This window comes from Tyto alba, unplaced genomic scaffold (assembly GCF_018691265.1).
Source record: "Tyto alba isolate M040663 unplaced genomic scaffold, T.alba_DEE_v4.0 Super-Scaffold_44, whole genome shotgun sequence".
Taxonomy (NCBI): domain Eukaryota; kingdom Metazoa; phylum Chordata; class Aves; order Strigiformes; family Tytonidae; genus Tyto; species Tyto alba.
In genome coordinates this window covers 13,492,493-13,632,725 of record NW_024881320.1, presented here as the reverse complement: position 1 = coordinate 13,632,725, position 140,233 = coordinate 13,492,493, and the positions used below count along the sequence as shown (strand labels likewise).

General features: G+C 53.2%; 1 protein-coding gene across 1 annotated transcript; it reads left to right on the top strand.

The window, feature by feature from the left end:
• Positions 1-24,738: 24,738 nt before the first annotated feature.
• RBM19 (RNA binding motif protein 19) lies at positions 24,739-96,796 on the top strand. Its single transcript, XM_042805459.1, has 25 exons — positions 24,739-24,886; positions 25,743-25,925; positions 26,464-26,595; positions 26,826-26,864; positions 28,210-28,423; positions 29,492-29,760; positions 30,268-30,342; positions 30,611-30,689; positions 31,437-31,508; positions 32,222-32,422; positions 33,266-33,396; positions 33,769-33,890; positions 34,640-34,736; positions 35,167-35,277; positions 35,778-35,978; positions 36,494-36,608; positions 38,626-38,774; positions 40,077-40,137; positions 41,880-41,959; positions 43,254-43,309; positions 44,770-44,886; positions 71,404-71,509; positions 78,642-78,762; positions 86,164-86,277; positions 96,392-96,796. Exons 1-24 carry the CDS (start codon positions 24,851-24,853, stop codon positions 86,253-86,255), a joined length of 2,859 nt encoding a protein of 952 aa, XP_042661393.1. The 5' UTR covers positions 24,739-24,850; the 3' UTR covers positions 86,256-86,277; positions 96,392-96,796.
• Positions 96,797-140,233: the final 43,437 nt, after the last annotated feature.

Genomic DNA, 140,233 nt, shown 5'->3' with positions numbered 1-140,233 from the left:
CCCTGGAGATGTCTCAGTAATGGCAACCTCCCCCTTTGGGCTTCTTGGCCCTGACTGAACTCCTACTTCTCCCAGAGGAGGTTAGCTTAAAAATTCGTGTGCCACCCTTGGTGATATGGATTTGAAGCTGTTCGTATATAGGATACAAAGGTCTGTTTTCTCCCATAGCCTGTTCACTGATCCAACTCCTTCTTCAAAGTCCTCTATCTTCTAATCCTTTTCTTTATGTAATTTCCTATTTTTGCTCCAGATGAAAATAATTTTTTGTATGGAAGAATTTTAAGATTTCTTGTATGTTCATCATGTTCATGGAGCCTTCTGGCAATGAAATACTTCCAGACTTCTTATCCCCCACCAAAAGGTATGTAACCCTTGAAAATGTGTGTATAGACAATGTCTTAAAACCCTAAATCCCAACCTACCCATCACACTAAACACAATACAACCCATCGTGCAAGGCATTCCTGCCCTAAGCACTCACAGCAAGGGTGAAGAACTGACAGCCAAAAGCACGGAGAGATGAAATAACTCTGATAAACTCACAGAGCGGGTCAGAGGCAGAGCTGGGAGGAGAAGTTGCGTCTCTCAAAGTATATGTTTCTTTTCTTAACTCATTACGATGCCCACCCAGCCTGTGTCACTAATGGCTCTTGATGGGAGATCTGCCTCTGATAATTATGCATTTGTGTATTGAATAATCAGGAGCTCACAGACATCCCAGAGTGGTTGTTTGGGGGCTGTAAGGTGAACGGTAGCAATCGCGGTGCCAGGGCAGGTCACATCCAGCCCCTGGGCTGGGTTTCAGGACAGGGCTCCCAGGGAGCATCCAGCCACAGTTTGAAGACATCCAGAGATGGCGAATCCATCACTTCCCGTGGTGGGCTGTGCCAGCGGTTAATCACCCTCACTTAAATATGCATGCCTCGTTTCTTCACTGGAATTTGCAAGGCTTCAGCTTTTGAGTCATCTTTTCCGCTTTTCCTTGCAGAACTGCAGACCCTTCCACAGCCAGTGCATGGGTCGGCACCCTGCTGAAGGACTCCGACAGTTTTTCTGGGCTTGCTTTCTGGGGTGCTTTATTAATTCATTTTTTTCTATAGCTCAATACCTAGCTCTGTCCTCCCATTGTGATTTTCTTATATTAATAAAGAATAAACAGTTGTGTTTCTGTTATAAATAAACAGATATATTTCCCTATCCACAGGCAGGAATTAAAAAAAAAATGTTCTTAGAACGGATTTTTTTCCCCATTACATTTCCCTAAAATGATCCTTTGCAAAAAACAATCAACAGTCAAAAAGCCGCACAATAAGTAAGGTGCTCTCTGTTTCTGTAGTGTCATTTTGGTTCTTTAGGTTCCATTTGTGTATGCTCTTTAAGTGTAATATGCTATACTACATATGGTAAATACTACATCATTGAAGGAAAATCTTTTCGAAGTATCATTTTGTTTCTAGCCATGCATCACAGCCAGCTAGGAGGCTCCACGCAGCAAAGACACAAGTAAGACCTCCACTCTGATTTTAACAAAGAATAGGATGTGCTGATCAGCACGTCTGGTAAAGACCCAGGAGTGACGGAAAGAAGGCTAATTAGCTGTACAACCAACCTGCCAGTAATTAGAGAAAGGGCAGGACTTTCCCTCCCTGGGGCGGTAAATCTATATAAACCCCAGCATCACAGTAGCTGCTGTAATGCTGGTGGTGGCTGGGTGACAGCAAGGTGTGCTTTCCCTGAGGTATGCTGAGTATTTTTTAACCTGGGGAGAAGGGTATGTGGGGAGGGAAGGTGTTTTCTGTTTGTCTGTGTTGTTTTCAGGGAGCAGTGCTTGGAGGGATGCCCCGCTGTGCAGATGCGATGCCCTGGGATGTGGCTGTAGGCAGATGCTCTGGTGTGGAGCCCTGGCTGACCAAGGGGCAGGATTAAGTCATTCCCTGTCCTCTGGAGAAGGTTATTCCACTGAATGTCTCCATCAGACAGAGGCTGTTTTGTGTTTTTCAAAAGGAAAAACTCCTGTTGCAACTGGGACAGTTTTGGAGCTAACACAGTAAACCAGGTGGATAATCTCTGAAAATCATAAGAGGATCTAGTCTGGGGCTTGGCTGTCTCTAAAAGTGAAAGTAGGAAGGAGAAATGGATGTGTTGAGTTCTGGTTTTAGGTTTTTTATTTCCTCCTTCTCCTGAAATGAGATGGTTAGGCAGCTTTCAGGTGGCCTTATTGTAGAAGTGAGAGGTGAGGCAACTTTTCTGCTGGAGTGGTGTTAAATAAGAAGAGGTGGGGGGCTCAAATGATCCTGGTGTGGGTCATGCTCTGGTCACTGGGTGCTTTGTGCCCTGGCTGGGGACAGGAGGTGATGGACACGGGGTACAGGCTCATACTTTCCCTCTTGGCCTCCAGAGGGATATTGGTTTTGGGGAAAGCTCTCAAATATTTCAGGTGAAGCAGCCCTTGGTGAGTAGAGCACTTGGAGTGAGGAGCAGGAGTGGAAGCTCCTGCCTGCTCTATAAAAATAAGTCCTTCACCACAGATTTCTTGGGGAGTGACATGAAATATGTGAAGTTTTAACTCTGTCAATTTTATGCTCTGTGCTTCAACTCTCTGCTTTTAACTGAGGGTTTGTTCCCTCCGATCTTGTCTGCCTGGGCTCCATCATGCGCTGTGTAGCCCTGCGTGTGGGGCGCAGATGGAAGGTGAAGGCTTTGGGAGATGCTGGGGACCAGCTGAAGCTCACCTCCCAGCACAGGGGGACTTGCTTGTAGCAGCAATATGAGGAGGAGGCTGTTGATCAAACATTTCTGGAGGACCAGATCTGTGTGCGCTTTGCTGAGTGACTCGCAGAAATAGCCCAGGCTGCCGTCCCTCCCGGGGAGCGGCCACGGCCGGCGATCGTGCTGCCGCTTTATCTTTCCCTCAAACATCAGAGAACCGGTTTTGCTCCTGAGGCCAGGACCTGACAGCCTTGTACATTAGCACTTTTTAAAGTGATGTCCACTTTTGAAATAGTACCTGTCCTGAGAGTGGTCACTTCATTTGACAAATGCCAGTGATGACAGCTGGACGCCACTTTACAAACTCCAGCCTTCTGCTCGCCTTCACTCCAGCCCTGCTTGCAGCTCGCCTGCCCCAAAAGAAGCGAGGGTGGAGAGCTGTGTTCCCCTTTGCCTTGCCCAGATATTTGTACGCAATGCCCTCTCTGAGCCCACAGCCATGGGCCGAGGTCTGTTTGGACCTTGAACGTGGGCTGTTCCCCCAGGACATGCACCCAGTCCCCACAAGCAACACAGTGCCTGAAGCGTCACCAAACAGGGTAGCTGAAGGCAGTGAGAAGGTAGATGGGGATTTTCCCAAAAGGACGGTGGGGATTTGTCACCCTCTAATGTCTGCCCAGTGCAAGGAGCAAAGCGGGGCAGAGAAATGAGTTGTCTCCTCATTATGCAGGAAGGTTTTGGCTGAAAACTTCTGGCTGAGGCTCTTGGACTCTTTGGCTGTGCCAGTTCTTGGCTCAAAAGCTGTCCCTAGATGTGGGTTTTGCCTTGGAGAGACCTCGCTCTGGTGACCAAAGGGACTTGTCTGACTTGATGGGGTTGCTCTAGGCACTGTGCTGAAGAGCTGAACCAGCTTGGGCAAGAAGAGATGGGGCTGAGGCTCCTGGTGACCACACAGTTGAGCAGAGGAGGTAGAAGAGAATTCAGTCCCTGCTTTGCTAAGCCTGAGAAAGAGCCCTTGAGCTGTTGCTGGAGCATTACTGGGGAGCTGTACAAGTCACCCCTAAAACCTGCACTGAAACAATAATATTGGATTGACAAATGAAGAAAGCTGGGAAACACCAGAATTTGGGTTTCTTAAATAATTTTATGCCCTTTATTTAAATAGGAAGCTAAATGCACCCATTTCCTTGGATTGGGATGCCCTGGTGAGGATTTCCCTGACAGATGCCCAATAGTGCCTGAATGACATTCATGTTGCACTTGCCATGCGTGGGTTACTTGCAGCACCTATGCAAGGGGGTGGAGGGAGCAGCTGAGATATGCTGGCAGCTTGCCTGTGCTTTTGGATGCCCACCCGCTGCTGAAACGGCAGTGGGCTGGAAAACTTAAATCCCAGCCCTGTAATTCAATGGGAATAATCTGTGGGTAGGAGCAGAGGGTGCCTCTGGGAAGGCTGGGTGCCAGCTGTGCTTATCGGGGTCTTCACTCTCTTCTGTGCTTCAGGAAAGCTTTCGAGTGCCTCTCCAGCATTTCCCCTGCTGCTCAGCAGGATTTCTTAGAGAGCAGCACGTGCATGTGGGCAGCGTGGTGAGTACGTGTTGGATGCTGCGCTCTGGGAAATACCATCTTTGCGGCCCGTGTCCCGTGTGCTTCAGTCTAATGCGTCTTGCACACATCAGGTTGTTTAGATCACTGCTGCCAGCGATGCTGCAGTTCATGGGCAGTGCCCAGGTGGGTGTTTGAGACCTCAGGGCAGCCAGCGAGGCACCCAGAAATCTCTGAGCCTGGTACAATTTTTCAGGCGGAGGCAGAGAAATAGTTGGGAAACTTGGGCATAGCTGAACTCTTCTCCTGATGATGTATAGAGGAAAATGCTCTAAGTGCTCTTCAGGTAGCTCCTTGGTCACTATCTCTGCTCTGTAGGTTCATGTGTGTTGGTTTCCTTCTCTTCCTTAACTCTGTGGTTCTCCATCATTCGGTCATACCTGTGTGCTTCTGCATGTCATCTCCTCAGCCAGCCCTCTCTCCATAAATAATAACATAAATTCTGTTGGACAGGGAAGGCCTGGGTAGACCAACTTCATGGAGAGCTGGTACCTTGCAGAGGGATGGTTGTCCCTGCTCTTAAACAGCATGAGGAATTGCTCCAGGCTCATTCATGCCCCTAGTAAGTGGAGAGTCTCAGCAACTTGTTGCCAGCTCATCAGCTTTTTGGCACTTGTGAGGTGGAGGGTGGAAATCAGATGAATTTTTTTTTCTCCCTTGACTAGCTCTTAGGTGTTTTCCCCAACCACCAACTTGTCTTCTCCTGGCCATCCCTCTGAGCCATCTCTTGGTGCCCACCTCTTGATGGGGGTGACCCTCCCATGCAGCTGCCATCTCTCCCCACATATGTCTTCCTCCACCACTACAACTCCCCTGAGACCCAAGTTAAGGTGTGAAACTTGGACATGTACAGACAACTGGCATGGCCCAAGCTGAGCCTGCAATTTCCTGGCTCATAAAAACATGAGCTTCCTTCAGGCCCAGGTCTCCGCCAGGTCATACGGATTTGAGTCCCACACCTCTTCCCCAAGGCCCCCCCACCCCCAAAATATTTCGTGACACCAGCTACGAGCAAGATTTTTTTATTGCTCCATATGTTGGAGACACATGGAAAAATGCATAGGAGAAATCCCCTTAGTGAGGGAGTGAAAAGCCACCAAGTTTACAGGGTGTTGCAAATAATCTGAGGCAAAACAAATGTTTAAGGCTGACTTGACTGCCAATTTTGAGTACATTGTTTTAAATCTGGAAAAACAGGCCAAAGGGCAGTTGTTAATGGACCAGTAATTTTCTTCCTTTCTGGACACCCCAAAGCAACAAATATCAAATATTCCTTGGGAAAGAAGTCGAGTGTGGGGGCCCTTTTATTTAATATATCAAAAGGCATCATTGATTCGCCCTCATAGAGTGCTGTTCCTTCCAGCAAGGGACTTTTACAAGCAATAACCTGTTTGCAAAGCAAACCAACGAAGCCACACAGCCAAGCTTGCAGCTTATTGTTGGTGCTGACTTTTATAAGACACTGTGGGGGCTTACAACAGATGAGCTTTTTGTAAACCAGTCCATTAAACAACGCAACCTGAGCTAAACAGCGGTGGGGGACGGAGCCTCTGGGGACCTTGCGGAGCCGACCCCTCTGCTTCTGTAATAAACTCAGCAGCATCCCACTTATGGCCCAAGCAGTGAAGAGTCCATACAGAGAGGCTAATGTATGGCTGCAGAGAAGGTCAAGTATGAAAAGACCCGGGATGGGATTTTTCCAGAGTGTTTGGGTTGTTACAGTGTCAGCTGGACAAAATACTGCTGTTCTGTGTGGTTTTATTGATGGTGATGCTTTGAGGTTTCTGGGATCCCCGTTCCCCTCTCCAAGAGTTGGTGTGATTTGCGGGTATTGCACCGGCCTGAAGCCCAGCAGAAGTGGCCACGTGCTGGGCAGCGGGGGACCAGGGGACCATGGATCTCTCGTAGCTTTGTGTCCCTATCTCTCAGTGGGCACGATGTGTCTGTGGTGGCTCCGGGTGCTTCAGGTAGCTCTGCATTAGAATTTCTCCAGCTGCCATACAGGCACAGATTTCTTGGAAACTACCTGAAATGGAGCCAGCATGAATTTTGATGATCAACTACTTTTCTCTCAGACTGCAAGAGAAGGAAGGACCAGTTGCCTTCCATTAAGTGCAGGGCTTGCACTGCTCTGTGCTGTTTGCATGCAGTGAGAGCGTGGTGGCACAGGAGCTCAGGCAGCAATGGTCAGGATCTCTGCTGGCACAGGGGATGTTTCTGGGTGCTCATTTGAACAGCATGGCACAATGATGCCATATGGCCTGGATGAAGAGTTCAGTTCTGAGAAAATGAGTCTAAAATATCCAAGCCAAAAGTCTCCATGGTCTTGTTTGGACCAAGGAGACTGAGAAGCCCCAGAGCTCGCTGCTGTCAGTGTGTTTGTAGCAGTCAGCAGCTCCTGAGCAGAAGGGGGAAGAGACAGGGAGGGTGTTGAAGCAGTGGGCAGTGATGGTCCTGAGTGCAGCCCTTTCAGGGATTGTGTAGGTCCTGTTCCCTGGTTCAAGCTCCTCTGAAATCCCATCGCTCTTGGGCACTGCTGTCAGGCCTGGTACAGTCTCCACCTGGGCTCCCGGTTCTGCCCAGCTGGGCTTTGGCATCAAGACAAAGCGTCTGACTCTTTGGAAGAGCAGAGGCTGCTGTGGGAAAGCTGCAGCTCTGTGGGACACTGGGGAAAGGTGTGTTTTGAAAGGGTTCAGTGGGAAGGAGGGGGAACCACGTTTTAGGGGAGGGAGTCACAGGGGGTGTGCTTGCTGTCTGGGCAGGCACCACAACCAGCAGCATGGCACTCCTCTGTGGCCAGTCTCTGCAGACTCTGGTGGCATGTGCTTGGGGACATCAGCGGACAGATGTCCCAAGCTGGAGAGGGCAGCCAGCCTTTCTTTGAAATTCTTAAATCTTTCTGAGCTCTCGGTATCCATGGCTTGCGGCAGGGCATTCTCCAACTGGATTACAGGTTTAAAGGGAAAAAGTCTCCTTTTCCTGTTTAAAATCTGCCTCCTGATCAGCACCCTGAGGTCCTTCTCTTGCACTGTGAGAAATGGTGAGTGGGTGCCCTGTCTGCTCTGGACGTGGGGCTGCTGGGGGTGGATGAACAGTAGGAGCATTTCTGGGTGAAAATGCAACTCCCTGAAACCTGGAGACCCAGGGAGGGGTTGGGTTCCCCATTTGAATGCTGAGCTGCAAAACTGGGCTTGCTGGTTGTGAGGTGAGAAATAACCATCTGGCATCACTGCCCCATCCTGCCCGTCAGTTTTTGCTATAGACAACAGGGAGAAGAAGGAATTAAGCAGTCGTTTTTCACAGCAGACAGGAGAAGCTGTTGATGGGCAAAGCCCCCGCAAGCACAGCCCCCGGCTGCCCTGGCTGTGTGTGAAGGGCACAGGCACTCCCTGCCTTATTCCCTCGCTGAATCTGTAGGTGTTTTCTCAAGAAAAACACATCCAGAGCATTTAAATTCTTCCCTCACCTCCAGCCCTTCCCCTGCTGCGTTGCAGGGCTTGGAGATTGCCTGGCTGCAGCAAAACTCATGGCGGACTTAAAGTGGGGGACTGGAAAAAATAAACAAACCAATACTTTTTACATTAAATTTGGCCTGACTGAACCCCACTGGTGTCCTTTCTCTGCAAGAGCTGCCCTTGGTCCTCAGCTGCTGTCACTTACTGGGGTTTGAGCAGAGCTGAGCAGCATCATGCCGGCCGAGGAGGCTGCAGGCAGTGAGGAAAGACCCATGCCCGCTTGTCCTTCCCCGAGTGCTTTTAGTATTTCACTTTAAACTTGAAGTCTTTACCTGTTGGCAGGTCTTCTTCTCCCTACCAGGGTTGCAGGGAGAAAAGAGGGTCACTAGAAAGTGTTCAAGGCTTGCTGCAGGTGTGTGGGCTAACGCAGAGGCTGGCACTGGTTGCAGTTTTAACTGATATTTGTAGCTGGGAAAAAGTGGAGACCTGAGAGTCTGGGAATGTTGTGGCATATCAATTTAGAAAGCTGAATTTCCCCTCGAGTCAAAACTGCACACCTCTTTGTATTTGCAGAATAGCCCTGTCATTTATCTGATTTGGAGCAAGCTCCCCTTTTATTTATTTATTTTTATATCTTTGATTTTGATGTTTTTGTTCAAATTGAATAAATTACTTCGGAGCAAAATATCTTGATGTGTCCGTGCTCTAAAGAAATATCCAATTTATTTCTTTGCAAACACAAGGTGTTCTGTTCTGAACTGGGATAATACTACTCAACCCCCCTCTGTACTAATTCAGCTGAACATTTTCTTGCATGGATACATACCATTGCACTCCATAGTGAGACAGCCTATAATTATGAGTTTGAAAGCAATTTATTCTACTAATTTTTGATCTAAAGAGTCTGGGTTGCAGGTCTCTGGGTGGATGAAAACTTTAAGGACAAATAATTCCAGTTCACGAAGGGGCTCAGGACTGGGGGCTGCAAGGGCTGGTCCTGTTATTCTGTGCTGGGCATCCCATGGTGCAGCGCCTGTCACTGGGGGGGGGGGGGGGGGGGGGGATGCTGCAGTCAGCGGGTTTCCATGGAAACGGGAAGATGTCGAGTCTGAGATGCAGTTTGGTCCCCGCTGCTGTTGCAGGGGATGAGGCGGCAAGGCTGGAGCACCCCAGAGGGGCCGGGGGGGACCCCTCGGGGCAGGCTGCCCCCAGCTCCGCTCGGGAAGGCAGCCCTGCGGGGGCTTTCGGGGGGCTTTGGGCGAAGGGTGCGGGTGACATCTTGTGGCGACGGCTCCTTGCTGGGGCTGTGCAGTGATGCAGCTGCAGCAGCAGAGCCTGCGCGGCCATTCCGGCTCAAATCCCGGAGCCTGGGATGGGGCAGAGCCCCTCCAGCCCCTGGGGCTGCTGCCTTGTCCTCAGGCTTTGCTGCTGGCTCCTTCCCGAAGCACCCACATACACAGAGCTCAGGCTTGGCCAGAGCAGGAGGATGAAGCTGATGGCAAGGCAGCCCCAGTGCCTTACAGGAGGCTATAATCCTTCGTTACCCTTTTACCAATCAGCATCTCTGCCAGGGGAGTGAAAATTTCAGCCATCCTAATAAGCACAAATATGGTCAGGCTTTCCCAGGTTCATGCCTTGATGGGGACGTGGGGTGCTCGGTTTAGTCTCACTGCCAGAGCATCAGGATGGACCTTGTCCTACCCAGGGGACTAGAACCCAGTGGAGGGTCTGTAATCAAATGTGAACTCGCTGCTGCAAGGTGCTGTGGAAGCCAGAAATATCAGTGGGCTCAAAAGGGGCTGGAAATCTTCAGAAAGAAGAGGGCTGTCTGTCAGGGGATGTTAAACACTATGGTTTGGAGATAATTTGGCATGTCCCTAGACCACTGGCAGCTGAGGCAGGAGTAACTCCATTAATTTGTTGCTTCCTCTCCCAAGTGCCTGATGCTGGCTGGTGTGAGGAGGAGGATGCTGAGCCAGCAGGATATCTGGACCGGTCCCTTATTTCTGGTTTTTATGGTCCTTGTGTCTTTTGGGAATCTGTTTCAGTCACAGATGTTGAAATATAATATTGGGTCAGAGCTCTGAAAATTCATCACACCCCACACTGCAGCCAGTGCCTGTCCTTGTGCTCTGGTGTGCAGAGGAGGGACTAGCACCCTATTTTCTTAGGAGATGGGGAGAGTTTAAAAGTGTCAGGGTCTTTAGGGCTTTGCTCTTGGTGCTTATTCTGTGGAGGAAAAGGTTAATCCCTGGGCAGGGGTGATGGTTAACACTGTGCTACTGCTGAACAGCTCAGGAATTTTCTTATTCCCCTTGAGTGTGGTTTGTTCCCTGGCTCCCAGTACCTTCCCACCACCCAACATAGTGCCCACGAGTGACAGGGACCTGCCTCCTCTGAGGTGCTGTGGAGAAGCCTTGACCTTTGCAGCTTGCAGTGCCCAGCGTGTCCCTGGCGTGTCCGTATGTCCAGGCACCCAGAGCTGCAGGGCAACTCCAGCAGCAAGCAAGGAATAAAGTGATCCTGGGGGGTTTGGTACCTGTAGGTCACTGGGCACCTGCTATTTGGCTCAGACATCCCTGCCCTGACTGTTAGCAGCATCAACCAGAGTCCATCTTCTGTCCTGCGTGTGTATTTTTGGTGGTACGAGGTCCCTGGTTTGAGTCCCCATGACTTTTTGGGGTAGGACCTTCCTGGTTCATATAGCTCTGAGTGGAAGCAGGACTCGGTGCAGCTGGGATTTTTGTATATGATGGAGGGGCTGCAGGTACTTCAGTGCTGTAATTAATCAAGTGGATTTTGTAGTGCTGTAGGGAAGGAGACATGGGGTGAGCCCCTATTTTGGGGGTCATGGGTCTCGTCTCCCCCCATGGACCCATGTGGGAGGCAGGTACTTCCCATAGTGACTTTTGAGAGCACCTCTTTGCGTGGCTGAGTTGATGGAGGGCTAATGAGTTGAGAAGGTCTCCCGCTTCCTCCACAGATGGAAAGGTTTAACTCTACCCTGCCTCAGCCACCATTTTTCTGGTCGGGTGGGCAGAAGGCTTAAAATGCCACTTTGGCTGGCAGAAAGCTGGGGGCCAAGGGAAGGGTGAAGAAAAAAGCTTTTACTTCCAAAAATAACTCTGGAACAAAATGAAGAGGTCAGAGGGCGAGCAGGGAAATGGAGAAGTACCTCCCTCAGGGGCCAGACACTGAAGTTTGCATCCTCTGAGTACCTGAGGAAGGAAAGCTCGGCTGTATTAAAGACGGTCCCCTGCTGCCAGGACTAAAACAGGCCGTGGCACAGTGAGCACAGGCATGTGTGAGAGCAGCTGGGTGACCGTGGCACAGAGCATCTTACTGCCCTTTCTCCCCACCGGCTGCTTGTAGTCAAGCCCATCCTCTAAGCGAGGTTTTCTCCTCTGTGCAGTCAGAGCCAGGACACAGTGGGGCATGGCATGGCCAGCCAGGGCAGCGGCGGCATCAGTGTTGGCCATGTCTCTGCTGGTGGGAGCTCTCATGGCCTCGGCCTCCGGCTTTTGCAGGGTGATGCTGCAGCTGCTTCCCAACCTCAGGACTCCCATGACTGTGGCAGTGGTGGCACGGGGCAGGAGGGGGGGACCCAGGGGCTCCTCTGCTCCCTTACCCATGCATGTGCCCGGGCACAGGGCTGTCTGTCTTGGGGATGAACATGGGACAGGATGGGGCTGCCCAGAGGGTGGAAATGTTTCTGGTGTTCCACCAGGCTCTGCCCACCCCAGAGGGGGAGATCAGCAGAGAGGGGGAAAGGATTGGGGTCTGCTGTGCATGAACCCAAGCAGAGGCATGAGGACATCTGCCATCCCCTTGGCTGGGGACCAACCTCCAGCTCCCCTTTACAGAGCAGGATTTGATCTGGACAGAGTGCGGTGCTGGGGCCACGTCTCTGCTGGCCAGTGGGGAGCTCTAGCTGGAAGCATTACAGGTGGTGGAAGGACAAACTTGCCGCTCTGTTGGCTTTTTTTGTTTGTTTGTTTTTCCCTGCTTGATCTAAACACCAGTTTCCCACTCTTACACTGAACTTGGGGATTCTTGAAGAAGCCATTCCCTCCAGCTTGGCTCTGAGCTGGACAGAAGGAGCGGCTGTGCCAGCAACCCCTGAGCCCTGAGATCCACAAGCTGGTGCAGCCCTCGGGCACCAGGACACAGGGAAATCCTGTACCAAAGTGGAAAGAAACAGAATAGCACCCCGAAGGGTATCTCCTGGCCAAGAGCAGCCCATGCTGTGGCATCCCCACAGGTCATTGTGGCCTCACTGCCCAGGGCAAGGCGAGCACAGGGGCTCTTCTTGCTCCCCACCCTGGCACCCATCCCTGGACTCAGCACCCATCCCTGCCCCATACGAGGGGCTTATCTGTGGGTCCCAATGCCTGATTCTGCAAAATCCACCTCCTGTGCATGGGGCCCTACCCTCAAAAAAAGGGATTTGCAAAAGAAGATGCAGAGGGTATTTCCTGGAGCAAGTGTTGGGTGGGTATTTTATCGCCGGTGGTGGCCAGCGTGCCAGGAAATACTGTTATTTCTTCCCTTCCCGGAGCTGGGAGATGATAAACACTGGGGTCTGCCTCCATTCAGCTGTGATCCATCAAGGCGGGGGGGGGGGGGCACTCAAACCAGAAAGCGGGTGAAGGGAGGTCATGATTGTGTAAACAGGCACTTTAGAGTTCACCCCGAGCTGGTATTACTGTAATTCATTAGAGGTGTCAGCCCTCTTTGTAGTTCCTTGCTTGGAAAGCCCCTTGCCTGGCAAATTCTAACATCCAGCCTTGCCAGCAGAAAAATAAACTGCACAAGATGTCTTTGCAGGAGACAAAGTTGCAGTTGCAGCATCACTCTGCCAAAAAAAAAAAAAAAAAAAAGTGAGATTTAGCATCTCTGCATGTTTCCAGGCCAGGTTTTTTTGCACTAACAAAAGCTCCTCCTCCACTGGGGCACCTGGTGTTGAACAAGTCCTATTTGTTCCTGACAAACTGATGCTAAGTGAGATGCACCGTGGTACTGACCGCACTGGTCAGGCAGAGCACACCCACTGCTGAAATTCCAGAATTTGCTTAGGTAAAAAAAAGTGTGAGGGCACTGAATGCACTGTGCTTTCCCACAGCCAGGATCCCATTTTTCTTCGGGGGACCCCTAACCCCTCTAGGCTTGGGGGTCACAGGAGCCTGATGCCTCCTCACACACATGGACCCACAGGTTGATACACCTGCGTGCAGCATCCCTTCCAGCTCAAATCAAACTGCTCACACCAAACCTCCACCAAATAGATATCTCTGTTTTCCCTGGGGTGGTGTGGGGTTGGGGGAGCCTGTGCTCTCCTCTACAGCCCACCTGGCTGCTGTGCTCGGTGTGGAGCTCAGTCCCACTTATCTGTGCCTGGGGATGGAGCAGGGAACCTGCCAAGCCTGTGTGCCAGAGAAGGAGGAGGGCTGCAACGCTCTCCCCCATTGGAACAGCTTGTTCCCATCCCCTCGCCAGCTTGCCCTGCTGCAACACTTCACCCGACTTAAAAGGGCACTAAAATTCCCCCTCCCAGCAGCGGGGAAGCCAGGCACGGTATATAAACTGCTGGAGGTGTCCGATGAACGGTTCATATTGTGGTAAACACCGGGGAGGATGAAGCACTGTGGAGGGCAGCCCTGGGGCTGCAGCAGCTTGGATGGGCACCCTGACAAGGTGATGAGATGCTGAAGACCAAGCTGCAGGGAAAGGGGAGTGCAAAGCGGTGTTTCGTTCTGCCTGGCGGGTATTGACACCTCCCAGGCAGGATGAAACTGCTCCTTCTAACCGAAACATCCCTGCAGGTGTGCTCAGTAACGCAGAGGAAGCGACTCTGCAGGTGGAAGTGGTGGTCTGCTGCTCTGGCGACTGCTTCTGTGTGTGCCATCCCTGGGAGGTGCGCTGTGCTGGCCAAAGGAGGGTTATGGCCTCAGCTGCGTGTTGGCAGGAGATGAGCTGAAGATTACAAGTCCTCTGCGGGAAGGGCTGTGCCTTGATGCTCTCTCTGGCTTGGTGGGGCTGCTCGGGGTGACCCTGCTGGGCTGGCAGCGTCCTGCTCAAGTCGGTCATCTCCCCGTGCTGGAGGAATGATGTGACCGCAACAGGCAAATAAGTGCAGAGAATTCAAATCTGCTTCCGTATCCAAAGGCCTGGGGAACCCCTCTAAGGAACCAGCCTCGTTCATCATCAGCCTGTAGATAACACAAAAGCTGGGGTTTCTGGCCTTCTCAGCATCTAAGGCTTGGGACAAACTTTCCTGTTTGTAAGGAACAGTCGGGATGCCCGTGACATGAGCCAAAGACATACACAGGAGTGAAATCCCTGGCAGAAAATGTGAGATTTTGCACCTCTGCAAAGGGGTGCTTCAGACCTGCAGCAGAGGAGCTGGTGTGGGAGACAAGCTAACAGCTTTAAGTGTGCAAGACCCCCTAAATGTTTCTGTATTCAGTGTGACGTGGGATTTCCATGTTTCTCTTTTATTTAATGCCTCAGATGTGCATGTTTTCAGGCCAGGCTGTGTTGCACTAACGAGGGCTCCTCCTCCACTGGGGCACCTGCTGTTGAAGTCCTATCAGCTCCCGCCAAACCCATGCTAAGTGAGATGCAACACGGTGCCTGACCACACTGGTCTGGCTGAAGAAGACAGAGCCCACCAGCTGCTGAAATTACAGAATTTGCTTAGAAGAGACTGTGAGGGCACTGAATGCACTCTGGGTTTTGTGAGGAGGTTTGTTTCTGCCACAAGGCTGTTGAGAAGCCAGCGATCGGTGTATGTGTCCCAGGCTGCTGACCCCCTAGGGAAGGGATGGGTGCTTTGGATGGGGTGGGAGGAAGAAACAGCCCTGGGATGCAGGGGAGCTGATGTCACTTGTGGTCTTTGCATCAAGCTCTGATGCTCTGCTCAGTGAGGAGGGTGAGCAGCGGGGCCAGGGCAGCCTGCAGCACAGCACCTTCTTTGGCCTTTGATAATACAAACAAATGACTATAAACTCGGGTGACAATTTCCATTTCTCCCTTATCTGCCACCTCAATGCCACAACCTAATCTAATCCCATCTCTCCACTTGCTGAACTCATTACTGTGTTATCAGAGTGCTGTGTTCCCAAATAAATCCAATCTCTCCTGCCCTGTTGCGGGAGGGTGTGTGCATGCTGGTGGGGGAAACGCGTCTGTGATAGACCTGCTTCTGATGCCTTCGTGCTGGAACAAGAAAACAAGTGTCGGCTCCCAGCTCTGTAGTCACTAATAAACCATCTGGCATTGCTTATTTTAATTGCATTGTGCTCTGATGGAGGGCCGGCGAGGAGAGAGGGTGCCCTACATTCTTGCACGCGGCATTTGGTCAGGGATAATTGTGCTGTGCAAGTGGCAGGATCCCAGCACTGGGGCCTTTGATTCCTGGCCAAGGGAGGCAGGTGCTTTCAATATTCGCCCTGCTAAGCCCCTCTGATAGGGAAAAGTGTTTGCAAGATGCATATGGTGGAGGAGAGGTTGAGGAGGGAGTTCAGCCTGGGTAGGTGGCGAGTCCTTGGTCTGGGATGCCCCACAGCCTCGTGCCGTGGCTGTCCCTCATTGTGTCTTGCCCTTCCTGTGCTGCCTGTCGATGTGTTTGCTGTGTGCAGCTCTCACAAGGTGTCAGTGGTGGCCTCAGAGCAGCCTGAGAGATGCCCAATGCTTTCCCCTCCCTTCCCACAGCCCCCTGCCCCTTGCTGCTGCCTCTCTGCTCTCCTAAAGCCTCCCTCCCGTCCATGCCTAGGCACTGGCTCCAGTTTATCTGTTTGGGATGGGATGGCATCCCTGCATCGAGGGCTGTTTCTGCAGCTTGGGAAACCTCTGGCCACCTTCATAAACCACGTGAAAGTGAGCGTCTTGACATGGTCCTTGGGTTGCTCTTAGTGCTGGAGGGAAAATAGGCCAGGCATGGCAAGGGGAGGCTGTGGCTGCATCTCTGGCTGCGTCACCAGGCTTTTCTCTTTCTGCTCTTCAGTATTGCTGCTCAGCCTCTAAGTGATGAGATGCAGGACTCTGCAGGCATGGCTGTGGATGGAGGCTGCAGGTCTTTGGTTTGTTACCAGGTGGGAAAAAAGCACTTTCTGGTCTGTGGAATATTTTGGCAGGTAAATCCTTTGGGCTGAGGCTTGTATGACATGACAGTGTCCCATGGGATGTGACAGTGCTGATCAGGCCATCCCCCCTGCATTACTCTCCCTTTCTGGGATCTCATTTTCTTGAAGATCTTTCCCAGGGGTCTTCAGCTTCACTCACTCCTTGGGGAGACCCAGCACCCCCCAGTTCCACATTGTGCTGGCACCAGCAGGGAGAATAACGTGGGTCTGGCACAGGGAATTGCACAGGGCACGGCACTGCCTTCTCCCACCAGTGCAGGACTGGGGCTGGGCTCCCTTATCCCCGGCTACCGCCCATCCTGGTCTGGAGTGGGACATCTCAGCCGTCCCCACTTGATACAGCAGCTCTTCCACGTGCCTTTTTCTCACTGTGGAGACAGTCAGCAGTGTCAGGGTCACAGGGATTCACCACTCTGAAGTAAGCTGGGAGCCTCACCCTTGAGCTCCTGGTCTGTTCTTGCGGCTCTTTGCCATCCAAATCTGCCCCCTTGCCCCTTCCTCTGTGCCATCCCCACCAGCTCTTACGCTCAAAGTCCTCCATCCACATGTTAAAAGGTCTTCCCTGCTGGATTCTCCAACCTGGTGCACGAGCAGACATTTTCATGTCTTTATTTTCCCAGGATTTGCTGATAAATCCTGTCTCCATAAGCCCAGCCTTGATTGACTCATTATCAGGCAACGTGCAGTGAGGAAGCGACCTGTGACCCTGCCTGGGGAGACAGGGTGACCCCGCTGGAATAACCCTTATCGACCCTTTTTAAAAGCTTCCCTTTTTAACATAGCAGAGGAGCCTCAGCCAAGCCAAGCAATACCTAAATAGCGATGGGGTGAAGGAGGATGTTGGGGGGGGTGAGGACAAGGGGCTACAGGAAGCATTGGGCACGTGGGGTGGAATTATTTCTGCTGGCAGAGTGTGAGGGTGTTTGCTGAGGTTGGGAAGAGCTTCTGGCTGGGTGAGAACATCAACCTGGTTGAGCATCACGGCGGAGCAGGGTCGGCTGCGGCTCAGGGGGGGCTGAGCTCACCCTCACCCAACGCCTTGCCTGAGTCCACCTGCTCTGGGCAGATGGGCTTCCCGGCTTCCCACCGGGCTTATCAGGAGATAAGGGTGTCTGTGGGGGAAGGTGACATCGGACAGGCTCTGCGTTGGGGCCAGGCCCATGAACCAGGCTGTCCCCCGTGCCTGGGATGGAGGGCAGGCTGTGAGCTGCGTCCATGCTGTCCCCAAGCCCCGGGTGTCTATCAGGAGCAGGGTAATTTGTCTTCCCTTTCCCTCCCAGCTGTTTTTATAGCAAGTGACCTTTCAACCCTCACCTCATCTTTATGGAGGCGATAAAAGTGTTCGGGCGTCACTGACCGGCTTTCCCTTTGGCATCCCCTCCCGGGGGGGTGCAGGGGCCGTGGGGTTTGGCACGTGCCAGGCAGGCAGGACAGCAGTGAGCTGGCAGGGTCACTCAGCATGTGGGAGTGGGGATGGAGCCACGGAGGGCAAAGGAGGAGAGGGAAATCCCACTGCTTGCCTTGTTGCAGAGAGGATAACGCCTTGCTTGCAGCAGAGCCCTGTGAGAGATGGGAGCGACCCTCCTGCCCCTCACCCTGCATCAGGGCATGGATCACTCCCTTCAATGGGTTGAGAGCTTGGCCTGCCTGTGTGGGTCGCTGATCCGACCCCCCAGCTCCCTGGCAGGGATTAACGGGGATGGGTTTTTGCCAAGTCCTGGCTGTCACTGTGTTCCCACCTTTGATCAGGAGTCGGCATTCCTGAAGTGCTCCATCTCCCACATGTTGCGCTGATCAAAGGCAGCTGTTGCCGGGACCCTCCCCTGAGTCCATTTACACACACACACACACCCAAAAATACAGAAATACAAAGGAAACTGAAGGAGGTGGAAGGGGTGATGGATGGACAAGAGACTGGGAAAGGGGCAGCAGGAGGCAAAATCCTTCTCCCTGGTCTCCTCATAGAGAGTCCTGTCCACAACCCTCAGGAAGGCTGGTGGAGAGTCTGTTGTGGTCTAAAGAGAGGTGTCAAAGGCTGGCTCAGGGCACCCCAGGAATGAGTTGCTGTACCTGGCAAGACCAAGGGGTAGATCCTCCTGAAAAATATGCTAAGGCATGTGGAAAATAAGGAGGTGATTGATGACAGCCAACATGGCTTTGCTAAGGGCATGTCGTGCCTGGCAAAATTGGTGGCCTTCTATGACAGGGTTACAGAGCTGGTGGATAAGGGAAGAGCAGCTGATGTCATCTATCTGGGCTTGTGCAAAGCATCTGACACTGCCCCACATGACATCCTTGCCTCTGAATTGGAGAGACATGGATTTGATGGATGGACCGCTCGGTGGATAAGGAATGGACTGGATGGTTGCACTCAGGGAGTTGTGGTCAACAGCTCCATGTCCAAGCGGAGAGCAGTGAGGAGTGGTGTTCCTCAGGGGTGTTGGGACCAGTGCTGTTTAACATCTTTGTTGGAGACATGGACAGTGGATCGAGTGCACCCTCAGCAAGTTTTTTGATGACACTGAGCTGTGTGGTGCGGTGACACGCTGGAGGGCAGGGGTGACATCCAGAGGGACCTGGACAGGCTGGAGAGGTGGGACCGTGCAAACCTCATGGAGTTCAACAAGGCCAAGTGCAAGGTCCTGCCCATGGGTCGGGGCAATCCCCAGCACAAATCCAAGCTGGGCGAGGAGTGGCTGGAGAGCAGCCCCAAGGAGAAGGACTGGGGGGTATTACTAGATGGAAAACTGCCTGTGAGCCAGCAATGTGCACTCACAGCCCAGAAAGCCAAACATGTCCTGGGTTGCCTCCAGAGCAGGGTGGGCAGCAGGGCCAGGGAGGGGATCCTCCCCCTCTGCTCCGCTCTGGGGAGACCCCCCTGCAGTGCTGGGGCCAGCTCGGGGGCCCCCAACAGCAGAAGGACACGGAGCTGCTCGAGCGGGGCCAGAGGAGGCCACGAAGATGCTGGGGGGGCTGGAGCAGCTCCCCTGGGAGGCCGGGCTGAGAGAGTTGGGGGGGTTCAGCCTGGAGAAGAGAAGGCTCCGGGGAGACCTTTGAGCGGCCTCCCAGGGCTTAAAGGGGGGACAGGAAAGGTGGGGGGGGACTCTGGGTCAGGGGGTGGGGATAGGACGAGGGGTGATGGTTTTAAGCTGACAGAGGTCAGATTTAGATTAGATATGAGGAAGAAATTCTTCCCTGTGCAGGGGGTGAGGTGCTGGCCCAGGGTGCCCAGAGCCACTGTGGCTGCCCCCTCCCTGGAAGGGTTCAAGGCCAGGTTGGACGGGGCTGGGAGCCCCCTGGGCTGGGGGAAGGGGGCCCTGCCCGGGGCAGGGGGGTTGGTACTTTAAGGTCCCTTCCATCCCAAACCATTCTATGGTTCTATGAGTTGGACCTTATCTGTCACCTGGAGGAAACAGTGCCATTGGTGGGTGACAGGAATTGCCTGGGCCAGATGCAGCTGCAGCAGAGCACAGCCAACATCTCCCATTGCTTTTGGTGGGGTCGGGCGGGAAACTGGATGAACCTTTTCTTTTAAGCCCACTTCGATCTCAGCAGTTTGTGTGTGCTCATGCCAAGGTCCGTACAGTCCCCTCTGGAGGACCATGGATGGCTCTACTAGGGCAAGATGTTGCTGGACACATGTGGCTAGTGATGATGTTCCTCACTAGCCCATGGGCAGAGCTATGTCATGAGGGGTTTGACCTCATGCTACATTTGCTCTGGGTCTGCCAGCCAGCAATGTCAGGTGCTTCAAAGCGAGAGGAAGGAGGTCTGAGACCTGCTCTGGTGATGGCTCCTCTCCAGGGCAAGTGTGGTCCCATTAATTGTGTTTTGGCAGATGACTTATTGTTTGTGCACAAGATTTCCCTCTGCTCCTCAGCTCTTGTAATGCAAAGGACTTGGACTATCTATGTTTCCAAGTCCTTTCTGAGTCCTTCTCCACGGCAAGCCTAGCTGGCATCAGCAGCTCATTTGTGCTTGGATACGTGATGAGGAAAATCTCTCCTGCCCTTCCTCATCCTCACACCCACCTGCTTGTTACCCAGCATTACAGTTTTGCTTTAAGGCTTTGAAAAGACGCAGTCTCCACCCCAAAACTGCAAACACAAAGACAGCAGAGAGCAGGACCACAAGATACACTTACAGACCATTTCCTTCGCTGAGGTGGCAGGTTCAGGTGAGGGTTTTTCTGGTTGAAAGCCAAATTCTGCTGCCCACAGTGACATTGCAGCAATTGCATCCCCCAGGCAAGGATGAAGGCATCCTCTCCCTCTAGCAGAGAGTGCAGCAGACCCAGCTGGGCACAGGCCCAGCTGCCCAGGGGTGAAGCCCTTCAGAAGAGCAGTTTGTCCTCCTGCTCCTCCCTTGGCCCCATCTCGCTGTGCAGCCCCCAGCAGGGGGGCAGGTGTATCAAGCACTGCATTTTCAAGCACTAACTACATCATTAAAGGCAGCTTTTTATTTCCTTTCTCCCAGGACTGGGCAGGACAATTTGCTTATACAAGACGGATCCAGCCATCTCTGCTCCCAAAAGCTAACACCTCCAGGAGCAAAACTGAGGAGATTTGGGCAGCATTTCCAATGGCGTTGTTAATATAATATTACCCACATAAGCAGAGTGCCTTGGTGGGGTGCCAGCACAAGAAAACCAGGTGGTGAGTGTTGCTGGGTCACATTCATCCCTGTCCTCACTGATATCTGTGGGTAAATTTAATCAGCTGAAGAAGGTCCTCAGCCAGGTTACAGCCCTCTGCGATAATTCCCCAAGGCTGTTTTTGCTCATTATCCACATCTAAAAGATAAGGGAAAGGACTCAAGGTCTCAAGTGTCAAGGAAACTAAGCACCTCTGGTGCTTACTGCCACAGAGGGGTGTGGGTGCGCTGAGAACCCCCCTACAATCCCCGAACATGCTCGGCAGCAGCATCCCACAAGCACTAGAAGGGCTGCCTGGCAAGGCTGCACGGGGGATGCTGTCCCAGCAAGGGTGACCCTGGCTCAGATGGATCTTACTGTCCCTTCTCACCCTCTCCAGCAGCCAGTGGTGGCCGAGGTGCTCCTGACCAGACAGGCGTGAAGGGCAACTTGGGGCTGTGCTCATCCTTCTCGGGCAGGGCTGGCAGCTCCTGCCTCCAGCCCGGGGCAGGCGAGGGCAGGTGGGCTTGTCACCACAGCAGCCGTCCTGGCTCGGGGTCACAGCTCTGCCTGCCTGGGGTGGCAGGAGTGACAGGCTGTGCTGTGGCACTTGGGAAAATTGGGGACAAACCTCTGGTGTCCCTTTGGACACCACAGGGCTATAGATTGAGAGAAGCATCTCTCCAAAGACCGCAGCAGACTTTGCGTTTGACCTCTCTCTTATCATACCTAGGGATAGACGGGATCGGCAGCAGCTTCTTTCTTTTCCTCCTTCTCAACAACACTTTACCCCTGGTGCATTCACCTCCTGGAGCACAATGTCAGGGACCCTTTGCCCCTCCACCCACACCTGCCTCTCCCCACTGAGAGATGCCCCTGACACCGCGGCCCCTTGCCCTAACCCTGCTTTCCAAAGTTCAGCTGCTTGGCTGCAGGCAGCCCGTAATACCATTTTACAGCAAGGTGACCCCTGCTCTTTGGCGCTGTGCAACCCCCTGTCCGGCCGGCCGACGAGCCGGCCACCTAACGCGTTGTGACAGGTCGCCTGGATGGAGCTCGTGGAGGGACCACATCTTCCTCCTCCTCTCGGCAGTGGGGTTGACAGAGCATTGGGTTCCCCTCTCTGCTGAGCATGGCGGGGGGAGGGATTTGGAGGGGTGAGGGTGAAGGGACGGTCATCATCCGGACCCTGCCACCAGCCCATCAGACACCCCAACACAGAGCTAACTGGGAGGACAGGAGAGCAAACCTGGTGCTCTCTCCAGACAGCACGCTGGCTGTGGGTTGATGTTGTGTCACCTTTGCCAGGCACATCACCTCCAAGTTACCCTCGGCCTCTTGTTGCTCTAAGACAGTTTAAGAAATATAAACCTGGGCACAGTTGCTTTTCCTTGCATTTCCCCACCCAGCTCCCAGCGTGGGCGCCTGTGTTCATCCCATCCACTGCTGGGGACACCTCCCTGGGAGCAGGTCTGGCACTGCTCTGGGGACAGTTGGTGGCACAGGGGCTGGAGTATCTCACACTGGCATCATCAAAGACAATAGTTTCCACGGGGTGAGGGGGAAACAAAACAAAACAAAACCCCACAATTTATTCAGTCTCTTTCCCAATCTCTGCTTTGGAGCACTGGCTGATCCACCTGTACCCAGTGAACCATCCAAACTGGCTGCACAGTGCCTGGTCCACCCCCTACCCATGCTGTGTGCCAGCAGCAGAAGGGTTAAGGATGATTTTCAGAGCCGATATTCAAGCACTGGGAACTGCTTTCCAAAACCTCTTTTAAGCCTTCTCAAGACAGGGCCTCAGTTTCCCTCTTATATTCCCAGGGCTGGGATCTCTGATCAGGAATAAGCCTGGTTTTGGGAAGGACCTTCCATGGCACAGCAGAACCACCTGCTGAAAGAGCAACTCTTATCTCTTTGATACTCCCAAAATCTCCAGTTTTTCAGAAAAAGGATATTGATCCAACTCTTGTATTTGTAAACGTGAAACTTGACCCACTCTGGGGAGCAGAAACCACAAAGGAAATCAAATCTAAAGTCAGTATTTGTAAAGCCTGTGCTTCTGTAGTGAATCTTTGCATCCAGGGAGGCCTAAAATGTCTTGGTTTCAAAGAAGTGAGATTAGCAAAGCTGAGTATCTCCATGGACTTTGTAAAACCCATGTCCTCACATGGACACTGAGGCTTCTTTGCTGGGATCAAGAGTCAGCTTGGGTACCTGGCCCAGAGCCTGGACTGGTTAAGCACCTCTCTCCCACGCTTCAGTGGAGAACTGGCTCGTTTTGGTCCCAGGCACCCTCAGAAGACACAGCTTCAACAGCAGAGTGCTGGGGCCAAGCTCTCACCTGGGGAAAATCAACCCCAATTGCATGAGAGAAATTGCAGCCCTGGAGTGAAGTTGTTCCTGGAGGTGAGGACCCAAGGGCAGAATGTCTGGGGAATGTCTCTGTCCCAGCAGCGCCCAGTTAGGAGGCAGGAACAGGCAAGGACAGTGCTGCATGGGCAGGAGCTGGGCACCGCTGCTGGCCACGAGCAGCAGGTGAGGAGGAGATGGGGAGGGAGGGGGGAGTGTGTCTTGGAGAGGATGGGAGTGACAAGGGCAAGGTCTGGATGTGTTAGTGATGGTATGAGTGTAGCCCTGTCAGTGCCAGCCTTCATCCCAAGTGACAGGCCTGACAGCCCGGCCAAGGACAAGGCAGGAGCAGAGGGCAAGGGGTGGGGGAGGGAGCTGCATCCCTGGTACCGTGACACTTCACAGATTCCTCTTTGGATGGCCAGATGAGTGGGAGCAGGAGCACCTCCTCCTGGGTACCCCCAGCCAGGACTGTGGGACGAGAGGGATTTGTGCTGGGCACCTTCCCTTCGAGCAGGGCACCAGGTGACAGTCCCAGCAGCATCCCACTCTCTCCTGTTTCCCGTGCACTGATCCTGGCCATTGCCTCAGCTCTTCTCCCCTAGAAAATGCAAGTGTTTCCCTTGCTGCTCACCTGGAGGGGAGAGCGTGAGCTCAGGCTGTGTTCTTCAGTTAATAAATCTGCATCCCAGTCTCACCAGAGCACTGGGATGTGGCAGCAGAGTGATTTGGTTGAGGACTGACTCCCCCAAATAGCTTAGTGCCACATGCTCCCTGCTGACTTGAGCCTTTGGGATGGGCACAGCCAGCTGGCTCCACCTTGAAGGGGCGTTAGGAGGTGATCCCCCTGCACACACTGTTTGTGGGATGGAAGATGTCTGTACCAGGGTGGCTTGAGCTGGGCAGAGGCAGCCTCTACTCCTGGGGTAAATCAGGTGTGGAGCCAAACTGGGGTGAAAAACTAGTGAGGGCTGTGCTGAAGCCTGTCCTCAGCATCTTCCTCTGGGAATAAAGGTGTAAAGCCAGGTTTCAGGGCCAGACCACTGCCCCTCATATAAAACAGGCAGAGCTGGACTGAAGGGCTGTGAGCAAGAGAGGATGCTTGATGAATAGTACCTCTTCCCTAAAATATGCAGTGGATGTTCAGGTAGAAGAGGACTTTCAGTGTTTAGTAACACTCAAGGAATTTTTCTTCCATGATTTTTGGCCCCTTTTGTCCGTGGGAGCTTCTGCAATACAGCATCCACTGGCTGTGTTGTGATTTTAGCCCATTCCTCGGAGAGAAGTCGCTTTTGCTTAGCGCCGTTTACCCTTCCCTCCTTGCTCTCGCTGCGTGGGTTTTAGGTGGGAGAACAGGGCGGCGGGACACGCTGCGACTTTCCCCCCGCGCCGCGTCAAACCCAACTCCTCGACAAGTCCCCGCGGGAGTTCTGCTCCCGTGGGCGCTGCCGCGCCGCGCTCGGGGCTGCTCAGCCCGGGAGCGGGCAGCGGCGGGCGCGGAGCTCCCTCCTCCGGCCCCGCCGAGCAGCGCGGCCGGGCCGGGGGGCTGCAGCCCCACGCCCCGGGGAAACCCGCGGGTGGGCGGCGGGGGGTCCCCTCCCCCGGGGAGGGGACAGCAGCACCCCGGGGTTTCTAACGGGCTGGCGGGGGACACGGGGTGACCCCCGGGGAGGCGCTGCCGGCGCTCCCCCTTACCCTGCCGGTCCCTGCTCCCGGGATGCTCCAGGGATGCTCCCGGTCGCTCCGCCCCGTTGCTAGGGGCCCGTTGCTAAGGCCGTTGCCAGGAGCCGGGCTCCTCCTCTGGCGCCTGCGCGCTGCGGCCCCTCCGCCACGTGACTCGGCGGGAAGATGGCGGCGCCCGCGGCCCGGCGTGTGCGGGGCTGAAGCGCGGCGGGGTTTTCTGGTCCGGCGCCCGGTTTCTGTCGCTGTTTCGGTTTCTGGTTGCCGCCATGTCGCGGCTGATCGTGAAGAATCTCCCCAACGGGGTGAGCCCGCCGCAGGGTTGCGGTGTCGGGGAGGGGGGGCGGGTTGTGGTGTGGAGGCGGCGTGCTGGGCCTGGAGATGGGTCTGAGGGGACAGCCCGCGGGCTGCGGGGCGGGGGTGGGTCCCGGGAGGGGAGGGGAGGGGGGCCGCGGTGTGGTGCGGACGGGGGTGAGCGAGGAGAGGGTCCTCTGTCCGGGGTGGGGGGAGGAAGGTGACTTGGTGGGGGAGCAGGGAGATGCCCTGTGGGAAGGAGCCCCAAGGGGGGGGTGTTGTGGGGGGGGAAGGGGTTCTTGTGGGTGAGCGGGTAGGCACCCCTGGGGGTGTGATGGGTGGGGGGCCTTAGGCAGGGAGGTGCCCTGGGGGGGACGAAGCAGGCTGTGGGGCATGGGCTGGGGAGGTGGCCCAGGGGAGGGGAGCCGGCAGCCCCTCAGGGTGAGGGAGTGGAGCTTGTGGCCGCTGTCCTCCCCTCGCTGGCTGGGAGTTGGGTTCGGGTGCGTACCGCTCTGCTCTGCCGCCGTTTGGGTCCCTCGTGGGGTCCCCACCATGCCTGGAGTTGAACTGGGAGTGTGCTTGTGGCCGGTTAGTGCCGTGGGGCCCTGAGGTCCCTGAGAGCTGGGTGCCCCCTTTAGCTGCAGGGGTCCTGCAGACAGAGACCTGTATGTGGATTCTTGGTGGAGATGAAGGAGACTGATGGCAGACATGGTTTTTTTTCTCTGTTGCCATGGTACAGTGTGGTTCCTACAGCGCTTTGGAAACCCTTTGATAGAAAAAGTTTTGTCCTGGACTTGTCTGTGAAGTGTCTCTTTAGTTGTATTACATTGCTGATTTGCCTTCCTGTTGTCCTTCCTCATTTCCCAGATGAAGGAGGATCGCTTTCGGAAGCTGTTTGCCGCCTTTGGCACGCTGACTGATTGTTGCTTGAAGTTCACCAAGGATGGCAAGTTCCGGAAATTTGGCTTCATTGGCTACAAGTCTGAAGATGAAGCTCAGATGGCGCTGAACCATTTCAACAGAAGTTTCATAGACATGTCCAGAGTCACAGTGAGTTGATTTTTAAAACCATCTTCTTCTGAATCTCAAGCAAATTTACCATTGGAGGTTTTTGTGGTTTTAGGGGTGAACAGCCAGGGACCAAGAAAGCCTAAAGATTAATTCCTCTGCAGCAAGACAGCAAAGGTGATGCAGATAGGCTGTCTTCAGGCACTAGCAGTGATTTCAGTGCTGATTGGAACAACTGTGTCAGGTTTTGAGCTGTCATAATCTGAACTTTTGAACTTGAGGTAATTTTCCATTTAAAGTCACTCGTCTTGCTGTTCTGGACAGAAGATGATTCATGATAAACAGGATGACTTATTTGACTATGCTTGAGAGAGGACAACAAACTGTTGCCCATGTTGAGTGAACATGTGGTTCTGTGCTTCTAAAATAAACATGTGTGTGCAGTTGCCTGTTTTTCTGCACATACACCTTCCATCCCATTGGGGTTATAAGAAACATTCCTGAATGTGGCTTACCCAGCAGTTACAGAACCAGACTGTTGAATATATGTTTAATTAAAGTTCGGATTGATGCTTTTCAGGTGGAGCTATGCAAGTCTTTTGGTGACCCTTCAAAACCCAAAGCTTGGAGTAAGCACTCTCAGAAGGCCCCTGCCTCAGAAAAACAGACTGAGAAACCTGTGGCGAGTTCAGCTCCTACGGGCACAAAGAAAGTGAGTCTTGCTTGTGTCCTTGAGGCTGTGATGTATGTCAGTGACTTGGCAGAGAGAAGGGTAGCCTGGTGTGTGGAGAAGGGAACAGAGTAGCTGTGACAACGGATGTTGGAGCCCTGGTTCTGGTATTTTCTGCCTTAGGATCTATCTTTACTGTAGCATTAGGTTACCTGAGAAATTGCCCTGGTTGTGCTTCTAATAAGCCTTTCTAAAAATGTTTTCTTCTCTAGGATAAAAAGAAGAAAGATCCAACAGAAAACTTAAAGGAGGTGAGTTGAGGCTGAATTACGATCCCTACATTTTTGCTAGCTTGTATTAAGAACCAGAGCTGAATCTGTACTGCTTCCTGTGCTGTTAGTTCAGGCAGGGTGTATGATTTAACCAACTCTGTGGCAGTCTGAGTCTACTGTAACAAACCATTGGGCTCGTGCAAACCTCATCAAGTTCAACAAGGCCAAGTGCAAGGTCCTGCCCATGGGTCGGGGCAATCCCCAGCACAAATCCAAGCTGGGCGAGGAGTGGCTGGAGAGCAGCCCCAAAGAGAAAGACTTGGGGGGGTATTACTAGATGGAAAACTGCCTGTGAGCCAGCAATGTGCACTCACAGCCCAGAAAGCCAAACATGTCCTGGGCTGCCTTCAGAGCAGGGAGGGCAGCAGGGCCAGGGAGGGGATTCTCCCCCTCTGCTCCGCTCTGGGGAGACCCCCCTGCAGTGCTGGGGCCAGCTCGGGGGCCCCCAACAGCAGAAGGACCCGGAGCTGCTCGAGCGGGGCCAGAGGAGGCCACGAAGATGCTGGGGGGGCTGGAGCAGCTCCCCTGGGGGGCCGGGCTGAGAGAGTTGGGGGGGTTCAGCCTGGAGAAGAGAAGGCTCCGGGGGGACCTTCGAGCGGCCTCCCAGGGCTTAAAGGGGGGACAGGAGAGGTGGGGGGGGACTCTGGGTCAGGGGGGTGGGGATAGGATGAGAGGTAACAGTTTTAAACTGGGAGAGGGTAGATTTAGATTAGATATGAGGAGGAAATTCCTCCCTGTGCGGGTGTTGAGGCACTGGCCCAGGGTGCCCAGAGCAGCTGTGGCTGCCCCCTCCCTGGAAGGGTTCAAGGCCAGGTTGGACGGGGCTGGGAGCCCCCTGGGCTGGGGGAAGGGGGCCCTGCCTGGGGCAGGGAGGGTTTGGAACTAGATGGAAGTAGATCTTTAAGGTCCCCTTCCATCCCAAACCATTCTGTAATTCTATGATTATTTTAACAATCCTAATACTGGGGACCAATTTTTTAAATGCCAGCTACTCCTCTGTGACCATGCACTGCACACTGTTTTAAAAAATCTGGTTTTTAACCACATACAAGTTTTGTCACATTTAACTTGTACCTTTTTTCCTTTAATGTTTTGTTTACTTATTTAAAGTGTTTTCTAAATATCAAATACAAAAGAAAGAGTAGGGCCGAGAGGTCTTGAGAAGACTTTAGTCAATTTAAGTGCTCACCTTGTGAGGGTGGACTCCCCTTTAAGGGATTTTTTTACGCTGCTGGAAATGAGGTGATATCTTTGAATTCAAACTTGCTACTAGCTCTCCCCTGTCTGTCTTCACAGCTTGTCTGCTTGGTTTCTTTTTAAACAGCTGGAAGAAGATAAAACATTCCAGGAGTTCTTGGTGGTTCACCAGAAACGGTCTCAGGTGGCCACTTGGGCCAATGACACTTTGGCAGAGGAGTCCAAGAAGGGAAAATCAAAGACAGCAGCTGATTATCTCAACTTTGATTCAGATGAGTCTGAGGAGCTGAGTGGGGAGGAGGATGAGAATGAACCCTCTGAAGATGAGGAGGAGACTAAAGGTATCACCACCCTTTGCTTGTCTTTGTCTCGGTGAATGTGAGAGCAGGTCTGCTGATGGGACCTAACTCGGAGTCCTGCCTCTGAGACAGTGTAATCGGGGAGGTGGTTTCTCAAGCATGAGGCTCGTTCTGTGTGCTGTGGAGGTATGGTTGTTTTCCCAGGTTTTGGGGATATGTGGGAAATGCAGTTTCTCACATCAAAGGGATGGCGTTTCTGGTTTCCCCTGGGTCCTTAAGTCAACGTCTAGGCAAGAGTAACAGGGCAAACATCTGCATCTTTCCCTTAAATGCTCTCCTAGCCTGCAGTTGCTTTAATCTCTAGGATTTCCACGCTGAATGTGGTTTCTGTTTATTTAGTAACCTGCAGCTGATGTCTGTGAACTTGTCTGGTCTGCCTTTGATGCATATTTGTGGAAATGTTGGTGTGCCTTGGGCCCTGTCAGAGTTGATGGGAAGGGACAGAGTTCAGTATCTTGGATCCTGAAGGGAAAATTCTGTCCAGTGGAGTGGTGGGTTAACTTAGAAGAACGAGAAATCTGATGAATGTGGTTTTGGAGCCTTTCTCTCTCCCTACATAGTACTTCCTTGTGCTGTTCTGTTGGAGTGAATGGCATTTTCCCTGGTACTCCTCATCTCTCTTTGGGTAACTAAAATGTAGGTGTGATCAGTTGATCTTTGACGGCGGGTAGAGGGGTGTTTTGGAGAAACAGCTTCCTCTATCCTTTACCCTGCAAAACTAAACTGAACAATTATGAAAACCTTCTCTGGGAGTTCTGCTTGAAGTGCTTACTTAAAACTGAGACAAAATACTTTGCCATGGAGTTCCTCAGGCTCCTTTCTAATTTTTTATACATGAACTGTTGCTTTGAAAAACAGTGGTCCAGACTATAGGTCTGGAAGTGTTGAGATAAGATTGCTCTGCTATTCTCAAGCCTTTCCCTCCCCTTAGAAAGGGTAGAGGAGAGGAAGGGAGGTCTCATGATTCTGTCAGTTCTCAGTTTTTACCTGGTTGGGGAGAGAGCAGCAGCATCTGTGTGCAAACCTTCTCTGGTCCCTCCTCTCTGACAGCAAAGAAAGGAGGGAAGAAGGCAGCTACCAGCAAAGACCTCTCGGATATGGATTACCTGAAATCTAAAGTGGTGAAGGATTCTTCCTCCTCATCCAGTACAGAGGAAGAAACGGATAGTGAGGAGGTGGAAGAGGAAAGTGAAAATGAGGAGGATTTGGGCATTGCAGAAACCATCAGCACCCACATAGACAAAAGGGGGAAGCCAAAAGCCCAACAAACACAGCAGGAGTCATCAGCGGAGAAGAAGAAAAAAGGATCCAAACCAGAGGTATAGCAGAGTTAGACTTTTGTCTCATCTAAAGCAGGAGCTTTATGGGATAGTAGGTGTCTGTTAGTCGCTCTAGGAATGAGCTGAAAGCTTGAAGCCTGCAGGACCCCTTAGGTACCAGCTTGTTTGGCTCACTGGGCAGGAGCCATTTAAAAAGTTTGCTGGATCTCCTCTTAGTGCTGATTGAATTCCTGAAGGCAGGGCTTCAAAACAAGTCCTGCTAGTGCCCTTTTCAGAGCCTTTTCTGTTTTCCTGTGGCCATCTCTGTCTTCAGGAAATACTGTTCTGCAGAACTCAGTTTTTAGCAACTGGGTTTCACTATCCCAGCCAAACCTGGCACGCTCATCTGGCACCTCCTGCCCAGGCTGATGCAGTTGTGAGAATCTCTTGATATTCTCTCCTGCTCTTCAGCCTCTGGCTTGTTGGATGAGACCAGCTTGTGCTGTGAATTTTGCTGTTTTTTACTCAGTTTCTTTTCTTTTTTTTTTCTCCCATCCTTCTGTCCAGAACCAAGGCAGCTCAGCGGAAGCCAGCACACCATACACAGTGGAACTTCGTGGTGCCCCCTTGAATGTCACTGAGGTAAGCTTTGTTATGGAGCTGGGAATGGAGGCTCAAGGGTGTTTTCAGTGTGTAACTTGGTGCAATCTGCAGAAGCTTCTGTCTTCACTTACAAAGCTTTTTTGAGGGTTGTATGGGAGATCAGGGAAACTTTTGAACTGACTTTATACAGAGATGATGTATGTTGCAAGTGATATGTTTTATAGTGTATGTAAAAAAAACCTAAGTGTGAAACCTGCTGTTTCCTGTATCTGAGCACTTATTTAAAAACTTATAATTCTTCCTGCAGCAAAAGATTCGTGAATTCTTCTTGCCTCTGAAGCCAGTGGCAATCCGGATAGGAAAAAACACCAAGGGGAAAAATACAGGTAATGTCTGTAGGTAGAATGGGGGTTGGATCCGTGAGTTAGAGGACTTCTCAATCACATCTCTGCTCTTTTAATCTGCAATCCCAAATTGCTGGCTCATGTCCTGATTCTTGCAGACTTTTCTATGACTTTGCAGCTCACCTGCCCTAGTTGCTGTCCGTAGGATGCCGTGGGCAGAGTGATGTTGGCTGGGCTCCCTTAGGAGTACCAGCAGGAGCCTTTTCTTTGATCCACCTCCAGAACTTTCCTAAACATCCCATATCATGCCAAGGAAAAGCTTCTTCCTCTGGGATAGCTGCAGCAGCACCCAGAGACTTTGCTGACCTGTGTGTATCAGCTGTCAAGCAGTCTTTAGCCACGGTGGGTCTCCTGACAGTCTGTGGCTACTGGAGGTACCCATCAGAGTGTGGAGCAGGTTCTCAGAGCTGGCAGGGAACTTTGCTGTATGCTGTTTCCTTTCGTAGCCTAACAGCAGATGCACTTTTTATTTGCTTTTGGAGACACCTGTGAAAGCCTACTTCAGCTGCTAAGTTGGGCTTCTTTGGTTTGCGGGGAGAGAATAAGCTTTTAAAAGGCAGCCTTCCAGTCTGACATGGCCATTTATAGGCTGGATTGAAACTTTAATGGGAGCTGAATGCTTTATCTATAGGAATCTATATTAAAGAAAGCCCAATTCACCCTTAATTAGCCAATTAGTGGTTGTGTGTTCCCCACATGATGCTCAGTTGAACCTTTCCTTCCTCCAAGGTTATATCTTTGTTGACTTGAAGAGTGAAGCAGAAGTGCAAAGGGCCTTGAAGCGAAAAAAAGAATACATAGGTAAGGGCTGTTTGTTCCTTCTTGTTCTGGCTGATGTTGATGGCAGGGTGCTCAGCTGCTGAAGTGTCCACTGCAGAAGTATCTCCCGTTGTTTTAGTTTTTCCTGGGCAGATGGTGGGGGTGGTTTCCTCTGCTCAGCTGACGTGGGATAAGCCAGGTGCCGTGTCAGGAGCAGCATAGAATTGGCAAGTGACTGAGCTGTGTGTGTTGCTCTTTGGCCCTTGTTTTTTGTCATGTGCTTGAAGTGTATCTTCTTTTGTCAAGTGCTTTTGGTATAAAAATGATATTGTTTAAATCTGGTTGGGGTAGTGCAGGGGATTTGTACAAATGATTCTATAAGCCTGTGTTTAAAACCTGTTCTCGGCCTAGCCCTTAGTGGAACTACTAAAATTATATTTGCAAAATTTCTATGCAGTGTGGGAATATGTACTTGGAAGCCTGCAGACTAGGTTGGCACAGGCAGAAAGGCTGGAGCTCTCTGAAAGGGTGGGAGTCTGTGGAGTATTCTAGCAAATGGTATCCTGGTTTTTGTGAAGACTGATCTTTCAGCCCCTGTTTTCCCCCACTCCCCCCGTGCCTTTGTTTTTTTATTTTGCTCAAAACCTGTGAAGTTGTAATAGCTTGTCACTGCTGTAAGCACAGGCTCTTTGCACATTGATTGCCCGTGGCCTTGGGAAGCATCTAACATACCTCTGTGTGTGTTTGTGGATTAGGTGGGCGATGCATTGAGGTGTTCAGGTGCACGAATACCCCAAAAAAACCTGTTATGGCAAAACCTGAGAACCAGCCATGGCAAAGACGGAAGAGGGATGATGAGGAAGAAGAGGACCTGTCTGAATCAGGGAGACTCTTTGTCAGGAATCTTCCCTTTACTAGCACTGAGGAGGACTTGGAGAAGATCTTTTCCAAGTACGGTAAGTATTTGCTGTTGGACTGGGACTTGCAAGGCTATGTCTTTCCTTTGTGCACACAGAAGTTTTCTTGCTGGGTGTGGATGGACAAAGCTCTGTGTCCCACACCTCTTGAATTTGGACCAACTCCTATCTTCTTCATTGCCTGGTGTGCTAGCGTGTGGCTGCTTGGCTTTGAAATTGGTGCTGGCTCTGTAGTTCTTTGCTCGAAGCATGTTCTGCTGTGTGCATCTGTCCTCACCCCCCTCATCGCATCTCTGATGCAATGGTAAAAGCTCTCGCCAGTCAGTGTAGGCTCTGAGTGCTCGTGGGATGGGGAGGAGGAGAAGATAACCAAAACCACCTGCTGCATGAAATACTGATCATGTAGGAGATTTCGAGATACTGTAGGTGAATATGAGACATGCCCCAAATTCATGTTCTTATTTGGCATATCAGGCAGAAGCCTGAAGCTTCCCTTTTGCTAGCTCAAAGTTAAGTTTAAGGTTGTCTTGGCATTAGAATGTCTTGGGGGGCAGAGAGGGTTAGGTTGTGGAAATCTTTATTCCTGACTGAACGTAAATGCAGGTGCTCAGGGCTTGCCTGCTTTGCATCGTGTGTCAAAGCCCTGTGAGCTGCCACACAGTGCACAGCCAGACTTGGGGTGCTTTTTCTGGGGCCACCTTGTCAGTCTGCAGCCAGCAGCTCCTCACCCAGGCTGGCACTCGCCGCACACCCTCCACAACATCCAGAGCAGCTCTGCCCTCCCTGGCTCCGCTCCTCCCGGCTTTGGCCAGGAGGTGCCAGTTCAGAGCGTGTGATGGCTGGGTGAGGACATCTGTCACAGTAAAGCCTTGCCCTTTGCAGGACCCCTCTCGGAGATCCATTTCCCTATAGACAGACTGACCAAGAAATCCAAAGGATTTGCTTTCATCACCTATATGATTCCTGAGCATGCGGTGAAGGCCTACGCAGAAATGGATGGGCAAGTGTTCCAGGTACAGTGACTGATGTTTTTTCTGTGCTGTTGGACTGCAGTTGGTGGGAATATTTGTTAGTAACGTGGCCAAGTGTTTGCTTCTGTGATTTGCTCAAAAGGTTGAGTCTCTTCACCCTTGCTGTATGGGAGCACAGTTGCTTTTGGTAAGGTAGCCTGGTTTGAACATCCTTGCAGGTACCAAAATCTGAGCTAGAGGTGGAGAAGGAGATCTGAGTCTGTCTCTCACATTGTGTGTGGCTACATTGACTTGCAGTAATGTCTTCTAGGCTGCTTGGCTAGGAAAGGTGCCAGAAAATTTCTTCCACTGCTTAGTTCATGAACTTCTCTGGGTTATTTCAGAGCTGCTGGACCTCTTCTTCCTTTCTTCTAGGGCAGAATGATGCATCTTTTACCATCCACAATCAAAAAGGAAAAAATTGAAGATGTAGATGCAGAAGAGTCTTCTTCCTACAAAAAGCAGAAAGAGGCCAAGGACAAAGCCAACAGTGCCAGGTACAGAGGTGTCTTGTAGTGGGGCAAGACAATAGAAATTCCCAAATGGCAGGAATGCACGTGGGGTCTTTTCAGGGACTATTTAGATTGCCACAGTCAATAAAGCATATGCTATGCAGCTCCATCTCCTTTATCTCTGACCTACTCGATTCCTCTGTCCAAATACATCTGGTAGTTCGGTGAGCAGTAGAAATTGAGAGAAACAAGGTTTTGAATGGCTTTGTGTACAAGTTTATTTCTCTGGTGTCTAATAAAAGTTGGTCTGATGCTGTAATTCTTTAGGGTAGTGGTTTCAGATCAGTTGGGTCTTCCTCCTTTACTTGACCACATGCATTTCTAAAACTTGTAGGAACCTTACCTTTCTATCTGACAAATTAGTTTGAAAAGAGTGGCTGATACCTTCTAACATGAAGGGAAAGGACTGCAACCTTGTTTGCATGGGCTTTGTGCTTTTAGGAAACCAGTTGAAAAAACATGTGTTCCTCTGAACTTCCAGCTGCAACTGCAGAGCTGTGACCAGTGACCTCTAGGGAAGAAGAGCTAAGCAGCCTGCTTTGCTGTCTTTTTGTTCACTCTCCAGTCATGTTTCATTCATCTTGTCCCTTCTTTAAGGATGATCCACCCTTCTTTAACTCTTCACCCTGGCTGTGCATTCAAAGCTGTTTTTTTTCCAGGACCTTTGAATAGAGAGACACCAGTGGACGAAGGGACTGAGTGCCTCTGAACTTGGCTCTTCTTTCTCTTTCCAGCTCTCACAACTGGAACACATTATTTGTGGGGACAAACGCTGTGGCTGATGCCATTGCTCAGAAGTACAACGCTTCCAAAAGCCAAGTGCTGGATCATGTGAGTTGGGTTATTGATCAGCTGGGATGGGAGATCACTTTCCTATCTGTTGCCTTGTGCCCAGAGCCTTCCTGGTCTTTTTGTGCAGCAAGCACCATGCAAGCTGAGAGATCTGTGGGATCTGAGCCTAACAATCCAGTTGTCATTGGAAGACAAAATGACACTTCCAGCCCGCCCTCCCACTCTGCTTTTCTGTGGCTGCATTTTGCATTTCTACATAACTAGAAGTTGATGGGAATTTACACCCTAAAGCTCAGATCCTTCTTGTAAACTTCATTTTGCTTTGGGAAGCGTTCTGACTCCAACAGCAAAACTCCCAGCAGCTTCAGAGGAGCTGGAGCATTTTATTTTCAAGCTGTCTGTCACATTCCCTTTGTGTCTGCTTCCCAGAGCAGCAGGAACAACAGGTGACTGACATTCTTGCCCGCAGGAGAGTAAAGACAGCGTGGCAGTGAGGGTCGCTCTGGGAGAAACCGAGCTGGTCCAGGAAATTCGCCAGTTCCTCATCGAAAACGGAGTCAGCCTGGATTCCTTCAGTCAGGTGAGATGCCCAGCTGGTGGCAGCAATGTGGACCTTCCTCTTCTATATGGTGGCCTAGCCCTAGTGTCCTCAGATCTCTTTGAAATTAGTAACTGAACCCTTGGTAACTTGCAGGATTGAAATCTTATGTGGGTTAGGAAGTGTTGTGCCCATTTGAAAATGCAGCTGCCCTTGGGATGGTTAAAATACATAGTATGGTGGCTTATAGTATGACAATCAGCTTGGTGTAGGCAGAGGAGGAGTCCTGTGGCCATACCAGTGTGGATCTGGAGCCGAAACCTCCCTGTGTGAGCATTTGTGGAACAGAGAGTTTGTACTGGGGTGTGGATCCTATAAGAAGTATTTCCTAAATGGCTGTTGGCCCCCTTGGATCCTGGAAAGAGGGGTGATGTGGAGTGAGAGAGCATGGCGTGCTGGATCTGAAATCTTCAGTTAGTAAGATAATGGGGTTTGCTTTTGTAAGTCCCATCTCCTCTTTCTTCCCCCTCCGAACGCGGCAGGCTGCTGGTGAGCGGAGTAAAACGGTGATCCTGGTGAAGAACCTCCCGGCCAGCACGAGTGTAGCGGAGCTGGAGGATGTCTTTGGCAAACACGGCAGCCTGGGCCGGGTGCTGCTGCCAGAAGGAGGCATCACGGCCACTGTGGAGTTCCTGGAGCCAACTGAGGCCAAGCAAGCGTTCACCAAGCTGGCCTACTCCAAGGTGAGCATGGTGAGGGGTAGGCAGCTGCCTGGAGGGTGGGGACTTTGGCTAGTTGTGAAGCTGCAGAAAGGAATGCTTGCTACAGATGTGAGAGGCAGAGGACTTTTGAGGGAAGTGAGTTATCCCAGAGCCACTGCTGTTACTCTCTATCCCTTGCATTTAGGGAGAGGCCCAGCGCATCCTTGTGTGGCAGTGGCTGAGGAGGGCTCTTGACCTGCAAAAGGTGGCTGGAGGAGGGGGCTGTAACACACCTAGAAAAGCCTCAGTGGCCTGGAGGGGGTTTCTTTTACTTTTTGCAATACAGGAGCACAGCACATAGTAGGCTGTGGTCCTGTCTAAGGCTGGATACAGACTCTCCTTTGGTGAAAGAGTGTTTAGCTAACTGAAAAAGTTGCTCAGCTTTTCTGATGCTGTTTTCTGTTACAGAGTAAGAGGAAAATAAAGCTGAGAGCAGAGATTTTTTTCTTCAGGTCTTGGCCTCCACTCTTGATTTCTCTCCTGTGTTCTCTTTACAGTTTCATTCTGTGCCGTTATATCTGGAATGGGCTCCAATGGGTGTCTTCTTCAGCCCAGCCCCTCAGAAAAAAAATTACACTCGAGAAAAGGAGGGCAAAACAAGCCTGGTACCTGGTAAGAACTTTGACATTGGGATAGAGGTATCTCTGGTTGTTTCGCCACTCCTTTATGTGTAAAGAATCAATGCTGATATTCCTGACCCTTCGGGCATGGAACCAGCCTCATGAAGTTGTCTACATGGCCCTTAGGGTCACCCTCTCTGCAGTGTTTTAGTTGATCATATCACACAACTGCTGTGCTCGTTCCTACCCTCTTCTCCTCCTGAGTGAGGCGTGGGCAGTGAAGTGCTGCTCTCAACACACAGGTCCAGTTTGAACTGGACTGACACAAGCTTTGGGAAGAGATTTTTTTTTGGTCCACTCTGATCTTGTCAGCAGGCACCAAGAGAGCAGTAGCTGTTCTCTGTGAGCTGGACCTGACCCCCTGAGGGTGCGCGCGGTTGCGCTCTGCGCAAGGACACTGTCCCTGCCTGTGGGCAGCCAGGGAAGCTGCAGCAATGGGAGTACTGGGCAGCAGTGGATCAAGAGGCTGGCTTGCCAGCGACAGGCTGTTGCATCCCTGTACATACTTCTCTGCTCTTGTGTCAAGCCCCAGTGTGTGCTTTGTCTGGGTGATTTCCCACTGCAAGGACATGATCTTCCCTCTCTAAGTATACCATTTTTCTCCCCATCCCAGGGACTACAAGAATAAAATCTTGCCTGTATATATATTTTTTTTTTAAAATAAGAGGAGGCTGGAGGATCATGGCTTTACGTAGGTTTGTTTTGCTAGAAGCTCTTTAAGGATTCTGAGGTTTTGGGAGGGGGAAGAAAAGCTGATGAAAAGTCTCTTCCTGGGCTGCCATTCTGTGCCTGGGCCACAGAGAAAGGCTGGAGCCAGGGGAAGGTGGGGGGGCCATTTTATCTCCCTGTAACCGAGACCCTCACCTGGAGATAAAGGGCTTTAAGTGCGGGAGCTCCTGGAAGGCTGCTTGAGGCTGATAATGTCTTTGCTGCCAGGCTCTGGATCTGGGAGAGGAGATGCGTGGTGAATGCCTCTCTCACAAAAGGGCTCCGGGTGGCAGCGCATGGCTGTGTCGTATTTGTGCCACTCACAGATGGAGGCAGCTCTCCGTCCTGCACCTGTCTCGCTGAATCTCTCTCCTCTTTCCCCAAAAAGCCTCCTTCAAAGGTGGTGGGTTTGGTCTACCTTGTTGGCAAGGTAGCTTTGAGATCTCTTCATCGTGTTAAGTACCGTAGATATTATTAAGCCATTTTAGAAGTTGGGAAGAGAGGGAGCTGGCTGGCTGGATATATGGATGGAGAGAGTCAAAATGCAGTTGCCAAAGCCTCCCTCCTTGGTAAAACCAACTGCAAATACTAGAAGATTTGTCCATTTGTCATCTATACAGTATCCAGGTTTCTGTTAACTGTCCAGCTGTGGGCAGGCGCTCACAGCTCCACCGTGGGGCTTGAGTGCCCCAGAGGAAACTGTTGTGTCAGCTGTTGAATTGCAACTTGATTATTTGGTTTTCTTTTTACCTGTTGTCTATAGAATCCCAAAGCAAGATCTGTACAGAATAGTATGCATTGCTGTTGACCTGAGTGAGGTTTGTGGGTCATGGAGTAGAAACTCTGGAAGTGTTAATGCTACAGTGAAGCCCTTTAAGACCACAGCCTCTGTGTTGGGTGCAGTTCTTCCTTGCTTTTCAGTATTTGTTTGGTCTTAACAGACCATATTCCTTCACATGCTGATGAGGAAGTTCCCATTTCACATCCTCAAGCAAGTTTGGGGCCCCTTGCCTAGCTCAGCAGGTGTCTGGCTATATTTGGTGTGAGGGTGTCTGAGTGCTAAGGAAGCAGGTTTTTGGAGTTTCTACATTCAAAGACTAGGCAATATTTTTGTTTTCATGGGAACACATTCATAGACTGTGTCTTGAGCTTGCTTCAGTCTATGTCTACCCACAGAGATCCAATAGAGAAGTGGCCTGTTTCTGCTGGAGTACTGACTGTTAGCTGGGGTAGTGGGCAAGCTCCCCCCAAATTTGGCTTTATTACATCTTACAAAGTTGGGTTTATTCTTTTTATTTCAGGTGAAGCTATAAAGGGCTCAGAGGAAACAGCAGCACAGGAAGAGGAGGAGGAGGAAGAAGAGGAGGAGGAGGAAGAAGAGAGCATTCCTGGGTGTACCTTGTTCATCAAAAACCTGAACTTTGCCACCACAGAAGACACACTGAAGGAGGTGGGCCATAAGCAAGAGAGGGGCCCAGGTTTTGCTTAGCATGGTCTGCTCAGATGGAGCGGGAGGGGCTTGAGTGTGTGGTTGAGGGCCAGACTGAGATTCCTGATGGAGTAAAGCCCCAACTCCCAGCATGGGCTGGAAGAAAGGGCTCTACTCTCTTGCAGAAGGCAAGGGGCAAGATGTTCTCCACCTGTTGAGCTGAGGATAAAGTGTTTAAAGGAGTTACACTGCAGCCAGTATGACCTAATGGGAGATGAGTGAGCACTGAATTGTACGGGGACTGGGAACCTCTATTTTGGGGTTTCCGGCGTCAACTAAGACAAATGCATCTAAAACTGTTTTGGTAGGGTTTAATTCCGCCTCGGGACAGATGGAGGCAGTAGGAAAACTTTTTAAGACTCCTCATTTCCCATATTTTCTGTAATGCTGCTCCTTGGGAGAAGCACTTTGCAGCTGTGATGCTGCTTTGTCTGTTAATAAATAAATAAGTGTTGTGCACACCAAGATGTGCTTTTCATCTAAGCTTCTACCAAGATTGAGCTGTTCACGCTGCTTTACCTCTGCAAAACACTTGGGAGAGATCACAGCATTTCTAAAGCCATGTGGGATGTTGATAGCAAAATAGGGAAAAGGTACTGGGAGTTCTTGTCTCCCCCAGTTTTTGTAGCCATGTGAAATGCCACATTTCATGGCCCGGAAGTGCTGGCACGGTGTCGGTCCATCCTGGACCCATGCTCCTCTACCTTGGAACTGTGCTACTGTGTAGAGACCCTGCTCCAGTTGGGTCTGGGGACAAATGTAAATGTTCAGAGGGGGGCTGGGACTTGTCCCCTCTTCTTTTTCTGCCTTCTGGCTGCAGTTTTACAAGGGAGTTGAATAGATAGTTTGCAGCCCCTGCTACCCTTCAGCCCCTCCTGCATGTCTTTGGAAAAAGCTGTGTTCTAGGGGCATCACAAGAGTCACTCACCCCTGAGGTCCCTACCAGGCTGAGGGCATCTTGTGATCCATAGTCTTCCTCCAAAGCCATCCTAGATCTCTGCACTGTTTGTGCAGACTGGTAGGAGATTTCTGGGAACGTGTGTACCAATTTCTTTAAAAGTCTGCGTGTGTGTGTGTGTGTTTGTACAAAAATAATTTTGTAAGAAAGACACAGCTGCACTGACTGCTTGCCAGGTGTGCGTTGCAGGGAGGTGGGTCTGTGAGCATGTGCTCCTGGCTCTGGAAGAGGGCCACATTGTCACTCAAGTTGAGTCGCAAGCCTGTGACAAAGGGAACCGAATCACGTGTCTAAATTCCTTGCAGACGTTCTCCAAAGTGGGAGCTGTGAAGAGCTGCACGATATCCAAGAAGAAAGACAAAGCAGGTACTTTAGATGTTGCTGTTCAATTCCCTCCCTCGGCTGGTTGCTGAGGGCTCAGGTGTGGCATTGCTTTAGCATTCATCTGGCTGAGCATTTGTGTTCTCTTTGGCGAAATCCTTAGTATTTCTAGAAGTGTGCCTGTTGAAATGGCTGAAAGCAGCAACCAAAAATACTGTGGGGGTTCAGCCTATAAGGTTAAGCTCAATTGTGGGATTTGTGGAGATGTGGCCTTCTCTTGCGATCTTGAGATAGAGAAGCCAACTCCTTCAGCATCACAGAAGAGAGTGGGATGCAAGTTGAAAGGAACCAGTGCCCCACGATGATTAAACTTGCACATGACATGCTTTATCAGCAGTAACGGTCGGGATCTTCAACGGTGCCTGGCTGAGTACTGTGCTGAGTGGGCTTTGTTTGCCTTCTGCCTGCCAGCTTTGAACCCCGCAGCTTGTGGTGACGAGTGGTTATGCCTGTTGCATTGTCTCCGCGCGCTTTCTGGGCGGTTGGACAGGGAAGAAGAGTTTGCTTAAGGCAAATGCTGGCTAGATGGGCTTCTTTCCAGATTTTAGGCTAGGGAGTTGCACAGCTTTATGGGATTTTGCCTTAACAGGGCTCCTCTTGCATGGGATGCTTGAAAACTTGGATCCACTGAAAGAAAAAGAAATCAAGCGAACTCTTCAGTACTGCTCGCGTGTCTGGCTGTGGGCCTGCTCATGCCCAGGCAGCAACATCTGAGTCGGCTGATGCCATACCACCTACCAAAGCAATCCCCTTCTGTCACAGTGGGGTCATCTCTACAGTCTGATACCACTGAGGGTTTTGAAGTTGGAAACTGGGTGTTATGTTTTCGCTTGTGGATTTTTCCTTTTCTCACCTAGCCTTAACTATGACTCTTGTACTGGTCAGTGTGTTCCTCAGAAGCATGGTGTGACCATGGGTGCCACAAACCTTTGCTCTGTGGGGAGGCAGAACAGACTTCTCCTTTGGTGTGGAAACAGCAGCTGCCTGCCCAGATTTACAGAAGTGCTTGCTCCTTTGTGCCTTGCAGACCTTGAAGGCATTTTGTCTCTTAAATGCAACACAGGGCGTGCAGTTTGTGATGATGGGAAATACAGCACTTGGCAATCCAAACTGAAACCAATCTCAAATGCTCAGCTCCCAGCACTGGTCAGTAACTGACTGCTTGTCAAGTCTTGGCCAAAATAAATTTCTAAAGGGGTTGCAGGTTCAAAGTGTCTCCTCTGAGGACCCAACTGCACATTGCTATCCTGCAACAAGTGTCACACCCATTTCTGAGTAGTTGACGGATTTTCCAAATGAAGGTCTTATTTCAGTCATCAGGAAAAAAAAAAAAACAGTCCTGTGTATAAATGTTTGTGTATCTATAATGGGATCACTTGCTCTGACTGTGACTGACGGTTGTTTTGTAGGACTTAGTGTTTTATTTAAGGAGGTTGCACTGAAATTATGCAAAGCAACAAATCTGCTTTGCGTGCAGCATCGGTTATCTCGTCTTTGACATCGGCACCAAAACAAGCTGTTTTAGGGAAATGTCTTGCTCAGAACAAGTCAGTAAAGGGTGCTCCTGAGGAGCATCAGAGTCAGGACATGGCTTTTTTCCTGAGGTATTAGTTTCTGTCCCCCCAGTTTTGGTAACTGGTGCTTGCTCCTGATTTGTTTTTAAATCCTCTGCTTAATAGCGTCACTGTTTCCTACTAGCTTAATTAGTCCCCTTTCTCTTCTGACAGGCACTTTGCTTTCCATGGGCTTTGGTTTTGTGGAGTACAAGAAGCCAGAGAGCGCCCAGAAAGCCCTGCGCCGGCTCCAGGTAAACTTAAGCATTGTCAGTCTGGATTTCTTTCCAGAGATGGTGGGCAAAGGCTTGGATGAACTGAGAAGTTCAGAATGTAGCTGAGAATATCAGTGCTGTGAGTTACACTGGGCAGAGAGAGAAGCCTCTGAAATGGGCCAGGCTTGTGAGGGAAGAGGCTATCTAATGGGACAAGACCTCATGCAAAAGGGTGTTTCCTAGTGCTGATCCAATATGGAGGTTGCAGAAAATGTGCAATAATTGAAATAAACTCATTAGAGTTTATTCTCCAGGGTGCCCTTTGCAGAAGTGAGAGACCCAGGCCCCCACTCACAATGAGAACAAATATTGCTTAGTATTTAGTGCTGTAGAGTTTGGCTTTACCCTCTGTGAGTCTGCCATTGCTTCAGGGTTTTCAAGCCTCCTGCCTTCTCCATGACACATGCCGCAGGGTGTGGCTGCACTCTGAAGGAATAAATCATTCTCTCTGCTGTTAGAAAAACACCCAGGTGTTTGCTCCACACTACCTGGGTGGTGTGGGCCAGACAGCTGGAGTGATCCCTTTCTGGGCAGATGTAAAGGAATTACTCTGTGTAATCTCTGCATGTTCAGTGACCACAGTCCGTGAGTCCCACCTTCAGCGGGTGGCTGTTTCAGATTTCACAGCCTAGGTAGTCTTGGGGCAGGCGTGTGTTCTCCATCCTTCTGAAAGGCAGAATCACGGGGAAGAGAGAAGGGGGGAAAATGGGTATTTTGTGTAGGGAGTGGGCAGCAGGGCTCCAGGTTCCCAGTGTAGTGCCTTTGCGTGTCGTGTGCCCTGCGAGGGATGACGAGGCGAGAGGCTGCCTGTTTGCAGTGCTGAACTGTAGGAACTTCTTTGAGGCGCAGGAAGCAGGAGACTACAGCAAGAAGCAATTCTTGCTATCTTGGCTACTGATGGCCAATAAGATATCCTTGGCTCATTCCAGAACAAATAAGAAAACAGTCCTTGCCTTGAAGAGTTTGCAGTCTAGAGGTAGAGGGAACCATAGCCCAAAGCAGTGAAGTGACTCGTCTTTGCCAGTTTAGTGGCAGAGCTGAGGTTGATGGACAGCTAGATCAGGGATGTTGGCTGCTGCCTCAGTCAAGCTGTCTCCAACCTCCTATCAGAAGCCTTGCCTCGCACGAGCGGTGTTCAACAGAGAAAAACTTTGGCAGGGAGAAGGGGAGGAGTGTATGGGAAAGAGCAAGATGTGAAATGCTGTGCTTGTATCATGGAAGCTTGGAAGTTGTTGTGACTTTGGTTTTTGTGTTTCTTTGTTTTAACTTCTAGGGCTGCTCTGTAGATGGCCATAAGCTGGAAGTGAAAATCTCAGAGAGAGCTGTCAGGTAAAGCTCATGTCTCACCTCTGTAACATGGTTCCGTTTAAGCTGCAGGAATGCTTAACGGGCTCTTCACTTCTGACCTAGCACCTCCGCATCATGCGGGATGGGATCAGCAGTGCTCTGACTGTTGGACATGCCAGACTTTGTTGTGCTTTACTCAGAATCTTACTTAGAAAGAAAAAAAGAAATGAATAGTTGATGCAAAGATGTTCGCTCACTAAATGACCTATTTCCAGTTAAAATCCCTAAGCAGCATGCAGTCGTGGGACCCCAAAAATCAGCCCAAAGTGAGAACCAGGCACTTTTCTTCCACACTCAAGGCGAAGGCTCCTCTAAAACCCCTGCTTCAGTGACAGTTTGGTCAGCACTGCAAAATCAACGGATAGCCCACGTTTCAGAGGGTTTAAAGAGTTCTTGAAGAGAAATATTTGCTGGGTAATGAAATCTTTTACACGAATTCATCAGGGAGAACAGGAGTTTAACAATAATTTTCTGCTGCCAATTCTGATCAAATCAATACAACTACAGGTTTCTTTCTTGCTTGGAAAAAAAAAATTGGGTTTGACTTCTTTTGGGCAGTCAGGTGCAGAGGAGATGGTTACTTGTGGATGAATTTAACTTGGAGTCTGAGTCCTGCTTGTTAGTATTTCTTTCCTAGTTTTTATACAGTACAGAATCTTCTAAGTGCAAAGTTGAAAATTAATACAGATGTTTGAAGGTGAATGTTGGCACCTAAAAACTGTCCTTTAGACACTTTGAAACCTTACTGGAGGAGTTATCTCTTAAATGTCAAAATTTGTTTGAAAATCTGGTCCCTTGGGACCAGAAGCAATCTGACACTCCCCGTCTGCACTTTGTATTTCAATTCTTTAATAAACCACTTTCATCCATTTTGAATCTTAAAATCCCTTCCGTAGGTATCCAGCCTACAGTGTGGAATGCTTTGCTTTATGAAAGAAACTGCTGGGTTTTGTATTAGGTAAATTCTTATCTTGCCCAAATGCAATTCAATTCTGAAACTTAAAAAAAAAAAAAAAATCTGTTAAAAAATTTAATTTGCTGTTTTCTAAGCCAGTAAGAAAAGGAATCAAAATTCACTTACATTGAGCTATTTTTTTAATATATCAAATAGTATGTTCTCCTGACGATTGAACAGACAAGATTTGATGTCAAAACAAAAGTTAGTGGCGAATGTGGGTCCAGGTCTGCTGCCTAACCTCAGCTGAGCTTGCAATCAGTAAGCTGGAAACCGTGAATTTCAGATGTGGGATTTAAATCACTTAAATTAGTTCCTTCTTGGTGTACTGTCTGACATTTCCAGTGTGGCCAGTAAGATGCCAGCGAGGATGTCGATGTGCTCTAGCTGGCTCAGTCTTCTGCTTTCCTGATTTTGAAGGAGCTGGAGTGCAACGGGTGTTTGGCCACACAGTGGTCCTTACCTGCCCTTTCTGTTGACTCCATAGGCCTGCTGTGAAATCATCCCGAAAGAAGCAAACTGTCAAGAAGCAGAAGACTTCCAAGATCTTGGTCCGAAACATCCCGTTCCAGGCCACTGTCAGAGAAATCAGGGAACTCTTCAGGTAGGAAACCGCTTTCTGTCAGGTCTGCGGAGTGCTCTGGGCTGGAGCGGGTATGATTTTCATACAGGATCTTGCATTCAGATTATACATAGGACGATTTTTGTTTTCTTGGTGGAAGTAAGCAAGCATTTTACTGACTGTAAATGCAAATGGCTTGGCAGGTTACACCCGTATAGAAATTCTGCCGGTGAGACAGAGATCCCATAAGCCAGCGTTTTGGCTGGAGCCACTGTGAGCTGTCAGACCCGGTGGCCCGTCACCGTGCAGCAGACATCCGTGGAGCTTGGAGATGTCCCCGCCTGTTGAGTAAATGACATAGCATTGGATTTATTTTTTTTTTTTTTCTTTCTCCCTCTTGCCTGAAAGGCGTGCAGCAGCTTTCCTGCCGCTCGCTCGGCACACCTGGCTGGGGAGGAGCACCGCGAGCCGCTGCAGACAGCTGGTGTGAAGGGTTTTAGCTGGGGCTGGCTCCCTCCTCCATCTGTCTCGCCCACGTGATGGTGCAGCTCCATCCCGCCGGGGAGGGAGTGCTTACATCTTGCTTTCCCTGCCACGAGTGTTTTGCTGCGTGTGCCTCGCAGTCGGTGGGGTGTTGCCCTGCGGTGTCTGTAAGGATGTGGGACTGTGCTGCCTGCAATACCCTCTCTGGCAAGAAATACCTTGTCAGCCGTGAGACCTGCCTGGGATAGTGCTGAGTGTTGAACAGGGATTTTGGGATGCCAGCCTGCATTGTTCTGTGTGCTGGCTGATCGCTGTTTTCTTTGTATCCTCTGCCTTTTGTGCAGTGACTTGTTAAGCCTTGTAATGCATCCCAGAAAAGAGGTGAAACTTTGTAAAACACAGCGTCTTTCTTGCTCCCAGGATGAGAATCTTTTGCTGATTGAGCCAGGCCGTGGTCGCTGCTGGTTGGCAGAAGGTGTCTGGGGGAATAAGTGTCCAGCTCTGCCCGTCGGTTTCTTCCATCTGCAAAATAAGGGTGGTAGCTCACATCTGCAGGGCATGGTGAAGTACTGTGTTGGGAAGTGGCTTTTCTGTGTGCTGCTGCCTAAGCAGAAGGCAGGTGCTTTTGTCTGGTCAGGGCTGTGGCATTTCTTTCCAAAGGGACCGAGTTGAGGAATCGCTTAACCCTTTGAGACCTCCCCAGACAGTGCAGTGCAAACTGCCTTGTGAGGAGCTGCGGGGCAGTGGTTGGTTTGTTGCGGGGGAAACTACACAATTCCCTCTGTACAGTGAATTCTACCTGCTTTGTTAGCGTGGGATGTTCTCCTGGTCTGACCACAGGTAAGGACAGTGGTTCCCACGTGGCTCGCAGGCTGTTTCCTTGTAAGCTGTAAGGTGGTGAAGAAAGCTGAATGTTGCAACACTGTTTTGGGGTGGGCTGTGGGGATTTAACTGAAGGTAGACTGTGGCTTGGCCCTTGGACATGTTGCTGGAAGGGTGAGGGTAAGCACAATGTAAAGATCCCTCTAGAAAAGCAAAAGTTTTTTTTCTTGCACGTGCTGTGCAGCTTGGATGCTTTTGCTTCAGTGCTGCCCTGAGAGGCCCTGCTGAAGCAGGGCAAAAAAACCTGGACTTCCAAGTCACTGTGCTGAGTTTTCTTAGCATGTGGGGCACTGCTACTTTAAAACCCAACATTGTGGCTACAGACATGACCTTCATAAAGCTGGAGCAAACAAAACCAGAGGGATCTATTTGTCTTCTAGGGCGCCTTGGGTTAAGTTCAAGGAGCTGGGAGGCTTATGCATATCACAAGTATAGACAAGCCCAGCAGAGACTGTGGAGGTTTTTTTGGTGTGTTGTTTTTTTTTTTTTTTATCCTCCTGTCTTGTCTAGCACCTTAGTTCTGCGGAGAGGAGGGGTAAAGGAGCAGTCTGATTAATATTGCAAGGAACACGCAGCTTCTAGCCGCGTGCGCTGTTGACAGTGCTCTTGGAGCGATGCGTGAACATCCGTTTCATTTACCTAGGATATTCACAGATGTGGGGTTTTTTTATCCTCAGAACAAAAGCCAATGGCTTGTGGGGGACACACAATCCTCCCTCCACCCCCACCATCCCTCCTTCCCTTCAGAATGGCTAAAATCAGACATGACGGGGCGCTACTAAACACTTCATCCTCCTAGATTGCTTTTTTTTTTTTGTGTGTGTGTGTGTGGTTTTAAATCAGATGCCTTTGCTCTGGGAGTTTTTAGCTCTTCCTGCATTTAGGAACCTGTCTTATTTGTATTTCGTTATTTATTTATTTGAAATTGCGAGCAACCGCTTGGCAGCGGAGGCGGCACGGGCGGCAGGGCTGCAGGGGGCACTCTTAGCCTGCCCAGGAAAGGCGCGCGGGGGACCGCCGGGCACTGCCACGCAGGGCAGCAGCCCCGGGCCCACGCGGGTGGGAGGCTTTGCAGGGCGAGCATCTCCTCTATTGTTTCACATGCTCCAAAGCCACTTTCCAGCCCTGCAGCTTATGTTGTCTCCCAATCTGCTTTCTACTGTGCTTTTTTTTTTTCTTCTCAATTGCCTGGGCAGGAGAAAAATTAATAAATATACATACACGCATTATACATCTATATTAGTGTGTGTATATATTACCCCAGACAAATACATATATTATCCAAATATATATATTACTCCAAACAAATATTTCCATGCTTTGAGCTTTGTCAAGGAGCTGTGTCTTCCTTTTTAAATGGACCCGCAGTAGGTGTTAATGACACTGGAACAGCAAAACGAGGTTTGAACAGCGAATTTTGAAAGCTGTAGTACCTGTGCTGCTCGGCACTGGCAGTTCAGGAAATCCTGCCCTGGTTGTCTTCACGCTTTTTAACTATCATTCTGTACGGATCCATCGCTTAAATGCTTAGACTCGCCCTGCACCATCATTCATGTTCTTCCAGCAGCCGAAGACGGACCTTGCCTGTGCCCTCCCTCCCCAGCCCCCCCCAGCGATCCTGCAATCCCCGGGGAAAGGCTCTGCCCTGTCCCCTGGGCTGGAAGGGGCTGGGGACCCGCGCGCTTCCCACCGCCTGGCCGCACGGGTCCTCGCTTCAGGAGCACCAGCAGGTTGGGGAGCCACGTTCCCCGGCGGTTTCTTCCTGCCCGGGCCCAGCAGCGAGGCGGGTCCCTGGGAGGAGGGAGGCCGGGCAGTCCCTTAGGAAAGGTCTGTGAGGGCGTGTAAAATTCAAATGGATTTTTTTTTTTTTTTTTTCCCCGAGCTCATAGATTGCAGGAGATTCAAAGCAAATGTGTTTCTTTTGGGCTGGGGGACACTGAGTTCTAATTCTTGGGCAGGAGAAAGGTGGTGCTTAATTTTCTCTGTACAGGAGTCATGAACACTGGTTAACAGCTGAAGTCCTCCACTTGCAAAATAAATGTTTTGTTGCAGGGCTCCCTGAGCCTTAGGTACTGCCCACCTTCCACACCAGGCCTGATGGCTTTGCTGGGGTGCTGCACTGGTTCAGAGCATGTCCTGCTGTCTTCTGCTGGAGGTGCTGGCCTCTCTCACATTGTCAAGGGATTTTTTTTTTTTTTTTGAGACCCAATAGGTGTTATTTTCTTCAGAGGCAGAAATGCTTTTCAATTATAGGGGCTGCTTTTGGGCTAGGTGTGAAGATTTAGCTTTTGTGGGTGTGTTTTCCGCCCCCTCCCCTCCCCATTTTTGTTCTTTATTAGATTCTACTCTTATCTTTACTACCTGGAAAAATAACAAAAGACAAATGGTCCTCAGTTCTTTCCAGAGAGTCATAGTTAGGGGGAGGAGAGACGAAGGAATTGATATCCCATGAAGGCTGCTAATTTTTGCTACCAAATTGGGGGGCTTTTATGGCAAGACTTTTTTTCAAAAGGAACTCTAGATGTGGCAAGCTGAATTGGAGATCCGTGAAAGGCCACATTTTCACAGATTGGAGCTCTGGCAATTTCTGAAAATTATGCTCCTTTAAAATCTATCACATTAGATCCATGCAGCCTTCATTGGAAGTTCCAATTAAGTATTTGTTTCATAGCATCCTCTTCCATCTTCCTTCCCCCTATCTGCGCCAACTTTAATGAATATTAAAAATAAGGCTGTTTTGCAATTGGCTTTTAATGTTTAAGGAGGTGTTTTATTTTCCCAAAGGGGGAACGATTAGAAAAAGATTTCTTAAAAAATTTCTACCCAATCAAATGCAACCTGAGGGCTAGATACTGTTGAGAGCCTGCCTACAGTTTGACATAACTGATGCTTGTACCACCAAAGGATGCAGTTATTAAAGTCACATCTCAAGTAGCGTGTTTTGGGGCTGGCATTGTTGCCTCTTTGCTTTGCAAAATATATCTGAGAACTTATCTTGAGCCTGTATCTATGAATTCTCCTAAAATTGCAATGACGGTCACTCCCAGCCCTCCCCCAGCAATTAGTTGTGGTAGACACTAACCCTCAAAATTCAGAATAAGATCAGGTGCCAGTGCTGTGAGCGTGGAAGGTGTTTTGTTGTCTGGCCATCCCTTCCCTTTCACCTGTTGGAACTGCAGTCAAACACACGGCGTAGAGCTGCTAAATCACAAAATTATTATCAGTTGAGAGACCAGGCTTTAGTTCGACTAAAGAGGCGGCTAGCAGAAAAAGCAGTTGAAAGGTATGGCAGAGCACGGAACAGGTTATCGGGTGCTTTTATCTCCATATTCTGACTTTCCTATAAAGAAAGTAATGCTGCTGCTTGGGAAGACCTTTGGGGTTGGGCGTTTCTTTTAATTTTAACTCCTTTGCTGACTATTTTCTCTGTCTTGACAAAGACGTGGCATTTATTGCATCTGGCAAAACAAGTGCCTGGGCCTGATTAGGAGAAAGCAGATATATTCCCTCTGATAGAGGGTAAAAGTGAAGACAGCCAGCGGGACAAGACTTTGGAGTCATGTCTCTTCTAGAGAAAGAAAAATCTCTGAAGAAAGATACGGTGGATAAACTGGCAGAGATATTTTTTTTTAAAGGCAGTCTTTATGAAGTTAATTTTATAAGATGATGCCTTTCACTTCTTCTGACCTATTATAATAAAGTGTAGTTACCAGAATGGGCTTTTCATTTCCCATTATAAAGGACATGGTGGTATAATGAATCCGTCTGCCAGACATGCTTGCTGTTCACACCTTTCTCCCGGTAATGGAGTCTACATGACTGAAGACAATTTCTCCTTCCTGGAGTAACATTGCCCTGTTGAAGCCATGGAAATCTTTGCTACTGAAAGGCAGAGGAGGAAAAAAAATTAGTCCCTTCGTAAACATGTGAGTTTGTTAGGCAAGTGCTGGGTAATATTAATTAGAATATTCAGTGCAAACAGCCCTAGCATGCACAGGGCTGCAAGCGCTGCGTGCTGAACAGCCTAATGTTAGATTACTCTCCATGCGATGCTTTTGCTTTTAAAACCCTAGATGTTGTGCTAGAAATGTTTCAAAACCCATAGCTGCTTCCTCTCCGTCACTTAAAATTTTTTGCTCTGTACTGTCCCCGGGCAGTTAGATGGCCCGTGGAAGTGGGGGGAGCTGCAGAAGTCACGGTGAGCACCTCCTCGTGCTGTAAGGGTCTGCTGGGGGGAGGGCAGGAGCTGCACAGCTGCAGCCGGGCGAGATGATGCTGGTGGGTGGGGTGTTGGGGAGAAGCCCCAGGAGCTGCTGAGCCCGGGCTAGAAGTCTGGTCTGGAGACACTGGGATGGGCTCAGTGATTTCCCCCCAGTCTGCCCGTTCCTTCTGCCATCCTACCACATCAGCAGATCTGTCCTAGTCAGATGTCTCCTCCAGGCTGAATCGCTTGCTCAGCTCCTCGCTGGGAGTGATGTCCCCCAGGGTGTCCTGCACCCGCCTGTGCAAAGCCAAGGTGCAGATCTTTCTCCACTGTTCAACAGCTGGAAACTCCCCCCAGCACCCTGCAGAGGCTAGGTAAGGGCATGTGCATTGCAAAGACGACTGTGATTCACAGGACTGTAAAACTTTCTATTTATTATGCTCTTAGCCCTTTACAACCAAAACAAAATTAGACTGACACAGATAAAATATTGAGAATATTATTTGAGGGGCAGAGGAAGACAGGACAGGCTTGCTAGATGCACAGGCATTGGGCATGCTGGGCTGTCATAGCGGTGGAAGGATGTGGAGCAGGTCAACCCTTCCTCGGGGTACAAACCGCTGCTGGGTTCATGGCCTGTTCACGTGGGTTATATCCATGAACAGATTAAGCTGCATTTTTGAGTCATTTTATCATGACAGTCCAACTGTCAGTCTGCAACTAGATCCAGTCTGGAGGACTCGGAGAAGAGAGTAACTGTTCAGGTGGTGAGCAAAGCCCACCAGCTAAATGTCTCTTGTCCTGACTGTGTGTAGTTACTGGTTTAAAGCTAATGGTTTCAGCTCCCTTATCAGTGAATACAGAGATGTTCCTCGGAGCGGCGTATCGCCCCTTCTCCCCAGGAGGCTGCTTCTGCTGAGAGAAGAGCCTCTTGGTCTTCCACAGTCTGGTGTCTGTGGCCCAGCAAACTCCCCTGTTGCTCAGTATGGAGTCAGATGAACAGAATCCTGTACTGGAGCAATCTGCAGAGGAGAGGAGAAAGGCTGGTCCAGTCTGGATACCTTGCTCAATTCTTTGCTTGTGTTACTCAGGCTGATACTGATCACTCACTTAACGACCTTTGTGGATTGGGGCTTAGGTGCTTCACAGAACACACACAACTCCCGAGAAGGACAGGTAGGATAAGTGTATTAAAACAAGTGCTCAGGTGCTTTGGTAGCAGGGCTATGCCAGAAGGTATTTGTGCAGAACTGAGCTGCCAGCTCCTCTGCAATACTCACACCCTTGCTCATCCCAGGGTACTGTGCTTGCAAGCCTGTGTCTGAAGAGATACCCAAAAACGGGTCTTACACAAGCAGAAAAATCCCAGGGAAGCAGCTAGCACTGGTGGGCACTCTGCACCCAGCTGTCAGGTTGGTGTTGGATCCCAGCTTTCTGTCTTGCCCTGTGAATTGGGATGTTGGTGCCAGCACGTGGAAGGATCGTGGAATGTGTATCTTGCTCCTCATGCCTTCAGGTGGAAACCTGTTGAAAACAGTTAGGAGCAAGAACTGGAACGTGTCTCACTGCGCATTTGAGCACTGGCAGCAGTAATGATGCCTCTGAGTTTGATTTGGTGTTGAGTGGGATTGCTGTATCGTCTTCTCCAGGAAACAAAGGGGTGGTTTAAAGAAGTGACCCGTCTTTCTTTGAGATCTCCAAAGCCACCCTCAGGCTCCAGCTCCAGGCCATTGAGTGCTCTGAGGTTACAGGCACTCAGTGGTGTGGTGGTTTGTATCCGAGCACGTGTGTAGGTGCCTATATGTGCTCTGGTGTCTTCAGCGTGCGGTGGATTCCCATGCCAGCAGTGCTTTTGCCCTGTTTCGCTCTATCCCTAGGGATAATAATGTCTGGTTCCCATTTTAAAGGTGTCTTCCCAAAACCATGGTGCAAGCTCATGGTGCAAACCCATGCACGGAGCACTGCAGGCATTGGAAGAAGCATCGGGGAGCAGGTTCAAGGCCACGTCCTCAGGAGATGTAAATGCAAGCGGCTTCCAGTGATGCCAGCAGATGATGTCGCGCTTTGCGTTAATGCTGGATTTCAGCTTTCTAATTAGAATGCGAGGTCTGTGCGTGGGGCTGCTGAGCGTCTGAGGAGGAGCGTGTCTGGCATGGGGGGCTGCAGGATGCTGCTCTGGATTGAAGCTGGTGCAGCTCTGCCCCTCTCACCCGCCTGTCTGCCCATGTAATTTGAAGGCGCTTGCAAAAAAATGCATCTTTTGGATGCGTTTCCTTTGACATGGTTAGGAAGCTGCTTGGCCGATTGCTTCCTCCCTCCTGGCTGAGGAGCTCTGGATTTTAGGGTTTTTTTTGCAAGGGGAGGATGGAGTTTCTTTACCGTTACATTTTCCCCTGCCCCTCCAGTGTCCCTGGCAGTGTCTTTTCCCTGCAGCCTTCCAGCAGACTCAGGGCTGGTGTTTGCAACAGGTCCTGGCTGCGGTGCTGTTGTGTTGGGCTGCCCCTGTGATCCCACCGCATAACCCGGCTCTCCTCCCACCCCACTTCCCCCTTTGCCGGGGGCTGTTGGAAGATTTAAGTCTTGCCCCTTAGGTTGGACCCCCAGACCCACCCCATGCCATCCGCTCTTCCCACGCCTTTGGGTTGTGTGTGACTTTGTTCTCCTGCTCAGCCTACCCCGGGTGCATCCTTACAGCCTGGCTTAGCGCAGGGGATTTGCTAATCCTTGTGTGCTCCCGAGTCCAAACCGCAGGTTCCCAGGAGCCGGGCACGGGGAGGTGCAGGGTGCAAGTGCTTTTCTGGGCAGCAGCTTACAGGTTTGTGCAGCAGCCTCATAGGCTGAGATCTCTGGTTCAGAACACAGGAATCTGCTGGGCTGGTTTATTTCTCTTACTATCGCAAAAAACGTAAGTTAAACTTTTTTTTTGGTCCTCCTTCAAACCTTTTCCTTATGTGCTGGAAACCCAAACAGGGCAACATTGGGTTGATACTGAGACCAAAAATGAAACTGGCCATTTTAATTTGACTATCCAAAATGAGCCATGGGGTGGAGGAGAGTGAAATAGGTTTTCAGTGCTGTTTTTCAGTTTGAATCATAAAGGTGTTTAACATAGATAAGGAAATGTTTAACTCTGTGTTATCTTGGCAGGGTTGCTTTAAAAGGTGGATCTTCCCAAGAGTAGAAGGAAGATTTTTTTTTTTTTTTTTTTTCAGCACATCTCTTCCCTTGTCTTGAATATTCATTGCAATACTCGATTTTTGTATTTTTTTCCCCTCTTCTGCACTCCACGTACTCCATACCCACAGGTCCCCTTCTCTGCTCACCCGAAACCTTTGCTGAGGAGTTTTCAGCTGCCTGCTTTTGCGCAGTCCAGTTGTCCAATGCAAATGAAGGGAGTTTCTAGGCTGTTTCCTTCTGACTCCTACCGAAGCATCTCTCACCAGGGCACCAAGCTGAACCTCCAAACGGAACTTAATTAGTTTTATGCACAGACTCTGTTGCTCATCAGTGCAGAGGGGCTCAGGGAGGTGGAGGGAGATGGGGAAGGGGCTGCTTTGGAAATGTCTTATTCAAATGTAACTCTGGGATTTTTGCTTTGAGGGTTTTGCCAATTTTCTGTGCTGAGTGGGACTGGTACACGTGTGTGCATACGTGTGGGCTTTTTCTCCTTGATAAGAGGCAAAAACCAAAGCCTAAAGGAGCTACTGTCTCCTGTAAATAACCCACCCAGTGGTATTAGTATTATAAGGTCTCTTTTTGTCTGAATTGTTACGAAGAGTGTGTGTATATCTATATATAAGGGAAGGAAAACTCATGTGATTGTTTTGCCTTATGTTGTAGCCAGTTCTTGTTCATTTTCAAAATTGTCCTTTGGCCATTGAGGCTACTTCGGTGGGGAGGGGGGTGGTGTTGCAGAATCTACAATGTTGAAATGACACTGGGCCAGCTTTTATGCTTGTGTCTTAGCCTTTAAGTCACGGAGCAATCAAGATGATTATTTTCTTGATCTTAAAATTCTTCTGTCTGTTGCATTTCTTAACTAGAGTTCTGGCATCGTGGCATTGACCCATTCACCTTCCTGTCTTTCACTAGCATATACGTGTGGGTATTTTCCAGTCTCACTTCATGAGAAGGTCTTGAACAAGCCTCTAATGAATCACAGTTTTCTCCTCAGGATGACATTGTGTCCTTTATTTCCGTCTCTGTTTGCATTATTAGTTTCTTTAACCTCAAGCCTGCTTAGAGCTTTTCTACCTCTTCCAATCCAGTGGATTTTGAGCCTTGGGATGTGGTTACAATTAAGGACCTTTCATTGCACAGTCTCTTACCTCCCCCGGGGCAGAACCCCTGCCAAAGGCATTTGAACTGTGTTGGCTTCTGCAGCTGGTGGCACCGGGAGCGTTTCTGTCTGTGCTCCTGCCTGCACATTGTTTTTCCTGAAGAAGCCAAGCTAAGGCGGATTGGGCTGACCATCTGTCTTCTCACCTCCCTCTCCTCCACCCCCAGCAGTATCCTGACCACTTTCAAGCATCTGGCAGAGGAGAGGAGATCTTCAATTTGAGAACTTGGTGCAATTCAGTATAAGAGGAGTCTCCCGAGGCTTGTCTTCCCAGGAAGGTGGTGGTATGGGATTGACCCTTATCAGACATCTGTGAGTTCACATAAACTGCCCTTGTAGATGGGACATTTTTTCTGACCAAGTTCTCATTAGATGACCAGGAAACTGGCCCTGGGAAATCTGTCTTCTTTGTTCTGCTTCTCGCAAACCCACTTGTTAGCGGTGGTCTGTGCACATCAGGCTGTCCCCCTCATGCGCGCCCTTCTGGGACTTGCCCAAGGATGTTTGCAGGACAGGCTTGGTCCCCCCTTCAGCCCCTCAGTTTTTTTGACATCTCCTTGTGGAGCCTTGTTTGGAAAGGCAGCAGCGATGACTTTTCCAAGCCCGGGAGCACTGATCTTGGCACCTCAGCAGGCTGGGCCTGATCACGAGCAGCACTGGTGGGATTTGTGCTAAAACATGCCCTGCAAATTCAAGTGCCAGGTGGGCTGGGTGCCCCCTCTGGTTCTCTTTAACCTAAGCCTTATTCTTCCCACCCTTTGATCCTGCTGCCGTGCTAGCAGCCGAAGGGTTAAAAGAGTTCGGGGGGCGCGGGGGTGGAGATGAGGTATTTCAGATGCTCATTACTCACTGCCAGCTTCCCCCAAAATCATATTAATTTCACGCTGTCACGCAGGACTGCGCTGTCTCTCTCGTCAGCATCCAGGAGGGTGACGGGGCTGGGGGGAGCGCAGGTCCCCCCCCCCACCACAGCTGCGCTTCGGAAAGCTCCTTGGGAGCCTCTTCCCTTGCTGTGGTGCCGACCCAGCAGGACTGGGCTGGGGCTGCTCACCTTGCCGGGGGATCTGGGGAACAGGGGGTGCTTCGCCATGCACTGGCTCCCAATGATCATTTTCCACCCCGCTGCTTGCGCGAAAACCCCATGAAATTAGGTCTGCTGCAGCAGGGGAGTCTCAAGGAGGGGGAGGGAAGGGAGCTGCCATCCTGCCCTACCTGTGGGCAGCGAGGATGCTGCTCAAAAGTTGGTCTTTAACCAGTCTTTTCTTTTTTTTTTTTTTTTTTTTCTGGGGCAAGCCAGCACAGCCTGGCTCTGCCGGCAAAAATCCCTTCCCTGGCTGCCATCGCCTCCGCTCTCGTTTCTCCCCCTTTTCGGCTGTTTGCTCACTGCGTCTGCCAGAGCTGTCACCTCTGCGGGGACTTTTCACTGTCACACAAGGTAGGGCTGGGACTCTGACAGCTCCCACGCAGGCTCCGCGCTCCCAAGCCCATCCCGGCTGGCAGCTCGCTCTCCAGCAGCAGCGTTTCTGCCCTGTCCCCTGCAATTCTTCTGATTCTGATCCCTAGAAGGTATCTCATGCTTTTTTCAACATGTGATCTTGTATTTTTTTTGTGGGTTGGGGCTGAAAGGATCATCTCCTCCCTTGTTCTCTCACTGTGTACCCTATGGCCATACTTCTTGCAGCGCTTGGCAAAACTCAGCAGCAGCAACTCAGGTCTCCCCGTGTTTGCAGAGCTGAGAAGGAAACAGCATGTTACGAGGCACAGCTCTCTCCCCACAGCAGAGAGCTGATGGCCCATGCTTATCTGAGACTTAAAAATCTTTGCAATAAGCCTTGGGAAGGGAGTTACCTGCCTGTGTGGTAAGTGGAGACCCGTGGCTCTCATGCCCACAGAGCCCTGGACCCGTGGGAGTGGAGGATGAGATCGGCAAACCCAGTGCCAGCACCAGTCTCTGGTACCCACAGCTGAGCGCTGGCATTATCAGTGCTTTTTAATGCTTCTGAAACACTAGAGAATCTATGAATCTAGGCATTACTCCATTTAATCAGCTCTGCTCGTGCTTTTCTGGCGCTGATTCCTTTCTGAGGTCCATTCTTTCTCAAAACCACCATCCTCTGATCTGTGAATGGAAAGCAGGCTCATCCTACGTAGACACATCCCTTGGGGACACTGGCATCTCCGTGGTGCAGTTTTCCCACCTTTGCATTGACCTTGTGCTGGCAGGAAAGGAAAGCTCTTTGGACCTCCCTTTGCAGGGCTAAAGCACCGCTCCTAGCCACTGGCTGTCACCTGGCACGTTGTATGTGACCAGCCCACCGTGATGCTTCTTAGCATCAGCTTTTACTCTTTCCCATGTAGGGGATCTTCCACTTGACGCAGAGATGTTACTTCTGGGAGGTACGTGGGATGTCGTGGCCACTCAGAGGCAGGGAGACGAGGGTAGGAGGTGGTTTCCTGAGCCCTGTGTGATACCAGTGTGAGAATCGGAGGAAAGCTCATAACATGGCAAGTGCCTCTACTCAAGCAAAGTATCTCTTGGGGAGTCGTTACCTGCTCCCATCTCATTTAATCCTTTGACTCTAATACGGGCATGGCAGCTTGTGTATCAGCTCGGAGAGCTGAACCTAGCTGTTTTGCTTCTAAAAATTAGGATCTTCTGCTGAAAGCCCCTGGCCAGGCACAGCATGGAGAAATGAGGTCCCTGCTCTGCCTCCAACTCCCTCCCTGCCTGGGCAGCCAGCGGTCGAAAGCTGTTGGAAATGCCCCCTCTGCAGAGGGCAAACTCCGGCCCTTTTGGACCCCAGTTAGGGCTGGCAGGTTATTTTCATATTTTCAGGTGTGTCATTGCTTCTGTTCCATTTTTTTTTTTTTTTTGTCCTTCCCCTCCCAGCATCCATGCATGCGTTACAGCTCGTTCAGGTCAGCTGGTGCAAGCACTGCTGGTGGATGAAGAACAGTTTCTCTTCCTCTTTTGTGGCCCCTTGTTTCTCCCTCCCGTTCACCTTCTCAGCGAGCCTGCGGCTGCCACGCTGCACTGACGGCATCTGTCAACAAGGTACAAGCATCTGCTCTTGCCGGCAATCGATTGTGAACACTCAGGGCGTTGTGATGAGCCTTCCTCAAGGTTTGGGGGAGGGCAGCAGGAGGGGGAGAGCTTGCACCCCACTGCTCAAATGCCCTGCTCGGTGTTGGGTGCTGCCTCTGAACTGTCCTGCCCAGCTCTGCCTTCTTTAGCCTTGTCAAAATCCGTTTATTAAGTTAACAGGGTTGCATTGGCGTGGTTCACGGCTGCCGGTGTTTGCGTACCATTACAGTGAGATGTTGGGCGAGAACAATGTGGGGAGGCACGTCCCCTCATCTGGGACATCTCCCTCCTTTGAGGAGGTGATGAGTGCCCGGTGGTGGCTCAGTCTGTGCCTCCCGAAGGTCCGTCCCCGTGGGGGGGATGTGTGCACCGATGAGTGTGGACTTCAGCTTCCCGACGGGTGAACATGCGCGCTCCTGCTTGTTCAACCCAGTCGCTGCTGCGTGTATAATGGTCTTCCGTGTTGAGACATAAATAAGGAAACAAATTAAAAAAGAAAAAAAAACAAACAAAACAAAACAAAAAAACAAACCACAAACAAACAAAAAACCCCAACAAAACAAAAAAAAAACCAAACAAACAAAACCAACAAGCCGTTACTTCCACTGCGGCTTTCTCTGCTGAGAAAGTCCCACGGCTGTGGATCAGTTGGGCTTGTTGACTTCTACTCCGGGCTCTGCTTCTCTTTGCAGTGCTGCAAATCTCTCTCCCCTTCATCCAGACCTTGCAAGGGTGGAGAGCAACAAGCTTTCTGCAGAAATAGGGTAGGAACATCATCGTTGAATCCCATGATGGATCAGATAATGCTTGCACAACGCAATCGCTCCCTGTCCTCTCATCTTCCAAGAGTTTTCCAGGTGACCTGTGAAGATGTGTCTCACTGCATAAAGAAGCAGTCCAAACTGAGCTTTAGCAGGCATTGTAGTTGTTGCGGGTTGGGAAAGGGTGACCGAAGGGCAGGGCACACCGAGAGCAAGAAGAGAGCAACCATCACAGCTTGGCCAACAGCCACCCCTCCAATTTTGGGGATGGGGTGAGCAAATCAGACTGTTATCGGAGTGAATACAGTAGATCTAGAAATACTCCTCTGTTCACATTGTTTTTACGATATAATGAGAAAATCTAATGTTTTCCTGTTGGTCGTGTCTCTGGAGAGGAGGGTGCTGGTCAGGGGAGCACCATGGCGTGGTGGCTCCCAGCCTGCCTCGCCAACGAGCCGACTTGTGCCTGTTTTTAACTCTTTGTCTTGTTCTGATCCCTGGCAGACTTCAGAGGGGGTTGGGCTGGGCTCTTCGGAGGCGAGCCTGCGCTCAGGAGATCACACCCTCCTTATTGTATTTGAGTCACCAGAACAAAAGCACTTCACTCAAGCTCCCACATTCTTAATGCATTTGATCTTCCCTACGTGTTTCCCTGTTCTCCTGATGAAAATAATTAATCTGGTTATTTTTCTAAGTCATTCTGCAGCTTTACAGGGACAAGACTTAAATAAGGACTCTCTTTAAAGCAGAGCTGTGTTAAAATAGCTGTCTGCCTATAAATATCTCATCACTTCTATATTTATTCTCTTCCAGCTCAGTGCAGGGGGTTCTACAGTTGAATCTGAGGTGTATATATATATATATTTTTTTTTTTGACTGTTGATAAAGCCGGTATCTTAACAGCAAGTCTGATTTCTCCAAAGGATGCCCTAGGTACACCTTTGGGGGCCCACCAGGCATGGCTAAATCTCCCTTCTGTGTTTACTGCTTTGCTAGTTGTACAAATTTCCTCTTGTCTTTGAAACGAGCTGACTCATAAGAATCCTGGAGGAGTGGAGATTTGTACCAGGCCCTCCTGTGAGCGCTATTTTTAGCATAACTTATTTTTGACCAGAGCTGCACTCTGATCAGGATTTTCAAAAGAGCCCAGGAGAGATAAATCCCCAAATCTCAGCGCTGTTGGAGCTGCGGGTTCCTTTGAAATCCTGATTACTGCAGTGACTTGGTGGCTCCTAAGCCCTGGTCCTGCAAGGTGCTGCATGCGGGGAGAATTGTGGCTTACGAGCAGAAGCTCTGCGAAAGGCTTTGCAAGCGTTGGAGGCTCTTATTGAAGTCTGTGCAGGGATTGAGATTTCATGAGGTTTGGGATATAAGGGTCACGGCTGCGGTCGTTTGCACATCTCGGTGAGAGCCACGTGGGAAGGGGTGTCAGAAGCTGTAGTGTGGTCCTGACATGGTCCTTGGAGATGGGTGTGATGGGAGGCTACGGAAGGCTCAGGAGAAGTCCTCTTTCAGTTGTCCTGATAGAGCTGGTCCTTTCTCCAAGATACTTGAACGTCTTTTATCTCTCCCAGAAAATAAAAAAAAAAAAAAAAAAAAATTACAATAGAGTCAAGAAGAAGGCTGTTGGCTAAGTGAAATCACAGAAATTGAGAGTGGCCAGAGCCCAGGCTGAGCCACAGCGGGGCTGGGATGCGGCAGCAGAGGGGAGAAGAGCCCTGCAGTGACCAGGGCTGGGAGCAGAGCTCGCCTCCCTGTAAGATGGCAAAAGAGCAGAGAGCAGCAGTAAAACCTAAATAATATTAGAGTGGAATTTTCAGCCTCTCTACCGGTTTTGAACAACCTCTTCAGTCACACGTGTCCAACAGCAGTTATCTTTAAGTCCTCTGAGTCACCGGCTCCCACTCTTTGGGACCAGCTGACGACTTTGAACCCGCAGCTCTCTTTCAGAGTTCAGTGCAAGTCCAACAGCGCCGTTTAAACCTGGGGCTTCCTAAAGCTTATGGTGTTCCCTGTGCCAGCTCTGCACCTTCCCCGGTGCCTTGAGAACTGGCTTGGAAATTTGGAGCATTGAGATGTAAAGTTTCAGAAGGAAATCTGTTTATGCTTTAACTAAACAGTGAATCATTGCTGTCTTCAAAGCATGAGAATAAACACAGATAATACACAGGTATCTTCTCTGGGAGCTGTGAGCATGCTCAGCGAGTCCTGGGAGTTTTTTCTTGATCTCCTCAACTCTAAAATAGATGTATAGCAGTAGGTAGATTAAGAAAATCTCCGCACCTTACGTTTGACCCAATGGCACATGCTTTTCCATCAGCAAGGGCCAGGAAGCAAAGGCGAGACAGATGTGACTCTGTTTGTGCCCCACGGGCAGGCACAGGTAGGAAGGGACCTAAAGAAGAGCTGAGATCTCGCTTTCCAGTCGGACCAGGTGAAACATGGGAACAAATCAGGAGATGACCGAGTCCGTCCCTCAAGCCGAGCGGCGTGCGGAGGCTGCTGGGTGGTTTTCTGCACATTGGCATCTCCTGCCGATGGCTGGTGCTCATCCCCCCCCAGTGCTCCTCACCTTGCTTTTTGCCATGCTGCCCCGTTAAATTCAGGCAGGGGAGCCAGCTCTGTAGGGCTAAATTACTGTGACAGTCCTACCATCGCAACTGTACCTGTCTGCCTCTGCCAGCTGCAAGCCGGGAAGCTGTTGGAGAATACTCATCGTTTGGGAGGAGCAGGGGACCGAGGAGCAGTGACGGGAGGCTGCAAGGCGACGTGGTGCCGCTTCCACCGGCACAGCAAATCTGTGCCGACCAGGGAAGGGAAAGGCCCCTTTTAACATTAGCTTTTCAAGCAAATCTCTTTAAGGAACTGAATCTCTCGCACAACGTTAAACCTCGCAAAGTAGGATTAAATGCGGCAAAATTAAGAAACCAAACCAGGTTGCAGCACCTGTTTAAAAATGACTTAAGTGGAAGGATATTAAAATTTTAAGACCTGCCGCTGTGCCGGTGATGGAGGATTTAAAAAATAATAATTACTGTTGTTTTTTTTTTTTTTTTTCTTTTTGCTTGGTTTTCAGAATTGGTTTCTTTCTGTTTAGCATGCAGCCTAATTGCGTAATTACACGATAGACTAGAGTAGAATTTAGTGCATGTAATACCAGTTATAAAGAAGAGCCCTAATTATGTATATCTTCTCAGGTAAATAATACATCAGGGGCATGGAGTGGCCTAATTACTGTTCTGAAAACCTGCCTAATGACTAATTTACTTGGAATTTCAGAAAGCTTTTGATAAGGTCCCTCATAAGCAACTGTTAAAGAAAATAAATCGAGAAGGGGTAAAATGTTTTGTTACATTTCTAAACAAGCCATTTAAGCGACAGGAAACAGCCACTGCTTTCTGGTCTTGCATCTTGAGGAGAGGGAAGGTCTCACAGCTGTGTGTTGGTCTGGGGCCAAAGCTATTGCGTTTCTGATCCTGCTTCACCGCGAGCTCCAAAGGAGGCTGCTGCTGACTGAGCCATCCTCAAAAACTGGGAGTTAACATTAGCAGGAGTCTTGTGGATAAGTTCACAGCTCCTTGAAAGAAGCGCATCTATGTCTATATAGTCTCTGGCACTGGCAGTCCTTGTGATATTGAGAGTCTGAATATCTTTTGAAGATCTGGTCCAAAATATGATAAATCCCAAAAGAGCTAAACGTTGCTTAGTTTTTCACATGCAGAAGAGATGGGGAGCAAGGTCAATCCAAAGCCAGACCAGCTTCTCCAGGGCTGGTTGCTAAGTAGATCTCATGGGCTTCCTCCGTGTGCTGGAGCTGGGACCAGCTCTGCCTTTAATCCGGGGAGCGTGGGGGACGTGTCAGCGAGACACCGCAGTGAAACTTAAATCAACAGTGCGGATAAATGAGTCAACTGGTGGTCCCCAGTGAGAGACGGGCACTGAGCTGGCAAGGAGGGGTAGGAGATGCGAAGACTGGCAGGTAGGAGAGAGGGGAGTCCTGGCAAAGCCAGGAGACAGAGGAACCCTGAAGCAGTGGGATGATGGGGATGTAGGAGGAGAGGTCGGTGAGGCCTGCCTGGTGCAGGGGTGCTCTGCCCCGCTGCCTCCCCACATCTCCTGGTACCGGCAGGTTTGGCAGCTTGGGCTGGTTCACCACCACTGTCCCTTCCCTTCACGACCCCCCCCACTTTGCTTTTGGGTCTTTTCTAGGAGAAAGCACAGCCATGTATTTCCAACCGGAGGAGCCAAAGCGATGGGCGGGGGGAGCAGCGGGAGGGAATTAGCACCAAAGGGTCCTCTGCCGAGCAGCCCCAGCAGAGAGGAAGCGAGAGGATCTTTGTGCCTACCCGGCGACATGCTAATTGGCTTTCCTTCCTAGCAAACTTTGCAAATGATGCTCTTTAAGTCGTCGGCAAGATAAACAGTTGCTGCGGCAGGTGTGCCGAAAGCACCGTCTGGATGTAATTAGCCGTGTTCGCGAGAGAGCATCCCGGAGACATGGAATGGTGCTGTTCATGCCGGGCGCATCCCGGAGGGGCTCGTCCTGCTCCCCCCCTCCCCTGCCACAGGCAGGGCTGCTTTCGGAAATCGTTGGTTGCTTCCAGCCAAATTCGGGGGGGGGCATGAGATGAGAATCTGCTTGGTGTTGATTTCCTACAAATCTAGTGGAAATCAAGCCTGGCAAAAAGGGGAGGGTGTTACTTGTGCTGCAGTGGCAGAAAAGTGGAAAATTCCTCTCTACAACACATCAGAGAGTCTCCACATGGGACAGGGAGGGGACAGCCACCCCGGCTGGATACCCCTTGTCCCGTCGCCATGGCCCACTGAGCAACATGCTTCTCGTGTGCCTTTCTCTGGCCCCGGTTCACCTATCAAAGGAGAATGCCTTTGATATCAAATACAAGGCCAGGTCACCCTTTTGCAGGATTTCCAGCTTTTCTGCTTTTGCCATGGGGCTTTTGCTTTCTCTCTCGTACTGAAGACGGTCCTGTTTGTGTTGCATGGGGTTTTTGAAAATCATAAGTCCCTCTGCTGCCTTAATAGATTGATCAAAGCCTTGTACGTCTGCGTGAGGATGGTAGACAGCAGCTGTGGCCTTGCAGGCAGTGAGCTGGAAAAATGGGAGAGATGCGGCTTTGCAGGGTCACCCGTATGGGGAAACTGAGGCTGAAAAGAAGCCGGGGGTCCCCGCTTTGCCCCCCAGCATTGCTGCCAGCTGCTGAGCTCCTTAGCAGCAGCCCAAGGGCTGCAGCACCCCTCGGTGCTCGCTCCTGCCTCGTCGGGACCTGATGGTCATCACCGATCCCGGAGAGTCTCCTGGGTTGGAAAGGTCATTCCCAATTTTTGTGGATGGAGGATGCTCCCGATGGGAAGCCTTGTTCCAGGGAGACCCTCATTTCCTGGGGAAACTTGGGGTTTCTTTGAGACCTGAGAGCCTCTCTGCTTCACCGTGTTGTTTCACTGCCCCATCAAGCAGTTCATTAAAGCTTCCAAGGAACAAGTTGTGGGTGTTTTGAGGGGGGGAGTACCAAGTTGTGTACTGTCCGGGATGAGATCGCAGCACCCCGGGAAGGCAGTTGGCTCTGGAGAGGGAGGAGTGGGAACCGCCTGCATCCAGCTGAAAATGCGTTCGAACACTTGTGATCCCCCAGGACCTGAGGATGCCGGCTTGAATAGCTCAGAAATCTTGTCGTGGTGAGGCTTCCCACAACCCCAATCCCAAGCAGGCAGGGCTGCACTCCGTTCAGGTGGTGTGGAGGAGTTACCCCACTGCATCCACGACTGGCATCTCCTGCCTGGAAATTCTCAGTGCCAAAAAAAGCAACTCGTGGTGAAACGCCGTGGCTGAGCTCGGACACGTGCTGTCAGTGCTTGGCTTCTCTCGGTACGGGTGGCCAGGGAGGGAGCCTGGCCTGAGCCCTGCCGCGGGAGGCTCTGTGCAACGTGGGCAGGTCTCCTTCAGAAAACTGGTCTCAGGAAAGGGTCCATCGCTTGGAAGCAGCTGAGCTCGGGGAAGACTGCAGCACTTCTCCTGGCAGCGCCAGGCTGGCACCGAAGAGCAGGAATTGCGTAAAGTGAAACCCGATTTTGCTGCCACAGCAGATCAAGAGGCCTCCAAACAAGGATCATGCTTCTGGGCAAAGAGGAGAGGAAGCTGGAAAAACTGACGATCCACGTGGTAAAGAGCACGGCGCAGGTGTGGCTGTCCTCCTCCTGTGCACACCTGGCTTTTCATAGGGCTTTTGGAGGTGATTTGATTATCCAGCAGGACTGTCCGGTGAAGGTGAGGAGCCGCTGCGGGAATGACGGATCAGCTTTGCAGTGGAGCCAGGGCAGGCAAGGACCCGCTTCTCTGCATCCCTCCGTCTGTGCAGCCACGGGCTGGGGGTCCCACTGGGACCCCTGCAAAGTCCCTCCACCCGTCGCCTCCTGCCCCCGCGGCTCGGCCGGAGAGGGAGGCGCCGGCACGTTGCACTTGGCTCAGCGTGTCAGGAGGCTCCGCTCCTGCCTTGCCCTCCCGCGCATTCATTTGCTAATTTTCAGAGGTTACCGAGGAGACGTTATTGATGATGATGATGATGATAATGGTAATAGGGGAGATAGGTGGCAGATTAATTCCTGAACTCACTAACAGGATTTAAGCTAACAAGAGAGGAGGGCTTTTTTCCTTCCTCTCTCCTTTCCCTTCCTCCTTTCAGATATTTCCTGTGCTGGGGCTAACAACACCAAGGAGTGTTAAATTGGCTCTGAATGTCCACCCCTGGCTGTCCACATTCTTGTAACGATTTCATTAGCTTGAATTATCCACGTTATTTTCTTGTAATGGGATTAGCCGTAGTGGAGTCGGCTGAAGTCCTGGAGTGGGAGGCGGGAGGGACCTTCCGCTGCGTATTTCATTAACTCTCTCATGCAGGGGGTGGAACTGGCCACGGCTCAGCCCAGGGGCAAAACCATTTGCCAGGGTCCTGCGTTCCTAAAGGAGGAAGAAAGAAAAAGGAGCATTATTATTTTCCTTCCCCCCCCCTCTATAATCAGCAAATCAGCGCAGAAGCAGAGACTGGCAGGGGAGGTAATTTGTTGGGGAAGGGAAGGTTCTATTTGGGGGTGAGGGGGGAAAAAAAAATAATGAAGACAACCATTGCAAAGCGATTGTGAGAATTCTGCTGGGCTGACGTGTGGCTGCGAGCCTGCTGCTGGGGAAGAGGTTGTGCAGCAAGGGAGGGAAGGACTTCTGTCTCTTTTGGACTCGGTGTCCCCTGCCCAGAGCCATTTCTGATGAGCGGTTACGCTGCCTGGCTCATTCGCTTGAGCTCTGTCCTAGGGCCGCCAGCAGTGGCCAGGTGGGATTTAGGCAGTGTCAGGGCTTGGGGATGAGAAGGCAGCGAGGAGGAGAGGGAGGGGAGAGAGGAGGAGGTGGTGGCTGTCAGTGGCAACCCGTGAGAAGGTTGGCAACCTTGCTAGAGGTTTTCATGACCAACTTCTCAATGCGGTTATTGCTAGTTTGTTTTTCTTGAAGGCATATAAGCCAGCGGGAGGGGTTTAGGGCTGCCCCATGCAGTGGGACATCTGTACATGTCTGGAGAGACCTAAGGGTGATTTTTTTTTTTTGTTTTTCAAGATCTGCTCTTCTGGCAATGGACAGCAGTTGGTCTTTCCAACCACGTGCATGGATTCACAGTATCAATTTTGCTTTTCCCTACAGAACTTGGCAACCAAAGAGTCTTTGATCAGCTCGTAGCTGAGAGAGCACTGAGATCAAGCGTGATAAACACATCTTTGTCTTTGGGACTTGAAAATAACAATCAGGGCTGGATGAGTCTTGGCCTGTCCCAAGTTGCTTGCAGTTTAAATGTTCCTATTTGAGACGGAGGGGACGTTTCCCACCTGGAGTACTGTTCAACCTCGTCTGGAGGTACCTGTCCCACGAACGAGCGCGTGTGAAGGGCCGTCATGACTGTCTGGGGCAGCAGTGGGGCCAGACTTTAGACATCGGGGGCTGAGCAAGGATGGGGAGAGACTTGGAAGCAGGGGGCCGAAATTCAAACAAAACCTGATGGGAAAAGAGGAGCTGTGAAAAGAGGTGGGGGAGTCAGCGGCAGAAGGAGGTGCTGGCAGTCACGTGCCTGGCGATCTGGGGCTGGGAGCACAGAGGATCTGGGGCTGTGCCCGTAGCAGGAGAGCGGTGATGGAAGGGGAGCGAGCCGCAGGGTGGGAACTTGCATGTCGTGCTGGCGGAGGAGGGAAGAGGGTTTCTGGAGACCACCTGTATCCCCATCCTCCTCTGTCCTCCGGCTGCTTGGCCATCTTGATGAAGGATGCGCAAGCACCTTCTAGTAAACAGGCAAAGCCAAGTGAGCAGTATGTTGTCTACTGAGCTAGAGTGTGCTCTGTTTAATAGCAATATAATGTCCTATAATTAGCAGGCAAAGGACTTGCCTCCCAGCTGGCCTGTGCCAGAAGGATATAATTACAATCCCAAGGAGTGATGTTCCTCTGACCTGCAGCCAGCTTGCAGTGTACGTCTTGCAGCGTGGAGGAAAAAGCTACTTCTCTTCCCCGTGTTCAGCCAGGGAAGTGAGGAGATGGCTGCGGCACCACTGGAATTGCTGCCAAAGCATACAGAGAGCGGCTGATAGCCGGCAATGCCATGTAGAAGTGCTAGATCCCTTGTGGGTGAGAGGGAGGGGATTTCCCTTCTGGCATCTCTGGGAACATCATGTGTTTCTGCTGAGCTTGAGATGGGTGACTTGTCAAGCGAAAGGTTGTGGCTGTCTTTATCCTGCAGCTGTCTGGATTGTTGCTCAGCTAGGGCCAGTACAGGCTTTTACTGGTTTCCCAGTAAATCTGGATTGGCACAAAACAAAGGTTCTTGTTTAGGAAATACCTTAGTTTGTGGGATTTGTTGGGGGCTGTCACCCCTTTCCAGCCAAGGGCATGAAAACGTGCCAAGCCCGGGCGAGCGAGCGCAGGCGTGAGGACGGGTTTTGCCAGCCTGGCTGTCAGGCTGCCTGCGGCACACGGGGTGCCGGGAGAGCCACGTCCCCCAGACCCACCCCACACCTCTGCCTGTGCTCTGCCCTCCCCTCCGGGCCCCGACCCCCCACGTGGGATTTCAGAGGACAGCTGCTGGGACCCTGTTTTTCATGAATATGTGGGGAAGGAAGCCGGGAGGCGGCGGAGCAGCCGTGTGCGTGGCAGGTCGCTGGGGGCTTTGGAAACCTGCCACCTCCGTGGCAAAGTTCTTCCTCTTTGCTTTTGTCCCCCCCCCTCCCAAAGCTGCCTATGCTAATTGTGAGAAGCTCCATAGCGAGGTCATTTATACAAGATGTTTGGTTTTGCTGCACACCTTGGTTGCACTCGTTATGGATGAAATCTCAGTCCAGTGTGGTGCCACCAAGAACTGCAGGGCTGCCCTGCCAGAAATTCAGCTCCAGGCCGGGCACGTGGGTCTGGTCGAGACAGGACTCACCAGAAAGGAGGTTACAGTCTTCTGCAAAGTTAAGCCGGGCTGACTGCAAACAAGCCAATATTTCAAGAAGGAAAGGGCTTTGCTCCCACAACCACCAGGTGCTTCAGTGGTTTTGTGCTGTGGCTGAGCCCTGGTGCTGGCGCAGGGGCTCAGGAGCACTTGGGGAAGACGTGGATGCTGGTGGGTACGAATCCAGAAACCGCTGAGGTTTCACACTCGTGCTAACTCCAGGGACTTCCCTGCAAACCGTTGTGCTTGGGGCGAGGAGCCTGACGCGACGCTGCGCCCTGCGCTGGCAGAGGGGTTTGGTACCAGCGCTTTCTGATCTCTGTCCAGTTTGCCACCGAGAGAGGAGAGACACATCAGCTCCAAGAGGAACCCCCCACCCCGGGGTGCGTGCTGCGTTGCCCGTGTTTGTGCCCTGGGTGCTGGAAGGGGAAGGAGGTGGCAGCGATATCAGGTCCGAGTGGCTGTGAGCCCCCCTGCCTCCGCAGCCATCCCCACCCCTGGGGAAGGACGTGTTTTAAAGCAGCTTGGTGGGATCTTACAGGCGAGCTGCAGTTTAGCAGCCTGTATAAAAGCCGTTTTCTTCCCTCCCCTGTCATTCCACTCGGGTTTTGCCCAGGTGATGAGCTGCATCTCTTTTCCTTCTGCCATCCCCGCTCCTGTGGCTTTCCCGTGGCAGCCACGGTGTGATCCATGTAGAGCTGGAAGGCTGCAGCATCGATGCAGCCGGCGTGGGAGCAAACACAGAGGCACCTGGCTTCCCCGGGTACCGGGAGCCTGGCGCTGCGGGGGGTAATTGCGTTCTCTCTGCCTCTCTCCCCCCAAATCCAGAGGAAATAATTGGAAAAGCGAGGTGTGAGTCTCTGCCTGGCGCTGGAGAGGAGAACATTAAAGGCCTGAGCTCTCCACTTCATTCGCAGCTCCCGGGATGGTAATTGCTGTGTTGTGGTTTCTAATTAGCGCCGCAGTGGGGGGGAGGGTGTTTTACTCCACAGCCCCAGTGGGGTCAGCCCTGTCTCTGCTGTGCCCCTCGGCTTTCCTCACCCTCCTGCTTTGCCTGCTCCCCCTTGGGAGCTGCGCTGCAGCATCCTCCGACAGACCCATCTCTCTAGGAGCCGCTCATGAGTACCACTGTCCTTCCTCCCCCCCAACCGTCTGCCCAGGGAGATGCTTGTGGCCAGCCCTGCTCTGGATCGGGTCCCCACTGCCTCCACACATCTCCCAGGGGGTGTGGCTCAGGCTGCTCGGAGCTGGGGTGGAAGGAAGAGCCAGCTTCTCCCATCCCTGCTCAGGCTGCTGTGGGTCACCGCAGCTTCCACCCAGCCCCAGGGTCCGTAGCCATCCTGCTCCTGCTGGGCACCTCCTTGCCCATCCTGCGCGTTGGGTGTCGGTGTCAAAGGGAGACACGTGGTACTTTAGTGCACTGAGTGAGTGTTGTCCGAGACCTCCACCCTTTTAGCAAATATTCTGCTCCCCCCCATGCAATGCCCATGATGTTTTCCGCGGAGCAGTAGATTGGAGCAAGCGCTCCCCTGCCCGTGCTACCTGCCGGCTGTCTTTCCCAGCTAGATGGTCATCTTGGGCCAAGAGCTCTCTTGTTACCTCTCCCTTAACCCAACTGTGGCATTTGAGATCCTGCAGGGATGCTGCGAGCGAGAGGAGCCTCCTGCAGAGCTCGTGGGGCCCCTGTCACCCGCACCCCCTTTCAGAAGGACCCTCCTGCCGCTGGAAACCACGCGGCGCTCCTCCTGCTCCCGGAGCCGAGCATCCCCGCCGGCCGAGGCTGCTCCCTCGCCTCCGCTCGGGTTTGTTTGTTTGTTTGCCTAGCGCCAGCTTGAAGGGGGCAGGAGGGAGAGAGGGAGGGAAAGTGCCGAGGAGGAGACGTGCGGATTCATTTTGAGGCTTCATAATGGTACATTTACACACCACGTTGCCTAAGGAAATTGGGTAGATGAATGCCTGGTCATGCTGCCAGTGCACCAGGTTAACTCCCAGGATTTAGCTTATATCATTTCACAAGAGCGTTTATGGCCTTTACTGTGTTTATTCCCAGGTGCTCTTTGGCACTGCTGCATCCCAGGCTCCTTTTGTGTATGCACGCGTGTGTGTAGATTTTCAAATAAAATAACACATCTATTCAGACCTGGTCCACATTAAATATTTATTGCCTGCAGTTTGTGCATATGTGTTTGATAAATGGGCGTAAGGGGAGGGGAGGAGAAGGAGAAACGGGAGCTCGAATGCAGAGGAAGCATCGGCTTTGTCCTGGAATTTCTCCAGGGGATGGCAGTGGAGAGGGGTGTCCGGCAAGCGCTGCCTTTGGGTCTGTTTTCAGGCTTTCTGAACAAGCTCCAGGCTGGTGGGATGGCTGCATGCTTTGGTAATCAAGCGGCAGGTTCCTTCTCCAGGAATCCTTGCCGTGGCAAGGTTTCTGCTGGACCAGGGCCGAGCATGGATGCTGCTAGCTCTACCCCACACCCTCCAGCTAAACAGGAACCCCCTTATCTCCCCATTTCTGACTTTTCATCCCATTGGCACTCAGAAACTTGTCCGAAACGCTGCTGGATCTGGGAGTTGTTGTGCAGGACTTGGGTCCGCTGAATTCACCTGTTTGCCCTTATACATTCAGCAAGTTTAAATAAAACCAGTTTATTCCAGCCCAGGAAAGAGGTTGGGTGGCTGGCTGCAGAATGGGAAATGCAGGTACCCAAGTGAGGTGTTGGAGTGAGGAAATCCAGTTTTAAAAATGATGCCCAGCATCTGCAGAGCAGGCAGCTGACACCTTTGTGAAGGCCGTGCCTACAACAGGCTCTGCGGACGGAGGAGCTATTCTGAAAAAAGAATAGATCCTCATGGGGCCCTGCTCTGGCTCACGCCCGTATCCTGTGCACTCTAGCCCCTCTTCAGAGGTGCAGATAAATCTGCTTTGATGGTGGTTTGGAGCAGCCCTGCCTCCCAGTAACCTGGAGATGCTCTTTGCCCACCCTGAACAGGGCGTGACACGCAGGCTGGGTCCTTCTTTCCTCCTGCAGATCTCCTAAAGGGAGGAGAAGCATGGCACTTACATTAAAGCATTTTTTTGCTTTGTTAAGGTTTGCAACCGGAAAGGATGACCCTTGAAATCCAAGCTGAGTTTTCAGCTGTTACTAGGTGCTTTAGACATGGAGCTTACAGGGAAGCAGGGTGGCTGCAGGACACAGCTCACCAGTCCTCGGCGCTGGCAAGCCTGCAACTGGCAGTGGGTCTGCAACTGGCAGTGCCGTGGTTTGTGATAAAATGGTGGTTCTTCCCTTGATCTCACAGTGTCTTTGCTTTTACTTTAATTCACAGCACCTTTGGAGAGCTGAAGACTGTCCGGCTGCCCAAGAAAATGGCAGGAACAGGATCCCACCGGGGCTTTGGGTTTGTGGATTTCCTCACCAAGCAGGACGCCAAGGTGAGACATAGTTCTGCCCCCTCTGGCACCTTCCCAGCCTGATCTCGGAGCAGAAAGGGAGGAAGGGAACCTGGAGGCTCTGCCCCAGATTTGGGGCACCCTGTTATGATTCACCAGCAAAGCTGCACCGAGACTAAAACCCCCATGTGGGCAACCACTGGAGGTTACAAGACCGAAACCACAACCTAAGCCATAAGGGGCATAAGTTTGGTGCAACTGATAGAACGGCTAAAAATTCGTGTAAGGTAGAAGGACAGGGACTTATTTTTCACGTTTGTCAGAAGTAAGGTGAGAAGGGACAGTTTTGCTCCAACGTTAGCACATCAGGAGATCTGAGTACATGCCCCACCTCCACCACTGCCTTGGTTGTGGGGGAGTTTTGGATATTGTGGCTGTTTACTGATTTCTAAACTGCACAAGGCCCATGTTCATCAATTCCTCCATGTGTTTTGAGACCCCCCCGCCGTGAGCAACCTTACCCTGGTGTTTTCAGATAGTGAGGATAACAGAAGAGCAGTAGTTGTGAATTGGTGAAAAGGATGGGCAAGCAGAGAGAAAGGTCCGTGTATGCTTTGTCTTGCTGAACACAAGAACAAAGATCAAGTTCTGTAATACAGTCATTGTCTTGGTGCAAAGGGGGGACCTAGCTGTGCTGGGCTGGCCACAGGTGCTTTCTCAGAGTGGTCTGCTCTGGCTATTTGACAGCAGTATGGAGAATGTCGGCAGCAGGCAGCTGTGCCTGGGAAACACCTTTCTCAGCACCAAAAACTGAGCTCCCAAAGCCTGCAGGTTGAAGGCACATTTTGCTTTAACCGAAACATGCAAAACCCATCATTCCAATATCTTGACGTTTTTGCAATCCGTATGTGCTTTCTGCTACAAAATATTCCATAGCACTTTAAGCCAGGATAGATTGCTGTTCCAAATGCTCTAGTCTATTTTTTTTTTAAAAAAAAGCTTTCCTGTGTGTTCCTTTAAGTCCTGTACTTGCAGAAGGGACAAGAGGGTTGTAGCCTGTCTGACCTTATTCTGCTCCTACCCTTTGCCAGAGGCTCAGGAGCAGGTTGGACCAGGCATGGTCCCTCATGCGCTGGGCAGGGGAGGGTCCTCAGCCCCGCTGCTGGCTTCTGGCGATTTGCACAGTATCTGGGAGAGGAGTGGTTGTGGGCACAAGCCAGGGGATGTTATTGCTGAAGGGAAGGGACCACATGGCTCCACTGACTCCCCAAGGCTCTGAATTTTCAAGACCGTGAGCAGAGATGGAGAGAGGAGGGGGGGAACAAGCATAGCCTGTGTTTATGTTTTTAGACAGGATTCATTGATCTGGGATCACAAGGGACTATTAGATCATCTGTTCCAGTCTGACCTCCAGTATAACACAGTACATAGAGTTTCTTTGTTAGTCCTGTATTGATCCTAATTCAAACTTCCTTCTGCTCAGCATTTGTCCTGCCCTTGGGGGCCAGCTCACTGGGCAGCGTGGGGTGCAGCGACCCCCCCAGGAGCGTGGTTCCTCTCCCTGCACAGGGAGCTGTGCCTGTAGCTCCGCTCAAACCCCGGCTCTGGGCAGCTTTGCTTTAACCTCTGTTTCACACCAGAGTCGTTCAGGCTTTGTTCCTGGTTTTTGAATTAATCTTTTCCTAAGGAAACTCGGAAGCATTTGGTGGAAAGGTGCATGCAGGGACCTGGCTGGTTCTTTACTGCTGCTCAGCCACCGGTTTGGGGGTGAATGACACAGCACCCGCTTTTCTGCTTGGTCTCTGGAGAAAACAGGGCACAGGCTCAGGGTCTGCCTCCCGTCCCTCTTTAGCCCCTTGGGGACCTGGTGGCTGATTCCAGCTGCACTGGACAAATAGAGATCGCAGTGGTAGGAAACCCATCTATCACTGGTGGGCAGGGAGCGGGGCATGGCACTAGCTCGGGGCCCCGCTCCCAAAGCTCCCAGAGGCGGCAGGAGGTGAGGGTGTGGGGAGTGAGGTGCCCTGCAGAAGATCGCTTGGGGAGGGCTGCTTCTTTTCCAGCAAACCAGCATTTCTTCCTTCTCTTTTTTTTTTTTTTTTTTTTTTTTTTTTTTTCCCTGCCCTCATCTCTTTGAGGGATTTAATTGTCTCACAAGTGCCACATCAAGTACACTCTATTGGCCGTCTGGAAAAGGATGCGCTGTGTATTGATGAATAGGATCCTGAATATTGTAAACACAGACATAATTGGCTTAGAGTTTATTGCTAAGTGAAATGAGAGAGGAGGGGAGTGGGCCTGGAGACCTCTGAGCTGAATAGCTGTGACGTTTTTGCTCAGAGTGGTAATGTGGAAATTGCTTATGAGCGTCTTATAAAACATGATGTTTTTGTAATAGAATAGTTAGGGTGGCTTTGTTGGGCATTTAAAGCCGGTGACCTCCCGTGTTTGTCTTTTTCTCTGAGCAATCACAGCCACCGTGGGAGCGCATGCAGAGATTTTCCAAAGCCAGGACAGAGATGTGGGGCTCCCCCTCCAAACTCCCCGACACTGTGCCTGCAGGCGTGACCCCGCCGGGCTGGGCTTCGTCCCCTTGCCCTCCCCTGGTGCTCTGGCACCCGCTCAGGGGGATCCAGCCCTGCCGAAAGGTGCTCCCGTGGGAGAGGTGGGCGCCCGGGCCGCACTCATCAGGCACCATCCCCTCGCCTGCAGGGGAGGTGATGTTCAGGCAAGGTGTGGGATGCTGCCGGTAGCAGCGGCTTCTCCCCCATCATCTGCTCGTCCTTCAGAGCCCCAGTCTCACGCCTGGCTTTCCCACGGCGACGTCTGCAGCTGGGGCTGGTCTCTTGGGTCGTTTGACGGCTCCCAGGGTGATGGATGGACCTCGACTGGGAGTGTTACGCCACCATCAGATGAAATTAGCAGCCCGCTCTCTTCCACGTCGCGAGCGTTTAACAGATCACAGCACGCACGCGTGCGAAGCCAGGAAACGGGGAGGAACCCGTGACAAAGACAGCAACAGGAGGGACAAAGTAATATTCACAAAGAGAGTTTGTATGCCTGCTGATCAAGCCTTTCATTTGAAATCTCCAGTGCCAGCTGACTACTAGCTGGGAGCACATGGAAGGTGGGGGATGAGAAGGGGAACTCTGATCCGCTGGCGATAACAAATTAACTCCAGTTAAGGAAGCATTAACCATTCGACATGTTTCCTGACATTCCCTGTGCAGAATTGTTGTGGGATTGTTTTTATTTTTGAACTATTAACTGGAAGCCAAGTTTCTACTTTTCTCCCCTGTTGATATAAAAATACATCTGGTCTCCAAATAGAAATTGCCCATTCGGGAAAGACAGTCAACCCTTTAAAAATGCACACACATGGAAGGAAAAATCCTTGTGTGCAGCTGGCTTCGCAGAGAGCATCCTCAGTTGGGACTGGTCCTTTCGAGGAAGGGAAATTTATCAGTCTCCTAATGTTGTTGACCCTTTGTCCCTCTAATGACTCCAGCCCAGAGGCTCTTCGGCTTGAGTATTTAATAGGGCAAGGGGGAATCTATAGGCAGAGCAGCACTGTCCTCCAAATTTATACAGCATTTAGGGATGGAGCCGTAGCACTCGGGGGTGACAGATGCAATGGTCTGGTCTCTTGATCTCTGCCTTTCCAAAGCAGCGCCTGTCTTGTCCCAACAGCCCAGGCTTCATGTGAGTTTACTGGCCACCCCTTAATTTTGAAATTCCCTTTCTGAATCCCACAAACATTTTTAAGCTGCTGTTCCAGCTTCTGCCCTTTCTCTCTCCGCTTTCCCCGGCTCTGTCCGCCTCTCCATCCACCGCCTGGGCTCTAGCCCTGCCCAAGCTGTACTCAGAGCTACCAGCGAAATCCTGCCACACTGAGCCGTGACATTAAGCTCGAACCAAACTCTGCAAAATCATGCTCGGGAGGGTTCAGAAATTACATTTTTAAGCATACTCGCATCCTATTTTCTCGGGGGAGAAGGCCATGGGGTTTTCATGCAACTCTTTGAAGCATTTGGAAAGCAAAAGAGGCCTGTGAGGAGGTTTGCCAGGGCTCTTCAGCCTTCGGTTTTACCTGGCAGTGGGTGTATTACCAAATGTAGCAGCTTTAATGAAGTTGGGTGTTGGCATTTAAGGATACCTAGCCTTGTGTGGTGGAGGCTCTCCTCTTAAGGGTGCAGGATGATGCGAATCCGTGGTAGTTAGAGATCTTTTCCAGTGAGTCTCTCTCTCTCGGGTGAGTGGACACCACACCTCTCTCTATCCCTAGTTCAGACACAACTAAACAAACCTCTGGCTGTTGGATGCTTTCATCTTCAAAGGAGGTGTCCTGGGAAGGCAGGCACTCGGCTGGAGGGGCCGCATCCAGAGAATAGCTCCTGTTTCCAGCCCCATCTTTCTTTGAAAGCCAGCCTGCTCGTCCTCATTTCATATTTCTCTTGTAATGAAAATACATTTTTTCCCTACCTATCACTTCTTTTGGAATAGCACCAGTGGCAAACTTCCTCCTCTGGCTGGAAGACTTCCAGCAATGTGGATATATGGGGATGGCATTTCTCCCCTTCGTCCCTTTGTCTTTTAAATCATCAGTGGTTTCTTTTTTTTCCCCTGGAAAAGTCTTAATTCCTCGCAGAGCGATGAAGAGCTAAGTTTTATTTTTTAGCTCATTTCCAAAGGAAGTGACATTCACATGATTTTTCACCTGAAACACGCGGCTTCTCTTCTGCAGCCCCGGCTCCAGGAGCCCCTCGGGAAGACGGGGCCGTGGTGAGCAGAGATCCCAGCACACCCTTTCCTGCACAGGCTGGAGCAGCGGTGGGCTGAAGGGGTCCCGGCAATCTCAGCCCAGCATCCTAAGCTTTGCTTCATCCTGGGTGCAAAACAGCTCATTTTGGGAGCGCATTCGGCTGGGAAGGGCCAGTGGCACCAGGCTGCTGGTGGCTGCGTCTCTCCCAGCGGGTTTCTTGCATGCAATGCCACTTCATGGCAGCATCTGCCCTCCCTCTTGCTCCATGGCCTTTCCCAGTGGTGCCCACAAAACCAGAGAATGCCTCATCCCGGGCTGGTCTGAGCAGCTGTGTGTGCCCAGCGGGGCATGGAAGTGACCCTGCAACGAGGAGGACGTGTCAGAGCAAGTGGCTCGGAGGAGGAGAGCCCCCCACCAGCACCGCTCGTCGCACCAGGAGCGTGGACACGCTCGGCCTGGTCTGCCCTCCTCCGTGACCTGCTGCGGAGCGCAGCGAGGTTGCTGGGGCCTCGTGCTGTCTTCCAACCTTCCTCTTCCTTGTGCTGCGGGAAGTGAGAAATTAAAAAGTATAAATTAACAAATGAGACCCGGCGATTAAAGCTCCAGTTGTTTGCCAGGCTTTGGAAATGGCTCTTTGTGCCAACGTAAACAGCCATCACAACTCCCTACTGCCACCTCCCCCCGAGTGTTTATTTAAGCCAACACATTGCTCTGCTAATTGGATACCATTCCAAGTGAAAATAGGCCTTTAAAACAACAGCAGCGGCAAATAAAAACAGCTGTAGCTGCAAAAACACCAGCCAGGCTTGCAGCCCTTCTGAGGGGAATGCACCCCCCGAAAAGGGGGCACGCCACCCTGCCAGGGTCAGCCCCGGGAGCTGGCAAGGGTGGGAGGGTGGGGAATCGCAGCGATGCCACGGAGCAGGTGGAGCTGGTACCCCTTGTTTCTCCTTTTTTATAGTGAATGAGGATTATATGTGTGAAAGAGAGTCATAAGGAGGGGAAAATGCAGGTTACTGAGTGCTGGTCACTGGAAATGGGGGGGAGGGAGGGGGTTGAGTTTCTTAACCTGGCAGCTCAGGCAGGGTCCTCGCTGCCGAGGAGCAGTCGTGGGCAGCCAAAGCCTCTGGCAGGAAGAGCCCCCCTGCCCAGAGACGTGACACTTGGGGACAACCACAGCGGTTCAAAACTGCCGTTCAGCAAACGGCTCAGAGGAGAGATCTGGGCTTCTCCAGGACAACTTCAGTGCTGTCCCGGGGGCCTCCAGGTGGGAGGACAAGTCCCTTTTGGACAGTGGGATGTGTTTCTGCGCTCCTGTACCTGCCATATTTGTTCCGGGGATGTGAGTTTGCAGAGCTTATAACCTGACTTAATCCCAGCCTTAGCTGGGGTTTATAAAAGAGCATTTTGGGCTCCTTTTCTCTACCCCTGTGCCCAGCCATGTGCTTCATTGCTGTGAAGCATTTTGTGGGCCCGGGGGGGTGATAATATTTGACCAGTGTGTTTGTGTATTTGCATTATGGGCCTAGTCCTGAATTTCCTTGAAAGTCTGCAGATAATAAAGACAAAGTCAACCTTCTCTGGATCGAGTTGCTATTTTCTGGTTGCCTACAGGCATAGAAAGCTGTCTGAGCGACTGTGCTGGCCGGCATGCATGTATTCAACATCGGCAAGAGATTATAGCTGTATGGATGTTACTAAGCAGGATCTAACAATGAGGAAACCTCTGGATTTCTGTAACACAGCAAACCACCACAGGCAAAAAGAGAAGAGGGCTTCTGCTTTGGCCGCTGGCTCTGCCGCGTTTCTGCCACCGTGGCCACCATCACCAAATGGTTGGCCAGAGGAAGGCAGCTTTCCCCGGCGAGCTTGTGTTTCTGCAAACGCGTTGCCCCTGAGCAGAAAGCAACCCCTCTCCTCCCGTTTGAGCTGTGCTTTACAGGTGCCAGCAGGGAGCAGGCTGGGTGGAGAGCGGCGAGGCTGCTCTGCCCGTGCTAACCCAGCGCTGCCCGCGAGGGTCCTGGTTTGCAGTCGACCCACCTGGTGCTGCCCCCAAGCCTCGGCAGCCTTTCCAGGCTGCAGCTTTCCTGGCAAGGCAAGGCTGCAGCCAACCTTGAGCTGCTTGCTGTGCTGGATTTCAGCCTGCTGCCTAGCGAGCAGCAGCAGCCTGCAGGAATGGCGATGGGTATTTGCTCCACTGCAAGGATGTAGAAGATAAATGATCGAGTCAGAGCCGCTGATGGAGATGAATCCTGCCCCATCAGAGCAAAGTGCTCCAAGTAGGATGTTCTCTGGTGGCCTTTCAGATTCAGCGCAGAGGGAGGGACATCTTTGCCTTTCCTCATGTGAGCCTGTTTTTTTATTTTCTCCGTTACTGTTTTTTTTTTTTTTTTTTTCCTCTTAATTCTGCAGAAAGCATTCAACGCCCTGTGCCACAGCACGCATTTGTACGGCCGGAGGCTGGTCTTGGAGTGGGCAGACACAGAAGAGACGGTGGAGGCCCTGAGACGGAAAACGGCAGACCATTTCCACGGTAACGTAGCAGCATCCTTCTGGCCTGGGGATACAGCCCCGGCTGGCACCGTCCCATCTGGCACACGCTGCCCGTCCACACCAGCCCTCTCCCCGCCGCTGCTGGCTTGCCGGAGCTGGCAGGTAGATGATGCTGGAGCCTGACGATGCAAGCGCGAGTGGGGAAGCGGGAGGCGTCCAGGCCAAGGGCTTTGTCTGACAGCTCTGTGTGTGCGTGTGAGCCGGTTAACTCTCCATGTGCTGGCACTGCCGAGCCACCCCTCACACCGCCTGCCAGCTGCGATGCTTTTGCCCCGTCCACCTGCACCCCAGGGCGCTCCGTGGTTGGGGGTAGGCTCTGCGCGCGCAGATTAAAAAAGGCAAATCATTTGGCCGTCGGTCGAGGCGCGGAGGGGGCTGTTTGGATCAGTTTTCCTGAGAATGACAGCACCGCAGATAACAGCACTGCAGGCTCCTATCGACAGCCATCGACAGGCACAAATGCATTGCTTGGCAAATATTTATGTAGGAAGGGCTCCCCTGGGCTGGAGGGCTAAGCTGGAGATCAATGCTCTTCCTCCTGCATCCCCTCCCAGCCTCTCCTCTTCATCACGCACATGCCCATCGCCCGGGGCGTTGGCACAAGCAGTTCTGGGGCTGCACATCGCAATCCCCAGCGATGGAAGAGCAGCAAGCCTCCCTTATTTAGCAAGCCTTGCTCCAGTGAGACCCAGCCTCGTGTTTGTGAAATAGCGTGCATAGAGCTGCTTATTACAGACCGGGGAAGCTGCAGTTCGGTGGTGGAAGGGCTGAGGGTGGGTATGACCGGAGAGGTGTGGAGCAGAGGGGAAGCTGTGCTGGGAGCCACGGGCTGATCTCCAAAGTGGTGCCAAAAAGGGGGCCAAGAGGAGCACAGTGGTGACTAGGGGTATGTAACAGCAGAGCTGGGGCCGTGCGTGAGGCAGCAGGGAGGACAGGCACTGCTGGGGGTGGACGTGCCCACCCAGAACCCAGCGCTGGAGGGGGGACACGTCATGCTTCATCCCAGTAATGTGAGTCTCCACCCGGGTGGAGAAGGCAGCAGGTGTGATGTTTCATGCACCCCATTTTATATTTGGGATCTCCTTTCTCCCTTTCTGCTCTGCTCGGTCTAGGGGGAAAAAATAGTCCTGGCTTTACGGTAGCTGCAGACTTGCAGCAGATGCTGACAGCTGCCTGCAAGCTCTGTCGCTTCCCTGTTTCCCCCAGGCTCAGCTTGTTACCCGATTTCTGCCTGCGGTTGCTCCAGCCCGCTCGTCCGGGGTCTTCCTCACCGAGGTGGGGACTCTGGGAGGGTGGCAGAAGAGCGTTTTCACGTCCCGGGAGGGATGCAGCCTTGGAGCTGCGGCGGCTCCGGGGGCTTGGCTGAAAAACAGGAGCAAGGTTATCGCTCCCCATCTTTAGGGACCGAAAATGCGATTGAAGGCAGCAGTCATTGCTGCGCTCCAGCCCATCTCGAGGGGCGAGGAATAACATCCAATGACTTCAGCCCTGCCTGGTGCACACGCGCGTCCTCCGCTGCGAAACTGCCGGTAGCTAATCCTGCGGCAGAGCGGGATCTGCCAGAGGCGGATCTCCATAACAAAGCCCGTCTGGGTCACACCAGCAGGCACCAGGAGCTGGCTGGTGCCTGGGCCCGGGCCTCAGCCTCTCCACACCACGCTGCCAGGCTGGAGTTTCACAGGTGGGATTTTATTTCTTTGGGAAGTGCCCTCTCCTGATTTCCAGGCGGGTTTGCCGCGGGGTTTCTGGAAGTGATGCCCAACGGCCCCGAGGAGGGGAGGGAGTCGTGCCCTGTCCCTTTTGCTGTGGGTGTGCACAAAGCCACAGCAGTAGCGATCAAGAGGGAAAAGCTGCAGCTAGCACTCTGCCTTCATTCCCCGTGGGGATGCTCCTTCGTGTTCCCGCCCCGCTGTAGCTGGAGGGTGATTTTCCCACATGGAGCCGGGGTGGAGGGGACACAGAGCACACACAGCCTTGAATCCTCCCCACCCCTTCAGCCTACCCAACACAGGGCTGAGACCGTGCATCTCATGTCACTGGTGATGCAGACTGGATTCTGTCAACCAGAAACCAAGCTCTCGTTTTTTATTATCGATATCCATTTTCCTCCACTTTCCTCCTCTCTCTCCAAGGCACAGGAGCAGCTCGGACATCCCTGAGCTGCTCGTGGATGTCCCCGTGAGTTTCCCTCTCCCACATCAGTGACCTGGGAGGGTCTTCCCACAGCTTTGCAGGCTGCTGTGGTCAGGACCCTCTGGTCCCTTATCTCCAGGTAGGAAGGGACTGAGCTGGGAATGGGAAAGAAAAGATAATTTTGAGTGTTTAGAGCTCAGGAAACAGAGTCAAGAGCAAGGTCCCTGGTGTCTTTGGCACCAAAAACTGCTGCTGCTGCTGTTCTCGTGTTGCTCCCCGAGCCAAGCCCAGTGAGCAGAGTCTGGGACGTGGAGGCAGATGCCTTCAAAAGGCAGAGTGGGGTGGGTCTTATCCCACCATCCAACTCAGCTTATTCCTTGTTCCCTGCCTTAAATTTCTTTGCAGGGTTGAGCACTTGCCATCCCGTGGGAGAGCTTCGGGTTTTTTTCTTTCTCTGAAAGTCTTCTGTGATCCTTTTGGACCTGGAGACCTCCAGCACCACAAGCCACCAGTGGTGTGTGGAGAGGCTGGTCCTGCTGTAGCGGCGCCACGTGGTTGTATGAAGCCACGTTGGCAGTGCTGTGCCATCGGTACAGGGTGGCATGTGGCCTCTGCAGCTCCTGGCCCTTTTCGTGGTTATTCCACAGAAATAAAAGCAACCAGGGAGCGTGCTGAGGACTTTGCACGTACCAAAAGTGTTAAAGCAGATCAAAAGTCTGAGACTGCCCATCTCACAGGGCTTTCAGATATATTTCTTCCAAGTCTTATTCGATTGGTATTTAAGTATTTTGTAAAGGTCCTTCTTTTTCTTCTTCCATTTCCTCTTTTCTGTGCAGTTTTTGGTTTGCTGTGGGCACAGCAGTGATGCACAGATGTTTCCACAGTTAGCACGTGGTGGATCTGTGTGTAGGAGAGGCTGCAGGGCGCTAACAGAGAGTGGGAAGATTGCTGTAAGGCCTGGGGGGTTGTTATCACCCAGGTCCAGTGGGACAACACGGCGACCTCCGCTCCCCTGGGTTTGATGGTGAGTTTGACTCGAGCGACAAGCTTCTCTACCTTGCTGCCATCACAGCAGATATCTGCCTCTCCAGCTTTGAAAGAGCCACCTTGATCTTTCGGGATGGCTTCCTGAGTAGCAGCAGCCAAAACCCCTCACCCAGCAGCTCCAGTGTCACCCCCATCGTTTTTGTCTTAGCAAGGAAACACTTTGTAAAGTCTAGACCTGGGCTGCGAGAGACATGTCTTATCGCTGACTTCTCCATTACGCACCTTATTTCTAGACACCATTTGTAGAGATTTGGCTTCTGGTTCCCACATCTCACTCTGCTGTTATTTGTTAGGTTAAAGAGAGGTCCGGTCTCCTAAATCTTTTCTCCGTGCAGGCGTTTGGCATGGCAATCAAGCCACTTCTGAGCCATCTTTTCAATAGGTCTAATAGATGCAATAAAATGGAATAGGCTTCCTTCCCATTTTGTGTAGTTTTCAGGTCATTCTTTATGGCTTGTTCTGAGTCTTTGTCATGTTCCAGGAGAAAGTGAGGACCCCAGAAGTCGTCACTGGCTCCCAGGGATGGTTTCAGTCATGCTGCCAGGAGTGAAGCCCCAGCCCAGCGCTGACGGCTGGGACTGCAGTACTACACCCCCCGCTTGCTCTCCTGCCTCCGAGCACAGCCTGTTAGAGCTTTGAGTCTTTTGCTCATTTCTGAGTGTACCATCTCTTCATCCTGAGGCAGGAGGGTCCTATGTTAGGAAAAAAAAAAATAACAAACCAACAAACATTTCCTTTGAGTTTTAATTGCACCCCGCCATGTGTTGTTAATTTGTGGGACCCACTGCTGCAAGGTGGTTGGAGAGCCCGAGAGCTTGGCCAGCTACAGGGGAGGATTTGATGCTGCTGTGGAGAAAGAGATTTATCTGCTGCAACATGGTGAGGAGAAGCCACGGAAGGGTTGGCCTACAGTTGGCCTTGGGGCCTCTAATCCAGCCCATAATGTGGAGCAGGGTGATGGCAAACTCTACGTCAGGGCAGCGAGGGACACCCGAACCCTGGCCCTCATCTGGGGAGGGGGATCCACCCTTTGGAAAACAGGGATCACTGACGTCTTTGAATCCAGCAGGGAGAATATTTTGCCTCCGCCGAAACGGTGACAAAGGGATCCCAGCACCCTGCAGCTGGATTTGCCCGCGCTGGGGCTTTGGGGCAGATCCAGATCTGTGCCCTGCGCAGGAGGGAGCGGGCTGGGGGTCGCATCCGGAGCCCCGGTGCCGACCTGCCCATCTCCTGCATCCCCGCGATTGCGTAGCTGCAGCCCACGGAAGCTCTGTGAACAGCCCGGTCCCCCTTATTCTCCCCTCATTTGCCCGGCGCGGGGTGACAGTGGCTGGTGCGGCTCCATCCCGGCAAGCCTTGCTGGGGGAAGGTTTGCAAGCGAGGCGGCGATACCCTCAGCGCGCGCTCCCCCTCTCCCGGGAGCTCGCGGTCCGTGCAGGGAAGGCACTTGCTCCCAATCCAGCTAAATTACTATTGACTTGTGTTCTCTGCGCTTCACAAACATTGCACTCAGCCGTCACCAGCGGGGCCAGCGGTATCCTGCCAGGGCTAACTTGGGAAGCCAGCTGTGCTGGGCCGTTTTTTCCTGCTCTTTCCCATCGATCAAAGAATTAAACTGACAGATGGGGAATTTTGCACGAGGCGCGGGAAGGGGAAGGAATGACTTGGCGGGGGGGTGGGGGGGGAGGTTTATAGGAAAGATGGGGTGGAAAGCGGCGATGCGGAGGCAGCAGGGGTGGGTGAATGAGAGAGGTGCGTGAGGAGGGGGTCTGGCTTTATTTCAGTTGTGAGAGTGTTTCCAGCGAGGCCCCCGTCTCAGCAGAAGGCTGTGGGTGGGTGTAAAGCAGCAGAGCCCCACTGCGGCTCACCCCTGGTTATTTACAGTTGTTTGCTGGAAGTGGAGGGTTTGCAGGGGAAGCCACGCTCCACTCGGGACACAATCCTCGTGCCCTCCCCGGCAGGGTGGGAAGAGCCTTCCCCATCCCTGTCACCTTTCCCAGGTTGCTCCTCCTTTGCTGTCAGACCCCCAAGCTGCTCTTTTTACCCCTCAGCTGCGTTACAGACCCGCCGCTCTCACCCTCACCTCCCAGCCTTTTAGGCTTCCTTTTTCTTCCTTTCTTCTTTCGGTTTTTTTTTTTTTAATTTTCTTTTTTTTTTTTTTTTTAGAGAGCATCTGTAACTAATGCAAACACATGCCGTAGCTGGAGAGGAAAACCCCGCAGGATTAGCGTGGCATCCGCCACCCTGCCACGTTCTAATCCCGTGGTAATCCCCCTCTCGGCCCACCCCCGCCGGCTTTGGCTATTGTTTAAAGGAAGCAAATGGGATCGTTAGCGGGCAAACCTTAACCAGCTCAGAGCAGCAGAACGGAAGTCGAACCAATTCGCTTCCCCACCCTCCTGGTTTGGGGGGTTTTTTCCCCCCTTTTCCTCCTTGTTGGGGGGGGGGGGGTGTTGCTCCCAGTGCTCCCCAGCAGTGCCGCTGCCGAGCCGGTGAATCTGGAGCAAGCAGTGGGGGCCATTTGCCCCGCCAGCCCCCAGCCCAGGCCACGGCAGGACCCCTGGGTGCACCGTGCCGCTGAGGGATGCTCCCTTAGCACCCAGCACCCCGTGTCCAGCCCCCCACATCCAACATCCCCTCCGTCATCGCCTCCATGCGGGCTCTCCGCGTGGGGCGCGTTGGGGTGTAGTGGGGAAGGGGTGGCGGGTGGGGGAGTGGGGGACAAACTCTTCCCGGCTCCGGATTTAGGAGCTGAGACCACGTTTGATGCCATTTCCGAGCCCCGAGCGCGAGGCTGGCTGGGAGGGCAGAGTAAAGGGGAGGGAGAACCGCTGAGCTGGCCCCTTCCTCCAGGGTGGGTCGTCCCTTCTGCCTTTGGCTGATTGAACTGGGAAGAGGTGCTGGAGGGTCTCGGGGTGGCACCTTGCGGCCCCCCTTGGCTCCCCCGAGCTCGGCAGGGTGGGTGCCGGGAGGGGAGCGGGGGCTCCCGTCCCCCTGCCTGTCCCCACAGCCCCCGGCGGGGAGGGAGGCGGGTTCTGGCGCTCTGTCAAGGAATTAATTGAAAAATAAAATCATTAGATGGGAACTCCAGAAATGCAAAATTGTTGGGAGTTGGGGGGGAGGCGGAGGGGGGGGATGTGAGCTTTTGTCAGGTTAATTTCTTCTGTATTGATGTTTTGTGACATTTACTTGTTGTTTATCTCCCGCAGCAGCTGTAATACTAAAAGAAAATGCACAGCTTGTTCCGTTTATTTATTTTACACCTTTTCTTTAGTCCTATGGTATGTTTGTTTGTTTGAGAAACCCAGCGAGGCTTTTGATGTCTGAAAGCAGGATTTAAACAGCTGTTCTCCATGTGCTGCTCGCAAGCGAGAGCCGCTGGCTGGGGAGCGAGCGGGGGGAGAGGGGGCTGCGCCGCGGCTCCTGCTGGGAGGGCACTTCTTGCCTGTTGGAGAGGAGACGGTGCCGACGCCGGCCTCAGCACAGGGACCAAATGGCTTTGTCACCCCCGGTACCGGGCGCTGGTGCCCGGGTGGGATGCTTGCTCGGGTGCTGGCAGCCCCCCCGGGCGGGGGGGATTTCTCGCCCTCTCGCCGGCTGTAGCATCCGCGGGGAGGGGTGCGTGCCCGGCGCTGCGCCCCAGGGCAGTTTGGGGAGTGCAGCAGTAGCAAAGGGGGTCACAGGACGGTGGGGGGCAGGAGAAGCAAAGCAGGGACAGCCCTGCCCAGCTCTCAGGGGAGGGCCGGCCGCTCGCCTTCGCCCACCGCCGCCGCCGTGGGGGGCAGAGGCAGCGATCTTGTCTCTCAGCAAGCACGTTGGTGGGTCTGTGCCCTGCCAAGAGCCTCCTTGAAGCAAGGCTGGCGTCTGGGTTGGTCTTGTGGCCACTCTTGGACAGGGGATGGGTGAATTGGGTTCAGTGGGAAGGGTCGGCGTCACCAGTGAGCCTGTTTGGGCTCTGGGGCCTGGGAACCAAAGCACGGGTGGTAGGTGTGGTGTCACACTCCAGCCGTGGTGTCCTGCCAGGGCCTGGCTGGTAAGGAGATGTAAATGTTAGTTGGGGGGCTTTACCCAGGAGGGGGACGAGGGGGCCTGGAGGTAGCAGGGGATGAGCTGGAGGCGGCTGTGCGTGGGTCTGGGTTGTAATCTTTGATTTTCTTCTTCTCCCACATCCTCTTCGCTACCACCCGGGCCTGGACAGACTCCCCAAAGAAGAAAAAAACATCAGAGGTTTTGAATGAAATCCTGGAGCGTCTGGAAGAGGAGGAGAGCAACAAAGACGAGGCCATCTAGCAGCTGCTTGGCATCTGGTGAGGTGGGTACCCGGAGCAGTGGGGCCGTGGCGGGCACAGCTGGCCCTAAAGGTCAAAAAGCCTTGGGCTGCCACAGGGCTGGCGGTGCCAGGAGGAGGAGAAGGCGGCATTGCAAAGGCTCCGCAGCCCCCGAGCCAGGGTCCCGCCCGCTGCCTCTCCTCCCTGTCAGCCCACAGGCTCGTAGCCGTGGTCTCAGCGGACACAGCCCAGATTTGGGCTTGGTTTAGGCTCCGCGTTGAAGTGAGTGCATGCACTGCCTGTGTTTCTGTGTGCTCCCCGGTGTGTTTGCTTTCCTACGAGGGAAGGCGGCAGAATTGCTGTTGCAGCAGAAATTGCTGTCGAGTTGTGAATTGGCCCTCGCTGGGGTTGGGGGAGAGCAGATGGGCTGCCAAAAAAAAAAATAAAATAAAAAAAAAAGTGCCTGTTTGGAAACCAAACTGCAGCTGCCGCCACAGAACAGATAGTTTGGAAATGCCTCTCCCAGCCAGCACCCCTGGCCTCCACAGCTTTGCTGCCTCCCAGGCCACCGTGCACCCCAAGGTGTAGTTTGTGCCACCTCGAGTGCTGGCTGGCATCGCTCCTCCTTGGCATGTGTTTTCTTGGAATAGCATTTCTCGAGGCTGGAGAGCGCAGGATGGCAGCAGTTGGCAGGAGGGAGCCAAGAATAAATAGCTCCCTGCAGTCCAACACCGTGCAGTTCAGCCAGCCCCCCCCCCTCCTTTTTGAGACCGCCTAGCAAACCCTGCGTGGGTTCAGGAGAGGTGAGACAGGCTCGTGGATCTTTACGTGTGTTTGTGGCCACGGTGGAAACCCTGGATTGCTGGTAGGAAACCTGTTCGCCAGCCACAGCATCCGGAGAAGTGCAACAAAAACATCAGGGAGGCTCCTAGGTCTCTTTGAACCACACTTTGCCCCGCTTTTTCCATCCACGGAGGGAGTTGCTGCCCACCTCCACGGTGACGAAGCCCCGTCCTGTGCAGGGCCAAGAGAGACAAGTGCATCGCGCCGGCGCGCTGCCCGCGGGGAGGAGGCTCGGGGTGCTGGGCTGACAAATCCTTCGTGCTGGGGAGAAAGTCCCCACAGTGCTTTCTCCGGCAACGCCGTGTTTGCTCAACGCTGCCACGGGTAAGGTTTTTGACGCATTCTGGCTCCCGTCTTTACCGCCGCAGAAATGACACCGCTTCCGAAATCTCATCCCAGGGGCCCCCCCGGGGATTTTGGGGTGCTATTAGGGCTGAGTGCTGCACGTGTCCCAAGCGGCGCTGAGCCCCCCCATGCCGGGGGGAAGCCGGGGCTGTCCTCGATGTGTCAGCGCCAGCAAGCCTCCCCGCGCTCGCTGGCGTGTGTTTGTGTGAGCGAGGCACATTACTGCCAGAGAGGCTGTTTTCCTCTTGGCAATATCTGCCTATTGCTGCGAGGCGCTACCCAGTACACCTAGCAGTGGGATGCTCATAACCTTACTTATTACCGGACTTTTGTTCAACCCACAACACCGCTGGCCGCCTGAATAGCGAGCGCATCTGGACCTGGAGCCGACCAATAACCCTGTTAATACATCTGCCTTCCCGGGCTGCCGCAAGCACCGGGCACGAGCACAGCGCCGGGGCCCTCCTGATGAAAGGGAAGGTGCTTACGTGACCGCAGGAATAATCCGAGTTGGGTTAAATAACTGCCTGCTTCATGCAGTGCGTCTGCAGTAAGTGCCGGGGCCTCGAGATAACATTTGTTCCCTTGGAGCAGCTCTGATTTAAGGATGCCTCCAGGTGTACGTGCTGTTAACACCTTCTCCGGCAGCTAGCCCCAGGATGGAGCTGGGGAGGGGTGGGATGGAGCTGGGGAGGGGTGGGATGGAGCTGGGGAGGGTTGGGATGGAACTGGGGTGGGATTGAGCTGGGGAGGGGTGGGAGGGAATTGGGATGGGGTGGGATGGAGCTGGGGAGGGGTGGGATGGAACTGGGGTGGGATGGAGCTGGGGAGGGGTGGGATGGAGCTGGGGAAGGGTGGGATGGAGCTGGGGAGGGGTGGGGTGGAGCTGGGGAGGGGTGGGATGGAGCTGGGGAGGGGTGGATGGAGCTGGGGAGGGGTGGGATGGAGCTGGGGAAGGGTGGGATGGAACTGGGGAAGGGTGGAACAGCCCAGCAAGGACAGGACAGACAGCACTGCTCGGAGCCCAGGCAAGCCGGGAGCTTTTGGACGCGTCCTGTCCCAACTCCTCTGCAAACCTCCTCCCTGAAACTGGGCTCTGGGCTCAGGCCCAACGGGCTGGAGGCTCCCCAGCTCTCTGTGCGGCCCCCCGGGAGGAGGCTGAGCGCTGCACCCCAGCACCCAGAGCTGTAACACCCCGCGCCAGGCCCCCAAACCATGACACAGCTCAGGAGCCCTTTTGCTGCCTCTGAGCGGCTCCCTGGCCCCCGACACCCGGCTTTCCTGCTGTGGGGCTCAGGGGCCAGACCCCCCAGAATTCAGGGGGGCCCCCTTGGGCTATCTGCCAGGCTGCGGCGTAAAATGCTCATCCCTTACCACAGCTCCAGCGCATCTGCCCTGCCCCACAGCAGGCAGGCGTTTGCGCTGGGCAGGCGGGTGGGTAAACTGAGGCACGGGTGTCGGAGCAGTGCTGTCACAGGGGGTCAGCTGAAACAGTGACGAGCTCACCAGGGAGGGGGGGAATATCTTTTTTTTTTTCTTTTTTATTTAGTTTTTCTCAGCGTTGATCTGCGGCATTCCCATCGCCACTGCCCATTGCCTTTGCCATCTGCACCGGCACAGGGTGGGAGGGGGCAGCGGCGGGACCCTTCAGTGGTCTCAGGGCAGCTCTGTGCTGGGGGGGGGTCACCACGGGGAAATGGGGAAACGGGGCTTCGGCATCCCGGGGGTGAAGGGCCAACTGGCAGCACTCAGCCGACAGCCAGCACAGAGGATGGAGGAGCCGGGCAGGATCCCTTCCAGGCCCATCTAGCACCCAGCACAGGATTTAAGCAAAGCTTTGCAGGGTTGCAGCTTGGGGTTGGATTTTCCTAGTTTGTGGTTTGGTTTTTTTTTTTTTTTTTCCCCCCTCTCCCTTCATTGTCTTTTGTGGCGGGGCAGGTTTCTTGCTGAGCGTCTCTGAGGTCTGCAGCGGCAACGAAAAGGATTAGCGCAAGCAGAGCATGTAGGCTTTAGAGAACAGAGCAGAGTTTGGTTTCAACATCTAATTCAATTTGTTCTGCCGAGATTGAAATATGAAATGGTTGCCAGTCAAACGTTCAAAGGGGGAGGAGGGAGGAAAGAAGAGAGGGAGCCTTCTCAAATTTAAATTTTAATGAAAATTAATTTAACCCTTTGATATATTTTAAAACATATTAGTTCCTGGTCTGGAAACAGGCTAGAAAACATTCATGAGGGTTTCTTTTTTTTCCGTACCTTCAAACATAATGAAGATTTTCTTTTTCCCCTAATGATACTTATCTTGTTGAGCAGTTTGACATTGGTTAATTTTTCAGGCAATTTGGTATCAAGGAAATCTGTTTGATGTGTGCGGGGGGGGGGGGCTGTGTATGTGTATACAGATATATGTGCCCGTACATTAATTATGAAAGTGCTGATCACAGCTCTGGAGAACAGTTTGAGTTAATTCCTACTCTGCGAGCAAAGACTCAGCTTCTTTGTTACGTATTGAGAATCCCACACGTTGCACCCCTAAAATTACGGAGGGTTTAACGGGAGTTTTCTGAAAATGAGCAGATACCTGCTAATTACCCTGAATTAAAATGAACGCCTAAGTATGTCTGCAGGAAATTCATCACTCCCCACTGCCTTTTTTTTTCCCCAATCTGAAACAATCCTAATGATAAAATAATGCAAACTCTCTTAACCGTCCACGTAGTTAAACCTGGGATATAGCCTCCCACTGGTCCTTAACCTTGACGGTGCTTCTCCAGCTGAACACCATCGCAATACACTTATTTTGTTCGGGAGTGATAATAGTTCCTTTTAGCGGGAGCTGTTATGGAGAGAGGTTGTATCTATAGCAGATGATTGCTCACTAATTGTTGTAATTGGGCTGTGATGAGCTGTAGCCCCTCGTTTTGCTGGGCTCGTGCCACTGCAGGGCCGGTGTCGCTGTGTGCGCCCGTCACCCCCCCGTGCTGTCACCCCCCCCGTGCTGTCACCCCCCCTGTGCTGTCACCCCCATGTGCTGTCACCCCCCCTGTGCTGTCACCCCCCCTGTGCTGTCACCCCCCTGTGCTGTCACCCCCATGTGCTGTCACCCCCCCTGTGCTGTCACCCCCCCTGTGCTGTCACCCCCCCGTGCTGTCACCCCCCCCTGTGTTGTCACCCCCCTGTGCTGTCACCCCCTCTGTGCTGTCACCCCCCCTGTGCTGTCACCCCCCTGTGCTGTCACCCCTCAGCTGCCTGTGCTCCCTGGGGAGACCCAGGCATTTTAGGGTGTGATGCTCATCTGCTCTGGGTGTCCTTTTCGGGGTGGGTGCCCTGTATCCAGGCCGTGCTGGTGGCAGAGGGGACGAGCAGCCCTCTCCAAGCCCCTGCCCCTGGGCTCAGGGGGCGAGAGCAGGAGATACAGCCGTGCCGGGGGGCTGCACGGGTCATCTCAGGCTCCAGCAGATGAGCTCGGGGGTAGGGGGCTGGGGGGGGGGGTGTCATGCATCTCTCCGGGCTTGCGCAAGGCACGTGTTCACGCCATCAGAGAACTGAAACTGGTGGGTTTTGCTCAGTCGTGTCTTCTGCAAGCCCCGGGATGCAGTGCAGGGTCCCCGTGGGGTCTCTGCAGACCCCAGGTTGCAGCCCGCTGCCCCAGCACGTGGGCTTTGGCCAGGTTGCGACGGCTTCGTCCGGGGCGAGACCCCAGCAAGCTGGACGGCAGCGGGAGCCGTGACGGCTGCGGCTGTTCCCCAGCACCGGCCACATCCCCCTCCCCAGGGCCGGCTCCAGAATTGCATTAGGATATTATTCAAATACTGAATTAGAGGGTTAACGGGTTTTAATGTAGAACTAGCTTTACTTTATTGCTGCCCGTTGCCAGAGGCCTGTGTGGGCTGTTAGCTACTTAAGGGGACAGCAAGTCAACACGGAGTGGATATCCAACGGGCCCTGGTTTTGCTTCCAGGGCTGGGTGTCCCTGCCTCCCGCTGCTCTCGGAGCCAGGATGTGTGTCCGTGCCCTCTTTGGTTGCTCAAAGTGACTCACTGCCTTCGGCAAACTCTTGACCGCGGCCTGTGTTGGTTTTCTCACAGCCCCACAGGAGGAGGCAGGGGACTCGGTGCAGGCGTGGGCAGGCAGGTAGCGTCCCGCTCTGCCAGCTCTGTTTTCCCGAGCTGCAGGCTTCAATTGCTGCTGCTTACAACGTGCTCCCGTCCTTCTGCCCAGCCGCGGGTGGTTTCTTTTTATCACCATTGCACTGGTGCTGCCTACAGCAGTGGATCACAGAGTTCAGCTCTTCTCGTTTCTTTAGTCCCGTCTTGCCTTTGCAAAGTCTTCCTCCCAGGTGTGCCCCCACGGAGCGGGGCTCTGGGAAGCGCTGAAGAGCCAAGCAAGCCTGTGTCTCTTCGCAGCAAGCACCGTAGATGCCGTTCACCAGCCCTTTGCCAAGGCTGCAGGAAGAGCTCGCATCCCCCCCTGCGTCGTGCTTGCTGCTTTCCAGCCCAGCTGCCAGCTCCAAGCGGGAGCTCTGGGATCTCAAGCCTTTCTGTCTGCCTGTTCGTGTTGGCAGCCATCCCCTTCTCCCCGGTATCTCTAGCAGCTTTGCTTGTCTGCTCGCAGAGGCAGTAAGCGCGTTGTCTGGGCATGCTTGAAGGTGTCTTCTTGAGCTAGATGTGGCAGGAAACACGCAGGAGGTGGTTTGGGCTTGGAAAAAAAAAAAAAAAAAAGCACTTCGGTTGCTGCTCCCTTGGGGTGGAAGAAGCAGCGCGAGGGCGGGCGTGCTGCTGGTGGGGCGATGCTCTCCCCGCGGAGACCTTCCCTCCCTGCCTCGGTTTCCCCATTTGCAAAGCACGGTGCAGACCTGCAGGTGGAAGCAGCTGTGTGCCGTGCCCGTTCCTGCATCCCTGCCGCGCGTGCAGGTGTGCTGCTGCAAACTCCGGGTTTAGCTGGCAGGCTGAGCTGGCTTTTCTGCAGCTCCTAATTGTCTCCCTTCCTCCTTCCACCAGCGCTTTGTAATTGCAAAACCCCCTTTGCTTCTCCTTTGCCGGGGGATTAGCCAAGGGATGCTGCTGCCCCATCGTTTCCCCGCCTCGTGTGGAAACTTCCTCTACCTTCCCTGCAGCCAGCATTAAAATATTCTGACCGTGTCTAAGGGATCAGATGAGTCGCCACTGGGCAACCGATTGCCACGGAGCAGCCGGGCTCGGCCACAGCCCAGGTGACTCCCAGTAACTGGAGCCCATCGTGGAAGGGGACAGCAGCAAACTGGCCTCGCCGCGGGCTGTGGCCACCCCCGGGGACGGTTGGCCGGGACACTGGCTGGAGATTTGGGGAGCACGAGCTTCTCCTTAATATTACGGCATGTCTGGACCTTACCCCGGGTCACAGCATGACCCGCGTTCGGCACCACCACCTTCCAGCTTCCACCACCACCATCCAGCTTCCACCACCACCTTCCAGCTTCCACCACCACCTTCCTCACTGGGAAATAAAACAGGAGAGCGAGGAGGCAGCGTGCGGCTTCCCCTTCTCCGGTGCGCGGCTGCGTGTGACTGAGACACGCTGCCTCCTGTTTTCCCTAAATATATGCATTGGAGAGGGAGAGAAATCGCATGGCAGGAGCTTGAGATTTCAGACTTAGCCATTCATGAATAATAATCAGGCTCAGTAATTCACAGTAAATAGGTATCCAAATTGGCTAATAAGGGAGGCTTTCACCCCAAACTGGAGCTAGGAAGAGAGGCAGAGAGAATATGAACAGACGTTGGCAGAGGCGGGTGTGTGCACGGTGTGACCTGAATCGGTGAAATACGGAAAGCGATGCCAGCGGGAGAGCGGGGAGGCGGGAGAAGGGACAGTGTCTGAGCTCCCCTGCCGTGGGGCACAGGCGGCCGGGCCCAGGCCTGCGGGGGCACAGACCCCTCCGTTCCACGGGCTGTAATTAGTGCCCCGTAATTAGGCTCAGCTCTCTGTTCCAGCCGGGCTGATGGGCAGGAGCGTGCCCGGCCCGTGCGTCCTGCCCCACAGCCCACGTGGAGCGGAGGGTACGGAGCCGGTGTCACCACGTCCCCACGCGTGACATCCCCAGCTCAGGGCTCAGCAAAGCCGCCGGGACAGCAACTGCACGCCGTGCTACCTGTCACGGGGAGCGGGAAAGGAAGAGGGAGGTCTGCAGCGTGTGTCAGGAGAGGTGATCTGGGGGGCAACGACGGTTTTCTTTGTGTTCGCTCAACTAAAATTCAGATTTTGCTTTGTCCGCTGGTTCATCCTCTCCTGCGGGAGCGAGCGAGGCAGTGGCAGGAGCTGCGTTCAGGCGCAGTGAGGGGGCTATTGCTCTTCATCTGCCGGCGGGGAGGAGGTGCTGCCCCACGGGCACCCCCGCGCACGGGAAACGGCTCCCGAGTGCCAGAGGCCGGACGGCGCAGCAGCGACGGGCGCTCGGGAGGTCACTGAGTCCTTCCCTACAGCTGATCAGCTGCTGCTTCCCAGCAAACGTTCCTCTAGCAGCATCTGAAGATTATGTTGGTTAAAGTGAAGCTAAAGAAAAAAATGGAAGAGCACCTCTGCAGATCTCGATCCGTTATTTGAGCTATTTAAATACGCAGAATAGAAGCTCGAAATGCAGCTGATGAGTAGCTGAAGGAAGGATGCCCCTCCGAGGGCCGGCTGTTGCCAGGCGGTGTTTTGCAGCTGCTAAATGACTTTTTAAATTGAGGAGAAACCTACAGCCACTTTTACGGTCCCCTTAGCTCCCTTATATAGGGCAGCGCAATGGCTGGAGAGCACCGTGCTGCCGCTTGGCTGAGTTACCAGATATTACAGCCCCGCTGTCCTACAGCAAGGAATCGCAATGGATTCGAAATAAACCGCAGCAACTCTGGCCAAAGGCAATTTTCCTCCTGCCCTTCCGCTCCCCCTCCCCACCTCTGCCCTGCCCGTGCCGCTGGATTGAGGACGCTCACAAAAAGTAGCACGCTGGGTGGCATGGAGCAAACAAACCTTTTTTTTTCTTTCCTTTTTTTTTTTTTTTTTTTTTTCCCCTGCGTCTTGGTTTATTTAAGTGTGCTGGAAGGTGGTTTTGGGGTGTGCAGAGTGTTTTTCCTTGGGGTATGACGCATGCTCTCAGTGCCCCAGCAGCTGCAGCACTGCAGAGCTGGTGGCTGGACCCCCCCCCCACCCCCCCATCCCTCCATCCCTTCCCTACAGCTTAAACCATCCCTCATGGCCCAAAACCCGAGGTGGGATTTAGCAGGTGTAACAAGGACAGCCTTATAAGCCACGAGAGATGGAGAGGAAATTGTGCTCCTGCCTCTTCCCGTGTTTGGTGACCCAAAATCATTTCGGAGTGAAGTGTAACCCGCACTAGCAGCCATCCCACTGATGCTGATGGGGCTGCAGAAATGCTTGGGTGCTGCCCTCTGATCCGTCCGAGGGTTTTCTACTTCATCAGCTTAGGAATGCAAAACAAAGCTTCACCCAAAACGCCACGGGAGATCTCTGCCCTGGCCATACACGAAGTCCCCAGGCTGCCATCCCCATGGGGCCATACCCTGCCTTTGGGGGTCCCCCCTGCCCCGAGAAACCCGGCAGCAAAGCCCAGCCTTAACCTCAGCCTCACCCCTCCTGCCGAGCCTCGGCAAAGCTGAGCCCTGCCTGAGCCCCACGCCGGAGACTTAGAGAATTTTAATTTCTTTTCTCCCCCAGGCTCCGGGCAGGCGTGCCCAAAGTGGGACCCCCCCCCTCCAGCCACCCCCTCAGCTGCCGCCACCACCAGTCCCCAGGGCTGGGAGCGTCCCACCCATGTCTAAATTCACCCAGGTTATTTCCACAGAGCGGAGGCAGGCAGAGACAACCCGTGCGGTGGTGCTGGTGGCTCCAAAGGCTCCGTAACCCCTGACAGGGAGGCAGAAACAGGCAGATTGCAGGCAGGAGCTGTTTTAATTTCATTTTCAGTTGAACCCAGCCCAGTGGGTCAGCCTGGGCTAAGCAAGCCCTGGGAAACAGGAGGAGGGACTGTCCCAGGAGCAATTTTAAGCACATGTCAGGAGAAATGGTGAAAACCAGCCTCCTCTCACCCGCTGCAGGGCTGTGGAGGGCTCGCCCCAAGGGGGGGGGGGGGGGGGGGGTCACAGCTTGCCATCCAACCCCCCCATCCCCGGGCAGGGTGAAGGGGACAGGCGCATCGCCCCCGGGCAGCTGCAAACTACAGCGGGCGCTTCTTCCACCTGAAAGCAGGGCTGAAAAATGAAAACTGGGAAGTTTGGGGTGTGTTTTTTGAGATTATTAAAAAAAAAAGACAAAACAAAACACTGCCCCATTCTGTGTTTTCAGCTGCTGTGCTGGGAGTCCCCTGTGCCCGGCGGCGGGGGGGGCGGCAGGGCGATGGCGGGCAGGAGCCTTGGACGTCGTTAGGATTCAGCCGTTAGATCTCTCCTTTCTCTCTGATGGCTGAGTGTGATTGACACTTACAAATTACCCAGCCAAAAGTGTCGAGTCTTTGACCCCTGAGTAACATCTTTGGCAAGCCTGAGATTTGCCAGCATTTTGTCATCTAATTACTACAAATCCCTTGAAAATTCACTGGCTGGTGAATTTTTAATGCGGGACAATTTCAATGTGATGCATCGCCCAGATGGGCACGCGCGCGTGCTCCTTCCCTCTCCCCCCCCCCCCGCCGCCTCTTCTCCTTCCCTTTCTTCTCCTTTGCTCCTTGCTTTTCTCCGGTTCCTCCCCCCATCCTGTTTCTTACCCCCCTCCTGCCTGTGTGCATCCGGATTCGTGGGAAGCGCCCCGCCATCCCATCCCCTCCCCGGGCTCTCCAGCCGGCTGGATTAGCCGCCCGTGCCCAGGATGGAGCCGGGCACCTCGCGTCCCCCCTGGCCCGGCAGCAGCGTCCCCCCTCACTGTCTCGCCAGCAGTGGCAGGGAGCTGCTACGTGGCATTAATTTTTTTTTTTTTTTTTTTTTTCCCTCTCCTCAGGTCTCTCGCTGACGGATGGAGAGGGAGAAGCCTCCGCTGGGGACTCGGCAGCCAGCACACTTGTTGCCAGTGGAGTTCACTCGTCCCGTGAACCCGAGGGCTGATTTTTGCCGTGCGTCCCAGTCTCGCTATTCCCAGCCTCTTAAACAGACCTTGGATTCGGAGCGGGAGGAAGAGCCCTCGTCTGCCAGCGGCTCCTGCCCGAGGATCGCTTCTTAAATCCGGGCAGGGACGTGACTGCCCTCATCTCAGCAACCGCCCAACCTGGCGGCACAGAAACTTGGGGAGATGGACACTTCCCCTGCTGATCCCAGGGACTCGGGCAGAACCTGCTCTTCATGTCCGAACTAAATGATAATTTCTGTACATTAAAAACCATGTGTGTATTTTAAAGAGTTTTCCAAACTGAGTCACACCTCAGGTTTGTTTGGATTTGTTTGTGTAATACGTCTTCGCCACAGCTAGGTAGTTATTTTGGTCTGATAGGGAGATAAGCATATTTTAGGAGGGAGGCCTGGGGTTTGCTGCGTTCGGCTTTGTGCCTGTGTCATTTCTGTCCCCGCTCTCAGGCAGTCGCCTCCCGTCTCTCCCTTCCCGGCTTTCAAAAGGAAAGAGGCTTTGCTTTTCAACCAGGGTACCGCTTTACATATGTACGCAGCTGATAAAGTATTTTCACTTCGCCCCTTTCCCCTCTGGGAATCGCTGTCTTACGGCAAAACTGTTTTGTCTGACAAGGGCTGCAACAGATTACACGTGTTGGCTGCAAACAGAGGGCCTTTTTTTTCCCTTTTTTTTTTTTTTTTCTTTTTGAGAACCGCATACCTTTAAAAAAGAAAAAAAAAAAAAAACCTCTATCTCTGCACTGCCATGGCGAGCTCTGCCTTTTGCCTCGTGTCCCCAGGAGCTGCCCCGTGTTCAGATTTGCTTGTGGTATCAGACCTCCCGGGGTGACGGATGCATCTCTCTGGGTTGTGTGTCCAGATTGTTTTTCTCACGTGAGCTTAACTCGAGCCTGAATTGACAAAACTGCCGCTGGTTCTGACGAGTCTGGGCGCTTCGGTTGGTCTGGCCTGGGGTCTCGGCTGCGGTTTGGGGTGGGATTTCTTGGGACCCCCTTGGCACCAGCATCGCAGCATCCCCGGAGATTGGCGGGACGCGGAGGAGCGATGCCCTCGTGCTGCTGAGGACCAAGCGCCGAGTTTCACGCCAGCAGCTGCAGCAGGGGACCACGTGTGATGGACCTGGGGACTTGGGGACAACCAGGCCACCTCTTTCCAACCTAAACATGGGCCATAGATTTCTTCCATCTTCTCTAACTGGAACCAGCTGGGAAAGGTGTGGGCTCTGCTTTTCAAAGAAGGTTGTTCAGGTGTTAAAAGGAAAACCTTAAAATCCTCTGCTGGGTCTAGCAGGAGAGGAGCAGAGCCAGGAAACCCCTGCCCAGGGAGGGAGGGTGGGTCTGTCCCCCAGCTCCATCTCCCGAGCTGCCCCTTCCAGAAATGTCCCTTGTCGTCCCAGCAGGAAGGTGGCACTGGCACCCAGAGGGGAAGGACTCGGAGAAGTTGATTTTAGGTACCAAGGATCAAGGGAACACCGGGATTCACTCTTCAGGAGCCGCGCACCGGGGTTGAGACGTGCCCGGATTCCCGAGGGACAAGAATGAGGACTCTGCAGTATCTTAGAGAGGGCACCCAGAGCTGGAGGTGCCTGAGGATGCTTTTGAGAGGAGCTGTTCTGCGCCGCTGCCGCGGGAGGGGTGCAGCGTGTGTGCTCAGCGCTAACTGATCTAGGCAGTGCCTTGCATGCTTTAAAGGGAAAAATACAAGATGTTGAGCGATGTGAATGAAGACTTGAGGTACGTCGCGGTAGATGGAAGGCGGCTCAGGAGGAAGGTTCTCCTCCGGGAGGGATATTGGCTGGGGGATGACATCTGAGAGGGGGAACCCAGGCTGGATGCCGTGGGGAAGCATGATGTGCTGAAAGCGTGAGGGGAAGGCACAGAGTTCAGTTTGTCTCCAAGCAAACTGAAAGCAGAAGCCCGTCCTTTCGCACGGGGTTTCGTGCGTCGCGGAGGACCCGGCGTCACACCAGGGTGCCTGGAAGGGACATGGAGGGGGACCAGCTCTCCCTGCACCCCCACTGATGGGCACTAGTCCTGCCTGGTCCCAAACACCTCTGGTGACCCCAGCATCGAGCAGAATTTGGACCCGGGCACCATCCATCAGGTGTGTCACCGCTGGGGATGCTTAGACCCAGGGAGAAGCTGTGGTTGCCACAAGTGTTGGAGATCTCACCAACCAACCCAAGGAGTTTCCACTGTGGTTTCTGGGGGTGAAGGTCCCACCAGCAGCACAGTCTGACCCCAGACTGAGGACATCAGCCTGGGCACATTGTGGATGGGCATTTTCATGCCCGATGTTGCCCAGAAGCGACGTGAAGCCTGACCTGCTCTTCTCCAAGTTAGTTCTTGCTCTTTTATTTTTTTTCCCCCTTTCACTTTGTGAAATCCCATCAAAGCAACAGGTCCTGGCCCAGGGAATCCTTTGTTTCCCCTGAGTGATCTGCGGAGATAATTAGCTGTCTGCTCTTTTGGCTGAAACCCGCCGTGGCTGCGCTGAGCAAAGAGAGCCTGAGGCCCACAGTGTGGACAGGGGATGGACAGGGAAGAACAACAAGTGGAAGATACACGGAGGAATCAAGCTGAGAGCACCCTCGCTGCAGTGTTAGCCCAGGTCGGGGCCAGCCACCAGCCCAGGCTGCCTCTTCTCCCGGTCTGTAATTGTCCTTCACCCCAAGGCTGTTCAATCTTGGGGACATCCCTTTTGCTCTTGGTGCCTTTTCCAGCTCCTCTGTGCCCCGGTGGAGCCGGGGACGGATGCTGCATCCTTTCCTGCAGATGTGGGCACAGCTCTGGTTTACACCGTGACGTAGCGATGATTCTGCTCAGTCCTTTTCCCAGTCTTCCCATCTTTTCCCAGTAACTTCTGACCTTCAGCTTCCTGTTATTTCACCCCACTCCTTTTTCTTACAGAGCCAAGTCTGATGGCCTGGCGATGCTCCCGGCAGTCAGGGGGGCCACGGTGGGTCACCGCCGGCGGTTCAGCCCCGGGGGCAGCTGCCTGCTGCGTGGGGTGATGCTGACGGTCCAAGCTGGGCCACCTACACCCCAGTGCCTCCGCAGGGTCTTCCCAGGCCCAGAAACACCCTGGTGCCCACAGGCAGCCCGTGGCACTCCATAAACCCCCTGCTCCGGTCACACTGCGACGCCTGGGTAACTAAGAAGTAATTAGTGCCGCTTGCTACAGCGAGTAAAACCCAAATGTCAAAGAACAGCAAAGCTATTAAGACCTGGTTTTACTGCACGTTTACAGCCAAACTCTGTGTGTGTGCTGAAATCTGGGGGGATGAATCCTGTCCCGAAGCACTGGGCAAAGTCCCTTCCCCTGGCTGTGTTGCCAGCCTCGCAGGTCATTCCCTGCTCCCTGCCTCAGTTTCCCCTCCATCCCCTCTGTAAGGGACCCGCCGTGCCCTACATGGGGAAAACCATGTAGTTGTGGGGATGGGAGAGCCCAGATCCCACCCCCGGGGGGTGTCCGAGGCAGGGTATCACCAGCCAGGGTGGGCAAGGACAGCTCAGCAGCCAGGGGAAACCTGCTCCAGTTTAGATCTTAAAAATCAGATGAGCTGTAATGAACTGAAGGGCTGTCTCTGCCTGGGTACCCACCTGGGTGCTCCCCCGCTCCCAAACCTGCCTCTTGATGCCACAGCCAGGTTTTTGGGGAGCAGGCAGCTTGCCTGGGTGCAGGGAGGGCGGCGGGTCCCACAGCAGGACCGCGAGGCACCAGCCCGCTTCCCGTCCCTGCACCGAGCAGGAGAGGGAGAGAGCGAGAAAAAGCGGGAGGGAAAGGACATGTCAAATCAATCATATTTAAACAAAAGCCTCTTCGGCCCAAGGGCCCTTTTAAAAGCTGCTTATTTAATTAAAAGTCCCATTTTCCATATTTATGGCCTTTATTCAGTTAAATATTAACCGCCTGGGCCAGGGCTGGTTTATTCTTTGGGAAGAGGCAGTGTTGGGAGGTTCATTAGGGGTTTATCAGGCAGCCGAGGCACCTGGCAGATGGATGGAGGGAGGGAGGGAGGGATGCAGGACAGCACACGTGGGTTTGTGCCGGTGCCCAGGGACCACAGGGATGGCACCGCCACCCGCCTGGCTCTGTGGGGCCACCCCCTGTCACCTTCTGGTGGAACGCAGGAAAACAGGGTTAAATAATAGGGGAATTGGGACTGTTGGGATGGTGTGAGAGACTGGCAGGCACAGCGCATGCCATCGCGCTGGCTCCTGTAGGAAACAGCCTGAAAACCAAATGCCAGGGCACAACTTAACCCCCCAGCGCCCCTAAACTGTGTCAGAATAAACACACAAACACCCCAGTTTTGCCCCAGGGTCATGGGAGCATCGCTGGCTCCCGGCCAAACTCTTCTCAGGGTTGTGGAAACAGGACTTCCTCCCCAAGGATATCACTCCCAGCAGCTCAGCGGGCCATCCTTGCTGGCGTGTGACAGCCATGGCTGCGCTGGACCTGGCTTAGCTGGGTTTTGAGAGCGCTGAGCTTTGCTGGACCTCACCGAAGGTTCATCAGCCAACCACGGTGCCAACGCACCAGCCTGGCCTTTGGGAGCAGGAGGGGAGGAGTTGTGGAGGTGGACCTTACTTGTAGACACAGCTTGGAGGAGGGCCAAAGCAGCACAGCTGCCTGCAATGAGTTGGCAATGCCTTCAGAAGATGTGTGAATGAGAGGAACCTGAGGCTTAAAAATGCTCCTCTTGAGGGCGAGGGGTTGAAACGTGGCTTCTGGGGTTGTGCTGTTGGTGATCCAAGGAGAAGCAGCGATGTCCTGGCCACAATAGCAGCAACAAGAGTGAGTGGAGCGACCACCGTGTCGAGGAGAAGGTGGTGAGTTGGCAAGAGATGGGGCTGAAGATTTTGTGTGTAGGTGGTGGCCATGATCTAGCTCCCGGTGTGTGAGGTACCTGTGCTCTTTCTCTGGTGAGTGTTCTCTTTGCCTGCGGGTGGTTATTTTACCTGGCTGTGTCAGGAAGGTACTTGGCTCAACGTGGCTGTGACCTTAGTGAAAACTGTCTGATGATGTCTGACCGCTTCAGCGTGCTCCCCCTTGTTACGGTGCAAGGAGTTGCCCTACTTGGTTGGGTAGTTTGCAGATCGTTATCAAGTGGTTCTTGAATGTGATTTCACAAGGCAGAGGTGGAGCAGGAGACTTGAGCTGGGCTCCATAGCTCTGCTGGTTGGGAGAACTTGGCCATGTAGCTCTGGCTCTGGAGCTGGCTCAGGAGCACCACTCCTAGGCCAGCCTAAATGGGGGGGAGGAGCGGTGAGTTGGAAGCTATCTTAGGCCAGAAATTTCTCCATGCAAAGGTGCTCTTCCTCCACGTGCTGCTTGTTTTCCTCCAACAGACCCGCAGGCAGCTTTTGCAGCACAGGGTGATGGCTCTGAGCTGCCACCACCATCAAGGAGAGCCTCTCCTAGGGGAACACCGTGGAGCAGAGGAGCATCCGTGCTCCGAAGGTGTCTGTGGGCCCCTCGCCCCGCTGCCGTGGGCAGGCTGGGAAGCCCTGGCCAGGAGGAGAATCTGCTGTGGCCTCCTGCATTGCAAGATCCTGCAGCACAACTTGCATTAGATGTGCTGGGAGATGCCCTGGGGAGGGAAGGTCCCCTGTGAAAGCTACAGGGCTCACCTGGGCAGACACAAAACCTTGCTCTGAACTGTCCACCCTTGTCCCCTTCTTTTTTTGGAAGGCAGCAAGTAGCCCAGTACAGCCCCATAGCACCTTGGCGTGTCAGGTACCACCGTGCCAAGGCAGGGAATGCAGCGAGGGAGGGGACAATGGGAGCATCTCCCCTTCCACCCCAGCGTGGTCAACACAAACCAAGCCCTCCTTTTCCTCCTCTCCATCAAAAATAACACGACACCGAGCAGGCAGCAGAGCCCGAAGGGGACCCTGCGTTGGGAGGGCAGTGCTGGCAGGGCAAGGAATGAAACGGAGCCGGCGATTTCCTCCAGGGAAGGAGGGGGGGATGGCTGCAAAGGGGGGGGGGGGGGGTGGCAGGAGAGGGAGAGACACCGGGTTATCAGAGAAGTGTGAAGACAATAATGCAATCTGACATTTCTGAAATGAGACCCCCCGGTTGCCCTGGCAACGGCTCACGTGGGACCAGCTCCCGGGAGACGGCTCCGAGATGTGCTATAAATGATGTTTGATTAGAATTTAAATCATTTAGGCGGAGAGAAGATAGGCCTTTTGTCAGCGCGGGGACCCGCGGGGGTCAGCCACCCAGCAGCTGGCTGGGCGCGCGTCGGCCCCGGGCAGCGCGGGGACCGGGGCGAGGGGTCGCCCCGGGGAGGGGAGGGAGGGGGGGGGGCGATTGGTCCTGCCCTCCCCTCCGCCGGGGGGGTGCTGACCTTTCCAGCCAGGAGAAGAAGGAGCTTGAGGCCAAAGCAAATACGGCGGGGGAGGAAGATGCTGCAGCCGAGCCCAGGGAAGGTAGCTGGCATCTCGACAGCCGTCACCTGAGTTCTGGGATTTTTCCCAGCTGGTGCAAAGCCACTGAGATCCTTCCATGGCTTCCACCAGCTGAGAACTTGGCCCTTGGCTTTTTCAGTGCTCTGATTAAGATAATAACACTTCAGAATCAATTCTGCCTCCCTAAAAGTTGCCTTAAGGAGCAGGGAATGAAGCATGTTATTACCTCCAAGTGGAGTGCCCTTCCCAGGAGAGATGGGCCCAGGTTCTCCCCACCACCTGCAGACCATGGCCCAGGTGAGCTCTCCAGCATCCAGCCCAGTTTACAGGAGCTGTTTGGGGCAGGAATCTCACTGGACAACTATATACTGAGCACTCCTTGCTCTTTCCAGCTCCTTTATGCGTGCAGTGAAGTCCTCTTTGCTGTTCCTTGTGATGAAATATTTTTTCTGGCACCAGGGGCTTGGAGGACTTCACGCATGGAGCAACAGAGATTGAGACGGGGTCGGCTGCCATGGTTTATGTTCCTGTCATCCCAAAACTGCAGTTACTGGGTTTATTGAATGAGGTCTCCAGGTGGTGGCAATGAAATGCAGGAAAGTCTCAACTCGGGTGCAAGGTCTTTGCTTTGCGGCAGCCTCTTGGTGCAAAGGGGTTGTGGTTCACTCTGGTTCCCGGCCGCTGAGCCCACCACTCAGATTAGCACAGCCTTGTTCATCCAGCTCGGTCAGAAGATGATGTAAAAGCATCTGGGCCTTCTTCTGAAGTCTCGTGAGTGGTGCGCAGAGATGGCCACCGTCAAAGCCAGGAGGCAGCCCCGTTTCAGGACTCCTTGGGGAAGGCTCCTGCGCTGCCTCGCTCTCGTTATCTGCCTACAGGAGGTGGTTTGGTTGCATTGGGTGGGGACTTCTTGAAAGACAGTTCCTCGTTCAAATGTTGTAGACCAGCAGAGGCTGGGAGACGCTCCATCAGCCTGAGCCTGGCCAAGGCGCTTCGCCAGCCCCCCTCAGGGAGGGATCCAGTACTGGCTCCTTCCACTGACCATCCCACCGTCGAGTCAGCTGGAGAAGCCATTTATTTGCTTTAATATTAACAAGCCTGAGCCCTGGCCTGAGATTGGGTGAGGAAAAGGGGTTGATATCTCAGTTGATGGGAGAACAGTGTTAAAAGCAAACCACCAACTGGGCACAGACTTTCTCCTCAGAAAAATTTTAAATTGCTTGCTCTTTAATGCCATGGTTTAGGTTCAATGAATCTTTAGAGCTTGCTTTTCAACTTCCCGAAAATGTCATCTGATCTTGAAATTAGAGCTAAACTAATAAGTCTCAACAAATATTAATCTAATGAATTTAGCTTCTTTCTGTTTGTGGACCAGCAAAGAGGGAATTGCAATGTTCTCATATGTATTAATTATTTGAATGTATTCAACAAACCTTTCCTGACGGCTCTAAGCATGTGGCTTGGTCATGAATATTCTAACTCCAGGTTTTGTTTCTCAGTTGTGATCACCCTGAATTGAACTAGTAGCTGAACTACTGTTGCCCGTTGGTTTGGGTGAAGAATTCAACCGAGGACAGTGTGAGTCTTAAATGCAAGCTCTGAGCTTTGGTGTAGGTTTTCCATCTTCTGGTGGTCTCTCATCTCGGACGCATTCTCTGAATTCCTGCAGGATGAACTGGGTAGGAAGAGAAATGTTGCAGTGTGAATCAGGGTTTTGGATCTGCAGGCTCCTTGGCAGTGTTAGCTGGCGTGAGGGATGCACAGGGCTCAGGTTGGTGGCTGGAAGATGCTCCTTGATGCCTTTTTGGTGTCTTTGGTGGGCCTCACTGATTTATAAAATCACTGATGAACCTCTGCAGTGTCTCCAGCAAAGTCTGTTGGGGTTCGCTGGCTTATTTGGTAAATATGGTAGTCAGAATGGTGTTGAGGTATTCCTTAAATGAGCAGCACAGCTCCCATCTGGGCAGCACGGCGTTTGGGCTGCTCCCCAAACCTTGTGAGCAAGCCGGGAGCTTTGCCAGCAGCAAAGTCACTGGTCCTGTGCTTGTGTACAGCCACAGAGCTGGCGTAGCTGGGGGGTTTGGGTCGGTTGGACCAGAGCTGTGAGATATGTGGTCAGCTGAAGTCCTCCCCCTCTCGTAGCTCTGCCTCTGCAAGTGAAACGGGGTTTGGATCTTAGAGACTCCCTGGGCAAGATCCCTGCTTGCTTCTCTGGGCACCCGAGGGCAGAGCTGTGCTGGAGCGTTATTTTAATTAATAGGTGCTTTGTTCAGCTTTGGAGCGTATCTTTTGGGGGGTGGCAGCAGAGCTACCCGGGTGCCGGTCGAGGCTCTGGCAGGGGTCCGTAGGGCTGGCACGGAGGGGCTCTTGGGGCTGGATTTTCCTCCTCTAGCCCATCCTCTGGGATCTGGGCACCCCCTGCTCGGGGAGGGGGGCTGGTTTGCCTTCGCAAGCGGGTGACACGTGGTGCTGGGAGGGATGTGGGCAGGGGATGCTGTGCGGGGCCAGCTCCGGGCCCCAGCTGCGGTGCTGGCAGTGACACCCCTTTAATTGGCACCGGCTGAAAGTGCAAAACCCGTTACAGGAACGGGCTTGTCGCCGGCAGGTCTGTGCCCGCCGTGCCGTGGGGAGGGGGGGGGGGAAGGTGTCCTGCGACACCGCGTGTCTGCATCACCCTGTGCACGCCGGGTTAGAGCTGCCGCAGGTCTCCGAGCCCTGCGGTGGAGACAGCCAGCAGAAAAGTCGAGGTCGTGGTCTGCAGGAGCCCAGCGCCTGCCCTTTACCTGCTGGGGCTTTGCTGGCTTCGGCGGGCTGATCGGAGCATGCCGAGGGCGGGGGCTGGACAACCATGTTGCTTTTTAAATTAGCGCTGGATTGATTGGGTTTGCGATAGGGTAGCGCTGCCTGGCAGCGGGCGCTCGGCAGGCTGGCTGTCCTCTTGCATCGCCCAGGAGATGTGCAGGGCTCTGCAGTGGGCTTTGATTTCCAGCCCTGGGAGGGTTGTGGGGCCTGGGGGGGGGGGGGGTGTGTTAGTAGGCACTGGCTGCAAAACAGTAATCCTGAGGCTCTTTTTGCAGCCTGTGCCTCCATCCAGAGCAGGAGCACTGGGACAGGCAGGGTAACCTGTCTCTGCTCTGAGTGCTCAGTCCAAGGCTTTGGGTCAGTGATGGGGTGGGGTAATAACGTGCTTCAGTCTCTGCTCAGGCCCTGCCTCCCCCACTGGGGACTGTCACGATGCACTGTAGGCTCAGAAATGCCTTCCACATCCCTGCTCCCCTGCCACGGCCGGCTGCGTGCTCCCTCACCAAGAGCAGGACCAGGCATGAGGGACCCAAGAGGAGGAGATGACCCTTCCCAGCAGACATGCAGCTTGGTGAAGGGCACAGAGACAAGTCAAACCACTACAGGTCCCCCTCTTGCTGCTGATTCTGCTTACCCTGCAGCTTCTCACCCCTGTCCCGAGCTGTTAGTGCTCAGCTGACATGGCAGTCCTAAAGGCACTGTGTACCCTGAAGTCCTCTGCCACCACGTCCTGGGCAGGTCTGTCCCGCTTGTGCTGAGCTGGCTGCTGATGTGCCACACAGAGCTGTTCCCCCCTCCATGGAGGGGGGTAAGAACAGCCCATCAATCCTCCCAGGGAAACAGCCTGACACTTACATCTTGAGATTCCCCTTGATGGTGTTTGGAAACGCCTTCCCCCCCCCCCCCCCCCCAAATCAAACCACTTGGCTGGGCAGTGAATGAGGGTTAATCACAGGCAGCTTGCCCTGCAGCTGAAGGGACTCAGTTAATTGTGGTATTTCAATCATGCTACAGGAGCTCCTCATTATGGTAATTTTTCCTGCCCCTTTTCTTAGTGCTGGTGGAGGTTCCCCCCCCCTTTCCCCTTCCAGCCCTCCTAACCTTCCCCAAATAACACAGGGAGCATTTTGCATTCTGCCTTTCCCCTGGAGCCAGGCTGGGTGGGGAGGACAAACCCCAGCCCCATGCAGGGGCCAGGCAGCCTCCTGCCCTGGTGCCAGAGATCCCGCAGTGGATGCGGTGGCCAGCATGGGCCGGGGATGCTCTTCTGCACCCTCCATCGCCTGCAAATCCTCCTGCCTCGTGTGATCAAACTGTGGGGTGGTTTGCTGGAGCAGGACCGTGCCCCCAGCTGAGGGACACAAGCCATGGTGTCTCCCCGCTTTCACGCCCATCTCCTGCTCTTCATTCTATGCTGAGGGCTGTGAAACCTCGGGGGTGGGAGTGTGGGAGAGACAGGAGAGTCACCAGCACGCACGTGGTCTCGTGTGGTGCTCTGGTAGACCATCTCCAGGCTGCTTTAGACCACTCCTCCTGCAGTGTTCAGCCTCCATCATGAAAATACATGAAATGCAAGATTTCTAGCCGAGCTCCTGCCCCATTTCCCCGGGAGGTCTCGTCTCGGGCTGTGATGGCACATCACAAACAGCATGGCCAGAGTTCCCCCCCCCCCCCCCCCATCCTTCAGCCTGCCTGATGGTGAGGACGTGATGGCTGGGAGCTCATGCAGGTCTGTGGGGCTGGGGCTCCCTGGAGAGACCCTTCTCGTTCTCCCCACAGGCCACGAGCAGGGGAAGGTGGGTCTCTCTTCAGCTCTCCTATATGATAGTAGAGCCCAGGACCCTCTTCCAGAGTTTACAGCCCCCATCCATAGGGCATCCTGGAGTGGAGCAGGTCCATGTGCTGATGGGGAGGACTTTAACCTGTGTCCCTGAGGGACAGCATGGCAGGCGTGTCAGAAATTACTTTGGTAGCGAGATAAAGCTCTCGGTTGTGTTTTCCCCAAGTGAGGTATTGCCCAAAATGCAGCGATCTACATATGGGAAGTCATGAAGAAGTCCTCTGGGGAAGGCACGCTTCATGGCAAGCCACCAGCTCTGCCTGGGAACAACCCTTGCAGAAAAGATTCCTCTTAGGCAGGGCTGGGAGAAAAAAAAAAAAAAAAAGCTGGTTTTTGTTCCGATCAGAAGTGAATTAAACATCTTCACCCATGGACCCGCCACCAAGTTTTGAGTTACTTGATGAAAACACAAAGGTTATTTTTGTGTTTTGTTGATCTCTTGCAGCACCTTGCCTTCAGGGCTCACCCTGTCCCTGCAGCACGGGGTCCCTGGGGACGATTCTCTGGGCTGCCACCTGCACCAGCCCCTGCATCCTCCCGGGGTGCTGGTCCCTGGCAGAGCACTGAGGAGAAGGTTCCCGAGCTGAAATGGCCCCAGATAATGGCGATAGATACAGAATGGACATAAAACTAAATACATTGCTGTGTCTGATTAAAGACAAATTATTTTTGGCAAATATTACTGTTCTAGCAGGAGTGTCACGTGAGGCCCTCCAACACTCCTGGGAATATTTTTTGAGTTTCCTTTTCGGTCTTCAGTTTGATATTTAAAACGCCCACCCAGGTCTGGCACATCCCTCCATGGGAAAGGCCACCCGGGGCTGGGGACAAGGATGGGGAGAGGCAGTCCTTGTCACCTCCTTCTTCCCCGTGCCCCCAGCTGCTCCCCTCTTTCCTCACCTGTAACGTGGGCATGGAGGGGGAGAAGCTGTGCTTGCAGCTCAGCTGTTTGAAGCATCTTCTAAGGCTGGGCTGGCTGTGGAGAGGCCTTTCCCAAGGGGAAAATAACCATCCAGGGGATCAGTGAGGTCAGAGGCTTAGTTTTTGACACAATCCTCTTGTCTTTGGGAAGGGGAGCTGCTGGGTGTGGTGGCCTGGCTTTGGGAAAACCTGATCCTTGGCATCTGTCACAGATGGCCGAGATGATGCTGTTACATTGGTGTAACCGTCTTACACCACGACTTTCCTGGCCTCACGGCTTTTTGGGAGTTTGTATCTTGGGGAAACCCCTCCGCTTAGACCCAGAGGCATGGAATCCAGCACAAGTGCTGGGGAGGGGGCCTGGAGAGTTAACGAAGGAGCAGCCCCCGGCTTGGCTTGCAGCGGGGAGCTGGCGCTGGTGGAGGAAGAGGCGTCGGAGGCCGATGGGGACGTTGTGGGAAAGGATCCGCTTGGTTAGAACACACCGCAGCCGAGGGAAGTGGCTCTGCACTCCCCAAATCTGCAAACTTGCAGAGATGAGAGGTCCCAGCTCTGCTCTCACAAAGGTTTTGATCAAAGCGCAGAGAGCTGGGAGCCGACGCTGACACCGAAGCCAGTGGCTGGCAGCTTCTGCATCTCCCCGACTGTCTCCACTCGGGCTTCCAAAGTGCCAAAACCTGTGACCTCCCGCCAAGGCTTTGCTCCTTCTTGCCCATGACGTCCCCGGGAGGAGGAACAGCCATCTTCCCCCTTTGTTCGGCTCCTCGCAGCCGTGGCTCCGGCGCGGCGGCGCAGAAATGACTGATGGCAGGGAGGGAGGCGATGCCGGACACCGGCATGCCCGGGGCGGTCGGGGACCAAGCACAGGGGCTTCGCAGCATCGCTCCTCTCACCGGCTGCTCCACTGGAGCTCTTCTGCTCCCCGGGTCCTGCTTTCATCTCGTGCCCATTTCCCAAAGCGAACCTGTGATTAACCCTTTCTGCACCCCAGCAGCAAAGTGACAGTGGCTGTCGACTCAATCTTCTGAACCCTCCTGATTTCTATTTTTTTTTTTAAATCTCCAGACATTCGCTGCTTTCCCCTGTATTAATGGAGGCATCTTCCATCACCAAAAAGCCTCCAGGGCAGAGGAAAATGGCATCAATAGCTCTGCAGCCTGTCAGGAGCACGTGCCTGCCAGAGAGCACCGGGAGGAGGGACGGCTTGGCATGGGGAGCAGATGGGGCCAGCCCTCTTCCATCACCCCTTGCCAGCAGCAGCCTCAGCCAGTTGGTGCCCCTCGGTTCAGACAGGGCTTTCCCCACCCTCACCTTGTGCTGCTTGCTCTGACCCTCCGGCACTGTGTCCTCCCTGCAATTCCTCTCCTTTTTCTCCTGTAACATCTCCCCTGCTAGCACAGCTGCAGCCCTGGCTGGGCTGTTTGCTGGCCCAGCTGTGTGCCTTTTGCTCCCTCTCCCCCTTGCTCATGAATATTTGCTGTGGGAGGCCAGGTTTAGGCTTGTTTGTGCTTGAAGATCATCACTGCAATCCCACCTAGGGGTGCCCTGGGCTGGGGTGGAATGTGATACGGGGTGAAGAGAAGGAAGAAAGTGGGTGTCTTGCAGAGAAAACCCCTTTATGCAATTGTCTCCCAGCCTTCGTTTCTCTGTGGGAAACCAGGAGGTGGCTTCATGTTGCTGTTGGATCCTGCTGAGACAGCTGTGTGCGTGAGGAGGTGTAAGATTGGGGGCTTTGGGTGCATGAGGACCCACATCTGTTAGGGGTGTAAGGAGGGTCTGCAGGAAGATAATGTGGACCCCAGCTATCTGCCAGGTATTGACCCCGCTACCTCTCTGCTGTAGATGATGGGGAGCTGGAGGGGTGGCACGGGGGATTCTGGCTGCTCAGTTGTGCCAGAGGAAAAGGAGACCTCCAAAAACGAAAAAAACCCAACCTATCCATGGCAAGGATGTGTTTGCATAGCCATGCTTTGCTGCTGCTCCAGGCTTCTCAGCCTTCTTCCAGGTAGGGAAGACCCCTGAGCATCTCCCTACCAGTTTTCCCCGTGCCAAGGGTTCTTGAGGTCATGCTGTGGTCAGCGTCCCCGGCGCAGGGCTGCAGCCGCCGGCGTGGTCGCAGAGGCTCCGGGGAGGCATAATAAACAACCAAAGGGTTAGTGAAGCTGTTTTGCCAAATTTACACCCCTTCCCAGCGAAGGGAGGGGGTGGCAGGAGCCTTGCTGGAGCCGCGGCCGCTCGCCCTTGATAGCCGCATCTATCACGGTGTATAAATGGCCCCGCTCTAGGAGGTATCGAGCGGCGTTTGCAGGGACGGCGCTGGCTGTGTCAGCCTCCCCTCCTCCACCACGCAGCTGGGGACGGCACCGGCAGCGAGCGGGAAGAGCTCAGGGGTGCTCTGGTAGCAGCAGGATCTGGCCCCGGGCTCTGCCTTCCCCCCCACACACAGCAGCCAGGTGACAAGGGTGACGTGTCCACGCAGGGCACGGGTGGGTGGAGGTTGGGCAGAGGCAGCGTGATGAGGGGCTCCGTCGCACGCAGCCTTTAAAGGGAGTTTTACAGCAGCTGCCACCAACTTTGCAGAGCCCGGCGGGAACGGGGGGCTCAGGGCTGGCGGGCAGCTGAGGCAGCAGCGGCATCGCTCTGGCTCTTCGCTTTCCTTCAAAACCATAGTGCCTCCTTCTGTCTTCCAGCACTTGTTTTGTCTCTGTTCCTGTCTCCTCTTTCCACGTATCACTCAAGTGGCTCTGGTCTATTTATTTCCTCTAATGGCATCAGGCTACAAGTGGCTGAACAGTTAAAATGAGCACCATCAAGCTTTTTTTCTCTCTCTTTTTTTTTTTTTTATCTCATTACGTTCACTCTGGAAACGGGGATCTTTGCTTGTCTCTAGTTGGGTTCCCAAGGGACAGGGCCGCCTGTCTCCTTCTGAGCCCATTGACCAAACTTCAACCAAATATAGTGAATGTGAAGAGACCTTCATGGGGTGCTCCTGTACTTTTGGGGGGTGCAAGCAGGTCTGTGGAGGGAGAAGATCCTTTGATGTCTTCACCAAACTGTAGGGTAAGCTAAGCGATTTCTTCTGCTGGAGATGGGTGGCCACCACGCCTGCGGATGAAGGACCTGGCCTTCTGCTCACGCAGAAGCAGGAATTAAACTGAATTTTGTGCCACCAGGAAGGGGTTTGTGTGGATCCCACCTGTTGCATTGTGCTCCTAGTGCTTTCCTTCCATTGGCTCTAAATCCCTCTCCTCCCATCCTGCTGGGATGGAGGAGGTGGCTGAGCTGTGCTCCTGCCTTCTGCAAGCTGTGCTCTCCTGATCCTGCGTGTGATGGGAACCGGGACAAGATCTGCACCGGTCCTGGGAACACAGAGAGGCCCTGAAAAGCAGCTCCAGGCTGGGCTGTAGGGGTGACCGTGTGTGCTTCAGGGGAGACAGGACGGGATTTGCAGCTTGAAACCAGCCCTGGGGTGTGACAGGTGCAGACACAGGGTGCCGTGGCCCGGAGCTTTCCCTGCACAGTATAAATCTGTGCCCCCACATCACAGCTGGCTTAGGAACAGCGATCAGCACAGCTGGGCTTCTCTGACTTGATTCCTCAGAAGTTAAATTGACCAACTTCGGGGGGGGGAGGGGGGGAAAAGGTGTTTTTTTTCCCCTCTCTGAACTATTTTTCTGGGACACTGGTAACCACCCCGAGCATCCCAACAGCTGAGTGTCCCGGAGCCAACCAGCCCCGAACCACACGGGGAGGGTGACAGATCTTCCTCCTCTGGCCAGGCTGAATGCGGAACAAACGAGGGAAAAACAAATGAGATCGCAATCAATCCTCTTGTAATTTGTGGGGTTAATAGAAACATCACAGCTGGATTTTAAAGAAATACAGAGCATTGCCAAGCCAAAGCTTTATGAATTAAGTCCCCTGTCTGCTGTTTCTCCCTTCTCTCCCTTGCCCTAAAACAAAACCCGTGATCGACTTCACAGCCACGAGACTTTAATACACTCAAAATTAAGTGATTCCTGAATATGGAGTGTGCTTGGGTCACGTTTGACAAAGGAGATAGTGGTAGGCAGGAGCCAGCTGTTGAAGTAAACCCCAGCCCATCAATCCAGCAATGCCTGGCCACAGCTCGGGGCGGGGGCAGAAGCTGTGCCTGTCCCCAGTGCCCTTGGACTGGGGGACGGTGTCCGGGGTGGCAGCTGCCCACTGGGGCCTCAGGCAGCTGCGGGGCTTTGTGGGATGGGTCCCAGCGCAGGCGTGAGCCCCTCACCGTGGCCTCAGGCTTGGTTTGGGAATGGCTGTAGGGTGTCGCTCCAGCCCTCTTGCACAGCAGGCACCGGTATGAGTCCTACTCCATTGCTGGGGTAAATGGGGCTCTGGGGCTGGGGGGGTGTCCCCAAAGGTGCCCTGGTGTCACACAACCGCAGCGCACGGTCCTTGCCGCGCTCCCAGATCATGTTCCCCAAACCCCCACAGTCCCTGTCCCCTTCTCCCCAGCCTGGACCCCACACCCCAACTCCCACAGCCACCCCCGAATCCTGGGGCTCCCCGGCTGCAGGAGAGCTTCCAGATGGGTACGTGGGCTGGGGCAAAGGATGCTCCGAGCCGCTCCCTGCCTCGTGCCACCTCTCCCGCCCGTGCTGGCGGTGGCTGAGCATGCTCCATCCCCGTCGTCCCCCACGGCTTTCTTTCCTCCTTCCCTCACAGCTGCTTTCTCCTTCTGCTCCTGCTCCCCTCTTGCTCCCTCCACTCTGCCTCAGAGACATACATAACTCTCCCGTGAAATATATACAGTGTAAATATATAAAAAGCCAGCGTTTGCCTGCTGCTTATGTATTCATGAAATAGTAAATAAATTTTATGGGATAATGCGAAGGCTGCCAGGGAGCAGGAGGATGAAAACTAACCCCTAATGAGCCTCCGTGTCAGTTTGGCACACTCGGGATCGATCTGCCGCTTCCATTTAGCACCCGCGCGCGGGGGTGGAGGAGGCGCTTCCTCAGCGCAGCCCCCAGCAGCGCCGGTGCGACGGCTCGGTGACGGTCACGGGGTCACGGGCTCAGCCGAGCAGGATGGGGATGGTGGGGTGGCAGGGACCAGCCGTGAAGGTGCTGGTCTGCATCAGGCTGAGATTTGGGAGGATGCGAAATGGGGAGGGTGGGGTGCCTGGGGAGGGGATGCTCAGGCTTCCGTGGGGAAGGACGCAGGGAGGGATGCGGGTTTGCAAGCGGAGGGATGCATGGAGGGATGTGGGGAGGGATGCAGGGTGAGCTGCAGGGTTGCACAAGGAGTGATGCGGGGAAGGACACAGAGAAGGATGCGGGTGGGGGGGATGCAAGGAGGGATACAGGGGGGGATGCAGGGAGGGATGCATGGAGGGATGTGGGGAGGGATGCAGGGTGAGCTGCAGGATTGCACAAGGAGTGATGCAGGGAAGGACGCAGAGAAGGATGCTGGGGTGGGGGGGGGATGCAGGGAGAGATGCAAGGAGGGATACAGGGGGGGGATGCAGGGAGGGATGCAGGCTTGCACAGACTGCCAGGTTGCAGCGAGGATGCTGCCCTTGGCAGACAGGCGAGGAGGGATGGGGGCGGCAAGGGGGCTGCAGAGGAGGTGGGCAGCCCGGTGAGAGCCAAGCATCAGCTCTCCTGCCAAGGCTGGATTTGGGCTGCGCAGGCAGCCCAGCTTCAGGAGGGTTTGGGCCCCATCCTTCCACCCAGATGCTCCCCCAACAAAAGGCGGCTCCCAGAGCTTGCCCGCAGGGCCAGCCAGAGGAAGGGCTGAGCAGAGCTGGGTTTCCTCTCTGCAGGTCCTCAGCAGCCACCGAGGCTTGCAATCCTCCCCTGGCAGGGCCAGCTCTCACGGGGAAGGATGTGGGGGAAGGCTGCCCTGGCCACCGGCTTGCCGTGGGGCATCCCCTCGCTCCCATTATCCCATCCCGGCGGGATCAACGGGGACCCAGGCTGTGGGGAGCACTGTGGAGAAGAAGGTCTGGGTTTCACCATCCCAATGGCTCGAGCTTTGGGAGCACCCACAAAAGCCAGTGAGACACTGGGCACCCCACAGACCCACAGGGCTCAGCCTTCCCGCAGGGTCTGCCCTGAGGTGCAAAGGTGGGGAGACGTGTTTGGGGGCGCTGTGAGGGGAGGGCAGTGAGGTTTGCTCCGGGGCTGGGTCTCCCACTCATGAGATTTTGGGGTTGTTTGGGGTATGAAAGTGCCTTTAATTCATTCTATGGGGAGCAAGTTAGTATGTAGTGGGGGAAAAGCAAAAAAAAAAGCAGTGTGTGCTTCCAAATGTCTGGAGACGTGGCAATTACTGAATACCCCTGCACAACCACCGAGCTTAGAAATAATAATATGAGGAATCCACCCACACCCAGGGAGGAATTACAGGGGGGTTTGTAGCTAAAAAGCAGCCTGGGTTGGAAAGAAACCAGGTTGCAGGTCAGCAAACTTGGCAGCACCATCTCAGGCACTGTGCTACGGCGTCATCATTTGAAGTATCACAGTAAAATGTAAGGCTTCATCTAGAAAATACCAAAACCTCCTGTTTTGGGAATACCAGGGGAGCTAAGAAATATTTACACGTGTAAAGATGTCGAGGCTTTATCCTCTTTGGTGCATCCACTTTTGAGTTCACCTTTGGGTGCAGCACGTGAGAGTCCAGCAGATGCCACGGGATGCAGGATGCCGAAGCTGGTGGAAATTTGGCGCCAGATGAGTTTTTTTCCCACGAAGAACTGTTGAAAAAACATTTCCTAGCAGAGGTTTCTCCAGCTCGTTAAAGCGTTGCGTTGGGTGATGCCGCAGCATTTCCCCTCCGCCGTCTCCCACCGTCTGCCGTCACAAGGCTGAGCTGACCCGCGTGGGGCACCGCGCCTTTGCTGGAGTCACAATATTTGAAGTATTTAATGGGATGTTTCATTCCCGGTGGCCACCCTCACCCGGAGGAGAGCTGGATCTCTGATGCTTTTCACGCCTCCTCGGGAGATGCCTCCTGCAAAGCACTTGCTCAGCACCAGGGCTCAGCCCCGCACCGCATCAGCTCCTTCTCTTGCCCCAGCCCCTCCAGCTCCCACCCATGGGTGCTGCCACGAGTGGGACGGGCTCCCGGCACCGCCGGCTCCCCTTGCCAGCACGGCGCCCCAGCCCTTCCCTCCCATGCCGCCTCTTCCTTCCCTCCCCCCCCGTATTTTTTTTTTTTATGGAGGGAATGAGATGGAGAAGTAAAAATTATTAACCCTGAGGTCAGCACTGGCTGCCTCATTCCTCTCTAGCTTCAAGCACTTTCTCCCTCATCTGTTTCACAGACAGCGATGTTCGGCTCAACACATTTGCATATACTTATTGCATTTTTTTTTTTAGTCTTTATCTATTTATTTATTTTTAAAGAGACAGAGCTGCTCTTGCCTCTTTTTTTCCCTCCCGCGAGCTTTCACCAGCCTCCATTTGGGATATTATTCCCCCCGTTGGCACAGCTCGCTGACGGAGACAGGGGAGTGCAGGACCTGCATGGTGTTGGGAGGGATGTTGAGCTTTGCTCTCTTCCTCCCACCTTGATTTCACCGCCACTTTCTCCACGTTTTCCCTATAAAATGGCCAAGTTGCCCCCCTTGGCTGCCGGGGGAACAAGAGCATGGTTCAGGATGGCCATGAGGGATGCCTCCATCTTGTGCTTCATGGTGATGTTTCCCCCCCGAAGCACCGGTGGGGAAGGGCACCGGGAAGCTCCTGGTGGTCCCACGCTTGTCCAAAGCCAGGGTGGAGATGGAAAACCCTTGCCATTCCCGTGGCCTTCCTCAGGCTTTCGGCAGCCACCGTGGCCAAGCACAGCGGGGTGCAAAGGGAGGGACTGGCTGCCTCCTCCAAAGCCATCAGCACGTGGCAAAACCTGTACCCTCATTTAGGCATTTAACAGCATCCCCACGCTCAGCATCCACCTTCTGTTCAGCACGGCGAGGCCTTTCTCCTCCCATCCACCCTGAGAAATGCGAGGCGGGGGGGGAGTGGGGTGCGGAAATAAATAAAAAATTAAGCATGTTATATCTTAAGCTCAGCATCTCCAAAAAATCACTCACAGATATTCATAACGGTCCGGCAGCTATTAGAGGCACAAGAAGGAGGGAAGGGAAGGAAATGAACGCTGGGTGAGAAGAGAAAATTCATAGCCCCGCTGATACGCCATGATAAATAATTATGAGTTATTAATTTTAAATTACATCTTTAATGCATTGCATGATTTTAATTCCCACCACAGTATTAATATAGGGACTCTAGGTTTGATTAATTTAAAGCGGAACAGAAAGGTGTCGATCCCCGGGGCTGCCGGGGACCCCACGGGGCTGCGTGGGGAGGGGGCTCGCCCCGGGATGGGCGCCAGGACGGCTGCCCCTGCGCCGGGGTACGGGGGAGGGCAGCCGAGGATGGGGTGCAGTGAGCGGGGTGGGCGACAGCGGGGTTCTGCCGCGTTATTTTGGGGATGGGGTGGGGGGAAGCTGCGAGGTGCTGCCTTGAGCGGGGAGAGCATGGCAACTGGGATCAGAGAGCCGGGAGCACCCATCCTGCGTCCCACCCAGCACCCTCCCCAGCAGCTACCCACCAAGGCGGATGAAGGCCACCGGATAGCATCCCTGAACCACTTCATCCCAAGTCCTTATTAACAAAACTAAACCAGGGACCGTCACCACCGAAAGCCGCTCGGCGCGTCCACCCGCACCCTCCCGCCGCGGAGACCCCCCCGTCGCCGCTCCGCCGGGGCCGGGAAGCTGTTCTAAGTTTGCTTTCTGAGTAAACTTCCCCTAAGTGTGACAATCGCTTTAGCTTCCCAGCGAGGATTTACCGGGCTTCTGTTATCTCTTTGAAAGTCGGAGTTCTCCAAATGGGCATGAGAGAGCAGCCGGAGAGGTCAGAGCCAGTTAGGCTGCACAGCCGTTCAAAGCCCCCTTCCAAGCGGCATTAAAGACGGGATTAAGTCTAAGAGGGTTATGGAGGGAGGAGTAAAACAGCCTTGTCCTGCACACAGCGCCGAGATAAGGCTCTGTTCTCTAGGTGTGAACTCCCGCGTGTGCAAGCCCAGGCACTCCGGGGTTTGCAGCAGAAATTGGAAGGATAATACCAGAGGCGGGGGGATCAAGCTGGAGCCGAAACGGCCCCCTCGCAGGCGGTGGGGTGGGGTGGTGCCGCTCGCAGCCACCCTGCTATTTATAGGATTTTTTAATCTGGGGAGCAAATGGCACAAGCAGCCTGATTTTCCACTCGTTCGGCCCCGGTGTGGGCCGTGGGAAGGCAGGGGGTCCGGGGTCCCTGGGCACGGGGCTGGGGGGCACCTGCAGCCCCCTGCTCCCATCCTGACTTCTGGGTGAGCCAAAAGGAAAGGCTGGGGGGGGGGGGGGGGGGGCAGAGGTGAGACAAGCTCAGATGTTGCCCTGCAGCATCGCCTTGTCCTGCTGCGGCCCGGGGGCTGCCGTGTCTGTAGGGTATTGGTGTAACGCAAGGTGCTACCCCCCCTCCAGAGCCCCAGTGTGGGGGTTTTGTCCCCCTTTCCCCTCTCCCAGGCCTGGGACTGGGTTTTGAAAGGCTTCCCGCTTCCTCCCGTACCTTTCCAGACCTTGGAGCCCGATGTGGCTCTTTGTGCTCTGCGTCACCCGCTGCCAACACGGTGACACAACCCCCAAATCCTCATGCAAGGGGGGGTGGGTTGCTCAGTTGAGGGGCTGCTGTGCTCTCCCCTCCAGCCCCTTCAGGTTCACCCTCCTCTGCTCGGTTTAATCCTTTCTCCTACCTAATGATGCAGCAGCTTCTGGGCGACGCTGAGACCTGCCCAACTCGTGACAGGTCTGCAGTCCCCAGCCCCAAAAACCAGCGGGCAGAGGGGGCACAGAGAAAACAACATCCCTCTACTCGCACACCAACCCCCCCCCAGAAACACCCCCTCCAGCCACAAAATCTCCTCTGAGGTCGTTGCTGTGCGTCCTTGGGGACAGTCCCTGTGTAGCTGTGCCGGCTCAGGAGGGGGAATTTCAGTGCTTACGTTAAACCCAGAGATTGTTCTTGGCAGCCAAATTGCTGCTTTTGGCTTTTGTTTTTTGTTTTTTGGTTTTTGTTTTTTTTTTTATCAATAGGAAATTTTGACAAGAATTTTCCAGACTTTGAGGATTTTGCTGGGAAATAATCATTTTAAAAACACTCCATTCTTCCCCAGGTGGTGATAAGGGGGGGTGTGTGTGTGTTAAATGCCGATGGTTTAATTTTGGTGTCTTGACACAGGGGGACCAAGAGGCAGTCACAAGTAGGGGGTTTTAGGGTCGGTAATTTTTCATGCTAACCCCCGAAGCAGCAGCGGTAAGCGGAGCAGTGCCTGCGACCTCCAGCCTGGCCCATCCCAGTACCGAGGGCTCCGCACTGGAGCCTGGGAGGGGCTGGACGCAGGGACATGGCCAAGGCCATGGGGGCAGGCGGGGACAGAGCAAAGAATTGGGCTCTTCAGCTCCTCTTCCCCAGCACTTCCCTCCACAGAGAGCCCGCAAGTCTGCAATTAGCCACTGTTAATTACCACTGTGCCCACTCCTTGGGCAGTCCCTGGCCAGCAACACTGCCCCTATAGAAAAGGCGACCCGTATCCTGGGTGGGAGATCACAATAACAGGCTTTTCCTTGGTGTTCATCCCTGCAGCAGCTGAATATTGGTAGTTTGATCCATTGCACGGTGGGGCTGAGAAGCAATGCTAGTGTGCCATGCCAATGGGGAAACTGAGGCATGGAAAAACTCATGCAAAGCCGCTGATGGTGATGCTCAGAACTGACCCGCCACTGGCATTCTGTGATCTTTATGGTCCCTTCTGACTTGAGCTACTCTCCGATGCTATGATTTCGGTCGGGATGCAGGCACTGGTTGTCTTTACCCTCCCAGCCCCTGAAAACAGCAAGCGAGAGGCCTGGCCGAGGGGGAAGCTCCTCACCAAGCCCCCGCCATGGGCCATGGGCTCGCTCAGGCTCACTCCTGGCACATTTAATCTTTCCTCACCACCCTCGGTGAGGTTTTGTAGCCCTGGGAGCCGCTGCCGGCAGAGGGAGTGGGGATCGAGCGGGATTTGAGCCTCTCCCAAGTACAGTATTTGCCTTTTTTCCTTTATTGGCTGGGTCCCGAGGCTGCTCTGGGAAGAGCCAAGTGACAGTGTTATGTCTGCACGCTCAGAGGCTGTTAAATTAAACAGTTCAGGGAATTAACTGCATGCCGCGAGCTGCGGCAAACCCGCTCGCAGCCAGAGACGGCTGGATTTGCTCCTCGCCAAAAAAAACTAGGAAAACAACGCTAATAAAGAAGGATAACAGAGTCCCTGCCCGCTGCATGGAGGCTTTTCTTTCTTCCTTTGCTTTTCTTCCTTATTTTTTCAGGTTTGAGAGCTTCGTGGTCAGGCTGCTGCTCCCTCGGAGGGGTTTGGTGGGTGCCCAGAGCCGCGGCTTGGCGGGGCCGTGGGCTGGTGCCTCCCTGCTCCTCACAGCCTGGGAGGGGATTTGCCAGCCCGCTGGCAAGCAGGAGTGCTCGGGGCTCGGCCATGGGCTCAGCCCAAGGTCAAAGCCTGCCTGGGTCTGCCCAAAGGTAGGCAGAGCTCAGCTCACCGTGGCCGAGCGCTGGGGGTTGGGGGGTGGGTTTATTCCTTCCCAAATCTGTCCCCTTGCTTCGGAGCAGGAGCTGCTCTGAGGGTTTTTCATCTTCTCTAGCAGCTGCTCAGCCAACTTCTGGCATGGCATTGCATCAGGAGCATTGTGCAGAGACCTGGGGGGTGGGATCCCCATTTCTCCTATTCACCCCACCTCCCTCAGGCTTTTGGGTGCAGAGAGCATCCCCGTCCTGCCTACTCATGGAGCAGGGAAGAGAGCTAGCCATTTTTTTTTTGAAAAGGAGCTCAGTGGCACTTTTCTACTTAGAATTTTTGCCCTTTCTGCAAAGGCAAAATATAAGTGAGTGAAGAGGAAGCACATTTTGACACCCACGAGTCTCACCCAGGGGGTTTTCCAGTGCAGGGCTGAGAGTCGCTTGGGCACCGGTGCTGCCGTGGGGTGGAGGAACCAAGCCCAGGTGGCCTTGCCCACACACCCATGTCTTGACGTCCTTTTTCTGCATCCAGAGGATTTTTATGGTCCCTCTCCCATGCACAAATGTTTTGGGTGACAGGACCGGTTGAGCTCCCTGCTTGCTTGCTGGGCACCGAGCCCCAGGCTTGGGATCTCTCCCAGCCTGGCCGGCCCAGGCTCCCTCCCCACGCCGCTGTCAGGAAGAAGATGTAGAGCAATCACAGCTCTGTGCTGCAAATATTAATTATCCACTAACTGCTCTCCAGGCAGCCATTAGATCTCAGCTCTCCGACAGCTGTTCCCAGCCGCCCACCCGAGGGATGCTCCGGAGGGGGAGTGGCCGGGGGGCGGTGGGGGGCTGCAAGGGAAGGGGTCCCCATACCACCACCCTCCTGAAGGGTGAACGAGCCAGCGAGGGGAGGGAGGATTTTGGCACTGGTGCTTTTCTTTCCCTGCAAGATATTCTCATTCCAGCATTTTGAGGGTCCATCTTTCCCTCTATCCCTCCATCCCTGCTGCAGGAAGATGAGGAGGGTTTGCTGTCCCAAGGATTTTCACCTTTTCTCATTACTTTACCTCCTGGCTCGCTGAACAGGGTCACAACATCTTGCTGCAATCATTTGCAAACCCCTCATCCTTTGGCTCATTTTCTGGAGTGGCAAAATTTTTCCGGTTTGGTCCCATCTCCATGCTTCCAGCAAGTGGTCCCACTCCCACCCTAATGCATCACAATTTTTCCTACCTCCTAGATAAATCTGGCTTTTTTTTTTTTTTTTTTTTTTAATTGATTCCCCCTCCCCTAGGGTGGGAAGCTGTTGCCTGCAGTCAAAGCAGGGCAGCCCAACTCACCGGTGATGCCACATCTAAGGGCAGCTGTCCACAGACTCCCTCTGTGCCAGGACCCTCCCAGACCCAACTCCCCCCATCACCACTCAAATATTTCAGGCTCCGGTTGCATCAATGAGCTGCAGACCCATCAGGGGGCAAATTTCTCAGCATCCCCCTTCCTCAGTTTCCCCATGTGAGAAGTGGATGGAAAGCATTGCCCAGCTCTTAGTGGGATGCACCGAGTTGTCAGGGCTCAGCAGGAAGCGCCCACAGGGATGTTTTCCACCCAAAAGGAAGCCCCCAACCCACCATGCACCCTACACGAGCATCCCTCCTTAGACCCGTCTTCCCACAGGCAGAGTGGGCAGATATACCAATAAGGAGCTAGTTAACGAAATAAATGAGCGAGGTAGGCCCGCGCACATATAAATCTCTCTGAGAGAACATTTAGACGTTCCATATTTGAGCTGGCTATCATTTAAATTACCGCTCTGCCTCCCCTCAACGTAGCCCCTTATTACCGTGTTTTTAATGCTCAGGGCTTAATTGCAATTGCTTGCAGGCTTCCCCTCCAAGCTCTCCGTGGAAATTAGCTGCCTCTCCTGCCCACTCATTATCCACCCAACCCAGGAGGCTCCGATGTGGTCTGGGGAGAAGGTCTGGGTGGCTTCCAGGGGTTTTCCTGGGCTCCAGGGAAAAGCCCCTTATGATGGGAGCCGCCTGGAGCATTAGAAATTATGATTATTTTTTTTATATATAACACTTTTCTCTGGCTGCCCAGGAAGAAGCCGGGCTGGAGAACATCTGGAGAAGCTGTTGCAAAGAAGAGAGTTCTTCAAGAAGCTGAGCTACAGAGATGGCTTCCACTCTTCTTTCCCCACCATTTATCTTCCTATCCGTCCCCTGATACCCTGCCCGGGGGCGGGGGGTGGGCACAATGCCATCTCCCTCCGTTATCTACAAGAGAGAGAAAGAGTCACCCAAACATCCCCATCTTTTTCCCTCAAAGAAGAGGTAGGAAAATGGGAAGGGTTTGGGAAGCAGCAGAGTGAGGGTGGGAGTGGGACCACTTGCTGGAAGGAGGGAGATGGGACCAAACTGGAACGATTTTGCCTGTCTGGAAAATGAGCCAGAGGATGAGGGGTTTGCAGGTGATTGCAGCAAGATGTTGTGACCCTGGGAAGGTGTAACTGTTCAGCGAGCCAGGAGGTAAACTAATGAGAAAAGGTGAAAAAATATTCAGGCAATAATACATATGTTAAAAAATTCTGTGTATGCTCATTTCTTGAGGGGAAAGATCCAGAAAGAGCTCAAAATTCAGGTCATTTTTGTCAAAGGGTCCAGTGCGGAGGGGAAAAAAGTAATTTTCGCCAGAAAAGTGAAGAGGTTTTGGGTTTGGCCATTTTCCAAGGGAAATATTTGCCCACTCTGTTGCCAAACAAGAGGTTTCCTTTACCAAACTGGCCTCGTACCCAACCCAGCCCCAACCCAGCCCCAACCCAGCCCCAACCCAGCCCCAACCCAGCCCCAACCCAGCCCCAGCCGCTGATGGAGGTGCCACCAGGTCCCGCAGAAGCCCTGGGGGAGCAGAAGCTTGTGCTGAGTGACAGGACCAAGGCCAGGCAGCAGGGAGGTGGCAGAGGGCAGCAGGACCTCGGCAAGGGGAGATGCTGGGGGGGAAGGGGGGGAAGGGGAGGTGGTCCAGGGGGGTCCCAGGGATGCTGAGCCCATCACGCCGGTGCCTGGCACCGGGGGAAGGCGTCAGTAATTGGCAACCTGGGCTCGGCTGCCCTTTCTGCAGCGTCTTGTTTAATTGCACTGGCTAACGGTTCAGGGGAAGAGCTGCTCGGGGGCCTTATCTCTGCTTTCACCATTTTTCTTTCTGGGAAATGAAGTTAAAAATCCCTTCACAGCAGCTCCAGCGGAAAAAAAAAATTAGTCCCATATCACTATTTAACATGCACTGCTAAAAACTAGATAAACACAGGCCGTCACTTGGAGATTAGCTCCTCACATGACTAAATGATTTATTTAGAAGATTCCTTCTTTTCTCTCCCGCTCTCTTTCTCTCTCTTGCTCTCCCTTTTCCTTGGCTAAGAACATATTAATCAGAAATTAGAAGCAGACTGAGGGATGGAGAACAGACTGACAAAGAGCAAACGGAGAGGGAAAAGGGGGAAAACAGAGCAAGGGCTGGAGGGAGGAGGGTTGTGAACAGGGTAGGGGAGAAGATGGGATAGGGGAAGGAGAGAGGGAAGGGTGGAGGGAGAGAAAAAAATGGATAAAGATGGAAATGCAAGAAGGAGAGAAAAGGGGGCTTGGAAAGAAATGGGGACGGGGTGGAGGGCGATGAGCTGGGGGCCAAGCAGGGGAGTGGGGGCTAATGCAAAGGTGAAAGGGTGGAGGGCAGGAATGAAAGCAAGGGAAAAATATAAAGAGGGAGGGAGAAAGAGCCCTAATTGTGTGCGGCAGGAATGCGCAGGGCTTAGCCCGCGCCCCGGGGGACTCCTGGCCCTGAATGATTAAGGTACTTATCAGGCAGGGGCACCGGAGCAGCCCCCCGGCCCCTCTAAGCTTCCCTCCCGGCCGGGGCCGGGGGGGATTTGTGCCCCCCAGCCCCGCTTTCCCACTCCAGGTGTTGGCGATAAGAGCATCCTGGCGCTGCTCAGCCCTCTCCCATCCTTTCTGCCTCCCTGCTCAGGCGTGAAGGGAGGGGAGCGGGGCGTGGGGGGGGGGAGGGTTGGTTCTCGCTGGGGATTTGCAATAGGGGGATAAAGGGAGAAACAACCCTGGCAGGATTAAAGGGGAGGGGTCTCTGCCGGGATAGGTGCTGTGCAGTGTCCCTTTTCTTTTATCCATATAGATAACCAGGCCCCAAGGCTGAGGCCTACAACGATAAGGAGATTAGGCGGATTGGCTCATTTGTAGTGAGATCCTCCAGCAGGGATATTCGGCTCTCTATAGACCCACCAGAAGGTTATCTAAATAGGCTAGACTTGAACTAACCCGGAGCCGGGCCCTGGGGGAGGCTCCCGGGACAAAGCGGGGACAAGGCGGGAGGGAGGGAGGCTGGCGAGAGCGGTGCTGCCGTTAGCTGGGGCCCTGGGGGTGATGGGCCAGCACGGTGCCGCCGTCACCCGAGGACTTTCACATCACCCAGTCCGTGCCCAGCGTCAGCACCCCCAGCATCAGCGACCCGGCTGTTCCCTCCGGCTAACGTGGGAATGAGCGGGCTCCATCCGAAACGGCAGCTCGGGGTGCCCCAGGGATGATGTCTAAGGCATGAGAGGAGCCTTCCTCACCAGACCGGGGTGGCCAGCGGGATGGGGGAATTCAGCGTCCGTTGGTACCGGGACGGGCCGACTCGGTTCCCTGTCCATGGCACCCCTGCCTCGCCCCGCCGGGTTCCCCCCACGCAGGGCGTTGCTCCCCGGGGGTCCCGCCGGCGCCCGGCTCTGGCCGCCCCACGCACTGGGTGCCGGGTGGCCGGGGGAAGCCCCAGGATTTCCTCCCCAAACACAGGCAGCAGAAGGGATGGCATGGGAGATCGTTAATTTTTCCATCATGTTGAGCACCAGTTAGATAGGAAACAGAATTCAATTCAACACATATGAAAATAGGGCTTTACTTATGGGTTTTTTTAATATGTTAACAAAACCTTAAATAAGCTGAATACATAAGAATAAAGGTCTTGCATTTCCTAAAAATTATTTTTCCCTTTTAAATAGACTCTTGGAAGACTGGAGGTGCTGCCTGCAGTGAGGGAGCTGAACCGATTACCTCCCAGCAAACTTCACCTCTCACGTGGGTTTATCCCGCAGAAGTGGGAAGACAAACCCACATTTTCCTGCCTTCAACCTTCTAAATAATCCCGCAGTTTGGACAAACTGGTCTTTGAGCTGCACCACTTGAGAAAACTGAAAGGAAATAAAAAGTATCTTTGCACATAGAATGCTATTAGCAAGAACCACTCTGGCAATTCAGAGTTTAAGTACTTAGTGGCTGACTTTTGGTGGATCAGTAATGTAACTTTCTTTAAAACTTCAATAGCAAATATGCACAGCTATCTTTTTATATATGTATATAAAATTGTATATATATATATTTAATTGAAATGTGAATTGATTATACTAAATTTAGGCTTTAACATGGGTTTACCATAATGTTAACTTTAATTTTAATTCGATTAAGTTTTTAAGGCAAAATGTATTTCATTTAAATTAAAAAATCCAGCTTTGGTGAAAAATCTGATTTCAATTATAACGTCCACCTTTTAATTTCTTTTTTGTAATTGATTTTGATCCACCCTTCGCCCGGAATGACAAGCGACAGTCCCTGAGCATCGCAGGTGTGACTGTGGCCACCGGGGCCAGCCACCCCTCGCTGGTGGCAGAGCCAGGCCAGCCTCATCCACCGCCCGTCACCTCCACTGGCCGCTGCCTCTCCCTTCGTCCCGCCGGCTCGCAGCGGGAGAGCAGCAGCTGCCGGCTCCCGGAGGAGCTGAGAGCCATCGCCGCGGCCTAAGGAGCAAAAGCATCTCAGCAGTTGGGTGGGCAGATGCTGGCGCGCAAACCCTGCGCGCGTGCGAACTCCTGCACGCGGCCCCTCGCGTGCACACTCGTGTGCACAAACCCCCCGGGAGCCAGAAAAGGACCCACTCGGATCCCTCTCTGTTTGTTTTTTTCTTTTTTGTCCCTGGGGGGAGCGGTGTCAAGCAGGCCCCGGGGAACGCCCCACGTCAGTGCTGGTGACCCTCCTGCCTCCCATCCCACCCCCCCCCCCACGTAGGAGGGTGCTTGGTGGGCCGCTGCCCCCCCCCGGCTGGGCCAAGCCCCCGCTCTCTGGAGCCAAAAGGGGCCAAGTGCTGCCCTGCGGACACTGGGAAGCAAAGGGCAGCGCTGGCGTGCCCCATGCCACAGTCCTTGCTGCCCGGGACACACACACAAAACACACCCCCCCCCCCACCGAGATACAGGCAGAGATACACAGCTGGAGACATTATCCCCCAGCCCCGCCGCCTGATAGCCTCTGTGTCTGTGCTTATCTGCACTTCTGACACCAGAAGTCTGAAAATGATTTTTTTTTTTTTTTTTCATGTACGCCAGCATTTCTATTCCTCCCGTGGTGTTTTTCCTTTCCCCCCTCCCCGTAACCACACCAGATCAGAGCACAGTGATGCTCCCGCAGCCTGACAGCTCGCACGCAGCATCCTTCCTCCTCCCTCCCCAGCCCCCACCGCTTTCTCCTCTTCCCTCCTTTCCGCCTTTTTATATGTTGGTTTTTTTTTTTTTTTTTCCTTACACTCCTTTCTCCTTCCTCTTTATTTTATCTCGATTTGCCACAAATCTGTTCCTCTACAAAGCAGCTGCCATCTTTGTTCTTTGCCATTATCAGCTGCGGCACACGGGCCGGGCCAGGCTGCCTGGCAGACAATTGCTGACTAATAGACTGTCTGAGAGCTATTGTAGAGTGTGGCCGAGGCAGATCTATCACCGTGTCCTATCACCCGTGCCGCATTGACACCAGGGGAGAGCAGAGTGGAAGGGGGAATGGCAAAAGGAATGGGAAAGGAAAAAAAAAATAAAAAAAAAAAAAAAAGGAGGAGGAAGAGGAGGGAAGAAGAAGAAGAAGAAGAAGAAGAAGAAGAACAAGAAGAAGAACAAGAAGAAGAAGAAAAGAATGGATGGGGAAGAAGAACAAAAAAAAGAGAAGGAAAAAAATGAAAAAAAAAAAAAAAAGAAGGCGAAAACAAGTAAAAATAAGAAGAAAAAAAGAAAAGAAGGAAAACCAAGAAAAAATAAGGGAAAAAAAGAAGAAAAAAAATAAAAAAGAAGGGAAAAAAGGGAAATAAAGGGGAAAAAAAAAAAGAAGAAAGAAAAAAGAAAACAAATGAGAAAAAATAAGGTGAAAAGGGAAAAGAAGAAGAAAAAAAGAGATAAGAAAAGGGAAAAAAAGAAGAAAGAAGGGGGAAAAGAAGGGAAAAAAGAAAAATAAAAGGAGAAAAAAGAAGGGAAAAGGGAAGAAGGAAAATAAAATGAGAAAAAAGAAGGGGAAAAAGAAGAAGGAAAAATAGGGAAATAAGAAGAATAAAAGAAGGGAAAAAAGAAGGGGGAGGGAAGGAAGGAGAAATAAAAAAATAAAAACAAGAAGGAAAAAATTATAAAAGCAGGGCAATAAGCTGCAGCCCAGCTGGGCAGGCGATGGCCACACATCCATCTGCCACAGAGTGGGGCCGGCCGGCCGCGGCCGGGGGGGTCGGGGGGCTCAGGGGGGTCAGGGGGCTCGGGGGGGTCGGGGGGGTCGGGGGGCTCAGGGGGGTCAGGGGGCTCAGGGGGGTGAGCGGCGCTCCCCAGGACCAGAGGGGGCTTTTCTCCCTGAAAAGGTGGCTGCGTAGGTGGGAGCCAGGCCAGGCTGCCAGTGGGGAGTTCCTGGCTTCTGGGGGGACCTGGCTGTTGCTGCTGCTATGTTTGGCTTCTCTGATGGCTAGTATGGTGTTATGTCACGCTTCTACTGGCTCCCTGCCTGGCTCCCAGTGTCCAGCAGCCCTGCAGGAGCACCTTGCCTTTGAGCCCATCACCTCCCTGGCAAACGGAGCTGGAAGGGGTGATGCGCCCGCCGTCAGCTTCGCCCCTTCTGAAACCAAGCTCAGCAATCAGCCTGGAAGGTGCTTGGGCTCCAGTTTAGGACAAAACTTGGTGTTTAAGGCAACAATTGAAAATCCAGGGAGGGGAGTGTGGTTTCAAGGCTGGCAAGAGGAAAGCAGAGTGAATGGTCCTGGGGAAGGCCCTGTGCTGCCTGGCACGGCTGGGCACGCTGCAGTGGGGGGTCTCTGCCTGCCCCTCCAGAGAACGTGCAATTATCCCACAGCTGTTAATGAGGCCTTAGTGCCTGATATAAAATTTTGTGACAGGGAAATGTCAAGGCTCCTCACCCAGCCAGCAAACACCCTTCCCGCTGTCCTTAGGAACTGGCCTCGGGGCTGGAACTCCAACCCCTTCCATGGCCAAGGGGCTCGGGGGCTTCGTGCCAGGGTCTGGGGATGAAGTTCTGAGCCAGGCTGGGGTCTGTCCTGGAGACAGGGGGGGAAAGGGGGGGCACGGCCTCCCCCCACAGAGCCCCATTTGTACCCCCAGCATCCCCATAGCCAGGCAGGGGCTGATGGCCCTCCTGGCTGGTCACCGCTGCCTGAGCTCACCTCCTTTCTGCACAGAGGACAAGAGGGAGAGTGAGGTGGCTTTTTGGGTTGATTTCTTTGGAGTTTGGCTCTTTCGATTCCCCTCTTCAAGAGGTGGGCCCAAGAAAGGAGCAGCCCTGTGCTGGGTGTGCCAACGTCACTGGCTCTGCAAGAGGGATTCTGGCTGCACTGGGAGCACTGGGGCTGCACGGCACGCTTCCATCCCCTGAGAAAAAGCGAGGACAGAGGGGACACATCAGGGATGGAGGGGACACAGTGGGGACGGAGGGAACACAGCGCCCAGGAGCACCCAGGGCTGCTGGAGAAGGACGCGTGCTCCCGGCGGGATGCATCCTGCGGGATGCGGCTGGGGTGAGGCGGGAGCGGCGAACGGCAGAGGGGGCTGCAGGTCAGGAGGAGCGGGGACATGGCAGGGACATCGCAGGGGACACCAGTGGGGACAGGCGCAGAGCATCTCAGGGCTGCCAGGCTGTGGAGGGGGTGGCCAGGGGCCTGGGTCTGCCCTGGGCTGGGATGCAGCCGAGGGGCACGGAGGGCACCAGCACCCCGGGAAACACCGGTCCCAGCACTGACATCTGGCCCCCACCGGGGCCTTGGTGGCTTCCCCAGGGTGGAGTTCAACCCCAAAAAGCACCAAGAGATCCTGGGTGGTCAGAGGCAGCCCGAGGAGGCAGCTTTATTTTACCCGCGCTCCTGCGTTGCCTGAGCCATGCGTGTGCACACAAGGTGAGAGGAGCTGAATAGCTGATTTCCCCAGCGGGTTTTGCTCCCGCTTGCTGCAAAGTTGTGAACAAAATGACCGGCCATGCATTGAACGGGCTTACATCGCTCTCCATATGGAAATGAAGATAATCCAAGTCTCAGCTTTGTGTTCTCCAGGAGAGAGCGGGGAGGGAGTGGGGGGCCGGGGGGATGGGGCAGGCTCAGAGCCAAGGGACGTATCCTGCCCCAACACCTCCCTCCTCAGCTGGGCTTCATCCCAAACCAGCACAGCCCATCCCTCCTCACTCTTTTGGGGGTGATGAAGACTTTTCGGGGACACATCAGCACTGAGCTCACACAGCTCCCAGTGCCTGGATATCCCCCGTTAAAGCTAAGCCTGACTTCACGCACACACTTAAATAAGAGCCTCGTGCCTTGACATCCCGCTTGAAATATTTAGTTGCATAATTCAGCTGGCGGGTTGGTCTCTCCCTCTCACACACACTTACACACACCGCCCGAGTCTGCTTGTTCCAAATAATAACAAAACAGGATTATTCTTCCCAAACAAAGTATTACTAATTAGAGAGATGTTTTTATTTGGCACTCACAGTAAAACCCTTGAAGTACCGTTAACAATGTCTAATTTAAGAAAGAAAAAAACCCAAACCAACAAGCAAATAATTACATGATTTGAAATTATCTCCAAAATTAAATCATTCCTCACTAGGCACTTTTTAAATCTGCGGCTTGCGTGTTTGCCTCTGGTTCTTGGTCATTTTGCTTTTTGGGGAGGACAGCATCCTGTAGTGTTGGTTATAAGGCTTTTGTCATTTGTGCAGCTCATTCTTAGTTCAGTTCATCTCTTTTGGGTCTCTTTTTTGCTGCAATAAATGCACAGGTCAGTACCGACACCAAGGAGACCTGCTGGGTCGGGCTGGAGGAGGAGGAGGGGGTCCAGGGGATGGGAGGTCAGGCTCCTGCCCCCCAGCTGGGTTATATTTCCTCCTACCACCCCACAGGTGACTTCGGCACCCCTCGCTGTCACCAGCAATCCCACTCCCGTGCTGAATACCCCCACGCAGCAGGAGTTGGGGACAGGGCTGCCCTCCTGCCACGATGGGGAACTCCTCGCTGTGAGACACAGGGGCAAAAGGTGGGCCGGGGCGGGACGGGTAAGCGCCTGGCTGGGTTACCTGCTCCAGCAAAGGCAAAGAGATGGAGACATCTGCTGTGATGGAGCCATCCCCCGAGGCGCTGAGCTGCTGCACTTCCAGCTTCACCTGAAAATAATCGTCTGAATTTGGCAGCTTTGCCCCAGTTGTCCCCAAACCCATCAGCATGTCCCCGTGGCAGCACATCGTCACCATATGCCTTGCTTACCTTCATCCGTGGATAAAGTGCGCATCTCGGCTTAGCTCGATGTCTTGGCTCCCCCTGTAGCCAGTGGAGAGAGAGGCACCCCCAGCCCCCCCCCCCCCCCCCCTCCCCGCCCCGAGCAGAGGGGTGCCCGGCTGCCAGCCAGGTGAGCCAGGGCTTCCTCATCCCTTGCCAGCCCAAGTACTGTCCCCCCTTGCTTCTGAGATGCCACCCAGTTCCGACTGCTCCCCAAAAGCCTCACTTGGGGGCATCCCCCCAGCCCAGCACAGAGAGTCCTCCCTGTGCCCAGCTGGGAATGAGGTGCAAACGGGGGGGGGGGATGGACCATAACAGCACTGACCCATGGGTTGAGGCGACACTTGAGCTCCTCAGGTAGGACCAAATAGATCTGCTTTAACACCGAGCTGGGCTGGAAATGCCCCACGGCGCGGGCGAGGGGGCAATCCTGCAGCTGCAGGTGCCAGCGCGATGCTCAGGGAGCCTCGGCACGGCGGGGACGCGCACAGCTGGATAAGAAATGGGGACAGCCTCTTGATCACACCACCACGAGCTGGCAAATTGCCGTGACTTAACAAATTCCCACTGCCGAGCTGAGCTGTGGAAATCGCTCCAGTGCACGTTCCCAGCCCCCTGCACATGTGCAGGCAGCATTTTTGCTTAAGCCACATTTTCCTCTGCCGCTTGCAACACGCCCAGAGGGTCGCTTGGCTGCAAGAGCTGGCCATCAGCAATCCCCTGGCAAATGCCACCTCCCTCGGGAGCTGGGGCCTGGCAGTGGGGGCATGGCCATGCACCTCTGAGTACCCCACCACCAGCCTTGGGGTGAGCTTCAGCTTCATCCCACTGCCAGAATCTCCCTGGCCCTTTGCAGCACACGGGGAGCTGGGTCCGGCCTGTCCCTTGTGGAGCCATCCTCATCCAGCACTGGACATTTGGGATTTTCTAGGATGTCTTTATGCTTCATGTGACTTAATATATATCAAGGCTTTGTAGAGCAAGGTGATTTTGGAGAAACCACCACCCCCCATGCATCCTGACTTTTATTTGCTTTAGGCTTGTGGGGTACTTTGAGGGTGGGGAGGTGATGCTGCCAGATTTCCCGGTGGGGCAAGATCCGCCCGCCTGGGATGGCTGCAGGAGGGTGGTGTCCCCCAAAAGAAAATGTGGCAAAATCAGGCAGCTCTAACCAAGGCTGAGACTTTACCCAGAGCTGTGTCAGCTTTTTGTCTTCTGAGACAAGAACCTGAGACTTCCATATGGAAAGCCCCTTCCCAGGACACCAGTGGGAGAGCTCGTGCTGCTCTGTGCCCTCGCACACGCAAAGGCTGGGAGGGGAGCACCAGGCTGACAAACCACCTGGGACGGATGGCATCAGAGGTATTTGAGAGAGCCATTTGGACACGTTCCTGCCAGGGCTGCTGAGCACACGGAGATGGAGGGGATCACGCTCAGCTCAGCTAGGAGCCATTCCCACTGGCGTGGAAGGAGAAGGGGGCTTGCCATGGAGGTGCAATGAAACCCAGCACTAATGGGATAATCTAGAAACTAAGAAAAAACAACCACCTCCTCCTCCAAAGACTGAGTCCCAAGCCCTGGGGGCTAATGGGGCTCAACCCCTCCTGCCACCTCGGGTTTGGGGACACAAGTGGCAGGGCCAGGTTTGCACCCACAGGCACGAGTGGCCAGGTTTCGCAGGGGAGGAGGAGAGCTGATGTCTCTGAGGCCTGGGCCGCACTGTCAGTGTGACAGCATGGGTGTGTGTTCAGCCCTGCTGCAAAAATCAAGCCTGGCTGGTTAATTAAAGACTTGGGCCCTAAGATCTGCTTATTCAGTTCCGTGGTAGCTATGCTATAAAATTGTTACGCACCATTTCATGCGCAGAGGCTGAGGCAGCGGCTAGAGGAGCTGGTGGCTTTGGGCAGAAGGGGCTCATCTTATTCCCCTGGGATCATTTCTCATGTGCAGCAGCATCAGAGTCAGTTTATGTCCTGGGTAATCTTAGTGACAGCTTTCACCCTCTGCAGGTGGATCTCTAAGCCTTGATTTGGGCATCCACCCATCCATCCACCCATCCACCCATCCATCCATCCATCCATCCATCCATCCATCCATCCATCCATCCATCCATCCATCCATCCATCCATCCATCCATCCATCCATCCATCCATCCACCCATCCATCCATCCATCCATCCATCCATCCATCCATCCATCCATCCATCCATCCATCCATCCCTCTCAGCCCTGCTCTGCCCCGTGACTTGCCCCAGCATCTCTGCCACCACACTCGGGTCCCACCGGCCGTGACGTGACACATGGTCACCTTGCTGCTCTCCACTTTTTGATCATCACCAGGGGAAAGCAGCACATTGGAAAAGTGTGGACCTGCCCGTGACCTCCTCTCTGCACATCAGAAAAGCCACGCACACACATGCAAGTCCCTGTGGGATGTGCCAGCCACTGAGCAATGTCCAGGTACCCAGAGCTGGGGGGGGTCTGACTTCTCACCCAACCAAAACCATGGCTTTTTTCACCCACGTTGGGCTCATTCTTGTAGAGGAAGGCTGCATACACTGCCTGGGCATCTCCACTGGCATCCCAGACCCTCACTCCTCACCTCTGCACCACACAACCCCAGGAGGGGCAGTTTGGGGTGGGGGAAAGCAGAAGGGAGGGGGGACAGGAGGCGTTTGCGGGTGTATGCTTTTTATTTCAGTAATTCTTTTATCTTGTTCTCGCACCCTGAACAGTATGAGCGTTCATCAAAGTAATTGACGCGGATGAAATTAGCGCTTCCTGCTATGTCGGACAGATAAACTTTGCTGAATATTGATTTTGCACAAAGAAAATGACATGTGCTTGGTCCTCACCCTTTATCTGGACGGAGCAGGGAGATGCTGGGGGAGGCGAGGGGGGAAGGAGGCAAGCCTTCGCTGGAGAAGCATCCATAAGAATTACTTTTATCTCTTCTTCCACAAGAAGACAACAGAAGATAAGGCTGGGAGACAGTGGGGGCGGGGGAGGCAGGGGGCGGGGGGAGTAAGGAAGAGGAGCCCAGCAGAGACCTCCACCGTGGGTTCAACGCAGCGCTGGAAGGGGTTGGGGGCTCTCTGTGCGTCGCTGCCCTGACAGGCGCAGGATTTAGGGAAGATAACCAGCTTTTCAGGGACGTGCGTCACTAAGAAAGAGCAGAAAGAAACGTGGGCTTCTCTTTCTACAGCTGGGGAGGGCTGGTGCCATCGCGGAGGGCAGGGGCTGTCCTCGGCAGAGAAGGGGCAGCTCTCCAGGGTGACAGACCCCCCGGGGGGGGACATCGACAAGGGACGTGTCGGACTCCCCATGGCCTTTGGCCAAACCTGCAGCGCTCCAGTGTGCTGGGAGCGGTGTGAATGCCACCAGACCCATGGGAGCAACCTCTCCGGGGGAAAGAAAAAGATGGGCTTGGAGAAACCCACGTGCAGCCAGGGAGCACTGCCGTGTTAAGATTTGACTTTAGAGATTCACTTTTCCTGGTTTAACCGCTTAAAAACAAGGTGTCTCTGCTTCTCAGGCCGTGCTGCATCCCTCCAGCATCAGCGGAGACAGAGCTGGGCAGAGCCGGAGGGTCACCCCGCAAAGCATCCCGCCAGGTCAGCTCACTCACAGCTCCTCTGCTCCTTCAGGGACGGGTCCCCCTGCTTCAGCGTTTGCACAACAGGGTTGCATCCAGCCCTGAGGTTTTGTGTCAACACCACACTCAGCAGAAAGGTGCTGCGGGGAACAAAGCTTTCGCATGTGCCGTTTTTCCCAAAGCAAGGGTCAAAGATGGCCTTAGAGATGCAGGCCCTGCACATGGAATATCTCATGGGGTAAACAACAAACCAGCCTTAGATTTTCAAAGGCTATAGGAAAACTCATTAATACACCTTCTGCCCTGGCACAGCCTACTTGAACGCTGAGCCCCTTTCGGATGAGCAAAGCAGGGTCACCCGCTGACTCAGGCTTGCAGGTCCCATCATAGCCCTGCCAGGTCCTTCATGTTTTGCCCGCAGAAGTGGGCACCGCTTACTAGTATCACCACAGGCTTATTTTCGCAAAGCCTGACACTCTTGTCAACATCAACTTGCACAGTAAGAGCTTGGGGAACATGGGCAGCTGTCGAAAATTGCCCTGTGTGGATCCCAGAGAGCCATGAGTCTGGACCTGGGGGAGGAAGACCTGGGCAAGGAGCAGCTCATATTCACCAGCATGGGGGCAGTGGGGATAGCAACCAAGTTTATATATAAAAACTGAAAAAGGAGGATGTAGATGGTGCTACACCTGAGTTTCCCACGCTGTGCTGAGCAGGGATGGGTATGGAGAGGAAGGCAAGGGAGAAGAGGTCAGGAGAAGGGTTTGGGGGGGAAATCACCCCTCTCCTGAGCGTGTCCCCAGGTGGGGCCATCAGCAGGGCTGAACATGGTTCATTTCCTAGTCAGGTTCAAAGACTTCAAATTATTCATGGATGCTCAGTTCCAGCTAGAGGGAAAATAGTGGTTCAAATGAGCTTCTTCCAGTGATAGGCATGGTGGGGGAGTTGTTTGCTTTGATTTTACTAAGAGACGTTAATGTGAAGCTCCAGCAAATGTCTCTCAGCAAGATTTGCAGAAGACAGGTCTTCTTGAACAAGGTTTTCTTCACCTTTTATTTTCTATGGGCTAAACTACATTTTGGCGGGTGGTGGAATCTTGTCCGTACATTTCTCCAAGGACCTGGGCTCAGCACCCCATCATGCTGAGCAGAAAAATCATGCAATATGTGGAATGATCAGCATCCTCGTTTAATGGCTAAAAATCCAGAGCCCAGGACATCACTGGTAGTGTGGGGTTTCCCTGGGTGGAGCTGAATCCCCCAAAGACCCTGAGACCTTCCTTCAGCTTGGGTGTGTTTGTGAAACGCTCTGCTAGGTTAACACCAACCTCTCCAGCTCTTCTGTTTTCCCCAAATCCTGGTGGGTGGCAGTCCAAATGTTGCCAGTGCAAAGCCAATAAAAGTCTGCGGTTCCCCAGACCAGTAAAAATTACTCCTCAAAACACCGTGGGGGGATGAACCAGTCCAACCCAGCACTCATTTAACTTCACACCATCCCAACAACAGCTTGTAAGTCATCAGCAGAGCATCCGGCTCCTTCAGTTCTGGGCAAAACCTCATCTGATCCAGTGTTACAAATAATCTTCGGGCCTGTGAAGTGAGGGGCCATTTCTGTGACCGTCTGCCTTGGCTGATGCTCACTTAGGAAGGCTTCACTTAAACCAGCACCTCTTCTTCCTTCCTTTGCATCTTCATACACCAGCAGAGAATTAGGACGCTTGGCGGATTTGCTCTGCTTCTACTTCCCATCGGGGTTTCCCATTTCCCTTGGTAAAGGGAAGTCAGGTTTCATCTTAGCTGCATCATTACAATTTCTGACTTCTCCTTTCTGATTTGTTTTTTCCTGCTAGATATTCTAGGCCTTGGGAAAAAATTTTTTAAAATCTCAGCCTTTTGTTTGCTGCCTGTATTTTCTAGACACAGTGCCCTGACATTGAGAGCAAACAGTTATTAAATAAATGCATTGTTAGGCATGCTTTTAGTCCTGACACCTCTGGTAAATCTGCATTTATTATTTAGTGAATTAAGTGGTTTTAAATCAAGTTATAATCGGTGGTGCCCTTGTACTCGGTATTTTATATCTTCCTGTGCATGCTTTGTTTGCAATTTCTGTACAATTTCTTCAGGTGCATTATATATGTTCCTTGAAATAACATCACACTCTGCTCAGGTACCCAGCTTCCCAGAAAGGCTCCTGCCATTAAGGGTTTGATGCCCAGCTCTGCTCCCCTACCCCTGTCCCTGCCCTATACCTCCCCTCCCGCTCCCACCCAGATCTCTACAAGGGAACAAACCTTTGCAAAATCACCTTTATCGCTGCATTTCTTTGACAGTTGGCCCAACGCCGCCTGGTTTGTGGACTCGCAGCCCATGGGAAGTTTTGCCTGCAGGAGACAAGATACTCGGCCCTTGGGATGCTCATGGGTGTCAGGAGGTGGGTGAGCCCACAGCTCGTGATTGAAAAGCTCACGTGGGTGGGTGCCACCTGGCATGAGTAAGGGTCGGACAAGCTGAGCCTGATTTCAGCAGCCCTTTAGGTCTCTCAGTCTGCTTTTCTTTTCCTGAAGGTGCCAGCAAGTGGGTACCCGGTTGCTTTGTGCCCAGGTCAGTGTTTTGCCCATCTCAGCAGCTCCACAGATGTCCATGGCTGGGGCTAAGGTTCAATCAGCCTCCCAGCTCCCCTCTGTCACCCTGCCTGTGTGTGCGAGGTCCCTTCTGCCACACACAGGTAGGGATTGCTTGGGATGGAGGTTGTTCCCTCTCCCAGACCCCCAGCAGTGATGGGGCTTCCTGAAGAAGGAGACCCATCCCTGCAGCAGCTCTGTCACCTCTGAGGCCCCACACACGCAGCTCCCCCCAGCCTGTCCTGCAGCAGGGAGAAGGTGCTGCTTCCCAGCCCTGGGAAACACAAGGAGGAAGAACCTTCCAGCCGGTTTTGTGCTCGCTCTGTCCCAGCTGGTCCCCAGGCTGCAGCAGTCCCAGGGGTACCAGCCCCACATCTCTGGGGAGGGTGCCCAGCCAGATCTCATCACCTGTAAAACCCCACCTTGGGCTTCTCATGCCTCGGGTCTACCACGATTCCGCGTGGAGCCGCACTCGCACCACCAGCTCACACTTCGTGCTCCCTGTAGTCAGACCTCGACCAAGCACTGGAGCTCACCACTGCTCACACCCTTCTGCCATGACCTGCCTTCCAGCCACAGCCAGTGTGAGATCACAGGGTACCCACCTCTCCATGATGTGGTCACCTCCACCTCTCCATGATGTGGTCACCTCCACCTCTCCATGATGTGGCCATCTCCATCTCTCTGTGATGTTGCCTGACCTTGAAACCGGAGCCCAGACACATCACTCATCACGGCACTGCCTTCTGTGCCAAGGACCAGGAGTAAGAATCATCTCACCTAAATTTTTAACTGTCTTAAGTAAAGCCTGAACTATCTGAGACTTGCTTTATGAGCTTACCCATGAGGTTGCTGGTTTGACTCCTGTGGTCACAAACACGCAGAAGATAAGGGTTGACCAAAGCCCCGAGACTTTCCAGGGTGACTTTCCACCAGCCTTGCAGGAAATCCTGCCCACCCTCCCCTCTCAGGCTTTAACCCACAGCAGGAGAAATGGCCTTGCCATTGCCCAAGTGCTGTTCTTCCTCCTGGCCACTGTCCAGCTGCCCCCCCATCACACACCATGGTACCCTGCTCAACCCCTCCTTAACCCCAGTGCCCATGCCCCTCCTCACTCTACCCTGGGGTCAATGTATCCCGTCCTCCCCCTCCACCTACCTCCCCTCCCCATCCCCCTCTGTGCCTGTTTTCCCATTTATCTCCTTTGCCTGGTGAATATACATAAATATGAGCAACTGTGTCTGTGTGTGACCTTACCTGCCCTGACTAAATTCATGTAGTGTCTGTGAAGATAATTCTAAAGCCATAAGAAGATAATAAAAAAGGAAAGATAAAAAAAAAAAAAAAAAAAAAAAAGGCCAAGCATTGTGGTTTGTATTCTCTTATCTAACCTTCTGCAGGCCCCGGGTGGGAGTGCAGTCCCTTGCTATTTAAAGGGATGCTGCAGTCAGGAACTGCACGAGACAGACACAGAGAGGGAGAGGGAAAGGGACTGTATGGCCCTGGCACTAGGGACAGGGCTGGTCAGGTCCTTGTCCTCTTCACAATGCACATGGTGACCTTCTCACTGGGGAAGGGAAATTCTACTGCCAGCAAAATTCCCCCAAAAAAATATATGCCTGGCCTGATCTTTACCCGTTGTCCTACTCAAATGCAAGTGGACATCCCAGCCTGGGAAGCCCATGGAGGAAGCAAATAGATGCAGGACCCCACGATGAGCAGCTGACCACAGCACACCAGGGGCCTGTTGTGAAGACTGAGCTGGGAAAGGGAAAACCAAATCTCTGGGTGTGATTTTTTTTTTTTTTTTTTTTTTCCATCTAAAAATACCGCTGCTGCTGAAGGCAGCCTTTGCAGGAGAGGGCACTGATTGCAGGGACGGAGGAAATTATCACAGGCTTCATCGCAGCAGTGTCATCTTTGAGCAGAATGGCTTGTCAGATAGATGTGAGCGCAGGAGTCAAAATGATCAGGCGAAACAAAATATGGCATCGTCCCCGAAATGAGACCTTGAGGAGATAAACCAACACGCTGGGGAAAGAAATCCTGAGATTTCCCCCAGCTCCAAGAAACACTGAAATCTCTGAAATCGCTTTCCCATGGGCTTAAAACTCTGTCATCCAAGCCGTGCTGCGGCCCTGTGCTGGCATGTAACTCAGACCTGGCTTCACCGGCTGTGTTAGCCCTCCACGTTTGCCATGAAGGCATGAGGCTCAGCACAAAACCACCCCAAATGCTTCAGAGCTCTGCTCAAAAGCACTTTGCTCTTTTTTCCCCCCTTTTAGCTTTGTATTTTTACACAGCTGGGATCTAAGTGTGATAAGCCAAATCATCACAGAGTTGGTAATAAAGAGGAGAAAGGATAAAAGCCCAGTGAACACTTAATGTGCAAAAGGAGGATGTAGTTAACGGGGTCACCAAAGCGCTGGGTCTTGGTCTAGCGGGTCTCAGCCCGGGGGTGCAGAGGGGGAGCACAGGGTGCTGGGGGACATGGGCAGGGAGCTGGGTGCCGTATGACCACGCAGCACGGCCGGGGCCACGATGCTGCCGAAAGCATCCCTCTCCTCCTGGGGGGAAGCTGCTCCCTGGGGCCAGTCCTGCTGCTGCAAACCCCACGTCCTGGTGGGCGAGGAGCGGGGGGGGGGGGGGGGGGTAATAAATGCCCCCCCTCCTCGCCCCTCGCAGCCAGGGATGCGGGTAGGACCACATGGCGAAGGTCCTGCTCGGTGGGTGACTGACGGGAAGGGGACGGGGACGGCCACCGCCAGCCCTGGGGAGCAAGATGAGGGACACCACCGTGCCTCAGCCCGCTGCCTCTCTACCGCCGCCTGCCCCCCCAGTACACGGCGAGGGCTTTCTGCCGCCTTTGTTCGGCGGCTCCGAAGTGGTGTCGCCACAAAGGCGGAGGTGAAAGGGGTTAATTCGGGGGACAGAGGTAGGATGTGAAGATGCAGAGCAGGACAATGGGCCGCCTTCCTCTTTTGTCAGCGCGGCCATTGTGCCGCGTGTGAAAAATGAAATCTGTTTCATTTTCCTCCCAGATGCGATCAGGCGCCTCTATTTAGAAGCCATCAAAAAAAGCAATCAAAGTGCTCAGGGGGGGGACATATGGGGGGAGCACAGGCCTGCCAGACATGGGCGCACCCCACCCCAGAACTGCCTTTATTTATTTGTTTGGCATTTAACATTTATTTAGATTTAACCCACTCCCTGCCTCCGACATTCAAGTGGCTGAAACAATCGTCAAAGTCAACGGTGAGAGGTTTTGGGCAGTGCCGGGGGGGGGTCAGGGCTGGGCAGAGAGGTTGGGATGATCCCAGCT

Bases quoted from the DNA above. Each gene is read 5' to 3' on its own strand.
- RBM19 (XM_042805459.1), top strand. From the start codon at position 24,851: ATGTCGCGGCTGATCGTGAAGAATCTCCCCAACGGG. The intron at 24,887-25,742 runs GTGAGCCCGCCG...CTCATTTCCCAG, and splicing joins TGAAGAATCTCCCCAACGGG to ATGAAGGAGGATCGCTTTCG. The intron at 28,424-29,491 runs GTATCACCACCC...CCTCTCTGACAG, and splicing joins AGATGAGGAGGAGACTAAAG to CAAAGAAAGGAGGGAAGAAG.